Source organism: Rattus rattus, chromosome 5 (assembly GCF_011064425.1).
Source record: "Rattus rattus isolate New Zealand chromosome 5, Rrattus_CSIRO_v1, whole genome shotgun sequence".
In the NCBI taxonomy this organism is placed as follows: Eukaryota; Metazoa; Chordata; class Mammalia; order Rodentia; family Muridae; genus Rattus; species Rattus rattus.
The window spans coordinates 134,156,964-134,301,142 of record NC_046158.1 but is presented as its reverse complement, the minus strand read 5'-3'; the positions used below and the strand labels follow the sequence as shown (position 1 = coordinate 134,301,142).

The following is a 144,179-nucleotide window of genomic DNA, read 5'->3' as shown; positions in this document are numbered from 1 at the left end:
GATCAAACCTCAAAGACAGCAAGCTGAGCTTCTAAGAACGCAGACACAAGTGTGCATGGTGCACGGTTGCATTGGTATCGTATTTAGAAAAGATGCACTGTAGTGGACACCTGGATGTGTGCGAGGGGAGACTCGGAGTCCATTAGCAAGAGGTGAGCAATGGTAGAATCCTGGAGACTGAGTGGTAGTGATTTCCTAGCTCTGCGCATTTGTCTAAATTCTCTAAGGCCTGCACGGACCAGGTGGACTCGTGGTTATTTACAATGTATCTAGATAAAGGACCCACTGAGTGGTTATGATGTCATCTAGGATAAAGTCTTGGCACAGTCCCAGGCTCTGGCGGTGCAGCACTCCTCAGTGCACCCCGATCCTCTACAGCGCTGAGGCACCGGGTGGATTGCAGTCCCTCAACAAGTCTGAGCTGCCTCAGCCTGTGCCTTACAGAGGCTGCTCCTGTGTCCACAGTGTCCACCGAGCAAGATGCTTTCTTCAGAGTTCAGCCCCAAGTACTTGAGAAATGTGTGTGTTTCTGCTTTCTTTCTGTCCTTTAGTCCCCAAATATCCCCTCGGGTTTTTTTTCCTTTGTCCATTGTCTCTTTATAGAAACTCTTAAAAGCTAGCGTGAACAACATTTTTTATAGAAATAAAGTCTGCATTTGAGAATGAGACTGGGACTGTAGCTCAGCTAATAAATGCTGCCTGGTATTTTAGAAACCATAGGTTTGGTGCCCAGCGCCACACAGGCCTGTAATACACCCTCATAATCGTAGCACATGACGTGTGAGCACTAGAGGACCAGAGGGTGAAGACCAACCTTGGTCACATAGCAAGTTTGAGGCCAGCTTGGGCTGCACACAATGCAAAACAGCAAAGCAAAATAGTTTAGAAAATGAGATTTAAAACACACATACACACACACACACACAACTGTGGGAAACTTGGTGTAGCCGTGGCTTGTCTGGAAGTCCAGCACTGGGGAGGCAGAGGCAGATGGATCTCTGTGAGTGTGAGGTCAGCATTGTCCACAGAGTGAGTTCCTGGGAAGCCAGAGCTGCAGAGTGAGACCCTGTTTCAAGCAAACCGGAAAACGAACCCAAAGGCAAAATTTTCCTGGGGCTGAAGAGGTGGTTCAGTAGTTAAGAGGACTGGCTGACATTCCAGAGGACCTGAGTTCGGTTCCCAGACCCCAAGTGAGACTAACGACAATCTGTAACTCCAATTCCATCCTCTCTGGCCTCCAAGGGCACTGTGTATAGATGTAAATTCACATAGGGGCAGGCAAACACCAGTACACATAAAAAGGGGAAGAGAGGGTTAGAGGGGAAGAGGGAAACAGGGACTGGGGAGGGGAAGGGGGAGGGAGAGGGAGAAGGGAGAGGAGGAGGGATGGGGGGAGAGAGATCTCTGGACGGGAAAGATGGCTCAGTGGTTAAGAGTCTCTACTGCTTGCTGGGCGGTGGTGGTGCACACCTTTAATCCCAGAGAGTTTGGGAGTCAGAGTTCTGTGAAACTGAGACCAGTCTAATGTATAGAGAAAATTCCAGACAGCCAAGGCTACAGAGAGAGAGAGAGACACAGAGAGAGAGAGAGAGAGAGAAGAAGAGAGAGAGAGAGAGAGACCCTGTCTCAAAACAACCACCACTAAGACAAAAAACAAAAGAACAAACCCACAAAAAGTGTTTACTGCTCTTGTGGATGAAAGTTCTGTTTTCAGCCTAGTGTTGGGAGGCTCGCGGTCTCAGGACTCCAGCTCTCTCCATCGCCCTCTGCTGGCCTGTGTGAATAACTGCACTCCTGTATATTACCCTCCCCCCAGCCCCACCCCACCCCCACACGCAAGTACACATACGCATAATTTTAAATTAAAAATAAATCAAAATTTAAAATAAAATAAAGAAACAAACACCCCACCTCATGGCTTGCTTATATGCCAGAAACTGTAGACACTTTTTACTCGGCGGCGAGTGCGTTACTACCGGCTGTGGCGTCACAGTCTCAGAGCGAGGCTACCATGCTAAGACAGTCCAGTGCATTCCCAGGCAGCTTGAACAGTAACCCCGGCCATTTTTCTCTAATTATGAAGAGCCTTCTTGCTAATTATTAAATCCATGTGTGCTTCAGGAGGAATTTTTCTCTTGTTTGCTTCATTCCCAGTCAATCCTTCATGTTTACTTTTAGGAGCTATTTGATGTTCAAGAAGCAATTAGAATCCCCGTAATGCTCATTTCTGAGAAAAAGGATGTGGGTGAATTTAAGCAAAACCAAATGTTAATAAAATCCTCAAAGAATAAACAGAATGTTATTGAGGAAAGTTACGATACACTGTTGGGGCTCGTCAGACTCCGGCGAAGTCCATGTAGTCTGAGAAGCCCGCACGCACATCTTTCTTCCACATTTTCTCCCAGGGGGACTGCGGGAAGATGAGAGAAGGGATCATGTGGTGAGCACAGACGTGTCTGGCACGCCATACCCAGCCGTATCGAAATCTAGATTTTTCTGGAAACCTTCTTGCCACAGAGCATCACAGACTGCTTCCGACGATGTCATTACCAGCAATATTTGGTACACGTGCATAACTGCAGATAAATATTCATACGCATAAAATTAAAATAACGAGATCTTTTTTTAAATGAGCTTTTAAATAATGAGATGTAACTTTAAAAATGTACAACAAAGACGATACAGCTTGTGAGTCAGGTCAGACCTTAATTTTCTCTATAACAAGGGTTGGGGGCAGTGGGAAACTGTGATGCTGAAGAAGACATCATGGAAAATGATAAAAGAAACGTATATAAGGTTCAGTGGAGAAACAATGCTGTCCTACCGAAGTTATAGGAGAAAAGGGGGCCTGAGGAAAAGAAAGGGAAGGTTTCTCCAAATCAGTAAAAAACAATAGAAGGTTTGTTTGTTTGTTTGTTTGTTTGCTTGCTTGCTTGCTTGCTTACAATTCTCTGCTAGAAGAAGGGCGAGGCTGTAAGTTGGGATTAATGAGAACCTGCAAAGCATGAGATAAAAAAGAGACGTCATTGCAAGCACAGCAGAGAAACAGAGCGGAAGCCTCCGGTGGAACATTTGAAACTGGCTGGAGAATACCGTAGGCAGCGAACGGGAACTGAAGGACAGCTTAGGAAAGACAAGAGTAAGAGGACCTTGGTCACTCACAGTCCCGAAGGAACGAAGCTACTCCAGAGAGACACTTGGAGCCTTCCTTCCCTTTGGCTGTTAGAAGCAATGCCCACCCCCAGCCCCACCGGCCACGGCCCTGCCAAAGAATTGGAATTTCCCCAGGAATCCCCTGAAAAGAGGCCAGAAAGGGTGAGGCCCTGGTGCTAGCCCAGGAAGCCTGACTCCCAGGAAAGGATTTCACCCAATTCTGACAAATCAGACCACCTCGCAGGCAGAATGGAACCCAGCTAGAAGAAAAAGACACATTTTGGGTAACAACCAGTTAGCAGGTTGACCTTGGAGCGATTAGACAGTCCACGCCGCAGCCGGAATCATTTTATTCCAGGTTTTTGTTTTGTTTTGTTTTGTTTTGTTTTGTTTTGTTTTGTTTTGTTTTGTTTTGTTTTGTGTTTTACCTTTCCTCTTCAGCTCGCCTCGGCTACGTTCTACCTCCGTAGAGACACAAGACATGAGTGTTTGGACGCTACAGGCCCTTAACCCTCAACTTGGCTAAATTCTCCTTGCTCCGTGTGTCTTGGCTCTGCTTCCCTTTAATTTGGAAGCCGACGTGAACTGTGTGGATCCCTTTGAACCGTTTGGATCATTACAGCGTAATTTTGTTATCTGGAAGCTCTCGAGTAATTCAGCATGCGATGAACTATTAAGGTGTTTGCCGCCTAATAGGAAAGGTTGAACGGGGTTCTGGTGAACTATTTGGAACCCAGAGAAACAAGAGTGTTGTGGATACTTCTATTTTAATTTGTGTAATATATAAAGTCTGTATTATCCTGGAGAGAATCTGATTGGTCTTTTGTAAACTTACAGTGTGCATCAGAGAGTATACTCTGAGTCAATATATTTGTTTTTATTTGTAATTTTGTGTATGAATCACATGGGCATTGGCCCTTAAGTTCCTGAAAAAAGAAAGAGAGAGAGAGAGAGAGAGAGAGAGAGAGAGAGAGAGAGAGAGAGAGAGAGAGAGAGGCAAACTTCTGGCCTTTGCATTTTAAATTTATTTAGATCCCTAATTTATAGTAAGACTGTGTCTGTGTGTGTCCCCACCTATGTGTCTATCTGGTTCTCTCCGTGTGTGTGTCCGTGTGTGTGTGTCCGTGTGTGTGTGTGTGTGTGTGTGTGTGTGTGTGTGTGTGTGTGTGTGTGTGTTAGGAATAATGTTTGGACTGTATTAACATAGAGGAGCTGTTACATGTCAGGGTTTTTTTTTCTCTTCCTTCAAAAGGTGGTGAGTTAAAACAAACAAACAAAAACCCAAATAAAAAGTAGGTATTAACTATAGAATTTGGAACTATAGAATTTGGAATAGAAAAAAACACTCGGTGGCACAAGGACTCTGTCTCATCCCGGCCTAACGAAAATGCAGATAGCGAAAGATTCACTTTGAGCTTTCCCGCTGAATGTTTGATTCTGATACTTTCAACTTAATTCTAAAAACTGAAGCTGATAAAAAAAAAATGCCTTTTTTTTAACAAGAAGCAAAATGATTTACAACCAAGATTTAAAATACAATCAGATGATCTTAACTTGTCATAGCCATCCGTCATATTTAAGTACGTGTTTAGGTGGAATAATCTATACTGCCGTGTAAACTCGGGCAGTAGTAATTTCTTTGAAATCTATTAAAATGGTACTTGGGATCTATTGATGTCTCACAAAACGTTAAAATGACTGAAACGCAGTGTGAAGACGGGCTAGGGAGATGATCCAGTGAGTAAAATACTTGCTGTTCAAGAATGAAGACTTGAGTTTGGCTTTTTTTTCTTCTTCTTGGCCTTGGAGGCAGGGTTCTTTGTGTAGCCCTGGCTATCCTGGAATGCTCCTCGCAGATCAGGCTGGCCTCTACCTCACAGAGATCTGCCTGCCTCTGTCTCCCAAGTGCTGGGATTAAAGGTGAGCACCACCACAGCTGAGACCTGAGTTTGGATCCCTGAGCCCAGTAGCTTAATTTCTAACCTCAGGCCCATGAGGCAGAGACAGGTGAATTCCAAGGGTTTTCTGACCACTGATTTTTTTACATTTTAATTTAATATTATTTTTGTGAGTCCACTGTTGCTGTCTTCAGACACACCAGAAGAGGGCATCGGATCCCATTACAGATGGTTGTGAGCCACCATGTGGTTGTAGGAGATTGAACTCAGGACCTCTGGAAGCACAGTCAGTGCTTTTTCTTTTTTTATTCCCCTCCCAGCTCACCCTCTGACTGTTCCACATCCCATACCTCCTCCCCGCCTCCCTGTCTCCATGAGGATGTCCCCACTCCCCCACTTCCCACCCCACCAGACCTCTAGACTCCCTGGAGCCTCCAGTCTCTCGAGGGTTAGGTTCATTTCTCTGACTGAACCCAGACCCGGCAGCCCTCTGCTGTATATGTGTCAGGGGCCTCATATCAGCTGGCGTGTGCTGCCTGGTTGGTGGTCCAGTGTCTGAGATCTCAGGGGTCCAAAGTGGGATCCAGCTCAAGGGAAGGCCCTGACACTGTTACTGAGGCTATGGAGCACTCATAAAAAGGGACCCATCATGACTGCCCTCTGAAAGACCCAACAAGCAGCTGAAAGAGTCAGATGCAGATATGTGCACTCAGCCAATGAACAGAAGCTGCTGACCCCTGTGGTTGAATCAGGGAAAAGCTGGAAGAAGCTGAGGAGGAGGGCGACCCTGTAGGAGGACCAGCAGTCTCAATTAACCTGGACCCCCAAGATCTCTCAAACACTGACCACTCATTTTATTTTATTTTATTTTTTTGATATCACAAAAGTTTATTTAGCAAAAAGTTTTATGAAAATGGACCATGACCTAATATACATCACAATTAACAATGCCTTTGGGTGGATGTGGAGGAAACTGGATAGAAAGATTTCCAAGGTCTAACATGACTCTGTGTCTACTCGGATGACCACCATATGTTGTCTGCTGCCCACTGGACACTCCACACACTCATCAATCACAAGGTTCATAAAGGGGTCAAAGCCCCGCAGTAGTCCTTGTACATGCCTGCCGCCGTTTAACTTCAATGACAACTTCTTGTCCATAAACTTTTTCAGTTCGGGAGGGTGGGCTTTGCTCATGGCGACTCTTCAGTGAGCTCAGCACAACGGCGAAGGCGACCACTCATTTAAAAAAACAAAAAGTAAGCATCCGTTTCAGTGATGGACCAGTAATACTTATATAAATTTTTAACAAGGGGAGAGGAAATTAAGAATGCTTATCTGAAAGTGTCAAGTTTTTGTTCTAGTGTCAAAAACCAAAAACAAAAAAAAAACCAAAAAACAAAAAACACACACACACACCCCAACATAACATAAAAATTTTTGTAAAATGGAAATACGGCCTGGTTAGAGCTACTTGATCTTCTAAAGAAGGCATTTTTATATATTTTTAAGAGTCTATTTATTCCTATGTGCGTGTCACCATGAGTGTAGGCTGCGTGTGTGCAGGCGCACAAGAGGCTGGAAGGAGGCTTAGATTCCTCAGAGCTGGAGGCAGACGCAGGTGCTGGTGTGAACGCTGGTTGGTCCTCACAGCTGAGCAGCACACTCTGATAAATTCTCCAGCCCCTAAACCAAATGTTTTAGGGTGACCCCACAACCATCTATAATGGGCCTGAAAGTCTTTTGTTCTGAAAAAAAACAAAAACAAAAAACAAAAAAAAAAAAACAAAAAAACCAACCCAGCAATCTTCAGAATCTTTGTAAGAAAAAGTTTTGTTATTTAATGTGCTGTTGTTCCTGTGCTGAGGCAGGGTCTTATGCAGTTCAAGCCACCCTTTGACCCCCTGTGTATCTGGGGCTGGACGTAAATTCTACCTCCCATGCTTGAGGCACAGCATGAGTCACTGTGTGCAGCCCACTAGTCACAAATTCTGATGGACTACAGAGATCGTGACTAGAATTTTCCTGCAAACCAGATTCTAGAAATTAATTTTTATTTGTTAGTAGTTAAATGTAGCAGGAAATGAGAGGATAGAATATATTTTACATCAATCAAGATTCTTCTAATTAAAACTATTTTATTAGATTATTCCTATGGTTTTGTTTTCTGGGACTACTCTCTGGAAATAACATATTAATGCACATTATTAATAAACTGAAATTTAAAGATTAAGGCCATGGCACATACAAAATGTTAGATATGTTTGTCAAGTAGGTTTATACCAATTTTTCTTTTCATGTTGGGGATTCTAAGAGATGTGTTCTGTATAATCAGTAATATTCAGGATGTAGGTGAGCTTCCCCTGTACTGTAGGACTATGCTATTAAGCCTTATAAAACAGAGATTGCCACTGACAGGGTGATTAAACTATTAAACTATGTGCTGGAGAGTTGGCTCAATGGTTAAAAGCATCTACTGCTGTTTAAGCAGACTGGAGTGCAGGTCCCATGACCAGAGCAAGTGGCTCACTGTGTCTGTAACTCCAGCTCCAGGGGATCTGACACCCTCTTCTGGTATCTTCAGGAACTGCACTCAAGTCCACAAATGCACACTCACACATGTACACACATGCATTTGAATAAAAATCAAATCTTTTTTGTTAAAGTTCAGAAATTGCTTCTTTCAGGGACAGTGCTTAGAGGCACTTGGAATGGTCCAGTGTTGGAGAAGTAATTGCAGGCTTTCCTGAAATCCAGCCTCTAGCAAAACTAGGTAAACTCGGTTCAGCCCCGGAAACAGGTATGTTTGCCTTTCGGCCGAGAAGGCTGGGAAAGCACCAATATCTGCATGCAGTATATGCCCAGGCACATGTGGACGGTTTCTTGCTGTAAGACCTAAACTCCTCATGAGATTGTCTAAAACAGAAGCAGGCAGTGGGGTTTACAGTTAATTGCCCCTTGTGTGCTCAGTGTGTCTGAGACGAGATAAAGCCTGCATCTTTACTGAGGAGCAGAAAGTCGTTGTGAAAGTGTTGAAGGCCCAAGCAGAAAGCAAAATGAATATGACGCCATGGAATAAAAATCAAGGCTTGTGCTAAAAAGAAGTAAAGGTCAGAAATAGTTCCAATTGTTTTTATCAAGCAAATAAAATATAAGTTTAAGAGTTGAGTTTAGGATTGGCTTCTAAGGACAGAAACTTTTGAATGGTTTCTGAGATTTGTGCCATTTGAAATATACATTCTTTTGGTCAGTGTTGAGATGGGATAATTTAGCCCTTGGAATAATAAGGTTGTCACTCAACATTGGCTGTTACTAGTAAGTAGTATATTTGTAAGACTATAAGGTCGAATAGTTTCTTATTTAAATTGCTACATTGTACATTGTGAAATTATCAAGGTAGAAACCAGTATTGCTCACAAAGACAGTTTGATTTTGATCTCTATGTTCATTGAATCACGAGACACAACATTTATGTATGTAACAGAAAATGTTCTTATAACATGCACAGTAAAATGTATATAACACACAGTATAACGTGTATAACACACAATATAATATATATAACACACAAAGTATAATGTATATAACATACACAGTATAATGTATATTTCACAGTACAGTGTAAATTACACACACTGTATAATGCATATAACATGCACAGTTAATGTATTTAACATACACGGTTAATATATATAACACACAGTTAATGTATATAACATGCACAATACAATGCATATAATACACAGAATAATGTAAATAACACACACTGTATACTGTATATAACATATACAATAAATGTATATGATACATGCAGTATAATGTATAATGTATATTACATACACTGTATAATGTATGTAACACACAGTATAATGTAAATGACACATACTGTATAATGTATATAACACACAATATAATGTATATAACATACACAGTATAATGTATGTAACATGCACAGTATAATGTATATGACACACACTGTGTAATATATATAACATATACAGTATAATGTAAATGATACATACAGTATAGTATATAATGTATATTACAGACACTGTATAATGTATATAACACACAGTATAATCTATGTAACATACACAGTGTAATGTATATAACACATAGAGTATAAGGCTGCAGATTCAATATGATGAAATATTAGGGGCTTTATTTTGTCTGGTTTCCAAATACTTTTATTTTTGTTGTTTTTCTTTTCTTTCTTTTTCCTTCCTTTTTTTTTCATGTTATGTAAATTCTATCCCATCAAACCAGATTTCAGACTTTCTTCCTGGATGAGAGGTTATATTCATGTGCATACAGGTACGTTTTGTGCACGAAGGTGCATATGTATACATGTATGTGAAAGCCATAGGCCAACCTCAGGCATCATTTTTCAGGCACCATCCACTCTGGGTTTTGTTTTTGTTTGAGACGGGGTCTTCCTGCATAGCCCTGGTTGACCTGGAACGCTCTCCCTGTGTTTTAAAACCTGTGGAGGGGCCGTGGAAACGTCTTGGTGGTTAAAAGCAATAACGACTTTTGCAGAGGACCTGAGTTTGGCTTCCAGCACCCACACTGAGTGGCTCATCAGTCATCTGAAACGTCACCTCAGGAATCCAGCACCCTCCTCTGGCCTCCATGGGCACTCAAAATGATATGCACACACGGACACACAAACATACACATAAACATAAAACTACAACATAAAAATCCTTTTGGAGACAGGGTTCACCAAGTTGTTCCGGCTGACCTTGAATTCTCTGTATGAACAAGCAGGCCTTGAAATTCTGACCCTGCTGCCTCACTCTCCCAAGTAGCTGGGATTACAGGCCCGTGTGACCAGGTCCAGTTTAGTTTTTAAATTAAATATGTAGTGGTTATATGTAGTGATTATATGTAGATGCTATCTATAATTTATAAGGTTTATGGAGAAATACATCTTAAAGAAAAGGATTTTTATTTGTAATTAAAGTGACTTTAGTGAAAATGCTTAATTTATTAATTAATGAAAAGTAATTAGTTAATTTCATTAATTCATGTAAATTAATATTTAATGTTTTATATTCACAGCAATTATACTTTCTTACAATGTTAATCTGCTTTTAATAAAATTTAAAGAGAGCTAGCATTAACAGACAAGAATTTAATGTTTTCTGTTTCCTATTAATTTGTCAGGCTTTTAGCAGAATCAAGGCTCATTTAAACTTCTGTTTAAGGAGACAGGGTCACACTTTATTGCTCTGGGAGAACTGGGACTCACCAGGATGGCCTAGAACTCATAAAGATCCACCCGCCTTTGCCTCCCAAACTCTGAGAGTAAAGGCATGTGATACCAACCTGAAAGGCTGACATTTTTTTATTTTTTTTAAGATTTATTTATTTATTATACATAAGTACACTGTAGCTGTCTTCAGACACACCAGATCCCATTACAGACGGTTGTGAGCCACCATGTGGTTGCTGGGATTTGAACTTAGGATCTCTCTCTTAGCAGTCAGTGCTCCTAACCACTGATCCATTTCTCCAGCCCCCAATGCTGACATCTTTTAATGGTCACTTTATAGCTTTGCTTAAGAAGAATTATTGAGGTACATAATGGTCCCAAGTCTGTTTATGGTCTGTTTTAGGTGGAGCTTTGTGTCTTCAAACAGACACCATGACCTAGGCAAGTCTTATAAGGACAACATTTAATTGGGGCTGGCTTACAGGTTCAGAGGTTCAATCCATTATCATCAAGGCAGGAACATGGCAGCATCCAGGCAGGCACGGTACAGGAGGAGCTGGGAGTTCTACATCTTCATCTGAAGGCTGCAGAATACTGACTTCCGGGCATTGAGGATGAGAGTCCTAAAGCCCACACCCACAGTGACACAACTACACCTCCTAATAGTGCCACTCCATGAGCATATACAAACTATCACATGGTCATTTATGCTATTTTCAAAAATTTTGTAAAGATATTTCTTTTTTTTTTTTTTTCTTTTCTTTTTTTTTAGGAGCTGGGGACCAAACCCAGGGGCTTTGCGCTTGCTAGGCAAGCGCTCTACCACTGAGCTAAATCCCCAATCCTGTAAAGATATTTCTAAATGGCTTTTTCCCTCCAGGAGTTCTAAGAGCTGTGGGTTCCATGTACACATACATGGTCAAATCCAAGAATGACACTGCACGCAACCATTTCTACAGAAACAGCATCAAGAAACCCTGATCAAAAAGGTCTTAATTTCTCAAAGAGTTCAACCCCAAATTCCTCAGAAGGACTCCGGTAAGCAAAGTGAAGGCCATGGGTGCCCATGCTAAGGTCTTTGTAAAGTCTGAGGTTAAGTCCAAGCTCGCAAATGGTGTGACTGCAGGATCCATGCAGTTGCATTCATTGTCCACCCCAAGCCTGGAAATCACATTTATGCCTGCAAAACCAAGACCGACCAATAAAAGCTTTGCCAGCCAAAGACCAAGCCCCAAAACAAGACCAACACTACAGCTCCATTTCAGGTCCCCAGACCTAAGCTATTGTCCCGTTTCTGCCCCAGCTCCTAAAGATGTCCACACTCCTGTAAGTCCTAAAACAAAAGACCTTTGACTGCCAATGTATAAGCAAATGGAATGAGTGACCCAGCTCCCCAACCCCAGCCCTCTGGCTGCTTGCAGATGCTGATGCCTTAGGCGTCTTTTAAAATAGACATTTCAGAATGTAAATTTACCTAAGGGATTATCTAAGTTAAATTTTAATATGGTAATGTAAAACAAGAATCCAATTCTCTGTGCACAAAGCAACAAGATTTTCTTTAAAATGTTACTCCGCTCTTAGTAAAGACACTGGCTAGTTTTATGTTAACTTGACAGTCTACACACTCCATTGAGAGGAAGGATCCTTACTTGAGAAAATGCCTCTACAACACCTGGCTATAGGATATTTTCTTAATTAATGACTGATGGGCGAGGCCGGCCCCAGCCCATTGTGGGTCATGTCATTCTTAGACTGGGGATCCTGGTTGCTATAAGAAAACAGGCTGAGCAAGCCATGATGAGCAAGCCAGTAAGCAGCACCCCTCCATGGTCTTCACATCAGCTCCTGCCTCCAGGTTCCTGCCCTGTTCGAGTTCCTACCTTAATTTTCTTCAGCAATGGACTACAAGATGGAAGGATAAGCCTAATACCCTTTCCTCCCCAACTTTTGGTTATGGCCTTTTCATTCATCATAGCAGTAGTAACCCTAACAAGGAGAGTGACATTTACAAAAGGAATTGGCTTACAGTACAGAGTTTATTTATTTTATTTTGATGACTACAGGGCTGGAGAAAAGGCTCGGCAGTTAAGAGCACGGACTGCTATTGCAGGAGATCCCAGCTCGGTTTCCGGTACTCAGACCAGGTAGCTCACAGCTGATAGAGGAACTCAGTGGTAAAACACGGTTTCTACAAGATGGACAGATGACTTTTTCACCCAGCTCTATTCATGTCCTAGGAAGGAATATCTGTTGGGACAGCCTCTCGCCTTGGGCATTTTGAGAAAAGAGAGACCGCAGGGAAGGCAAGTCGCCTATAAGGCTGCAACAATGTCCTTTCCCTAAGTATTCGTCCCTATAAAGACTTGCAGCCTGCTTCCACCCCTCCCCCACCCATTTCTCTCAGGAGAGAGGTTGCCCCTCGCTGTGTGCGCTAATAAGCACAATTTTGTCTATTGAAAGTCAGACTCTTTGCCGCCTTCGGAGTCTTTACACTGCCTCAGAAATCTAACAAGATTGTCTGCAACTCCAGCTCCAGGAGATCACACACCCCTGACCTCTATGGACACCTGCATTTGGGATCTCTGTGACCTCAATGCCCAGCAGAGTAACAATCTACAGGAGGCAAGAAGACAGTTCAGTTCCACTTTACTAAGTAGCCAATGCTAATTCAAACTTCAGGAGTCTGGCCGTCCCCTTGTTTGGATATATCTAAGCAGCAACACAACTTGGTGCTTTCCTGGTGGAAATTAACTCACTGTGGGCGGGGCCACCCCTGGGCTGGTGGTTCTGGATTCTACAAGAAAGCAGGCTGACCAGGCAGGCTATGAGGAGCAAGCCAGTAAGAGCATCCTTCCCGTGGTGTCAGCTTCTTCCTGTTTGAGCTCCTGTCCTCCCTTCCCATGAAGAACAGGGATGTGTGACAGTGTAACCCAAATAAACCCTGGGCTCCTCAAGTTGCGTCGGTCATGGTGTTTCGTCACAGCAACTGGAACCCTGACTAAGACAGAAGCCATAAACGGGCAGAGCTCTGTAACTTCAGGGCCGCCCTGTTCCACACAGAGTTACAAGACAATCCAGGCTGCACAGTGAAAACCTTGCCTTTTTACAGAGCAGTAAATCCTTAAAGGACTGCTCCGGAGAAAACCTCATTGTTCTTTAGCTTCATCTTAATTATAAATATCTATGGAAATAGAATCCTCCTGGCCAGTTCTGAGGTTTTGTCATTTGCTGTTACTGAGATGCTAAATGCTGGCCCGGAAGATCTGGAGTCTGCACACAGCTTCTGGGAACCTCCCACCCCCACCCTCGTTAATTCTGATTGGTAAATAAAGACGCTAGCAGCCAATAGTTAGGAAAAAGAAAGATAAGCGGGATATAAGTTTCCTGTGTTTGGGACCACGAGGTGGAGGAATGGAGACACAAAACCAACCGTAGAAGGATTAAAAAACGTGCAGGAAAGAGTCGCCATGCCTTAGCAGAGTGTGTAAGAGAGGAGAGAGAGCGGTCATGGAAAAAAATGCTGGGGACAGCATACCATGACAGGGACTGCCAGCAGTAGGCAGGGATGGAGACATCTTAGAAGCCCGCTGCAGCTCCTTGGGAAAGAGGGTAGCATCTGGGACCCTGAGAAGCAGAAGACAGATCCCTCCAGGGGACCCACCATCTGAAATGAGAGGCTGCCTGCAGTAGGACGGGATGGGGACATCTCAGTAGCCCGCAGCAGCAATTTGAAAAAACAACAACAACGACAACAACAAAAACAGTTGTTCCCATTTCTCCTAAACATGGCTGTATAGATTTCACTTGTGCGTAACTGCTTTTCATTTTTTTCAGCTGGCCTTGGTGTGCACAATTATTCTATTATATCTGACTTTCCTACTTCTTTCTCCTTCTGCGCTGGTGAGTTCTGTGAAACTAGATGTTCCTTGATGTAATAATTCTTTAACAATTGGAAATTGAGGCACAGGGGCACAGCACAGCACAGCCCTGATGGCCCAGGTGCATGCTGTGTGTTCTCATCTTGGAAACAATGTAATAACTGCCCAGTGGTAGTTCCAGATTAATTCTTGACTTGTGAAGAAAGTTTGAAGAAATTATTAGAAAATGAATTAGAGCCAACATTGGGGCCCCAAGAAAGGAAAAAGTCATTGAAGTTATGAAATAAGTTTTGCATAATATTTAGAGTGGTTCCTGGATAAGGAAGTACAGAATGCATAAATTATATACTAGTAAACTAAGTCAAAATACTGGGACTCTTACAAGAGTCATTGTGCACAATGTAAAGGAACAGAGAGCTAGCAGAGCTACGGCGTTGAGGATTAAGTGATTCTTTCTGGCCATTTCCTGGCAGCTTTCCCATGTCATTTATCATTAGAGCTTCCCAGGAAAATGCAAGCAGCTGACCTCAGAGCTCTGAACTCTGAGCTCCAAAGTCAAAAGTTAAAGTTTAAATAATGATAAGTTTACAGTTATTATTATATTGGCTACAGTCCTGGGAATAGGGGAAGCTTGAAACTTTGGGGAACAATTGTAATTCTTAATTCTTTGTGGGATGTGGTTATTCTTTTGAATTTGATTTGACAATGATTATACAATGTCCTTTTTTCTACCTGCTTTTGGAGTATCAATAAAAGACTGGTACAAAAGAAAGGCTGGGGAGCGAGTAAGAGAGCGGGTGAGGGAGCGAGAGAACATGTGTGAGCATGTGAGAGCATGTGTGAGCACGTGTGAGCATGTGCAAGCATGTAAGGAACAAGTGGAGAGCGAGTGGAAAGAGAGTGAGGTGTACATGAGATATTGTGTGTGTGTGTGTGTGTGTGTGTGTGTGTGTGTGTGTGTGTGAAAGAGGGGAGAGAGAGGGAACTTTTAAGTTTTGAAAATTTGCCTGTCAGTTTGTAACCAAAAAGTAGTTTGTGTATATTTATTATGCGCCTTCCAGATATCCCTGCTTCCAGTTGAGAATTCAGATCCTGTGTCGAGGCTGACCCGACAGAAAAAGACCGTACAAAATGGAAAACAAAGCTACTGTATAAAAGGGCCAAGAGAACAAGGCCCAGAGGACTGCTCAATTGGGTCAAGAGCAGCCAAGATGGAACATAGAAGTTAGTAACGATGAAGTTATGAATAGAAAGAAAATTCTAACAACATGGAGGTTAGGCAGTTGTACTGCTTGTACTATTGTACAACTATTGTACTGCTTAAGACATAGGAAAATATAAAGACTCTGTCTGTGTCTGTCTGTCTGTCTGTCTGTCTGTCATCTGGGAACATCAATGGTCTAAGGCAGGAGGGAACCCTGTGCCGGATTTATTAAATTATCCACACTACAGAGAATAATGAATTTTGTCATTCCCAAAAAGGAATTCACAAGGATATCTGACGACATTCTTCTCATGACACCAATCAACAAATGTCTAGCTACACTTCTGTAGTACCCTTTAAAAGTACCCATAGTAGTAATAGGTTGTGTGGGAAGTGTCAGAAGCAAAGACAAAGTTGGTACTTTTAAAGCTTTCACAGTTTAATAAAACAGATGGAGTTACTCCTAATAAGCACACTGGGACACACTTGCCATTGAGAGGCATTTAGTAGGAAGCAGTTCATTTCGGATAGAAGAAATAAGAGGGCCAGAGATATGGAGATACCTGGCCAATAAGTAAAATTTTTAAAAAAGCCTAAATTTCCTAGTTCCATATATGAAGGTGATTTGACACTGACCTTAAGCTATCTTCCTATTGAAGTTCTGGAGCCTCTGTGACATTGGTACAGTTTGCAATTTTAAAACACGAGTCAGTGAGACTGACATGATAACCGGTCCATCTTCTCCCATTTTGTGGGATGGCAACAGTTACCTGTGATACCTCAAATACAGCAGCCTAGTGAGTATTGTATCATTTTCAGATAGCAGAGGGAGTGTGTGTGTAATCATGTATATCATAGGTCTAGATAGATACTAAAGGCATTCACAAAGGGCTGGGAGAACTACCAAGAGGTTCATAAGAATTTAAAGCAGGGGTGAGGTTGGGGATCAGGGAAGGTTGAAGATGGAGGAGGGGCTCCCAAAGCCTGAAGCATCCTCTGAAATACTTCCTTGCTTCTGTTCACTTTCCTAAGTGAAACAGTTACGGAAATTATAGTTATTTGGTGAAGCGTTGTTCTAGCACGGACAGAGCCCCAGGTTCGATCCCCATTGCTACATAAGCTAGAGATGGTGATACCTGACTATAACCCAAGCACTCCGGAAAGGGAAGCAGGAAGGTCAGGAGTTCAAGGTCATCCTCGGCTACAAAGGAAGTTTGATATGAGCCTAGAATACATGAAACCCTGTCTCAAGAAAAAAAAAATTATACTGCAATTCTTTGATTTTCAAATGTTAAGTAAGACCTAACCAGGGGATCAGTTTTGTATTTTCCCTCCCTTAAGCCTTTCCATATTAACATTTAATGTTTTTATTAAGCTGAGGTTTCATGCTAGCCTTATGACTGTATCAGCATGGTTTATTTTAAATGAATTACTCACATTACAATTATATTTTATGTTCTGTACTTTTTCATTCTTGGAATAAATACCTCAGTTTTTATTTGCCACCGTTTTATGTTATTAGTCATTAATTCTTTCAGACTCTGAAAAAGAAATATAAAAATGCTTAAGCTTCTTTCAAGCATCACAGATACCCCGTGAGGGTTGAAATGCTTCCCCAGGATGCTCATCCTCCAGGCTGACTGTCCCTGGGCTGGCTGTAGGGACCTTGTCTTAGGCCTTGCTTCTCACTCTTTCCTAAGTTCATCCCGTTCCCTGAGGCCTTCCTTTTGTTTTAGTGAAACATATCATTCAGCAGTGCCCAACAAACGTTATATGTTTGTGGAGGAGACGCTTTTAAAAATCATTACACATCTGAAAAAAAAAATCTTTCTTTATTCCCCAGATGTGACCAATAACATGGTTGAATGTGGGGGCTAGTCTGCTAGTTTTCTAGGCTAAAAAAAAAAAGAGTTATCTCTCAGAATTATGAAAACATTTTCTTCATTATCTCCTAGCAACCAATGTTACTGTAAAGAAATACACAACTCTCAGGGCAGGAGAGACGGCTCAGCAGTTAGGATCTTTACTGCTCTTGAAGAGGACCAGAGTTCTGGTCCCAGCTCCCACATCCATGTAGCTCACACCTGCTTGCAAGTCCAGCTCCAGGGAATCCAGTGCCCTCTTCTGGCTTCTTCAGGCACTGCACTCAAGTGCACAAACTTACACTCAGACACGCATATACACGGGATCAGTCCCCAGCTCCGGAAAAAGAAAAAAAAAAGAAAAAGAAAAAAAGAAAAATAATACAGGTCAGTCATGGTGGCTCAAGCCTTTAATCTCAGCACTCGGAAGGCAAAGAGAAGTGGATCTCTGCAAGTTCAAGGCCAGTCTAGCCCTCATAGCAAGTTCCAGGATAGCAAGAGATACATAGAGAGACCCTGTCTCCAATAAATAAAACCTTTATAAATAACTCTTACTATCATTTATAAGTAACTGTGGTGCTTTGAATGAGTCCCCATAGAGTCATATATCTGGGTACTTTGTTCCCGGTTGGTAGGACTTTTGGGAAAGATTAGGAAGCATGTCCTTCTTGGAAGAGATAAGTTATTGGAGGTTGGCTTTGAGGTTTCAAAAACCTAGGACCTTCCCAGCTAGCTCTCTCTACTCCTTACTTGTGGATAAAAATGTAAGCCCTGGGTTGGGGATTTGGCTCAGTGGTAGAGTGCTTACCTAGGAAGCACAAGGTCCTGGGTTCGGTCCCCAGCCCCGGAAAAAAAAAAATGTAAGCCCTATGCTATTGCCCCAGAGCCAGGGCAGCCTTCCTGCTGCCGTGCTCCCTGGCGTGACAATCATGGACTCCCTCTCTGAAACCATAAGTCCCAATTAAACTTTCTTCTATAATTTGTCTTGTTCATGGTGTTTTCTCAGAGCCATGGAAAAGTAACACACACAGGACCCTCCTATCCTACCTCCTATCAGCAAGATGGGTTTGGATTTTTTTTAAAAGATTTTATTTTATGTATATGATTACAGTAGCTGTCTTCAGACACACCAGAAGAGGGCATCGGATCCCACTACAGAGGTTGTGAGCCACCATGTGGTTGCTGGGAATTGAACTCAGGACCTCTGGAAGAGCAGTCGGTGCTCTTAACCACTGAGCCATCTCTCCAGCCCAGGTTTTGATTTTTATTCACTTAAAATGTACTCACTAGAAATGTTGTGGTGATACGCCAGTGTTTTCGATTTTGTCCTCTTTGTTAACCTGGGCCCTTGGTGGGCTCCATCACGCTAGAGACACAAGCCTCTCTCTCCTCCTCACTTTGTGGCATTGGATAACCGAATGTTTATTCTCTTTCCTCCGCGTCTTCCTATTTCTAGAAAGCCTGTTGATCTAGTTATGGACTTACCCTCTAATATTTTCCTCTCATTTTCAATTTCTTTTCGTTCTATTTTCTGAGGGACCACCCCCCAGTTTTTTTTTTTTTTTTTTTTCCGAGCTGGGGAGTTGAACCCAGGGCCTTAGCTTCCTAGGATACCACTGAGCTAAATCCCCAAACCCCCCAGTTTTATACATTAATTTAATGAGAGTTGAGGCCAGTACATGTAGGATGCTCACTTAGAGGATTCACGGCCCCCGGTTCAGTCTCCAGTACTTGTAGTGGTGACGGGAGGGAACCGTAGGGCTGGTGAGGGAGGGAAACTGTAGGGCTGGGAGAGGGCTCACCGAGCGAAGTGCCCACTGTGTTAGCATATGGATCTGAGCTCAGATCCCCCGTGGACCAACATGCCCACAATTAATGCAATCTCTGTGTTCTTCCCAATCTCACTTCCCCAACATCCCTGGTAGCTTCAGAATCTGGAGCTTCTCTAGTTGATTTTTTTTTCCAGAAAATAAATCAATGTTCAGGATTCTGCCAGGGAGAAGAAATCTACCCATAGTTGAGCTTCCTGTAAAGACCTTCCCTTCAGCCACCCTATCACCGGCTACAACACCTCACAATACTTCTGCTTCTGTAAGCATCGGCTTACAGAATTACAATTCTGAATATCTTCGTGATGTGCAACAGTCTTGCCTGTCTCTTAAAATATGCTTTTTACACTACTCTGCAGATATTTAGAATCCAGTTTTCTTAGCTCAACTATGGCATCCTATCCTCCAAAGAATACGTTGATATTCTTCATCTGCTATTGGCTTCTTTCTGAGTCTTTGTAGGCTGATAACGTTAAAACTATTCACTCAAAGCCCAGAGAAATGGCTCAGTGGTTAACGAGTACTCATTGCCCTGGCACAGGATCCTGGTTCCATTCCCAGCACCTACCTGATGGTTCACAACCATCAGTTCCAGGGGATCTGATGCCCTCCTCTAACCTCCCCAGGCACCAGGCAACGTAGGGTACACAGACACACATGTGGGCAAAATACTCATAAGATAGAATGAGTGAATATAATCTAAGAATTAAAAACTAAATATTAAAAATATATTTATTCAGGCTGGAGAGATGGCTCAGTGGTTAAGAGCACTGACTGCTCTTCCAGAGGTCCTGAGTTCAAATCCCAGCAACCACACGGTGGCTCACAACCATCGTAATGGGATCTGATGTTATAATGACTTGGGAGCACACACAAAGATCAGCCTGCGCACTGATCTGTCCACACACAATCAGAGTGCAGACTGCCAGGATGCTAGGACCTCCATGCCTGTTAAAGAAATTAAAAATACTGAAAACGAGGACACACGGAGATGAAATGCCGCTCCCGTGAGGATGACTCAGGATGAGTGAGAGCTGCAGAGCCGGCCTCCACGTTCTGAGTGCTTGCTGTTTGCCCGGGTTCCTGGGTCATCTCTAACGTGGTGACGGTCCCCCCACAGACTAGCTCACCTGTTGAACCAGGTACGACAGCTGACATAAACGGGCAGCAAACACACATCATTCATCAGGAACTCCATACGAGGACAGAGAAATATGTGTTGAGGGCAGTATAACGTAGTAGAAAGAGTACGGGCTCCAGCCGTTTGGACCTCAGTCTCAAGCCCTCTCTGCCTCTTGGTTCATTGTATGAGTCTGAGTCAGTAACAACCTCTGAACCTTATTTTCCCTGTTTTACCAGCTGGACAGACAGTAGCGGCTTCTAAATGGGACAGCAAAGGCCCTGACACCTAACTGCAGCACTGCAGCACTGATTCCTTCTCTCAGCCTCCTAGTCGGGGACTAGATCTTTGAATATTAACCTGAGAACCCTGGATTTCCATTTCCTAAATTAATGCTAAACTACCTTGATGATTAGTATCTTAAGGTCATCAAAGGTCTCCATAAAAGTTGTTTATTTGCTGTTTCTTTGGAGCCAAATTATAAGGTGCATAACCCAGATCGAGGCGGGTTGGAGTACGGATCCTTTGAAGTGGTCATAAGCTTCGGTTGAGGCAATCCTAGGAACACCGCATTATGAAATAAGACTCGAAACTGGTCGTGAGTAATAAGACAAGGAATGTTGGAACACTGCAAAGACTATTACTGAAAACATGGTCATAAGAGTTGGGCTTTTTTTTAATATGATCTTTATAAAAGCCAGAACAGTCAGGCGTATTATCCTGATTTAAAATGAAGCAATAGGTACGGTCTTAGGGTTGCTCTTGGGACGATGAAGCTCTATGACCAGAAATCAAGTGGGGGAGGAAAGGGTTTATTTGGCACACTCATCCACAGCGCTGTTCATCACCAAAGGAAATCAGGATAGGAACTCAAGCAGGGCAAGAAACTGGAGGTGGGAGCCGATGCAGCGGCCATAGCTTGCTACCCTTGGCTTGCTCGCCTGCTTTCTTATAGAACCCAGCACCACCAGCCCAGCAATGGCACCGCCCACAGTGGGCTGGGCCCTCCAGCATCAATCACAAATTAAGAAAAGGTTTTAAGGTTGGATCTTTCGGTAGCTCTTTCTCCACTGAGGGTCTCTCCTTTCAGATAACTCTAGTGTGTGTCAAGCTGATATCTAACTAGACAGCACGCACAGAGGAAAGAAGGGGACAACCAAGAACTGCAGTCTCGGACCTGTGACATTCCGCATGTGTCCTTTAAAAATATATATAATTATTTATTCTTCTCTCTGTGTGTGCTGCACGCCCACAGAGGCCGGACAGAAGAGGGCATCAGATCCCTGGGAGCTAGACTTACAGGCGATTGTAAGCCCCCTGATGTGGGTGCTGGGACCTGAACTCTAGTCCTCTTCAAGAGAAGCAAATGCTCTTCACCACTAAGCCAACCCCTCAGGCTCTTCTTCTGTGCCCCCTTCTAAGTGTGGTAAGGGTCAGCAGCACGGCTCATCTTGTAAAGGTGCTCGCCAAACAGGCCTAACAACCTAAGTTCAATCCCTAGAGCCTACATGAGGACGAAAGGAGACACCAGCTCATAGAAGAGATCTTCTGGAACATCCCTGCCCTGGCACATCCATGTCTGAATCTACACACATGCACACACATCGTACATATGTATATCCAGTGATAAAAATAAAATTTTAATGTGGTACAATATACATACCATATCATCTTGTCCAATTCACTGTTCACTATGGTTCTTTTGCATTATATATATATATATATGTGTGTGTGTGTGTGTGTGTGTGTGTGTGTGTGTATGTATATATATGTATATATACACATACATTTTTTTAACCTAAAATTCTATACTTCTTAACCAGCACTATTCCTATCCTATCAGCCCCTGGCAACCAATACGAGTTTTTTGTTTTGTTTTGTTTTGTTTTGTTTTGTTTTGTTTTGTTTTGTTTGCTCTGGATAGCTCATTCAAATGTTTAAGAGCATCTTGTAGAAGTTAAGTCCTGGTTCTTCTTCCTTCCTAGCCCCATGCTTCCAGAAATAAACTCAGACTCAAAATATATTTACAAATACCTTGGACATACAGCAAGGCTCTTCTCTGACTAGAATCATAGCTTATAACACATTTATTTTCAAGGTACATTCTGCCTTGTGGCAGGTTACCTGTGCTTAGGTTACATGTGTCCATCTCATTACATCTTCCCGGGGACAATCTCCTGCCTGGCTCTAGCCCAGAATTCTTGCTCCTCCTGGGTGTCTCACCTTTATTTCCTGCCTTGGTCACAAGCTTTTTAATTGACAAGTGATGCAGCCATATAATACATAAGAGATTCTCTCTGACTTGGTGCCATGGAAGCTAGTCTCAGGAAAAGGCTGTCAGCTCATATTCAGCTTGGAGGTCTCTGGAACCTGTGAGTGCAGTAGTGGCATTCCTGCCTTGGCTGTAACCTACAGCTTTCTGATTGGACTTAAGACCCACCCAATCAGACGGAAATCATGCCTTGTGCTAGAAACCAGGCCAACTACCCAGGTAGTCAAGTCATAGATCTTAAAGAACCTACAACCACCTTACCAACCATCACATTCCCCAACTACATTCTAAATATTTGCTTTACACCCATAGATAAGTGTGGTCCTTACCCTCATCGAGGGACCTTCTCTTTGCAACAGAGAAACAGAGACTGTTACAGAAAACCACAACTGGTCAACATGCAGAGTTATGAAACCCAGTCCCAACTGATACATCTACCACACAGCCCCTGCATCAGAAATCATTACCCATGAGGAGTCAGAAAGATTGTAAGAAGCAGAGGAACAGAGAGGTCTCTGTGATACTGCATCTCCGAGACGTATCAGAAGCGACACCCATGAAGTGTCAGCAATGACTGCTTAAGTGTGACCTGGACAAGGACACCAAGAGATATGCTAATGAGGATGTAAAAAATCTCATGAGTCCTTAACCCTAGACAAAGAACGATAGGCAACAAAGAAATGGTAAAAGCAGGAAAAATAGTCTTCTCAGGGAAGAGCACAATAATTGGTCATCCAATACCAAATGGTCAGCCTTGAAAACATACATACAAGTGACATTATCCAGGATGTGCAGGATGTATTTATGCATTTAGGAAACACACACAATTAGGTAATGACAAAAAAAGAAAGATTTTAATTTTCAAAGCATTTTCAAAAGATTCACTGCGCGTGTGTGCACACGTGTGTCTAGAAGAGGGCGTCAGCTGCCATGGAGCTAGAGTTGTATATGGTTCTGAGCCATCTGACATGAGGGCTGAGAACAAAATTCAGATGTTCTTCAAGAGCAGTCTGTGGTTTTAAGCCCTCTTTCCAGCCTTTTTATAACTGGTTTGTTTCGTTTAGCAGACCATCCTCAAGGTTTATCCATGTTGTTGCACATAGCATAGTCCCCTTCCTTTTAAGAGCTCAGTGATATTCCATTGTATGCCCTTACCACGGTTTTGCTCGTCTAATTGTCTGGTGATAAACAGCTAGACTGCCTCCTCATCTCGACGACTGTTAAGTCATGCTGCTACGAACCTGGGGATACAAACATTTCTTTATGACCCTGCTTTTGGTTCTCTTGGATACATATCTACTCATATCAGAATTGCTGAATCGTGTGGTAATTAATTCTACTTAAACTTTTATTTTAGTAATAGCCTTATTGTTTCTGTAGTGGATACAGTATTTTCATTTTCCTACCAATGTACAAAGGGATTCCCTTTTCACCATAGCCTTGTTAGGGAGCTCTTGTTTTTTGGTATTTGGGCCTTTTTGGTTTTATTTTTCTTAGTAACCATTCTAATGAGTGTAAGGTAGAACCTCAATGTGGCTTATTAAAAAAATCTTCTAAGAAACCAAGATATTTAGTAGCTCCTGATACCACTGCCACCTACTTACAGCATTACGATCCTACTAAATTTAGGACAAGTCAGGGCAGATGGTGGGGGCTGGGGGGATACCTTTAATCCCAGCACTCAGGGGGCAGAAGGCAGGCAAATCTCTTGAGTTTGAAGCCCAATCTTGTCTATAGAGTGAGTTCTAGGACATCCAGGGATACAGAGAGGAACCCTGTCTTGAGAACAAACAAACAAATGACACTGCAGAGGGCATAGTTTGATTTTTTTAAAAGACTTACCCTACTTAGTCTCCATGCACCGATAAGTGCAATGCATACTGCATATAGTAAGGGTTGTGATGGAGTTTTTACCCACTCCTAAGAAATAAAGTTTCCTTTGACCTGTTGTATAGCACATACTCACACATTCAATAAGTGAATAAGTATAAAAATGTTTCAAAATAATTCAAGGTGAGAAGGCTGGAGGCTCTTGAGTTTGAGGCTAGCCTAGGATACGTAGTAAAACCCTGTATCAATCAACAAAACAAAGCAAGCAAAATTAATTACTATTCATGTGTTTCTCTCAAGAGAACTCCACCCATGACAGGTATGGACGTACATACGTGTAATCCCAACACTCTAGAAGGAGAGGCAGGTGGATCCCTGAATTCAAGGCCAGCCTGGTCTACAGAGCAACTTCTAGGATATCTAAGGCTACACAGAGAAACTGTCTTGAAGACACAAACCATAAAAAGATAACCCTACCCATGACTTCTTAAAAAGATCCTCCCTGGATTTTATCTTCTGTTTAGATCAAATCAAAGATAAATTTCATCTTGGAGTTACAATATGTATTCCATTAATATTTCAGCGACTTTCCTCTTTTCCTCACCAATGTTAACTTTTTTTTTCTTTTTTCTCTTTTTTTTCAGAGCTGGGGACCAAACCCAGGGTCTTGCGCTTGCTAGGCAAGCGCTCTACCACTGAGCTAAATCCCCAACCCCCAATGTTAACTTTTAAAGGGTCCATACAATAAAGTACTCACAGACAGAATACAGTAAATAGGCCTAGATTTCTACATGGGGTAAAATTGCTACTTTAGGCTTTCCATGAGTTAGACATCACCCATAAGATGTGTGGCCTTGCTTACCAAGCAAAAAGATGAAGATTCATGTGATTTTATTATATTATTATTATTATTATTATTATTATTATTATTAATTATTACTGGGTCCCCAATATGGCACACATGTACCATAGTGTACTTGTTCTCAGAGGACAGCTCTTTGGAGTCAGTTCCAGGACTGAACTCAGGGGATCAGGTTGGCCAGTGTCTTAGTGACTCACTGTTCTATTGCTGTGAAGAGACACCATGACCAAGGCAATTATTACAAGAAAAAACATTTAACTGGAAGCTTGCTAATAGCTTTAAAGGTTTAGTCCATTATCATCATGGCAGGGACCATGGCAACATGTAGGCAGGTGCTGGGGCATCTCTAACAAGGCCACAACTCCTAATTCCTACAAAGGGTAGTTTCACTTGGTTCCATGCTGAAAAAAAAAACTTTTTTCACAGAAGTGACTGCTTGTTGGGTTTACCAACATCTTCCAAACAAGGAGTAGAGGGACAAGAAGACCTTATGAGGACCACTGTCTTACTTAGAGTTCCTGTTGCTAATGTGAAAAACCGTGACCAAAGTGACTTGAGGAGGAAAGGTTTATTTGCCTTACATTTCCATATCTTAGTCTACCAAGCAGGAAGTCAGGACAGGAATTCAAACATGGCAGGAACCTGGAGGCAGGAGCTGGTGCAGAGGCCATGGAATGCTGCTTACTGGTTTGCTCCTCATGGCTTTCTCAGTCTGTTTTCTTTTCTTTTCTTTTTTTTTCCCCATCTTTATTAACTTGAGTATTTCTTACTTACATTTCAATTGTTATTCCCCTTCCCGGTTTCCAGGCCGACACCCCCCTAGCCCCTCCTCCTCCCCTTCTATATGGGTGTTCCCCTCCCCATCCTTCCCCCATTACCTCCCTTTCCCCCAACAATCATGTTCACTGGGGGTCCAGCCTTGGCGGACCAAGGACTTCCCTTTCCACTGGTGCTCTTACTAAGCTATTCATTGCTACCTATGCAGTTGGAGCCCAGGGTCAGTCCATGTATAGTCTTTGGGTAGTGGCTTAGTCCCTGGAAGCTCTGGTTGCTTGGCATTGTTGTTCATATGGGGTCTCGAGCCCCTTCAAGCTCTTTCAGTCCTTTCTCTGATTCCTTCAATGGGGGTCCCGTTCTCAGTTCAGTGGTTTGCTGCAGGCATTCGCCTATGTATTTGCTGTATTCTAGCTGCATCTCTCAGGAGAGATCTACATCCAGTTCCTGTCGGCCTGCACTTCTTTGCTTCATCCATCTTATCTAATTGGGTGGCTGTATATGTATGGGCCACATGTGGGGCATCAGCCTGTTTTCTTATAGACCCCAGGACCACCAGCCCAGGGATAGCACCACCCACAATTGGGTTTGACCCTTCTCCATCAATCACTAATTTAGAAAATGCCCTACAGGCTTGCCTACAGCCCAATCTTATGGAGGCATTTTCCAGTTGGGGTTCCTTCCTCTCAGATGACTGTAGCCTGGGTCACTTGACATAAAATTACACAAGGCAATAGACCCCTTGTCAGCTTGACACACAAAACTTTTTAAAACATAATCTTTCTCTTTGTGGAGAGGGTTTATCTCCAAGGTCTCGTATTGATAAACACCACAAATGTAAAACATATCACAAACTTAGAAGTACCACAGTCCTTAGCAGTTCAAACACTTAAAAGTTCAGTTCCACTTCCTGTTCTCCATCAGGGCACAAGATCAAGGTCAAAAGGAGAACCTCATGTAGAAACTTCTCATTGGACAAGGACTGCCTCAATATCTGTGTGGGGGAAGCAGAGACAGGCTGACCTGGGCAGCCAAGGTGTTGGAGCAGCTCACAGGCCAGACCCCTGTGTTTTCCAAAGCTAGATACACCGTCAGGTCCTTTGGCATCCGGAGAAATGAAAAGATTGCTGTTCACTGCACAGTTCGTGGAGTCAAGGCAAAAGAAATCTGTTCTGGAGAAAGGCCTGAAGATACGAGAGTATAAATTACGAAAAAATAACTTCTTGGATACTGGAACTTTGGTTTTGGAACATTGACCAGTGACGATGCCTACATCGTCAGGATACTGAAAACTGGGCGCAATTTAAAAAGAAGCACACAGACTCAGGTCACTCATGTTTCAAGAAAATGAATGCCAAAGCTTTCACTGGGTACACAGACTATGTACCCCAACCACTGAGTGGAAGCACAATGGAGAAACAGAAACTGAAACTAAAGCTGAGACCAAAAGATCTAGCGTTCAGGTGTTGGCTACCCACTATGGTGGACAGGAGGTCCAGGATGTTCCTTCAAGAGAACAAAGGCTTTCAGTGCATTGGCAAGGCTCAGCAGGAGACAAATGCTGACAGAGTCAAGGAGGGTCCGACAAGTCCCCCTTTTTTATTTTTATTAAGCAGTGCCTGTCTTAGGACACTTTGGGGTGCCAATCTCTTGCTCATCTCTGACAAACTCTGCCAGTCTCAGAGCCCTCTGCCTTAGGTGAGATTGGTCCCAAAGAGTTGCCTGTCTTTGGCTAACTGCTTCTTGTAAAGGCTGAGCCTGATTTGGGCAGAGGGATTCTCTCCTGCCAAGGAGAGCAACACCTGCTTAGTTGATGCCCAAGACTGGGAGTGCTGTTTGCCCATGTGAAAAGAAGCACAAGGCCAACTACTGTGGTGCCCGAGGGCCATAACACCAAGGGCCATAAGCTGTTCCTGTAAAAGCACTGACTGCTGAATTGAACTTAGGATTCCCAATTGTCAGCAATTTCTCTTGAAAGTTTTTCCACTGTGCTTGCCTTAACATCAGACTGGGAGAGGGGAATCCCGGACAATGCGGCCACAGTGGCTGTAGCAGCAATGGCTGCTACAATAGCAGCAAAGATGTCAAAGTCTCTCTCTTGACAGTTGAGGATCAGCTGACCGTCTCCCGAAGGACCAGTAGGCAATGGAACTATGTCTGATATCCACACAACCAGGGCAGAGTTCCCTGGTCCCCAGCAGCTTCACGTAGATGGCATTCCTGCGAAGAATAGTCAACACTATCTCCAGAATAGCACCATTTGGGTAACACAAAGATCCATCCATTGTTCCAAACGTATAAATCTTCTCAAATACTCAAAACATTAGCATTTTCGCTAAATGATTGACAAAAGTCAAAGCAATAGTGTTATAAATTAAATAGCTGTATCACTATATAAGCAATAATCAAACCCACTATCTTACAGTTTCTATTTAAAGCTTGACTCACTTCTTCCAATATTTATAAGCCTTTTACAGCATATCAGGGTCCTCTAATACTCACAAACAATAAAAGGCTTGTATTTGTCAGACTTTGATATAGTAACAAAATTAGAAAGTGTACTATCAATATAACTTACTTTAAATATTTTACTAATATTTGTTCAAAATCTAGACCCTGTATCAATTTTTCCACTGTAAATGTAACTTCATACAAGACAGTTGTGAATTTTTTATTGTCTCTGAAAATATCCAGAACCAATCTTTCAAATGAAAACTGTTATTTCCAATATTGGATTGACCAGGATGCTTGAGTCAGGATAATTTGTCACATTAAAGGAAAGAGAAGAGTCCTAACTTCTCTTTGAGTTTCTGAAGGCATTTTCCACAGTCTCCATGTTCTCTCTCCCTCAAGGTCTGGAAACTTGAAGCAGGGCAGCTTGTCCAATCTGGGATGTAGGCAAGTAAAGATGGGTCAGGAACATGCGTCCAAAACAGCTTCCCAGTCACCACTGTCAGGGCACTCAGCAAGCTCACAGGTCAGCATCATTCTTTGTCCCAGCATCAGCATGTCTCACCAGCCAACACACTACTGTAGCATCCTGCAGAGAAAACACAAACATGCCCTCTTCCCCATATTACATACCTGGACAGGATCCTGCCATGTCAGTAAGTGAGTGGATCCTTCCATTTCACCCAGGCATAAGTGTGCCTAGTTGTAGGGTGCCATAGACACTCAGAGAGTTCCTCTGCATCCAAATTTTAAAATTTAAAATAAAAGAGCATTATTTAAATAATTGTATGGCATTCAGGGATATAACTCCCCCTTTTTTATTTTTTAAGATAATGTTTTAAAGTTTTATAATTTCTTCTCCTTGAGAACTGTAAGGAATCTTGATAATATGGGTAATATCTATTTGTCAAATATTATAGGTTGTAACCCTGTTGGGTTAACTCTCAAATTGGGAAAGGAAATAAATGGGGCACACTGGGGACATTGACTCTCTGGGCTGCTTGTTCTTTAGTTACTCTACTGTGAAGCCTTAAAGAATTAGCATTAAGGTGAAATTTTTTATGCATCTGTAAAACATCATATGCAGTATTACTCACTAACATGTGATAACATGGAGACCAAGTGTAAGACTCAAAACTCATTGCCTTGTGCTAAGGGGCTGGGTAACATGGAATGTCCTCTTACAGGGCCCATAAAAATAGGTTCCTGATGCTGTCATAGTAAAGCCTGTAGTTGTAATGAGCAGGCACAAATGGATGAAACAGGAACAACGAAGGCAGCAGTCTCAAGGGGCGAAACAATCTGAGACACATACACACCATCAGTGTATATGCTACAAGGTTCTTCGGGAAACATATCCAAAGCTACTTGTAAAGTTCTCAATTCTGCTAGCTGTGCAGAACAATTAGGAATTTTTATAGCCTCTACCTTTCCTTCAGACACTACCATAGCACATCCATTGGAGGAACCATCAGTAAATACTAAATGAGCCTTTTGTAAAGGGGAATTAACAATAATTCATGGAAAAATTACTGGATGCATTTTAAAATACTGACAAAGCTTACTATTAGGATAATGGTTATCAAACTGGCTAGCAACAGTGCACATTAAAATAGCTCAATCTGTAAATCCCAGGGCCAAACTTTATGGCTGTTCTTCGGTACAGGGAGTGATAAGATCTGGTTCCTTGCCAAAGGTCTGTAAGCTAAATTTTTGTGCTTTGAACAGTAATTGGGCAATGGCCTGAGGATAAGCCATCACTCTTTTTGCAGGTGAAACTTGTCCATCTTGGCTTTTGGTAGGGGAATGAGCAGATAATGGACAATAAATCCATGAATACTTCTGCCTCAAAGACTTCAGGGCAGAGGCTACATATACCCAACACAGAGTAGGAGGACTATTGGCCATTACCTGCGGCAACATAACTCAATGATAGCAATGAGAAGGCTTCTGAAAGTTTATGGAAGGAATGCTAAAAGCAAATCTCTCACAATCTTTAGGATCTAGTGCAATAGTAAAGAAACAATCCTTTAAACCAATAACTAATGTCAATTTTTTGGTATAGGAGAAGGGAGACCAGGCTGAGTAGATCCCATTGGTATCATCGTTTTATTAATTTCCCTTAAATCTTGTAATAAGTTCCACTTTCCAGACTTTTTCTTAATCATAAAATTGGGCATATTCCAAGGGGAAATGAAAGGAACAACATGACCAGCTTGTAAGGGTTCCTGTGCTAATTCATGAGCTGCCTCCAATTTTTCCTTGGACAGGGGCCACTGTGGAATCCATACCTGATCATTTAATGTTTACGTGATGGGCAAAGGTTTAACGTAAGGAAGCTTATTGACAGTGGCCCTTAGGATAAATTCCCCAAGCCTGTTTTATCATGAGGATGTTCCATGCCTCGTGTCCTTCCTCATCTCTCCATCTTGTTGCTTTTTTGAGGAGCTATGGCTGTCCCCACTGCTTGTAAAGTACATAATGACTAATTACACTTTTAGTTGCTTCTCCTGTTAAAGCAGTTGCAACCTGAAAGTCTGAAAAAGTGTCAATAGTCTCAAATAAATCTAAAAATATCAATATTGTCTCTAGCTATTACTATCTGATGCTATAAATAATGAGATTGTCTAATTGATCCCATGTGAGGCCCAAAATCTGCCTGGTACATAAATCTATTGTGACACTGCCCTCGCTAAGGGGTCCAGGCAATCCAGTCTGAGTTCTTAAATGGCCTATAAAGGAACAGTACACTTCTTTTAAATCAGTTGTATTAGCACAAATAGTTGTAAAATTCAAGGGTTAGCAGTATCTAAAAAAGGAAAAATTTTAATTAATTGCAAACCATAAGCTACACGTTGTCTATCAGTATAAAGCTTGATTTTTCAACATTTTAAAAACAGCAGCTACAGCATGTAATTCAATAATCTGTGTTGAAGCAGGGGGAAACTCAAGAGAATAAACGTGATTCAATTACATGTGTTGCCTTCTCATTAGAAAACCAATTAAATTGTGTTTGGAATAAGGTATGTTTTATCAGATTCTTTTTCAAAATACTTCCATGACTCAATCTTACAATTTTATACATCTAGCTTCCTTTACCTTCTGTAAATCTATTCAGTCCCTCCTCCATTAATTGTCTAGGGGAATAGAATTTGCATCTCCCTTGGGAATACCAAACAAAGGCTTAAGTCCCCCTGTGGTGAACTTTTAAAAATAACTTAAAATGAACTATCTTTCTTGAATTTTTGAAAAGAAACTATCTTTTCTTACTTGAATTTTCTGTGTCACAGTTTATTTAGGATATAACTGATGTCTCAAATATTATAAAGGATATTGCTTTTGAATCTTTTCTGGAGCAATAACTACTCCCCAAATTTTAAAAGCTTGTTGTATGGGGGCTGGAGAGTTGGCCCCAGAGGTTAAGAGAACTGTCTGCTCTTCCAGAGGTTCTGAGTTCAATTCCCAGCAACCACATGGTGGCTCACAATCAACTCAAATAATGGGATCTGATGCCCTCTTCTGGTGTGTCTAACTCACATAAATGTTAGATAAATAAAAAAAAAAAAAAAAAGGTATAAGAGCAAAAAGTTTGTAGTAAAACTCCTTTGGAGGAATCAGTTAATAAAATATCTATATAAAGAAACAGCATGAAAACAATCTTTTAAATCTATAATAATTCTATATGTTTCTTGAAATAGCAGTTGGTGTGAGCAAACAGGCTGTAATGCTCTCATAAGTTCCACAGCCTCATCGACCCTTCGTAAATCCTGTAACACTCTCCACCTGATTGATTTTTTTTTTTAATTACAAATATGTGTGAGTTAGAAATCTTTACCTTTTCCTTGTAACACCATAGCACAACCACAACTTTGGAAAGCAAAACTTAATCTCCAACAAACAATCTATTCTCCAAAATCCAGTCTCTCCAAAACCACCAAGTCCATTCCTCATGCTATAAAGTTTGACTGCCAATTTTTGCATAGGAATGCATGATGGTTCAGGCTCTAATACCTCAACAAAGAGATTTTGCCCTAAATTCTTTTATAAGTCTGGTTTACATAAAAATATAATCCCAATTTAAACCCGTTTCCCTGGGTTAGCTCATGACATGCATTGTCCAGAATGATTCTAGTTTTAAGTCAACTTTCTGTTACAAGTGTTACAAATTTTTAACCATACCCAATAACTTAAAAGTCAGTAATCTATAACCAAGACAAGTAGAGCGTATTATACATTTAAAACCAATCAGAAGCAAAAAATGAAGTGGCTACACATATCTTTAGTATTTAAACCAAACACCATTTTTACTTTTTCTAGCTGTAATTTTAAGAGAAGCACCTTGTCACCCGTTGAATCCAATTATCATAGTCTGAGATTTTTCTAAGAGAAACAGCCATCAGCTCCATTACCATAGAAGCTGTGAAGCTGCTGGCACCTTTAAGATCCGCTCCTGCAAACATTCAGTGCCCCCTTCTCCAGCTGATGTAGGCTCCTAGCTACAGATACAGGGCTCCAAAGGCCAATTGAAACTGCTTTTTATTTATTCCTTTCTTGAAAGGAGTTAAAAATAAATCAAGGGGTGAATCAACCAGCATTTAAAATTTTAACCATTTTTTTCTTTTAAACATGAAACACAAAACATTCAAGCAACAAGAAGCAAAAACCACAGACATGGACACGCATGGACAGCTTGGTGCACCAAGGACAGACAATAGACATAGAGGGAAAGAACTAGATGGTGTCCCACACCAAAGGGACCCAGATAGCCTTCCTAAAGGATCCAGAACCAGAAATAAGAACTTCTCCAATAGGAACCAGCAAGGAGGCTCCCACCTCCTTCTGTCCCTAGGGGAGCTTCAAAAAAGCTTAAGCTCATTTTCCTTCTCTTTCTTCAAAGTATCCACAGAGAGTCCGGGAGGACTGTTTTTCTCAAAGCGATTTTCTCTCATGTCTAGGGTGTAAACTGTCTCTAGTCAGGGTCCAAAGACTAAAAGCATAAAAGAACACACACACACACACACACATACACACACACAAAACACTTTACCATTATTACATCGTCCCTTTTTACAAGGTTTACTCACCACTGGCCCAAATCTTTATTTTTCTTTGCACGCGCTTTCAATTCCCGCGGTCTCCTTCCGTACAAACACAAACAAACAAACACAAACAAGCATGACCAAAGCAACTTGGGGAGAAAAGGTTTTATTTGCCTTACATTTCCACATATTAGTCCATCAGGGAGGAAGTCAGAACAGCTACTCAAACAGAGCAGGAACCTGGAGGCAGACGATGCAGAGACCATGAAGGAGTGCTGCTTCCTGCCTTGCTCCTTGTAGCTTGCTCAACCTGCTTTCCTATAGAACCCAGGACCACCAGCCCAGGGACAGCACCACCCACAATGGGCTGGGCCCTCCCCCATCAATCACTAAGTAAGAAAATGCCTACAAGCTTGCCTTCAGCCCAATCTTGTGGTAGAATTTTCTCAATTGAAGTTCCCTCCTCTCAGATGAGTCAAGCCTGGGTTAAGGAACTAGACAGCATGGCTACCTTAGTGTGTTCATTAGAATCAACTATCTTTGCTAGCATGAACTGCATTATGAACAGGTGATTTCCTATGAATTCTTTCTTCATTTCTGTCATTTTTCTTTTATTTCCTTTCTTTCAGCCTTTATCTTTTGAATGAACAAATTTCTGAAATTTTATCCACAGCTTCTTCATACTCCGAAGTAGAGAATGCCTCTCCACTCAGTGAGTTGAAGACTAGCCAGGAATATTTGTTGTATCTCGATAACCTAGGAAGAGAAAAATGTGTTTATCACTAGTTCCCGATCAGGGATGATGTTTGCCCCCCCACCCCAGGAAGCTCATGTAATGTCATGACTGGAGGGAATGTGCTACTGGCATGTATAAATATAGGCCAGGTACTGACTAGCCCCCATGCAGGGAAATGTAGCTGGTAAGAAATCCTTGTTATGTATAGATGCTAGTAGTCAAAGAAGACTGTGGTTTGCTGGCAGCTATTTCAGACTTGCAAGGTAAAAGGACAGCCACCACTATCAAATTGTCCAGGGTTCGCTTTTCGTTGTTGTCTGTATTTGACTGTGGATAAACTTTCAATGCTCTCCAAGCAGTTTCTTCTTCTGGAAAATGAGGCTAATAAACTATCTCTCTCACTACATTGTAAGTTCCTTGGGGACAAGCATACGCCGTGTAGATTAGGGGTGGATATGCAGCAGGACGTCCTTCTAAATATGTGTGGGTTATCTCAGTTACCTTAAGGCCTAAAGCAGAGAACATTTTAAGGATTGTGGAGCACAAGGAGGAGAGCAGCCTCGGACGGTGGGGGTCTGTGCTGATATTACCATCTAGTGTGTGCTGAACTAAGTCATTTCATAAACATTGTCTTCATTTAATTTATTTTTAGCATAGGCTTATACTTGGTGCACAGCAAGATTATCAGTGAGAAGACACTAAAGCCATCTCTTTTTGTTTTGTTTTGTTTTTTTCCGAGACAGGGTTTCTCTGTGTAGCCCTGGCTATCTTGGAACTCACTATGTATATCGAGCCACTACTGCCCAGTTTGTTTGGTTTTGTTGTTGTTGTTTAAGGCAAGATCTTACCCCATCCCCTGGGCTCCATATTCTGGTCCACAATTCTGGCTGCTTTCTTGGAGGTCACTCCAGCACCAGAGACCCCAGGCAGGAGCTTAGCATAGCTGTCATCAGAGAAACAGATGCAGAGACCCACAGGCAAACCTCAGGCAGAGCCTGGGGAATCCTGGGCAAGAGGGGGAGGAAGGATTCTAGGAGCCAGAAGAGTCAAGGACACTACAAGAAACCCTTCAGAATCAACTAACTGAACCACTAATCAGGGAGCATATATGGGACTGGCCTAGGCCCTCCGCACACACGTTATAGTAGTGTAGTTTGGTCTTCAATGTGGGACTCCTAACAGCAGGAGCAGGGTTGTCTCTGACTCTGTTGCCTGCCTTTAGGATCCTTTCCTCCTACTGGGCTGCCTCATCTAACTTTAATAGGACAAGTCTTTTGTTGTTGTAAAAATATAAAAATAAAAGAGTATTGTTGTCTTTTACCCTCTGGGTCCAGCACGTGGTGCCCCAAGATATTCTAGATATCTTACGGAAACACATCCCAGACGACACTTTCCTACACTCAAACCTCACATAAAAGAACACACAACACAATCTTAGAAATTGGTAAAATATAATTGCCCACTTAAACATACAAAGCCCGGTACCATCCATCCCTTAGGAACATTAATAACAACCTGTGAATACACAGAGCAGAATCTTAACATCACCTGCCATGGCTCCTCACCCTCTTCCTCCTCCTGTCTCTTCCTTTCTCCTCCAGTCTCCTCCTCTTCCTTCAAACTTCTCTCCCGCCCATCCTTCCTTCTCCTCCAATGACAGGCCTCCTTCTATCCTGTACTTGCCCCTCACCTGTACTTTACAAATTCAATGGGGAGAAGGTTCTGGTGAAGTCACCTGATTCCTGAGTATGTGACTAGGCAGCTGTCCTTGGAGCAGTGGAATTAGCATCAAAATACAGATAACTTCAGGGCAAACCACAACAGTCTTCCTGCAACTTGATATGCTAGGCCTGGTTGATATCAATGGGAGGCCTCCCCTTTCTAAAGAGAAATGGAGGAGGAGTGAATAGGGCTGGGGGCTGGGAGGAGAAGAAACTACGCTCAGGATGTGAAATACACTAATTAATTAATTTAAAAAGATGAAGTCTTATTTAGTCCAGGCTGGTTATGAAATTCTGATATTCCTGCCTCTATTTCTCAAGTACTAGGATTGTAAGTGCTAACCATGCCCAGACCAGACAGACCATTCTGTGATTTCAGTAGATTAAAACACAAACTCAGCAGTCATGTATGAATTCAAAAATAAATCAAGAACAACATTTTTCCAACTACAAAAATCACTGAATACAGGGGTTGGGGATTTAGTTCAGTGGTAGAGCGCAAGCGCAAGGCCCTGGGTTCGGTCCCCAGTACGAAAAAAAGAAAAAGAAAAAGAAAAATCACTGAATACCTTCCCCACCGTCTAACAGGAGAGCCCTTTTCACTAATCATAGATTAATCCTCACTTGATTCTTTTTATGCAAGAAGCATTAGAAACCTAATAATTACCCCCCCCTCCTGATATAGCATCTACTTACTTGAACCATCCCTTCAATCACCCGAGAAGCCCCAACTGAGCATTCTTTCCGTGGTGCTTTGCGGTTCTTTGTGGTTACAAGCACAGGTTTTTTGTTTTTTTGTTGTTTTTGTTTTTTGTTTTGTTTTGTTTTTTGTTTTGTTGTTTTTTTAACCACAAGCATATCCTCTGAGACCTAAGTGGCAGCTGTATCTCCCCAGAGAAAATGGGTGATGCATCCAGAATTGTCTAGCAAAGGCTTCATAAACAGGAGTCATGTACCATATAAAGAAACTTTAGACAAAAAAGGACACATAATTAATGGTCCGAGAAGATTATATCACCTAGGACGTTGTAGTGTCTTTCCTTGTGTGGTATTAAGTTCGTCAACAAGTTAATTACCTACTCTACACATTTCTCAACATAGCCCCATTATTAAGCTAGTTGACTGTATTTCGAAGCTTCCTGACAGACTGTAGCTTGCTTGCTGAGCTGTTTCTTTCAGAGGACGGCTTCGTTCCTCGGTCTAACTCTGGAACACCAGGGGAAAAACTTCTGAAGTAAAAAGCCAGAAGGTTAAACTTCTCACGAAGTGAAATGCCTTTACTGAGGTGAATGTCTCCAGCTTCGACTTGGAAATCCTCAAACACTAGACCACTTCCAGGGGCATGTGTGAAGTCAGCCCCACGGGTTCAAATTAATGTTTCACTAACCCAAAGCGGAAAAATAGCCCAAATTCACTTTACAAGCAATACAGCGCTTTCCGAACCACTTAGGTAACCAGCAGCACAAGAACCCGAACATCCTGACAGGTCAAAATAATTGCGCACGCACTCGAAACTGCTGAAGCACAAGCGCGCCGGACTTTCCTAGGCAAACTACAAGTCCCAGGGTGCCCGGCGCCGGGGAGTCGCCTAGTAACTCGCGCCACGAGAAGCACGTAAGGTTGGCTTTACTGTACGCCTGCGCTCTGACGAGCTCTGCGCAGGCGCACTTCCAACGTTTGAGAGGAGGGCGGGGTGTCGTTCCCTTTCGCTGATGCAAGAGCCTAGCGCGGTGCTGTGAGAGGTATCGGTAGGAGCTACGCTGACTCCGGGGTGTGAAGCCGACCGGTCTGACTTTTCATCACTGCCGAACCCACTCGAACCACAGCCATGTCCGGGGACGAGGTGAGAGCCTGAGCCTGGAGTTAGGGCTAAGGACTGAGGCAGGAAGCCGAACCCACACCAGTGTGGGAAGCCGGGCCTGCGGCCTAGCACTCGCCGGCCGCCATGTGGAGCAGCCCGGCCTAGGCGTCCCGGAGTTGTGGAGAGGGCGAGGACTCTGGCTCCTCAGACTTGGTCTTACCCAGCTCTCCTCAGGGCGGCGGCGGCGGCGTCGAGGCCGGTCTGCTACCGTGATCGGCGTTTCGGAATGGAAAACACGTTGAGTCGTCCTCTGAAACGGTTTGAATGCCTAGTTCGGTTTGCCTGATTAAACAAAATTAGAGCCGGTGGCCCCGGATTCCTTTCTAAACATTACCGCCTCAGTTCTCGTGGCTGGGGGCTCAGGGTGCCCTGAGAAGTCCCCCTCGGTTCCGGTGTAGCACCGAGGTTAAAACTTTGTAGGCTGGCTTTTCCGGGCGGATATCTCGCTCCCGTTTCCCGCTCGAGGCTTTATTTCTTAAGACAGGAATCTCAAGAGCCAGAAGAAAGGGTATTTTAGTCTCAAAAAGTGACCATCCTTCGAGCAAAGTTTTCGGGCCCGAGTCCCTAAGTTTCTTTTAACAGGCGACGAGGTGAGCAGGAAGGTCCGTCTGCGAAGCTGACTGGGTTTGGATCTCAGTAGAATTTTTCAGGTCCGGTCCCCCGTTTTGTTTCTTTTTATCTTTTTGGGTTTTGCCTTTCCAGATTTATCCTAGTTCTCATAAAATTAAGTGGTTTAAAGGAAAGAATGGTCTTGTCGCAGACATTGCTTGACATTGGACCCAGAAGCATCTTCCCTAGCCCCAAGAAAGTACTTTATGAAGAACTTGTGACTTACGTGACGTATAGGCCTAGGAGAGGGGGTAAGAGGAATAGTTGAAGACTCTGTGCAGAGTTGGCTTTTGAGTGGGCTCTAGAAATGATCAGAATTTTCTCCAGACGTTTATGGTCAAGAAAGGGAAAAGTGTGCACAGAAAGTGAAGTATTCACTTTGGTTGAAGTAGATGCTGTCTAGTTAATGGAGGACTTCGGAAACTGCATTGAGGAATTAGAGATTTGTAACATGGGAACTAATTCCTAGTTTAAGTTGAAGTCCACGGCTCTGTAAAGTAAGATCCTGTTTGTGCCTTCATCTAAATGACTTGGAGGCCCTTGCAAACTCACTAAAATCTGAAAGAGAAAGATGTCCCTTGCTTTTAGACATTGCTTTTAGCTACTTTATTATGTGTTTGAAAAGTTCAGAGAGACGGTGTTTAACCCTTGTTTTATTTCTAGTCATGTTCTAAACTAAATAACTACATACCGACTGCTGTGCTGTCTGTCACATCTGTGGAACAGCGCTTATGGGTAGTAAGAGATAATAGGTAATACCTGTAGTACCCAAACTCCATAACTTAGAGTTAACCTCTGTATTGCTGTATTGTTCTGTCTGTGGCTTCTGTGGTAAAGTATGGTGTAGTAAGAAGTAATAGATAACACCTGTAGTGATGGGGGACATTGAAAGATTGTGTTTCAGTTATGACATAGTTTGTCATATGACATATGACGTCTTTTGGTAAGAATTTGTTTCTGGAAGATGAACAGGATTTTGTCAGGCAGAGATGGTGGAACTAGCATTCAGATCAGCACAGTTTCTTGAGAGCCTAAAGTGTGTGCCTTGGCCCTTAGACCTGTCAGTACAACTTCATTTTATGAATGGAAAATGAAGGCCCATGTTGGTTAGGCCATGTTTAAATTGAATGGGGACTAGAATCTTAGCCTTTGCCTTTGCTCTCAGGTGGAATTTACTAGTAGACGGAGCTATGAAAATGGGTTATGGTTTTGATTTACCTAGTGCTGTTGACTAGGGAAGTGTTACCAGGTAAAGCCCTTATGAATACTAACTTAGATGAAAACTAAGAGCCTGTACTTGGAAGTGACTTGTAAACTTCAAGGGACATTCCAGAATGGGTTATTCTGACTGGTAGGCAGACTAGCTAGTAAGCCTATTTTAAAAAGTAGTTGTTCTTAAAATGATTTATTGACATAAAGTACACATTCCTTTTTAAGCCTGATAATTAAACCCCAAACTCACTAGAACCTTTTAACCTAGTAAAACCATTACCTTTAAGGAATATCATAGGAATGTGGCTGCACCTTGGTAAGGAAGGAAAGGTCCCCTAATGTGCAGGCATTCAGAAATGTTTAGACTATTTTGAAGTTTTATTGTTTTGAGAAATGTCACTGCGTACTCAGGCTGGTCCAAATTTGCCATCAAGTTAAGTAAGATTTTCCCCCTCAAAAGTATGTTAGTATCTTAGACTTTCTTATTCTCGAGTCCTATCCACAAGATGCTAGCACAGTGGGTTTTTGACAAATCCTGTAAGATATTTTCAAAAAGAAACTTTAAAAACTTAAAAATATGGCTAGACCACACCTTTAATCCCCAAACTGAGGCCTACATAGAAACAGGTAGATCTCTTTGAACTTGAGGACAACATAGCGAAACAACCCCCAACACACATACACAGTAAAAAGACTGAGGAGGGCTTATTCTTAGTGTACTAATAAGCACAAGACCCCAGCCTCCAGTATCACCAAAACTTAAAAAAAAAAAACAAAAAAACAAAACTTAAATGGTTTAAATTGTTTAAACTTAAATTTTTTATTTTATTTTATTTTTTTTTTTTTGAGACAGGCTTTCTCTGTGTAGTCCTGGCTGTCCTGGAACTCACTTTGTAGATGAGACTGGCCTTGAACTCAGAGATTCACCTGCCTCTGCCTTCCAAGTACTGGGATTGAAGGTGTGTGCCCCCAGAAGGAGGGCTTTTTTAAAAAATTATTTTTCATGTGCATTGATACATTGGCATTTTGCTTACATATATGTCTGTCTGTGAGGGTGTTGGATTCCCTGAGCGGTTTTGAACTGCCTTGTGGGTGTTGGGAATTTAACCTGGGTCCTCTGCCGTAGCTCTGAGTGCTGGGGACTGAACCCAGGGCCTTGAGCTTCCTAGGCAAGCGCTCTACCACTGAGCTAAATCCCCAACCCCCAAGTGTGATCTTGTGATTTGGGGAATTCTACTTTGGGTGCTGACTTAGGATTTCTGGTTTCTGTATATAACCATTTTTCAGGGTTGTGTGAACAAAATTAAGTATTAATATATTAAACATGTATTAAGTATTCGGGGAACACAATTACAATATGTGTTATTTTGGCATAAGGTTTCTGCATGTTTACTACTAGCCTTTTCTAGGTTGCAGTCTTATATACTATAGACATAAATTAGAATTATCTTGAGGGATGGAAAGGTAATTGTGACCCTATCATCTGATCATTTTAGGCTCTCTCCCATCTTTGATTTGTCTTGATAAGGAGTAATGGTGAAAAAGGTAGTTGAGCTTGGTGTAATAGTGTGTCCCTATAATCCCAGCACTTGGCTTGGGAGTTCAAGACCAGCCTCTTATACATAAGACTATCTCAAACAACAAAAGCAAACTCAGAAAAAGCCACTAGTAGATCAGGGAAACTTAGACTTGAAAAAAATGAGTGGATTGTGAGCTCTGCCAGAATCAAAGTTTCAATGCCTGGAATTTTGTTTGCCCTTGTGCCAAGCCTTCCTACTTCAAGAACACAGATGAGCTGTGTGGTAAGTCAGCACCGGATTTGCTTTTGGTAATGGTGCTATATGAAAATTAATATAATACCTTGCACAGACTTGTCTGCTATGAGGATTTACCTATTGCAAACTATAGCTTGCTTTCAGTCTTGCAATGGACATAAAGGAATTACAGTTAGTTATTAGGATCAGTTTGGGGAATTTCTTAAAACCAGTTTTGTTATGTCTGGAAAATTAAATCACTCCTTAGTGTAGGAATTTTCAATGACAGGGTCAGTGTTAGTTATCACTGTAATCAGAGATTCTCCCAGTAACTTTGTCATAGTTGGTTTCAGTATTCCATTGTACAGATGAAGCCTAGGATAACCCACATGTGAGGTAGAGTCAGGATTGGACTCAAAGTACTTATGCTCCAGTGTGCTTTTGATCACTACACAATGACCAAAATAATAAGCTTAAGCATAATAGGAAGAATACTTTGACTTTGAATCCAGTGCTGTTTGACTAAAGGTTTTGCTTTCTTCACATTCTATACACACACACACACGCATGCACACACACACATAGTGTGCCCTATATGTTCAGATTATTTCTAGGGATCAATATAAACAGTCTACAGGTTAGAAAATAATTTTTCACTTGTTCTCCAATAGATTTAAATGAAAGTGGCCTGTGAACACTTCACATTCCATAACAAAAAACAGTAAAGGATTCATTAGGGGAAAAAATTTTTTTTTTTTTAAGATTTATTTTATTGATTATATAGCCGTTTCCAGACTCACCAGAAGAGGGCATCAGACCCTGTTATAGGTGGTTGTGAGCCACCATGTGGTTGCTGAGATTTTGAACTCAGGATCTTTGGAAGAGCAGTCAGTGCTCTTAACCACTGAGCCATCTCTCCAGCCCAGAAATATTTCTTATAGTAAGGGTTGCTGATAGGTTTCCTTAAAAGTTGTTGGTTGATGTGAACTTCAGCATAAATTTTTAATTTTATTTTAGATTTTTTTTACTGTTTGATAGTTTCATACATGCATATAATATACCTTGATTTTATATTTACCTCTAACTTCTCTAAACTCTCCAAACACTCCAAACAGATGAAAATTTTAAAAACCAAGTCTTAGGTCATCTGCTGTTACCATCTGTCAACCTTAAATATAATGTTTATCTTCTGCTTAGACATCGTTGATCCTCACCCATAAATGAAGAATGCAGCATAGGTTGTTGCTAAAGTCATTTTAATAAATTTCACTATTTGTTCAGGTCTAGATTTGCTCATGAAAATAAAAATAATATTGCAGCTTATGATTGCTTACTAATTAAAAGGCGTTTGTGAGGTTCTCCCCATGTTTAGTAATGTAAAGGAAGTTAGATGGACTTTCTGCAAATTCTGCTTTGTGTTTTTGTTGTGCGTATGTGCCTTTCTTTATGTGCTTGTATGTGAAAGAAGGCACGCAGATAAGCACATGATGGGGAGCAAGTCTGAGACATCTCCCCAGCCCCTCTTTGGTATTTTAAAGTCCTGCTCTTTTAAGAATACGCTTTAGAGAATAAAGGATATTTGGGATGTGAGCTTCATTAGGAATTATCACTTGGTGTTTTTAAATTAAAACAGATGATTTTTGATCCTACTATGAGCAAAAAGAAAAAGAAGAAGAAGAAGCCTTTTATGTTAGATGAAGAAGGTGATGCCCAGACAGAAGAAACCCAGCCCTCAGAGACAAAAGAAATGGAGCCAGAACCAGCTGAAGAGAAAGATGTGGAAGCCGATGAAGAGGACAGTAGGAAAAAAGGTGCGTAGTCGTGGACGTCACAGTTGTGGACGTCACAGTTGTGGACGTCTTAGTTCCTCCACTGGTTTGGTAGAGCTGGAGCCAGAGATTGAAGGATAGAAGGTTGGATGGGACAGGGAAGTAGACAAAGGGAAGAGATAGATAGAGTTGGATAGTCTTGGAGGTTGTGTCAGGAAGTGCTCTCTGACATTACATGATCTGATTATTGAGTTTCTCTTACTATGAGTTTCAGCTCCTAACCAGATTCTTGTAGAAAGCTGGCTTGTCAGTTTCTTCAGAACCATCACTTGATGGGTGTGGGAGAACTACCACAGGAGCACTTGATACAGGCACTGGCACAACTCAACCTGGTGCTCGCCTGCCTTTTGTCAGTTGTTAATAACTGGAAACCGTTAATCTATTTTTAGATGCTTCTGATGACTTAGATGACTTGAACTTCTTTAATCAAAAGAAAAAGAAGAAAAAGACAAAAAAGATATTTGATATTGATGAAGCTGAAGAAGCTATAAAGGTAGTATTGTTTTCTTATTGAAGGTAAAATTGTGATTCTGGTAAAGTTGCCAATAGCTATTTTCCTCCTTTCTTGGTAGCTTTGCTTTTGTTGTTTAGCACCTAGTCACTACTATTAAGGTAGTTTTCTTAAGAATGTATCTGACTACATGGTATAAAAGATACATAGTCGAAAGGATTTAGGTCTTATATATTGTATCATTACAGTGGAGTCAGATAATGGCCACTGCCTTTAACCATACCAAAGTTGTTTGGCCATCTTGGTTAAGGTGTCTCTGTAGCTGAGAAATCTTGAATAAATATTACAGATATTACTATAGCTTCCTGTTAAACTTTCAGTAGCAGCAAAAAAACCATCCCCCAGTGTGGTAGTTGGTAGCTGATGGCAGTAACTCAGGGAACGCTAGACTGCTCTGGCTAGTTCTGTGGAGAGTGTTCTGATACGGTCATGTAGATGGTTATTGTTGTCTTGGATTGATTTCCAGTATAGATATCTGAACATTACTTTAGAAAAAAATAGATAGGTAAATGGGGGGCATGGGTGGATGGATGAACAGAGTAGCTGAAAGACTATTCTTCCTTGTCTGAGAGCTACCATTTTAAACATGGGGCTAAGGAGATCACTCAGTGACTAAAAGTGTGTCTTTTGGGCAATCAGGTCTCCAAGGCTGATGTAAAAGCCTGCCTGGCAACACGCGCCTGTAACCCTGACATTAGGCAGGATAAACAGGTAGATTCCCAGACTCACTGATAAGGCAAACAGGCAATGAAAATAACATGGAGAACTGATTGAGGAAAATACTCAGAAGTCAACCTCAGTCCTTTACCCACAAACAGGCAAATATATACTGCTTCACATATACACCGCACATAGACCCTTTGCAGAAGTCACTCTTAACAAAGCTCACACATTTATAAAATGAGCATATAGTAGTTTTGTGTATATGTGTCTTGTATATAGTCAGGAGTTCCACTTATTCCATCTATTTAAATTTACCTGCTTTAATCTGTGAAATTAGTCATTATCAGCAATCATTCAAGATGTAGACACACAATATTATTATGATCATGTTTGTAATGTGCTTGGGTTAGGGAGCAGGATAAGCTGATGAGAACTAGAAGCCAAGGAACTTAGGCAGGGTCTCTGTTCTTTTGTGGGGTTTATGAGTCCTCTTTAGGATTTAGTGTGCCTTCATAGTCAAGCCTACAGCAAGTAACCTTGGAGTCAGGCTGTGTATTGTCTACCCAGTCATCACGTGACCCTGGTTCCCCAGGAATTCTGTCTTTCCTTCTTTCATGGTGTCATCTATTTAAACTGACACCCAGAGACTTCTTCATAATTTGCTGCGAAGCTGATGTAATATAATAAATGTAGTAAAAACAATTTGGTCTTTACCTCTGGTTCCCCATGTTCAACTCCTGAAAACTTTGTAAGGCTTCAAAGACTCATGTTTTGCTCTTGAGAGATCTGGTATCCAGATAGTTCCTCAGGATGGTTAGTCAGTAGGAGGATCAAGCTATAATTAGTGTTTAGAACGTCTTGCTACCTCTGAGAATGGACAGTGTAGAAATTGAGTTCTGTCACCCCTAAGTGATGGAGAGTTTCCAGATTGATAACCTCAGAGAAGTGCTGATAGGGTAGCATGTTTATATACTGGGCTGTTCTCGACTCTTCTTCAGCTCCCTGCTCCCCATAGCCTGTCCTATGCATTGTTTCCATTTGGCTGATCCTAGTTAATCTTACAAAGAGCTGATGAGAAGTAAAATACTTCAGCAAATTATGGACGGAAGGTCTTTACATTGCTTAACAAAAGTGTTAGTGACACTAGTGTCTGAAATAAGAGCCCTAAACTATGAAGTCAAGTTTTTAAGCATGGGATATCTGAAGAATTACTCCAGGAAGTTAGTATTACATTACAAATGAATAAGATGGTACCTAATTTATATTAGGGCGTTGGAGAATTGTGCAAAAAATAACCATGTTTTTGGTGTCAGTAGGAAATCCCTTCTGTTGACCCTATTTAAACTTGAAGGGGATGGAGAGGAGTTGAGGAAGGTTTCAGCATGAACAAGTATACCTACAAATGCAATAATGAGTAATGAAGCAAGAAGGTTTGCTGAGGTATACTTGACTTACCACTTAATTCATCCATTGAAAGTAAATGGGTTTAGCATATTCAGAGTTCTATAACTCATCAGTTCAGAACACTAACATCCTCATGAAAAAAAAAGCCCACAATCATTGTCACTCTCCAGTTCTTCCCACTAAATGCCAACCTCAGGCCTCAGCTACTGCTAAATCTGACTCTGTAGATTTGCCTATTCAGAACATTTAATATGAATAAAATACAGCATGGGGCAAGTGGAGAAACTTAAGTACTCTTGAATCCTGTTCCTGCTGAATATGGCCAGTTAGTCAAAAGATTGAGTGCTAGAGTTTCTCCAGTGATTGAGGTAGTACCTAGTGTAGGACACGTAACAACAGTATCCTAAAACTGTAACAAAAAGAAGAGCTGAAGAAGGGAAACCTAAAATTTATCCTGAGGAATTTACAGTTTAAATATTTGACAAAGAGTCTGAGGAAATTTGGCCTACCTGAGAGAGACATTTCTCATCTATAATTTTAGATATGTGAATATGTGAAAAATAATTCTAAAGTGATACTTGTTTGTCATTAAAAATAGTTCTAGTATCAAAATGCTGAGACATTTCAATCTCTTAGGATGTTAAGATTGAAAGCGATGCTCAAGAGCCAGCCGAGCCAGAGGACGACCTTGACATTATGCTTGGCAATAAGAAGAAGAAAAAGAAGAATGTGAAATTCCCAGATGAAGACGAAATACTAGAAAAAGATGAAGGTAATGTTGGGAATTCAGCACTTTAATTGTAGTTTTAAGGAAAGTATTCCACTATCTATCCTGTCTTGGTGAGTCCAAAGTCCTGTACCTAAATTATTTTTTTACAATAACTTGCATTACCAACCTGAAAATATCTTAGATTTTAAAACATTTTCTTAAGTCCTAAACAATTTAAACTTAATTATGAAACTTTAACTATCTAGTCTTTAACACCATCAGAGACCTGAGGAAACAGGACATGCAAGTAACTTCCAAAGCTGTAGAAATGCAAGAGGTTCTAGTTACCTGGACAGCCACCCAAGCATTGTGTCATGCGAGCATCATCTTTGGCCTTCTGGCCTAGCATGTCTGACAGACTTTTTCATGAAGCAGGAATTATGAAGGACTGCTTACTTTGTCTTGGCAAAATTCAGCAGTCGGCTTCCCTATGTCCAGTTTGAACATACTTACTGTCAGCAGTTGAGGTAAGGGCAGTTTTTGCCCAGGGGCTAGCTTGCCACATTAGAACAAACCCCAGATGAAGTAGAATGGCAGTGCTGGCAGGAGCAGATGTCTTCATTGTCATGAAAAGCCTTATGTTACTAAAAGACCCTTAAATGCCGTAGTCTGTAGATCTCTGAGGTTTTTGAAGACCACCTGTTTATAGTACATCTGAATCGGCAAACATTGCTTGTTTCTAGCTATTCCTAACTGTTCAACCTAGGAAAATATTTCTGTAATTAACTAGTATCTAACATGACCATAAGTTTAGTTGACTATTAACTTGCATTTCTTAATTATTCTAAACAATTTGTAATAGCAGCTTTCAAGGACTGTAACTTTATATTGCTTTTTGAAATGAATTGCATAGATGCAATACTTGGTATAAGGGTTGAAATGTTTCTACAGGATTTTGTAGCAAAGATAACCTTAGAAGTGTAGCAGTATATAAAATTCTTACCAGTGTAAAAATATTTGGCTCTTTAGTTTAAAAGAATCAATAATCTACTGTTTTATCACTCCTTTATCCCATTTTTTCTTTTTACCCTTCTCCCCCCTTCCTCTAAATTAAATAGAGAAAGCGGAAAGAAAAAGAAATCCTCAAATCTAACCTCTGCTTTGTTTCCTCTCTGACCAAGACTATTTACTACTTGTAACCAAACCTCCTTAAATGACAGCAGACATCTGTCATCCATCAAATTACCAAAACCATCCACCCAAGTTTTGGGGAATATGGTATTCTCTTAAGATTGCTTCCTGCTGTCTGGAGGCAATGGCATCTTTTGGGTGCCCATAGAAAAATTAGGATATCAAGTCCTAGGAAAGCTAGATGTGATATTGTCATCTAGTATCTGTGTGGTGGGAAAATGCAGGGTGGGCTAGCTAGCCGTTTAGAAGTTTTTCTGGATGCAGATTTTTGAGGAAACAGCATGTGAGGTAGAATCATCTAAGCTACTTGTCTTTGGTGTTTTGTCCTTTTGCTCTGCAAAATTGTCAGAGGTAGTATACATTTCTGCATTAACACACGTATGGAATGTGCCGTGTGCACAATTCAGCTAAAGATGAGTCTTTGCTCTTTGTTCATAACAGAAAAAAGGCATCAAACTTACAAGTGTGTTTGGACTGTATATCCAAATTTTAATATAAATTTCAACCATGCTGTTTGAAAGGATGCTGATAAGTCTTAAGAACGCTGTAGCCAACAAGATTTATTGGCCATGCAGAAAGAGACACTTTCATGTCTCAGCCTGTCTCAGAGCTGTTCCCATGGAAAGGGATCAGCATTCATGTTACCTTTTTGTTGTTTTCTTCCTTCAAGGGTGCAACCTAGATTTTCAGGAGGTCTCCCTGGTCAAATCTAATTTTTATTAATTTTGATAGAATCCATAGTTTTTTCCTGTTGAAACTGACAAAACTTTTTTTTTTTTTTTCTGACAAAACTTTTTTTTTTTTTTTTTTTTTTTGGTTCTTTTTTTGAGCTGGGGACCAAACCCAGGGCCTTTGCGCCTAGGCAAGCCTACCACTGAGCTAAATCCCCAACCCGACAAAAAACTTCTTAAGGCAACATATTTCCTACCTTCCATTCTGAAGGTAAGACATCCTTAAAACAAGTAGACTGATTTATTTCAGCAGTTTCTTTTCTATAATCCAATGTCTCTTAGTAGCTGATTTTGCTTAGCATTTAAAAAATGTAAGGTTAATAAAGCATTATATCCTCCATCTCTGAGTGTCTTTGGTAGCCCTTTCTGAGTACACTTGGATTTTTCTACAATTGCTTGTCTATGGGATGATGTGTATACCTGTACTGTGCTTTATATTATAATAGGCAAAAAAATTGCTTCATTTTAATGAGTGTATAATTACAGAATCAGCCTTTTCAGGACTAAAAGCAGTTGCCTATTAAAATCCTGAATATATGTTTATAGTATGGCAAACATAATTTAATTTTTATTTTCCAACCTCTGTAAAATGAAACACATTCATTTGCCAAATTTCATTTCTTTGGTACCTTTGCTGTTAATATGCTTTTACTTATGAAATTCTGAAGCTTCCAGCACATTTCCTAATAGCTGATCAGTTACATCATTACCTTGTACCAGACGGCCTGGTAGACCCATACGAGGTCTGATATGTATTATATATAATGGATGACTTCTATTTCTAATTACTTGTAGTTGAATAAACAATAGAGTTAATTTTGAATTATTCTGAATAAGCTCAGTGGTTTCTATATGAAAAAGAACTCTTTCTGAATATTAAGAGTCAGTAACTATATAAGAGATTTTGGAAAAATCTAATAATACCATAAGGATGGCATATAGCTTTGATTTTTGAACTAAATCATAATGGATTTTGAATTATTTTATATTTTCTGACTTATAATCTGCCTTTCCTAGTTTATTAGCATCAGTATAGAATGTAGGGGATCCAGAAATTGTTGTCCCTTTAATTATACAAGGGAGAATTGAATTATTCTTATAAAGTCACTGGCTTTTGGGCTACTTGTTAATCTCTCCCAAAAAATTACTGTAAGCTTTTTGTCAATATTCATTTTCTGCCCATAATGAGGGAATTTCAGCATTAGTTTTCTCTCTGCTTAAATATTCCTGTGGGGAGAATGAGTAGCAGGAATTTTTCTTTTTTTTCTTTTTCTTTTTTTTTTTTTTGGTTCTTCTTTTCGGAGCTGGGGACCGAACCCAGGGCCTTGCGCTTCCTAGGCAAGCGCTCTACCACTGAGCTAAATCCCCAACCCCAGGAATTTCTTTTCTACCAGAGCCAATTCTCTTTCAGCCTCAGCTGATAATTTTCTTGAACTATTTAAGTCCTTATTACCTTGTAAGGTTTGAGATAAATTACTTAGCTCTTGAGTAGTTAATCCAATTGTGGGCCTTACCCAATTAATTTCTCCCAACAATTTTTTTTAAAATCATTAGTTCTTAATTGGTCTCTCCTGATTTGTACTTTCTGTGGTCAAATTTTTTTGTAGATCTGTCTTATATCCTAGATAATTAGTAGAGTCTCCTTCTTGTATTTTTTTTTTTTTTAGGAACAATTTGTAGTCTCCAGCAAGGCAAAATTCTCTTTACTTCATCAAACATTTTTTTCCTAAGGTGTATCTGCATTTTTGTCAGCCAGTAAGATAGCATCCATATAATGGTAAATTGTATATTGTGTATTATGAATAATTTCTAATAGCTCTTGTACAAAATACCGACTGTACAACATTCCTTATACTAAGACCCTCTAGTGGTATCTTAACAGCTTGAGAGTGATTATAAGTGGGTATTAAGAAAGCAAACCTTTCTCTGTCATGCTCATGCAAAGAGATTTTGGAAAAGCAATCTTTTAAGGCAGTCTATAGTAGGCTGTGCCTTAGTAACAAGGAAAGCAATGGGATTCCAGGATGTAAAGAGCCGGTTGGCTGAAAGATTTCTTTTTAATGACAAACACAGGAGCGTTCTAAGGGCTGGTAGACTCCTCTGGGTGCTGAGCCTCCAAGTTGCTCTTGGCTGGCTGCTCTAGTGCCTATAATTTTCCTTTTGTTATAAACACTGCTCTACCCACTTTAGTCAGTTTGCCACAGTAGCAGGGCAGCTGGTGATGTGTCAGCAGTGGCTCCCCCATATGTATAACGAGTCAGTCTCTGCTGTATCCTGCTTAATGGACAGCCTGGGCAGTCTATAAATAACAGTTACAATATTTTTATTGGGACCTTCTCTTTTATAGCCTGTCTCTAATGTTGGAGGGATGCTAATCTGCTTCCCACTGTTATAATAGATCTCTTTCCCATAGATTTATGGCTATGTTATACCTTATTTTTTGTTTTTCACCTAGTCTATGCATTTAATGCATTTTAGACTTTTTTTTTTAACCTGAGATAGTGTCCCCATTCCTAGGAGCTATGCAGATACCCTTTGAAATGGACAATCTAGATTCCAGGAATCTTGTGATATTATAGTTATATTTGCTCCTGTCTCCACTAACACTTTGATCTCAGTTCCATCCACATGTAGTTTAAACTTTGGTTTTTTTCATTATTTATAGTAGTTTGGCACAATATTTGATTTTTGTTATTTTTAGAATCTCTAGTTTTGTCTATAGAAGTTACTTTATCTCTCTTAAATGTTTTTTTAAGTTTTGAGCAGCTCTGTCATGTCAGGTTTTGATTTTTCTAGTTGTTTTTTCAGAATAGTCTTTTCTTGGTGGACCAGAAACTAATGGCTCTTTTTGTGGGGGGCGCAGTCAGGCATTGATGGAGTCCTTAATTTTCGGGTATTACAGAATTGCCTCAAATCTCCTTGGATGACCTACATTCATGAGCCTTATGACTGTTCCTTCCACACCTACATTTCACAGGAAACTTTATCCCCCAAGTATAGTATAATAAATATTATTTATAAAAATAATTCTGATTCAGATAGGAAAAATATTGTGAGTTTTAAATGTTTAAAATTTTTAGTATTTATATGCTATCGTGGTGCTTTTTTGTTTTGTTTTGTTTTTTTGTTTTTTTGTTTTGAGACTTTTTTAACATAGTTAAACAGAGATGGGTTTTTATAGATACAAAAGTTTCTCAAGGGTTTGAAAACAGATTCTTCTTTAAGTACTCAATGCCTTATTTCGTCTTGTGTTTGCCAATGGCTATCTCATTAAAGGTCTTTGCATGAAGCTGTCATATTCCTGTCCGTACTTGAAATTACTGCATCTGTCACTGAAGAGAAGAGCAGTATCTGAATGTCGTTCTCTAGACCTTTGTCTCACTCCCAAAGACCCACTGTCCATCCTTTTTGTTTTTTAATTCTGTAGCTTTAGAAGATGAAGACAGCAAAAAAGATGATGGCATTTCATTCAGTAACCAAACTGGGCCTGCTTGGGCAGGCTCAGAAAGAGACTACACATATGAGGAGGTGAGACCATTTTTTTATTTTTTATTTTTTTGAGAAGAGGATTAGAGCTATTCATGTAAGAACGGGAAAGCAGGGTATAAATCCCCTACATTGGAAGAGCCACTGGAATAGAGAATAGTGATAAAACAGTCCAGTAGGCCACGCAGCCAGTGCATGTGACAGTTCCTGAGACTCAAAGTGTAGCTGTCATGATAGCTGAGGATATGGAGCCCTCTGAATTAGTTGGGCTTTGGTGACAAGTGGCCAATTTATGGTCAGGGTAGTCTTTCCCATAAAATCAGTAGAATGAGCTGGGGCTTATCTAAGCATCTGTAAAGACCCAGATCTTGGTTAATAATGGGTTTCTGCCCTCAAAAATGTGTACATTTAATAAAAGTAAATCAGCTTCATTAAAGAAAAGTGTCTCAAATAAACTTCATATTCTTGTTATTACTAAACTTAAATTCCACCCTTTTCAAGTTGCTGAACCGAGTGTTCAACATCATGAGAGAAAAGAATCCAGATATGGTTGCTGGTGAGAAGAGGAAATTTGTTATGAAACCTCCACAGGTCGTCCGAGTAGGAACCAAGAAAACTTCTTTTGTCAATTTTACAGATATCTGTAAACTGTAAGTTGTAGCAGGAGAACCTTCATTCCAAGTACCAGATGTATTTGTGGATGTTTTTCTGTGCAAATGTAGGTCATACGTAGATTGAGGGAAGTCACAGTTCATGTCTGTCCTCAGAGCTCATTTTATCACATCCAGAGATGAGACAAGCAAGTCGGTGCTGCCTGATGAGTAGGCCCTAGGGGCTGCAGAGATGGCTCAGTGGCAGTGTGGTGCATAGGAAGGCAGAGCAGCCATAATCACGATGGTTGAAGATGGGATAGGTCCTAACCACAGAGTCAGGAGTGAAGAGACTAGATACACTTCTCAAGCAAGAGTTGGGAACCTTACGGTGGGCCTGCTAAATAAACATGCACTCTGAGGAAGTAGCAGAATTTAAACTTCTTTCTTAGTTATCAGGTCCCAGTGGGTCAGGTTTTTAGTTCTTAGTCTCCATTATATCATGTGCTGGGGTCACTCCCAGGTCACTGCCTGGGCACACTTTTCTTAATACTTGCTCAGCTGTGCCCTTTCTGGCAAGTTTTCTCCATTCACTTTATCCTACTATTTGTTTTCCAATTTCATAAGTCATACTTGTTACACATTTTCATTACTTTAGCATTATTCAAAATATTTTACTTTTATGCTGATGACAGCAACGGCGTATGTTTACTACAAATTAGAAAAGAGAGAGAAAATTAAGTTATGTAAATTTACTCTTAGGTAGATATTCAAATCTTAATTATGATTTTAGGGTTTTTTTCAGCTTCCATGCTTTTAGGTATTTACTTGTTAGGTGTATTTACAGATAGTATGTGATACAGCATATGCCTTTTGGTGGTTTTTAGTATTTTTAATGGGTATGGGTGTTCTGTGTGCATGTATGTCTGTGTACCTGTGCCTGGTAGTGAGGCCAGAGGAGAGAGCGGGTCTATCCCCTGGAACTGGAGTTACAGATAACTGAACTGCGTGCCTTATGAGTGCTGGCAATCAAAGCTGGTTCATCCACTGGAAGAGCAGCCAGTGTGCTTAACTACTAGGCAGGCTGTTCAGCCTGTTTGGTTTTGGCACAGGCACCCACTACCCCAGGCTGGCTTTAAAATAAATGTTGATCATCCTGCTTCAGCCTCCTGGGACTGGGATGTAGCCAGCACTCACAGCTCCTTGTCTCTGCGTAAGCTGTGGACTGGCGTATTGTGGTAACTGAGTAATCACAGTGAAATGACAAACAGCATGGGTGTTTGCTTGTTTATTAGGATTTCCATGAAAGATTTTTAAGTATTTGACTTTTTCTTTAGATTACATCGTCAACCCAAACATCTCCTTGCATTTTTATTGGCAGAATTGGGTACAAGGTAAGAAACTGCAAAAGAGACTTACTATTCGACACTTCAGAAGAACCGTTTGTGTACTTTGAACTTGCTGGGGGAAAGCCATCTTGGGTGCCAGAGGCATTTTCAGGCCGGATGGGAAAGGGGAGAGTTTGGTGCCTTAGGGATGGAGAATGGAGCTGACAGTGACTCATCTGAGCAGGCCTTTGGTGTTGGAATTCGTACCACAGGCACTGCTGTGTTTAGTCACTGTTTGGGTCTTTTTATAGGAAATAAGTAGATAAGCTCCATTCTTGTAGGGCCAGCTTCCCCCACCCACCCCCCCCCACCCCACCCCACCCGGTAACTGGTGAAAGGTCATTGATGAAGCAGGGCTGACAAGGTGATGAGTGCCGGCCATAGGAGAGACCACTTAAGATCAGGGTCTGAGCAGGGCCGTGGTGGCACAGCTTTAATCCCAGTCAGGTAGCTGAGTTCAAGACCAGTCTGTTCTTGAGAGTGAGTTCCAGGACAGCCCAGGCTACAGAGAAATCCTGTTTTGGAAAACCAAAAATAAATAAAATAGGGTCTGAGTTAACCAGCATTCCCCATTTGTGGAGGTCTCCCATTGTAGATACTGAGCTACTCACTCAGGGAAGGTGGGAACTCCTGGAGCCACACACTTTTTACCAGTGTTCTCTTTAAATAATGTAGATTTGGGTTGCAACAATGGCATCTACCATTGATCGCCTGATAGTGCAAGGCATGGGCCAAGTTCTGCTTGTGTAGATACCATTTCATACAGTTCTGTGAGGCAGGACATAGCGCTTTTGGTTGTTGGACAGCCAGCCAGTTTGGTAGGATGTTGTAGGTCACACGGTTAGCAGCACAGTCAGACTGCAAGCTCTCTGTGTGTCACCTTTACATAAGATGATTACAATGTTCTGTGCTCTGTGCATTCTCTACTGAGGATGGAGATAGGAGAGTCTCGGCTTCTATTCATTGACTACTGTTTATAGTAAATATAAATAAGAAAAGAAGGAGAGGCAGCTGTTTTTCTGCTTCTCAGAGTAAGCTGCACTCCATAGAGGTGGGACATATTCTAAAAAGTTGTGACTAGTGAGCTTTCTGGTTGATCAGTGGCTTAAATATTTGACTTGTTGGGAAAATTCCTTTTTTTTTTTTTTTTTTTTTTTTTTTTTGTTTTGTTTTTTCTTAGAGTGAAACCTCTTTTCTTTTTTAAATGATTTATTTATAAGTACACTGTAGCTGTCTTCAGACACACCAGAAGAGGGCATCAGATCCCATTGCAGATGATTGTGAGTCACCATGAGGTTGCTGGGAATTGAACTCAGGACCTCTGGAAGAGCAGTCAGTGCTCTTAACCATTGAGCCATCTCTCCAGCCCTGTTTTGTTTTTTCTTTTTGATAGTGAAAAATACCCTACATTGGAATTAGGGTATCAAGGGTTACAATTCATGGTATGTGATTTTTCCCTTGAGGAAAATCACATTTCTAAAGAGGTTTGCTTTTATGTTACAATAGAAACAAATAGTAAATTTAATTCTGCTAGACTTAATTATATTTTATTTTCTGGTTTATTGTTTTTTAACAAGCAATAGTATCTAACAAGGAACTTTACTTTCTCAAGTGTTTACTGCTTCTAATCATTAAGTATCATTGACAACTTGAGCACTGGATTTCAGTTGTACATTTTTTTTGGTTAATAGCTTTCTTGACATACAGCTCACAATTTTAGTATGACTATATCATATATTACTGAATCAAACTGTAGTATTTTGACTTTTTTAATTTATTTTGTGATAGGGTCTTACTATGTTGCACCAGCTGGTCCTGAAGTAGGTGCTCATATTGATCTCTTGGCCTAAGTTACCTGATAACCGGGATTACTGGTTCATACCACTGTATGTGGCTTAGATTATTTATATATTGATGTTTTCAGAGACAGTCTCAATGTGTGCCCCAGGCTTGCCTTGAACCCATGGTGGCCCTCCTGTTTCTGCCTCTCACATGTTGGGAGTACCACCATGCTTGATTTCAAAATTTAAAAACACCGTAGAGCCTTTTTCTGTTTATACCTCCCTCAGATTTGCAGTTATGCATCAGTAAAAGTTTTTTTTCTTTGTTGGTTGAATAAGCAATCAAACCCAATTAAGGAATCTGTTTTGGACATATAAAGTCAGCTATAAATCAGTCCAGTTGTTTCTAGAGATAGCTGAAGTTGGATTAAACGTTAAGAAATATGAGTAAGAAGCGCAAGGCCCTGGGTTCGGTCCTCAGCTCCAAAAACAAACAAACAAACAAACAAAAAAAGAAATATGAGTAAGTCATTAAATTAAAAAGTACTTTGAAGATCCCAGCAGTAGTGGTGCATACCTTTAACCTGAACTCGGGAGGTAGAGGTAGGTGGATCTTGAGTTTGAGGCCAGCCTTGTCTACAGAGAGAGTTCCTGGACAGCCAGACTACATAAAGAAGTCCTGTCTCAAAAAGAAAAAGAAAAAAATAACTTGATAGCTGGAGAGAGAGGAGTCTGCAGTATAGAGCAGAAACTGCTCTTATAAAGGACTTGAGTTAGGTTTCTGACACTCGTGTTGAGAGGCTTACAACCACCTGTAATTCCAGTCCCAGGTGATCTAACACCTCTGGCTTGTATAGGAACCAGCACTCATATGCAGGTACCCCTAAACAAACACATATATCATACATACATACATACATACACACATACATACATAATTAAGAATAAATGTTTGCTGAAGATAAACTTTCTAAAAAAATTTTTGAGGCTAAGTACAGTGGTGTATATACCTGAAATGTTAGCACCTGAAAGGCTGAGGCAGGAGGACACATAAGTTCCTGTCTATAAAAAAGAAAGAAAAGAAAACATCAACTCTAGAAATTATCTTATGCTACTGAATGTATTTTTCTCAAGCATGAAGGTGCTCGCTCAGGAAAGCAAGCAAAAATAATGGGGGTGTTTTGTTTTCTTTCATAGTGGTTCTATAGATGGTAATAACCAACTTGTAATCAAAGGAAGATTCCAACAGAAACAGATAGAAAACGTCTTGAGAAGATATATCAGTAAGTGTATAATTTAGTTTTATCATTTTAAAATGTTCTCTTTAACCTGTAGTCTTTTGAGGAGAGCCATTTGTAATGAACATGGGAAAGCGAGCCTTAAAAAGATGGGAAATGGGGCAGGGCATGGTGGCATATCCCTTTATACCTTTAGTCCCAGCACTTGAGACTAGAAGCAGGCACATCTCTGAGTCTGAGGCCAGCCCGGTATACATAGTGAGGTCTGGGACAGCCAGGGCTACACGAAGACCCTGGTTTTATCTGTCTGTCTGTCTTTCTGTCTGTTTAAAGGAAGATAGGAAATGATGACAGGGAGCACAAAGCTTGAGTTCACGCAACCTCTGCTGGCTGATTAAGACCAAGTCAGAGAAACATGCCTCTTACTATGGCTTGGCCTGTCTCAGCCCCACTTTGTTACACAATCATTTAAAAATTGCCTATCTTGCCTGTTCTCACGTAAGGCAAAAGTGGATCATCCGTAGATGGATCCAACAATAAGCATCTGGCAAACTTCTCTTTTACTTGAGCATCTGAAGTCCTTTTCAACCTGTTTGTGTTACTGAAGGCATTATCCAAGACAGCTAATGTTTTCTTACTCTAGAGCAGGTATGCTTAGCTAGGGCTCCCCATCTGGATGTGTCTAGCAGATAATGTTGTGTTGCTTTTCTTGCAGAGGAATACGTCACTTGTCACACATGCCGGTCACCGGACACAATCCTACAAAAGGACACCCGACTCTATTTCTTACAGTGTGAAACTTGTCATTCTCGATGCTCTGTGGCCAGTATCAAAACTGGCTTCCAGGCTGTCACAGGCAAGCGAGCACAGCTCCGTGCCAAAGCTAACTAATTTGCTAATCACCATTGATTTTTTCAAAATGTGGTGGAGATTTGGCTGGACAGGTTACCATCAGAGTGGATGTACCATTGAGTTAAAAACAAGATAGAAACTGCCAAGTTCTTTGGCGAGTGATTGTTCTGAAATCCTTGCAAGATACCGGTATTCAAGCTGTTGATATACTCGTTGCCTACTTTAACAACTGTCAGAGAAACGTGATGGAGTAAGGAGGTGCTTTTTAAAATCGTTCATAGACTTCTGTAAAATGCAAGATAAATTAAAGTTATTATAACAGTAATTCTTTCAATTTGATCTGTCCTTTGGTTTTCTTTTCTACAATAAACTGCTCGTTAAATTTAGCTAAAAACAAAGTAACAAACTTGATTCCTGGGGTCTGGAAAGTTGTCTTCAGAAACTCAAAATTGGCAGATACTGGAGCTGGGCAACCATTTTCCTTTTCAGCATCTCTTGAAGATACATGACTAGAATAGATGGGACTTCCCCTGGGAGTGGTTGGAACATAAGGTATGGGACAGTGGCCTGTTTTTAGTGTCTAGAAAATGACTGGAGGTTTTCTTTGCTTTTGTGAGGATTGTCGCCACTATTTTCCAGCCAATTCCTCATTCTCTCATGTGACAACAGTGGAAACTGCCAGGTGCTACATTCCTCCTCTTTGTGATTTTCTGTTTGGCTAGCTTTGAGGAAACATGTAGTATAGAGAATTCTTGGGGAAGTTTCTCCAACCTGTGTTCTAGGTCAGTAAAAGTTCCTTCCTCCTCTGAAATGCTTTTCTGTACTAAACTAACTTGATGTGACCTAGAAATCAAGAGATACTGCTGCGTGTGTGATCTTGTTACATCTAGCTCCACAAGGTCTTTCTCTCCACCGGTCCACAGGAAGGTCAGTCTTGTGGGTCTGTGCTGTAATCTGCCTTACTTGCACCCATCAGGATAAGGACATACACGGTGCTCCTCAACTTTTCTGCCACCAGACTGTTAACCTTGCTAAATGGCCTGAGAACAGTCACTTACTCTGCTGTCTTGACTATGCTGTTTTTAATCACTGTGACTTGAATTTTCAAGTATGGGCCAAATGTGGCCAAGTAAATTGGCTGTGAAGGAACTTGGTGGTAGAAGGAACTTTACCTCAACCAGGTAGGTCAAGAGATGGGCAATATACTGGTTGACCTGCCAACCACCACTCACTGCCATGTGAATATAACCGTTTGACTGCAATTTCCATTTTTTTTTTTTTTTTGGTACCTCTGCCCATAACCCCCAATGTTGGCAATTTTTGCGTGAATAAAGCAAGGATCAGTGCCTCTTGTGTAACTAGTGCTCCATTGCTTTTGTGTGTATGTTCTGTTCATTTCTCTTGGTGGGACCACTCGGTATGTGCTACTGACTTCCATTAACTCACATCTGCCTGCAATTCCTGTTCCCAATGCCCTCTTTTGTCCTCAGGAATTGCATGCATGTGATCTATAAACATACAGGCAGATAAAACACTCATACACACAAAACCCTGAAAACCTTTTAAATCTAATGTGGAAAGAGGCCTAGGCATGCCATGCTTAGCCTGTGACCAGCAAGCCAGTCAAGGCTGTAAATGTGGTACAACAGAATTAGAAACTTATTTTTAAAACATGACATTTTGTGTTTTGTGCAACTCAATCACATGGAGTTTACAGATAACCCTTTTGTTGGAATGTCAAATGGAACTTGCCTGAAACCTAAGGCAGTGGGGTCAATGGGCTAGAGCCGGTACTACCATGGAGAAATCAGGATGTGGAGAACGCTGACTTGGCAATAAATAGGGTAGGGGATGATGTTGATCCTCCGGATGGGGATTCATGAAGAAAATTGACAACTGGAGTTGGATAGGGTAGGGTTTGACTTAGGTCATTAAAGACAGACATCTCAGTGCAGCTGCCACAGAACAGAGAATGCCATACGTTAGGTTCCAGAAAAGGATAGAGAGATGCAGGCATTAAAGGGGATTAAAGCAAAGAACACTGGAAATGTGCAAAGGCCCAAGAGACAGAAAAAAATGAGGAACAGTATTTTCAGTCATGTAGGGCAAGTTCTCTGAAAGCTAGGGCTACACAGAGCTTGGAACAAGCTGAGTATCTGGATACTATCAACTTAAGGTTGTCTACATATGGGGATGGATGATGGCTCAGCACTGGCTGTTCCAGAGAACTCATGATTGGTTCCCAGCACTTACATGGTAGCTCAAAACCATCTGTAACTCTACTTTTGGGGGACCCAACACCCTCTGTGGGCACTAGGCATTCACATAAAATTTAAAAATAGATTTAAATATCACTGGGTTTTGCAGCTAAAATATTTGCATTTTGTCATTCAGACTTAAAGAAAATTTTTGAAGTTTTTGGAAATATGTGAGTGTTCTTATTTTCATGGAGTTATAGTTAAGATTGTACTTAAAAGCTCAGTTAAAAATATGTTCCTTCTTTAATAGTTTAAAATTAGAAATAACTCTGGGGTTTCCATGAAGAATATTCAGAGAATGCCTGGTTTAAAGAGTTTTTGGCTGTAAACAGTGAGTAAAAGCTGTATTAATATTAGCCTAGAGGGGCTACAATCTTAATCTCAGGCAAATTCTGATGTTTGCCTTGTTCTGGAGTGCTTGATGTCTGTCATCAAAACCTATATAAAACTTTAGCAGTGGTAATTGTTTAAAATGGTGCTACAGCTGGTCTCTTAGAAGGTTAGCACTCTAATTTAACCCTGCCTCCCAGGTTGGGTGTAGATCAAACCTAGAGCATTTGTACTTGCTAGGTGGATGCTGTCCGACACCCTCATCCTGACCCACATTCCTGGGATCCTGGAGGGCAGAACTATCTGAGTAAGGAAAACGTGTGCAGGTTAATACTTTTACTGGGTATTGCAGCAACTCGATTATCAAACTTAATGGACTACCTATGGCCTTTTGATCTGCTTAATTTAGAAGGTCTGCTCTAGGGGACCCTGGCTAAGAAACATCATTCCAAATTCTTAGTACTATTCTCCTGGTAACCAGCCTTCTGCACTGTACCCTCTCAGGTTCTAAATGTCTATAGTCATCTACAAAACTTTGTCTGTCTTTAGCTCGTGGACAGACTGTGAAACACATTTAAGGGCACTGTAAATTGACGACTTATTAAACGCCAGCATGCCCAAAATGGCAGTGATGGAGGACAACAAATGGCCTGGGTTTACCAAAGAGGAAAAGCCCTTTTGACTCTACAGGAATATTTGTATTTTATGGGGGAAGGGGTCTAAATAGAATGAAAACTAAAGCGTACTAAGATAGGTAGCAACAACAACAAAGCCCACCATACTAGAAAGTGACATCAAGCTCCAAGAAGCTGAAGAGAAGACAATTTCTAATAAAAAAATTCATCATCCTAAGACAGCAGAGAAAGTGGTGAGTTCTTAGTCTGGTTTTGGCTCAAGCGGTTCAACTAAAGCTGAGCAAAGATGAGGCTGTGACCAGCTGCTGGGTGACAGCTCAACAACCTTACTGTGTCTTATTTATTGTTGGTCTTATTTACTGAAACAGAATCTCTTATATGGTAGGCTGGCCTCCAACTTGCTATATAACCAAGATGGCCTTGAACTTTGGATTCTCCTGCCTCTACTAACCAATGCTGGGATTAGTTTCATGCTACTTTGAGTAGCTTCAAAAAAAAAAAAAAAAAAAAAAATCCCTGTACATACCATTTTGGAAGAAATAGAGCTATTTCTTGCTTCAAGCTATCTAGATTCTAGAGTTGCATAGAGGCTCTAAAAATGGTTGATACGTTCATGGGCTGTTGTGCTGGGATGACAGGCATCTGCCATCACACCACCTATCCAACCTCAGTCAGTTTAACCCAGGAATACTGGTGCAGACGGATCAGTGCTGGACCGGGAGTGTTCCCTCAAGAACAGTAGTTGGTGAAGAATAGAAGTGTTCAATATAACAGCTTTCTGGTGAGCAGGAGCCAGGACACCACTGAGAAAAACCACAGGCTGCTGTTGGCTACTTCTGTCAACTTGAGTCATTTAGGAAACAAAACCTTAATTGTGAAAAAAATCCCAGATTGGCCTGTGCTGCATTTTCCTGATTGATGATTGATGAGGGAGAATCCAGCCCAATGTGAACACTAAGAAAGCAGGCTGAGCAAGCCATGAGGAGCAAACCTTTAAGCAGCACTCCTCCATGGCTTCCAGATTCTTGCCCTGACTTCCCTTAGTTATAAGACTGTTTCCTGGAAGAAGATAAAATTATCCTGTCCTCCCCAAGAGTGTTTTATCATAGAAATTTTACATGCAGTGGGAAGGCTCTGTGGGTAAAGTGTTTCCTGGGCAAGCCTGGCGTAAAGGTGGGAAGAGCAAACTCTCTCCACAGAGCTGTCCTTTGACCTCACGGATGGTATAGCACACACATGCCTACCACCTAATACCATATGCACACAACAATAAATGTAAACAAAACTAGCCAACCAAATAAACAAGCAAACCATTCATCTCAGAGCGTATTTGGATCCAATCTCTTTATTGTCAGCCCTCCCTACCCCCCGTGCCGCCCTTCCCAACCCCCTTTACTTTCAAACCTATAGAAAAACCCCAAGCCTGGGAATGTCCTGGGAAAAAAAGAACAGAGTGCTTCTGCCCCTTGGCCCAGGCAGTGCAGACAGGAAGAGTGCGTGGGATAAGGGTAGGCCAGTAACTCCACTTGCAAAGGATGTAGCACTCACTGGCTGGGATGCAATGGGGAGAGAAGTTACTGCTGCCAGCCTTCCTCTGGTACTCTCTATAGACTGGCATCCAGAGATGGGTGCCTGGCTTGAGGCCTGAGACAGTGATGCCCTTCTGCTGATGGCCAATGCTCCTGTTAAAAAAACAAGAAACAAAGGCTGAAACTGCCCAATTTTCTGACCATATATTATTAATCAACCGTGGGAAAGGCTTACAACTCCTGCCCTGAGCCTCTATCTCCCCATCGAAGCCTCAATACTACATAACATGATGTATAATAATGTATAATAAACAGCTTTTTGTGTAAAACTTAATTAAGCTCCAAAAGGAAAGACTTGCATGAGGAATTTTCAAAACTTATCTGGAAGCTCTTACTGATAGAGATCCAATATTACAAATGCATGATCTATTGAGACACCTCTCCAGTTACTATCTTGGAATTTCATGGGATATACTGATATTTCATCCTATTCTTCAACATCTGCATTTCCACTTCTGTTATATACACATAATCCTAATCTTGCAGAGTAGAAGGAAATCAGATAAACTGCTCCTGTCATACAGGTTTGCTTAGCATCTCTTCCCCATAACAGGATCAAGTTGAACCCCTAACTCTAGCCCAAGAGATATTAACTAGTCACCCCCTCTGAAGATGAATGGCCTCTTCCCCCTCCTCTGCAGGGCTAGTCTACAGAATTTGTCCTGAAGACTCACAATGCTGTGCTCAAATACAGGCTGTCTACATACCCCCTGCAGGCGGAATGTGTCTCCCTCAGTAATACAGACTAAGCTGCACAACACTTCTTCCACCAGCCCCAGCCTGCAGTTTTCCTCTATATTCCCAAGGGAACCCTTTCTAGGTGGCCCTGACATGCACAGGCACAGGAGCAAGGCTGCATGTTAGGACTTCAGTCTTGGCACAGTGTGGGCCTCTAAGCTCACGTCAGGAAAGAAGTTGCAGCCTCTACGTCACTGTTTTCCTGTTCTCCTAGCACCTGTTCCCCATACCTGCTTACTGCAAGGCCCCATCTTCTGCATCTGTGTCCTGGCTGTGCTCCTGAGAGAGAGGAGACAAACAAATCACCCACTGCAGGTTCCAGGTTCTGTCCTGAGCCATCTGTTCAGGAAGGTCCTGTGGCTCAGAGCACTACCTGGAGGACAGTTACAAAGTTAGTCCAATAAAGGGAATCAGTCAATAAAACTGTCTTAGAATCCTGGGGTCATCTGAACATCCTACAGGAGAAGGGGAGACACCTGTCATGGGATGGGATCTGCCTGTGTAAGAGGAACACAGCTGTGTGCGTTACAGTAAGCTCAAAGTCATGGGGTCTCGGGCTTCCCAACTTTGGGGTATTATTTAGTCTTCTTTAGAGCTTTCACAGAATAAGATGAATTGCTAGGCTAGGTGTTTTTTTTATTTGTTTTTGGCTTTTGTTTTTAAATAGTGGAAAACAGTTTATTTAGGACATGGAAAGGGGAGTTGAGAAGGGGAGGGGAGAGAAAGAAGGGGGTCAGGGTGAGGGTTGAGGGTTGGGGGCTGGACAGAGCTAGACTAGGTTTTAAAGAAGAAAAGAGGAACAAGCTGGGCATAAGTAGTATTTACACCTATCCCAGCTAAAGCCAGTCCCCATCCTGGAGCCCAGCCATGATTAAAAGGAAGCTCCAGACCCAGTGAAGTCTCAGATTCACTATAGGCTTTGCTTTTTACTTGCTGTACGGTCCTGAGCAAGGTACCTGGTAGCTCTGGGCTTCAGCCTCTTCAGGGTAAATTAAACATGGCCATTCTAATCTAATGAGTGGTTCAGGACTGTTGTTAAGGTTAAATTACAAAGTGTAATTAATATTCAGCTCAGTGTTCCCTATAAAAGCAGCAAATGCACTGTAGCACATATCTTGACTGATGGAAAAAAACAGATCTTTCCCCTCAATTTAGGCCCCCTGTCATGGCTCCTAGCCTCACCCTGAATACTTCCAAGTATATACAGGAGTTCACTCCTTTAAGAGACAGCCTGTTAGAAACTGGAAAAGCAATAGCTTTTAGAAAATTATGATGTGGAATTAAAATCCCCATCTCACAGCTTCCCCTGTAAACCCCAACCATCCCTGAGAAGCGGTGTTGTATACTTCCTAGACCCAATTCGCCTGCTCTTCAATACACCTAGAGTAGAGGACAGACTGGGTCCTGGCTTTGCCGAGGTCTGCCCCAGTCTTTAGTGGGACTTCTGATCAGCTACTCAAACAGTGAACTACACACTGCTCATTCTTTCCTACTCCCTCATAGGATTAAGGCTCTGAAAAGCAGAAGGTGGGAGCTCAGAGAGAGCAGCCAGTTCTGGTTCTTCCACTCTGTCATCATTTTGACAGCCCAGCCCTTCCAGGTCACACACTTAGCTGGGCCCTTACCAGCTCCTCCTCGCTATGTGTGAGCAGTCCCTCCTCATCACCATCATCTCGAGTCTGGACTTCTCCTTGGGGTGTGCCTGCCTCAGAAGCTGTGTCTTCTTGGGGTGCTGGTGGCCGGCTGCTGCTGCTCCCACTGCCACCGCTGCCGCCACTACCAACATTGCCACTGCCGCCTCCACCACTGCTGCTGCCCCCTCCTCCACCACTGCTGCTGTCACCCTTCTTCTTGCCATCTTGAAGGATAACAGAAGTGGGAAAAGGACCAAAACTCAGCCGGAGCAGCTACTCCGCACACCTTTGAAAGAGCTGAGCACTCTACAGCAGGTCCCAACATGCAGGATCTCACGGCCCCACCCCTTGGGCACTCTCTTCCCACGCGATGCCCTCGGCTGACCTGGATTGGCCTTCTGTTCCTCAGCAATCTGCTCCAAGCGACCCAACAGGGCATCAATGTTGGACTTGATCTGTGTCAGCTCCGTTTTGATGGTCTGTAGCTCACTGCTCTTTACTGAGAGTGGAGAGGAGACAAGATTATCACTTAGGGGCATGATGCAAACAAACCGCAGCCTCATTCTGTCAACTAGAGAGACAATTTTTTTCTGCCCAGGAAAAAAAAGTCTCTTCTTCAGAGAACCGAGAGGCCATCCAGAGCCAAGTCCATATCATATGAACCTGGCCATTTGAGACCCCTCAATCCTGTGGGGACTACAGGTGAATAGGAATGTAAGTGGTAGATGTTCTTATAAACACCTAAGTAATGACATGTGTCTTAGTTGTGTTATAGGGTGGAGCTTGTTTTTAAAGGTACAAAAGGGTCTTTTGCAACTAGATTTCCTGGTTTCTGACTAAAGTATACAGAAACCAGAATAAAACTGTCCTTATCCTCACTAAAGAAAAAACACTGCTATTTCTTTTTTTTTTTTTTAAAGATTTATTCATTTATTATATATAAGTACACTGTAGCTGTCTTCAGACACACCAGAAGAGAGGCATCAGATCTCATTACAGATGGTTGTGAGCCACCATGTGGTTGCTGGGAATTGAACTCAGGACCTCTGGAAGAGTAGTCGGGTGTTCTTAACTGCTGAGCCATCTCTCCAGCCCAACACTGCTATTTCTTCAGTGGGTGTCAAACCATTTCCAAAGCACCAAATTGTGTAAGAGTAGTAACTTCAACTGTCGATTTGTTCCTTTATTTTATTTTTAATTTATTTCTGTATTTTCTAAATGTTAAGAGTGCTCTGTCTGCATGTACACTTGCACACAAGAATAGAGCATCTAATCCCTTTACAGATGGTTGTGATCCATCATGTGGTTGCTGGGAATTGAACTCAGAACCTCTGGAAGAGCAGCCAGTATTCTTTTCTGCTGAGCCATCCCTCCAGCCCTGTTTCTTTATTTTTCAGTGTTAAGAAAGTATGGTTCTTTGGGGGTTTGTGGGTGGGGAGAGTTTGCTGGCCTTAAATCCCAGCAATCAGGAGGCAGAGGCAGAGGCAGAGGCAGAGGCAGAGGCAGAGGCAGAGGCAGAGGCAGAGGCAGAGGCAGAGGCAGAGGCAGAGGCAGGCAGATCTCTCTGAGTTCAAGATAAGCCTGATCTATATAGAGAGTGAGTTCCAGGACAGCCAGGGATACAGTCAATGACACGCAGAGAAACCCTGTCTCAAAATTCATTCAATCAATCAAACAAACAAACAAACAAACAACAACAACACAACAAGAAGCATGATTCTAGGGCCTGGAGAGATGGTTTAGTGGCACTGGTTGCCCTTGTAGAGGACCTAAGTTTGGTTTCCAAGCTGTCTGTAACCCTAGACCAAGGGAGATTTGTCACATGCTTCTTGCTTTCCAGGTACTGCATATAAATGGTGCAGAGATAGGTAGGCAGGCAAAACACCCAAACACTTAAAACATTTAAAAAGAAAAAAATCAATTGTTAAAAAAAAATGGAATTCTATCAATTTAGTGGTGGGGGAAAACCAAGCCATCTAGCTCGTGGTTCTTAACCCTCCCAGTGCTGCGACCCTTTAATACAGTTCCTCATGTTGTGCTGACCCCAACCACAAAATTGTTTTATTCTACCTCATACCTGTGATTTTGCTGTTATGAACTGTAATGTAAATATCTGATATACAGGGTATGCAACCCTCAGAGGAGTCAACAACCCACAGATTGAGAACCACTGATCTTTAATCCAAGAACTCAGGAGACAAAGGCAAAAGAATCTTTATGAGTTTTAGGTAGTCTGGTTTACATAGTGAGTTCCAGGCCAGTAGAGATACACAGTGAGACCCCCAGCTCCCCAAAAAAGAAAAATAAACAGATGTTACTCACACTTGATCTTGGCTGAGCCAGTAGTGATAGCTGTGGAACGGGCAAAGAGTTTGACAGGTATTGTAGTTTTGACACGGCGAACCAAAGGGACTGTAACACGGGGTCGCTTCACGGGAACTGCCCGGGGCACAGGCACTGGAGAAAGTCGGCCTCGATAATCAAACAGCCTGTGAAGGTAAATGGACCAGAGGCTGCAGCATGGCCTGTGACCACCAGTAGGCACTACAGCACTAGCTTCACCTGTATAGCTTGTGAGGGGCCAGGGAGGAATTGTCTGCTTCCCAAAAGCCTTGGTGTGAAAAAGGCTTTCTGGAGCCTAAAGGCTGATGAAATTCTTACTATTTCCACCTTACCCCGAGCCAGGCAAGAGAAGCAGTGTAGGAACAAACAGCCCAGTGTCAGAAAGGAGCCTTTCCTGAGGCCTTGAGGCCTGCCTTCTAATTATAACTGCCACCTCAACCTTTCATCAGTTTATAAATCTCAAAGGAGCATAAACTTCTATGTTTGAAAATAAGTGGTCGCTGGAGAGATGGCTCAGCGGTTAAGAGCACTGACTGCTCTTCCAGAGGTCCTGAGTTCAATTCCCAGCAACCACATGGTGGCTCACAACCATCTGTAATGGGATCCGATGCCCTCTTCTGGTGCGTCTGAAGACAGCTATATATAAAAAGAAAATAAGTGGTCAACCTTTGAACCTTGGTTTTCCCAATTACTTAGTGAGGATGGCTATCTGAATTTTCTGTCTACCTGAGTGGAACATGAGAACCTGGTTAAAAACACTGAGAAGGTACGACAAATAAAATCCAGAATACCAGGGAACAATTCCCCTCAGAGAAACCCCTGACTCCAGACTCTAATGCCTTTTTCCCCCACTGTGGTCCACTTCAACACCTTTTTTCTTCAGAGCTACAGACCAAGAAGAACTCAATAGCATTTTTTTTTTTTTTTTTTTTTTTTTTTTTTTTTTGAGCTGGGGACAAGAACCAGGGCCTTGTGCTTGCAGGCAAGCGCCTACCACTGAACCCTCAATAGCATTTCAAGAATGGGAATCTAAATTAGATCCAAAGCTCCCAGACTGTGCTGTCACACTAACATCAATACCTGGCCCTCTCCATAAGGGCTACGTTTTCCTGAAACTACAAGACTGAAACTTAGAAGGCTAAGCAGGGGGCTTTCCCACCATGTCTGCTATCACCATAGTTCTGAAGGGAAACCACAGCCTTGGTCAGGGATGTATACTCTGGAACTATTTTCTGGATTAGTCATGGTACCTGACATCAGTAGGAAACTCAAAAAGTCCCATTCTTTGGTGCTCTTTTCAAAGAGTCCTGCAACTGGTGGCAGATGGTGACCAATGAGTGCAGTACTGGATCCTGCATTTGACCTGACCAGAGGATGTGGGCCTTGGCCAGAAATCACTGAACCATAGAGCCCCAGAGACACAGGAGTCCAGAGAGATCACTTGGTGTAAAGCCTATCTCACTAACTAGTAGAATGGGAATCTGCCAAAAGCCAGATAATCCATTCCCTGGCAGAGTTCAGATTAGCATACAAATCTCCTGACTTCTGGCACTTTCCACTGTACCCCATTATTTCCTGAAACCAATCACAGCAGAGAAAATGGTTCAGAAAAATTCTTCTCCCTAGGCTGTCTGAGGGAGAAGGAAGGAGGAAAAGGTTCTGACTCAACCTTTACTACAACTTCTAGTCAAGACATGGCCAGGAGCTGGTATTGTGGTTAGCCTTGTGATCTCTGCACTCAACAGACAGATGCAGGAGGATAATGAGTTTGAAACTGTTCAACGTGGTGGCTGAGGCTACGCTGAGTCCATAGCTTCAAGGTTGAGGTCAGGTAGGATTAGGGCTAGAAGACAGATTCAGGCCTCCAATGACGACCTCTTAGTAAGAAGGGTCAGACTAAGCTATCTGTAGGCTTTCTTTTTGGCTGGGTGACTGCTTATAGAAGCAGAGACTAAACAGAGCTGAGGGCTCAAGAATGCCTGTGGGGGAATGTGATTGGTTTCGTGTTCCAATTGCCTTGTGTGTTCATCTCTCAGCCGTGTCCTCCCCCACTCAACAGGGCTAGGAGGAGGCAAGGCAGTCAGAGTGTGAGAGTTTGGTGTGATGATAAAAGCTCTGGTTTGGGGGTTGGGGATTTGGCTCAGTGGTAGAGCGCTTGCCTAGGAAGCGCAAGGTCCTGGGTTCGGTCCCCAGCCCCGAAAAAAAAAGAAAAAAAAAAAAAAAAAAGCTCTGGTTTGAGCACTTAAGAGAATGAGACCCTAGTCCTAGGTCTGTCACTGATTGTGAAGCAACCTTGAAGCAGAGACTCATTCACACGTCTATGCTTCAGTTCCCATTTGGAGGACTAAGCTATACCAGCAAACTCAAGACCTTCCAGTTTGGCTGTTTAATACCTGGACATGCCCATTCCCTGCTCACCTGGCACAGTAGTAGTCTTGGTAGTAATCATAGTCAAAGCTGTAGCCGCTGGGAAAACAAAGGGAGATGGCCACTCAGCCCACTTCTCCACAAGTCCTCATCTCCAATTGTCTTCCTAAAGCCTAAGCTCAGCACACTCACTGTCAGCATTTACTCCCCGTGAGGGGACCACCCGTGCGCGCATGGCAAACAGCCATAGAGCCCCACCTGTATATGGCAGTTGCTGCTCTCTTTAGCCCCTTGGGTCTATTAGGCTTGGGCTCTCCAGCCATGTTGATGTCTGTGTGGAGGAAGAAACAAGAGTTGGAATGCTGATGTGACAGCGGTCTGTCCACATATCACCATCGTGCCTCCGTGTATTTACACAGTGCACACATGGAACTGAGGTAGCCAAAGATCTTCATACATTTAATATTCAAACATCAGAATACCCAGATATATATGATATTCATATATATTCTGACACATAAGTCTTCACATACCATATGTGCCATATAAATACAAACTTCCAATTCAGTTCATATAAATTAGGTATATATGAACACATACACACATTCACATATACATATCCAGGTAAGAAAGCCATATACATAGGTAACACCTATACTCAGATATAGTCAGACTGCCTAAGGTAAAGAAGCCCATGCATATTTATGGGCACCACACTAAACATCTCTATGCCTAGCGTGCTTAGTGTGTAAGATCAAGAACATTCAGTAAAAGAAATACAAGCATATTTGTTTCCACACTCACATTCAAACATATTTACATGCAACCTCTTCACACACCATATTCACTAGTACATACGTATAATATCCCTTCTAAAACACATACAAAGAGCTGTGGGAGCATGTGCACACACAGAGACACATACACAATAAACACAAGGCACTGCAAGATGGATACCCAGACAGCTAATTCATTTGTGTGTTATCAATAATGCCAGGAGCACGCACGTAGTCCTGGTATTCACAGATCCTCATAGCTCTCAGAAAGGCTTCTAACCCACATCTTCTGTAGACTGGGGCAACAAGCTATACTGATTCATTTTGTTCCCTTTCTATGGAGACTCTAGAGTTTAACTAGACTATAAAGCTTGTTACTGAGAGACCATGAGACAACCCACATCTGAGAAGACTCTTCTTGCAGTGCCCAGGAACCCACACAGAGACCCACACAGAGACCCACAACCAGACAACGTGAGGTTTTGAAGCACTCAGTTCTAAATGGGAGGTCTTCATCAAACCACTCCCTCCACGCACAGGAACCACACAGAAGACAAGGTGAAAAAGATGTAACAGTCAGAGGTGACAGATGACTCCCAACAGACAGCGTCCTGTAGACACAACAGAACTAAGTATCTGCTGGCAAAAGGAAAAACCTGTTTTCTCCAATGCAGCTGTCAGTGGGTCTATCAACCATATACTAGGGCGGGCCCCATGTCCAGGAGCAATTGGCCAAGACAAAACTAAATGTCTGTTTTGTTTTGGAGGAGGGAGCTTTTGACTTTCTGTTTGGCATTTTTGTCTATTTGACTTTCTTGCTTTTATTCATTTCTCTCTTTTTTAAGAGAAAAGGGAGGGGAAAAAACCACAAAGGTAGATAGGTAGATCTAGGGTGCGTTGGGGAAGAGAAAAATACTCAAAAGATATTGTATGAAAAGGGGGTGGGGGGCTCTGAAGACCAGACCAGTGGGAGATATTGTCCTTTTAGTTAGCCTGATCCTTGAACCCACATAAAAGTGGAAAGAGAGAACCAACTCCATAAAGTTGTCCTCTGACCTCCACACAGGGACCATGGTTCATACACACACAGGGTCCCCTTTGTAGCCTTGGCTCGCCTTGAACTCAGATATCCACTGTCCTCCCAAGTGCTGCGATTAAAGGCATGTGCTATCATGACCAGAAATACATTAAAAAAAAAAAAGAGGCTCTGAGAAAGCAAGGACAGTAGAAAGGAGGCTTCTAGAACAATCCCCTATTTAGCACTCATTTAAGAATTAATTTATATTTCAAATACAATTTCTATCTGTTGAAAATTTAAAATCTCAGACAGTAGCTACTCAGAGGGCAGAAAGAGGTTTAACTTACCCAGGGTCTGTCCAGCCAGCACCCGCCCATTCTCTCCCAGCACAGCTGCTCGGGCATGGCGCTCATTGGCATACTGGACAAAAGCATAACCTTTGTGCACAGAACAGCCAGCCACACGGCCATATTTGGAAAAGATGGTCTCCACATCTGACTTCTTCACCACAGCTGTGTTTAGGTTTCCAATGAAGACCCGAGAGTTGATGGACTTAGGGTCATTCTTGTTGGTTACATTGCTGGTCTGAATCTTCAAGGACATGGTGTGCACCTGAAAAGAGAATGCCAATGTGAAACTGGGCTCTCAGGCTAGGCTCAGGGAACGTTCACAGCCCATATCTTACTAACCTGGATTGCTCCTTGCCTTTCTACACACTCTCGTGCCTATGGTACCCATCCCTCCCTGTTCATACATCCTGTTTTCTTGTCATGTTACCAAGAATTGCCACGTAATATAGCCACTAATCTTAACTGGTGCTTTACAATGTTCCTTCATTTGGTACTCACGTGACGCCGTACATGGAAAAAACCAACATTGGAAGGACATAATGCTAATCAACCAGTAAGATTGAAGCTCACCAGTCTGCTTGACACCAATTCACTTTAACCATATACTTTAAAAATATTTATCTCAAACAGCACCCCATTGTAAAACTAAATTTAACAACTTTCTACAGCTTCTCCTTTTGTTCCTTCAATGTGAAACCACAGCAAAGAGGATACATGATAATTTCAAGAGATGTTTGCTAGGGAACAGTGTCCTACTATGAAAATTGCTCAGTCTGATTTAAATATACTTTATCCTTACTAACTTAGCCAGTAAAGTCCTCATTGTGCTCGTCATTCTGCAAAAGGTGTGCTTACAGAGGCCTTACCAGATACTCACTGTAGGCTAAGGGTAGCATATAATACTGAATTAGCCTAAGAACTCATAGGTAAATATAAAATATTTATATAGAATTAATATAAATGTAAAACTAGGACTCTGGTTTAAAAACAAGCAAATAAACAAAAAAAAGTAAGATTATTAACTTGCTAATAAGAGGCATTTAGACATGTTTAAAATCCATTTCTGTTAACTTCATCATTCTGCTTCCTAGAAGTAAAGCAAATTTAAATAGTTAAGACAACGTGTTTATCTCAGAATGGTCTTTAATAATTTATTGGTTATCCACTTTATACTGATTCAAAAATCTGTTCCACTTAGAGACTAATTAGCAACTTGCTCTTGTGTGGGTGTATAGATGTTTATGTGTAGGTCAGCAGACAAACAGTATCATTCCTCATCCACCTATCTTGCCTCTGAGACTGTTTTTCACTGTTCTGATGTCACTGAATAGGCCAACCTGCCTGGCCAGCAAGCCTAACTCTGCCTCCTCCAGCACTGGGGTTATAATGCACGTCTCAATACCTGACTTTTTAAAATGTATACCCTGTTGGTCACAATGAAGCACACCTTTAATCCCAGCACTCAGGGAAGACGCAGGTGAATTCAAGGCCAACCTGGTCTACACAGTGAATTTCAGTCAGCCTGGGAAACCCTGTCTTTTTTAAAAAAAAAAAAAAATCTGAGAATCAAGGCCCTCACTTACCCTCCCTACAACATTCTGGTAATCAATCTATTTAACTCACAAGGCCTCCTTCCACAGAGTGGCTATACCTTGGCATAGCCCCAGGAGAAAGGGAAGAAAAATGTTAATTCCAGTGAAAGAAGTTTGCAGTTTGAAATTGGCATTTGTACTTACAGGCCATGTTCTGCCTACTAATATAGGTTTGTACAAATCCATCTCCTAGCGTACTTTCAGAAGGTACTAAGTAGCCTCCAGGCTGTATGTATGTATGTATGTATGTATGTATGTATGTATGTATGTATGTATGTATATCTCCTTCATCAGCCTGCCTGTTTACTATACCTAATTGGGAGGGGGGCTGATTTTCAGAGATTTAGGTAAAAATGCAAGCTGAAGAAACCTATTCTCTTTCCAAAGTCTTCTCTGTGTGCTACTCTGTGGACAACCTGCCTTGAACTTGGCTGGTTCTCACCAGCTGGTGGCACTGTTTACAAACAAATCACAGGCTGAACCATGGCATCTGAGAAGGAAAAGAAACTGCTCCCAGACCTGAGCTTATGATAAATTCAATGGACTGACAGGAGTCAGATGTGTATTATTAAAGCAAGGGGCTCAGAGCTTATCCTGTTGCTACTAATAAAGAGCTGGTATGAGCTTTAGAAATAACTTGGAAGAGACGGGCTCTTGTTCCTAAGTTTACTTTTATACCTCAATCACCACCATTTATAAAGCAGTGAAGGACAAAAAAGATTACCCACGAACACACCCAATACACTCTGCACAAGCAAAAGGAGAGGCTTAATGATTCCCATTTTTCAGTTACATCCTGCCTGAATGTTGAGCCATTCAAAGGTTCCTTGTCCATCCACAAATATAAAGAATTTTATAAGGGATCCGTGTGACACTAGATGATTGAATCTGCTCAAAGCTATGAGGTTTTAGCCAGAGATGCCACTTTGTTTGGGAGGAGGGAGCCAACCAGGCCTATGGTATGGACCGAGAAAGGGGAGGGAGAGATGATAGTTTAGGTACAATGGCAGTGACCTGCAATTTATCTGATAGGGAGAGGCTAGTTATGGATCCCCTCAGACTGTTAGGAACCTCTAACACACTGAGAAGGAAGCATCCATTGGTTTGCTGGACAATAGTCCTTCAGGTTTGACCCTTCCAACCTTCTCTCTCCTTATCTGAGCTTTGGAACAACGAATATAAAAGAAGTTTGCAAACTGTGGAGGCTTTTACAAGATCAAATATTAGTATAACTGTATGTGTTTGTCTATTCTACTAACACCACCACTAATGGGACCATTCTAGAGTTGTGATCAGACTGGAACACATTCTTAGGACACCAGAGTCAACCATGTTACCCTGCTCTCATCTCTAGAGAAGACACAGAAGTATATGCATATGACTGCTACACAGAACATGTGCAGGGATCCAAATCAATGCCCTCCCAGCTGGCTTTTATGTCTAGTGTGATGCTGTGGCACGCAGGCTGCATGCTACTCCGTAGCTTCCCTAAGCCCCAGAAGACACATGTCTAGAGAGCTGAACACCTGAATGGTCCTACAGAGGTGTGTGCCATATTACCTAGCTTCCAGGTCTAGTTTCCTAGACTGGTCCAAATGTCTACCTTCACAAACCAACCATCCCCAACTTAAAAACCACCCCTAGTTTATGCACCCCCATCTCCTTTCCATTTTTAAAAAAGACAAAGTAGCATGCCTTCAACTTGCGCGCGCACACACACACACACACACTCACACACACACTCTTGTCCCAAGATGACTTTAATTTCTTGACCCTCCTCATCTCAAGTGCTGTGACTACCACATCTAGCCTCTTTCTGGGAATCCTAAAAATATTAATATATTTTTCAGCAAACAACTACCTCACTTAATAGTCAAGGGAACTTGACTTGACATTCTACAGTCTAGACTAATCTGCTGTAACCCTGACTCTGCCATGCCTCCCTTGTTAAGCTTCCAATTCTGTCTTCAGGGTAAATCTAGCATTTAAACTTGCCCACGACTGGACCTGCTTCTTGTTCACCTGCAAGGAGGAGTTGCTTAGTTGATTTTAGCCATACCTGGTGGGTTATTTCTGGTTTTATTCTCCTCCCTTTCCCCTTAAATAACTCTAGGACAGCAAGTAGTAAGTAAGCCCTAATATACTTTGTCTATATAGTGAGTTACAGGATAGTCAGGTCTACATTGAGTTTCTGCCTCAAAATAACTACTTAAATACATAATAAAAAATAAATAAATAAAAAAGGAAATAAAAATTAAGTAGTAACCAGTCTAATGTCAGGTGCTGGAAGGTATTAAGAAACAGAATGTTGGGTTCTGTTGGGCTTAATTCTCTCCTAAGCTACGTGTCTCTACCCTCTCAAACCACCATCCCACAAACATGGATCAGGTAATGCAGTTTGCCGAGCCAAGACATCAGTTTGTAAGGGACTCAATTAGGCTGGTTAAAAGATGCACCAAACCTGATAGAAAAGAATTCCAGAAGATCACCATGACCACAGCGATTGGATTTGCTATCATGGCGTTCATTGGCTTCTTTGTAAAACTGATCCACATCCCTATTAATAACATTATTGTGGGTGTCTGAGTCCTTTCTCATCGTGGGACTGGTGAACCAATGAGGGGGTGACAAGCTCATGAAGTAAAAAGTTGCCTGGATGCTTTGTGGTTTTTGTTTCTTTCCTCCTTCCTATGACATTTTCTATTTCTAAATTAAAATAATTTCAAAATAAACATTTTCCAATAATAATAATAATAATAATAATAATAATAATAATAATAATATAAAAAACAGAATGTTGCTAGGTGGTGGTGGCCCACGCCTTTAATCCCAGCACTCAGAAAGCAGAAGCAGGCAGGTCTCTGAGTTCCAGCCCAGCCTGGTCTACAGAGCACGTTCTATAACAGCCAGGCTACACAGAGAAACCCTGTTTCAAACAATAACAACAACAACAACAACAGCAGCAGCAGCAGCAGCAGCAGCAGCAGCAGCAGCAGCAGCAGCAGCAGCAGCAGCAGAGGAAAGGAAAAGGAATGAAGGGGGTGGGAGGAATGTTATGGTTTGGACATAAGAGCCCCACAAGTTCGTGTGCTGAATGAAGTCTTGTTTCCAAATAGAAGCACTACTCTTAGTGACTGGACTGTGAGGATGCTAGTCAGCCTATCAAGGATTAATCCCATGATGAGCTCCTGGCTATACAGGATATAAGGGGACAGACAGCACCTGGCCCCCTTAACCATGACATTCTGCTTTACCACAGACTTAGAAACAAAGAACTAAACATTGGTTGAAACCTCTGAAACCTTCTCACTCCCTTAACAGAACAGAAAGTCTACACTAATGCCGTCACTCCATCTCAGTGTCCAGTGTCCACAAACTTCAGTAGCGTCTCCTTTTGTGCCTACCAAACCATCACAGCAAAAGGAGGGAGTCCAGGCTTGGCCTTGGCCACCCTCCCTCATCTGTGCCTCAAGGTCTACTATTTCAATGTTGTTACCATGTGGTGAGACCTGAAGGGACAGTAGAGGCAGGATGGGGTCTCAATTATCTCCCCATAGCATGGCCAGAGTGTATATCCCACTTCTCCTGTATTCGACCTTTGACTATGGCTTCTTCACATGGAAGCTTAGAATCTATGAGGATTGTGCCTTATCAACTAACAGAGAAATGCAGCAAACAGTGGGTAGGGGACTATCTTAAATCACCAACAAACATCTATGCATGACTAAAAATAAATTCTAAACTAATCATGGACCAAGTATAGCAAATGAAATGTGTGTTTATTCATCTGGTAAGTAGCCTGGTGACTAGACTCAGGCAAATGTGAGAGCCCACATGCTCAGAAAGCAGATGTGCCCTGGTTCAAGTCCACTGCCCCAGAAGTAGCCTAAGCAGAGCAGTGTGAGTAATCAGAAGAGAAGGAACATGGAAGAACGATCTACCAAAAGGGAGACTGTCTATGATGAATCCCACTACTGGGTAGTAGCAAGACAGTGTAGAAAAGATATACAGAATTACGTCTTTAAAACTTATCATTCCTCTTCTTATCATTCCTCTCCTTCTTCTGTAAATATACACTGACCAAAAGAAGCTTCCTAGTTAATTTCTGCTGGATGTTTTGAGAACCTGACATAATGTTGTGCTTGGCTATCTATCCATTATCTATGTATCTACCATTGGCTCTCTACTTTTATTGTGGACAGATATACTCAGCTCACTTGTTCAAAACCAAAAGTATGACTATCATTAAGTCATTCTTTGGAACACGTAAAACAGAGATCATAGATCACAGAAGCCTCTCACTATGAGGCAGACGATGGTGTTCAAGGTAACCAAAGACAAGTTTGTACTAAAGTCAGAGCTGCCACAAGTATGAGTGAGACCAGAGTTGGTCCTTCCAACCTTGGCCAAGAATGGCCTCAGTGCTGAGCATAGAGTTCCTTAGTTTCTGATATCTTTAAGGCAAATTCATGGTCTGTCTTAGAGCAAATTCACAAGCCCAAGAGCCAATCAGCACTTTGCTGTGAAACTGCAATTTAGCCCCCTCCCACTCTTCATGCCTCCCAAAGCTGGCTCCTCACCGTGATAATGTGCCAAGATTAGTCACTGCTTGCCGTTTCTTGATTATAGCTATTCTTTTCTGTAAATGAAGTTTAAAACTCATCAAAGGGTTTGTCAGCTATGACTTACGAGCCTTTCTCCTGCAGAGAAGTCAGGTAGTGACAAATGTCCCTCTAGTCCTGCTATCCATTATAAGTTGGAAGGTGCCATGTTCCAATTACTGAAGACCCCACTACAGCTCATGGAAAATCTTGCTCTAGGCTACAGCCATTACTCAAGCCTGGCAGGGGTACCTTAGGCCCACACCTCCTTGAGCAAGAGTGGACAAGAGTACTTTTCCTGACTTTTGAGCTAGTCCCTTCACCCTTACCTTATATTAACCCCAGTGGTTTAAATACATTTCATAGAACCATGTTTGTTATCTCAAAGTAGTCAGGTTAGAGACTGTCTAAAACAAACAGACATGAGTTAATAAGATCATAAATAGACAGACAGAGTCAGGTGAATGATATAAAATGTGACCCTCCAAGGGAAAGCCAGAAGATCAAGTATGTGGGATGTTCAGATAAAACAGAGACTTAAAGGACCTTTAGAATGCCACTATTGTAATCGGTGGCCACAGTATTTAATATCCAATGTATGTCAACCTTTATCATGCTAAGGAATGTAAAATGATAAAATATGGCCCTTTTGTCATGGAAAGGAAATGAGAAAATTAAGATCCTGATAAAGCTACTTGCTTAAGGTCAAAACTAAGTTAAGTCAGTATAAGTCAGTAATATAATTAGAACTCTAGCTCTGGTGACACACACGAAAAAGCAGAGGGACAACGGAGAAGTCCTGTGCACATTCTATGTAGAAAACAGTATAGCTCTGTCCAGATGCCTAATCACTTGCTGCCCTATAACCTACCCCAAGTCTCAGAATGAGGGTGAGAGCAAGACTTGCTTCAGTGGTGGTGAGGATTACGTAATATGCACACAAAGGCATTAGCAGGCACACATAATAAGTGACCTACACATCTACTACCATGTCATCCGTAAAGCAACCCTGTGAAAGAAGTACTGCAATTTAATAAACATAAGTGAAGCTCTCTTCTACTGCGTCAAACAAACCAAGAAAGTCTGTGTTTCTAAAACTATTTATGAAGGGTATTTTCTATTTTTTAAATTCTAATAAATACTCATACAAGGAAATGTCAAACAACCAAAGTTTCTAAGAATTTACTCTCAATTTTCATACTTAAGAGTGAACTAGCAATAACAAATGAGCTACAATTTAAAGAATGGCCCTAGCTCTGCCCTACTAACTATGAAAACAAAGTGGGGGAGGGGGAAAAAAAGAACGAAATTAATTTCATTTCTTTCAAGTCATTTAGCTTGAATTTTTTAGACTTTGGTGTCAAGACTACTTTATAAAAACTGCCACCATCATCCTTTTCTATCTAAGAGTGAGGAGAATAGGCAGGCCAAGGATATGTTCTTTTAGAGGTAATTTTTCTTTGTCGTCTACTCTGTAGGCCATATATAAGGGAAGACATATAGGTTTACCAAAGACTAGAGTGACTGCTCTGGTGCCAGAGGCTTGAGAAGAGGGCATATTCCAGAAGAATATTTCTGGCTTGGTTCTCTGTACACCATAAGAATAAGGAAATCAGGATTAAAAAGCCTAACTTTTTTAATTTAGATATGTATGTATGCACGCATGCATGCCCATGTGTGCACATGCCTGTGTATGGTGTGTGCTCACTCAAGTGTGCACATGTGGAGGGCAGAAGTCAAGTTAGGATGTCTTTATTGCTTTCCACCTTATTTGAGACTGAACCTACAGCTCATATTTGCTAGTTATAATGCCTTCCAGATCTGCCATCTCTGGAACCTGCCAAGCACCAGGCTTTTAGGTGGACATTGGAGTTCCAAACTCAAGATCCTGTGCTTGCATAATGTGGTGGCTTGAATAGGATGGCCCCATAAACTCATGTGTTGGAATGCTTGGTTCACAGAAAAGGGCACTATGAGGAAGTATGGCTTTGTTGGAGTAGGTGTGACCTTGCTGGAAGAAGTGTCACTATGAGGGCAGACTTTGAGGTCTGACCACAGCTCACTTCCTGCTGCCTATCAGATACAGAACTCTCAGCTCCTACTCCAGCAATGTTCCCTGCCATGACAATAATGAATTAAATCTCTGAAACTGTAAACCAGCCCCAATTAATATATTCCTTTTTAAGAGCTGCAATGCTCATGGTGTCTTTTCACAACAATAAAACAGAGCAATAAAATTAAGTAAATACTTCAATCACTGAAGTATGTTTCTAATCCCTTTGTTGTGTTCTGTCTTGTATCATGGCTGTTTGTAAGCCAGCTTCTCTTTTTATCTAGAAGTTAAGAGCAAAAGGAAGGGGTTGGAGAGACTGCTCTTCCAGAGGTCCTGAGTTCAATTCCCAGCAACCACATGGTGGCTCACAACCCTCTGTAATGAAATCTGATGACCCCTTCTGGTGTGTCTGAAAACAGCTACAGTGTACTAACATAAAGTAAGTAAGTAAATAAATAAGAAAGTAAATAAATCTTAAAAAAAAATAAAAGAGTAAAAAGGAATACCAAAGTCATTTTCCAAAGCTACTACATACACCTAAGACTGTAGCTAGCCAAGAAGGTATGTAAGAGCTACCTATTTGTATATCTTATACTTTCTTTATACGTGGCTTCATTTTTCAATGTACAAACTTCTTTCTGCTTTAAGCATTTCTTTCCTTTTTGAGACAGAATCTCTTTATGTAACTCTAGCTATCCTAGAACTTGCCACCAACTGGCACACCCCCACCCCAAAAAATGTTTTTCTGCTCTGAGCATACCTAGTGTTTGTTATGTTTAGCACAACCCTAACTGAGTGGTCACAAGGCTTATTACAAAGGACGTGGCTTGCGGTAAGTTGGCATTAAATAAATGACCTGGGCTGGAGATGGCTTAACCTCCAGCACCCACAAAGCAGGTAACAACTGTAACTCGAGTTCCAAAAGACTTGATGCTCTCTTCTGGCCTCCATGGGCACTCTAAACATGTGGTGCAAAGACACACATGCAAACACTCAAACACATAAAATCTATTTTAAAGGACAAAGTTAGTTGGTTCATGTCTTTAACTCAAGCACTGCAGGAAGAAGATCTGAGTTTGGGGGCAAGCCTGACCTACATGATGGGTTCCAGGACAACCAGGGCTATATAGGGAGACTATCTCAAAAACCCAAAATAAATTAGTAACAAACAAACAAAAAAATCTACAGTCTGCCATCAAGCAAAAATTAAACTTGAATCTCTTTGTGAGAAGCCATGAACTGTGTTCAAGAGAGTAATTTCTGAAACCACTTCTATTCATCACAGCTGAAATATCTGTGTGATGTAACCTTCAAGAAATATGCTAATTCTTTTTAAAAACTGTACTTAGACTTGTTTTGTATGTGTTAGTGCTATACCTGAATGTGTGTATGTACGTACACCACATGCCTTTCTGGTGTCCTCAGAGTCAGAAGATAGTTTTAGGTCCCCTGGAACCGGAGTTACAGATGGTTGTGAGCCACCATGTGGATGTTGAGAACTGAACCCAGGTCCTCTCCAAGAACAAGTGTTCTAAACCCAAGTCATCTTTCCAGCCCTCAAAATATATTATGTGTGCCGACGTCTCCCCTTAAGACAAGGGTAGTCATACGTGTCAATAGGGTTGCGAAAGGTAAGACAACATATGCACGTAAGCTTCCAAAACATTGCAAAGCATGCAAATAAGGTTAGGTTTGGTGTCACAGGCCTCTAATCCCAGTACTCAAAACCAAGCAAACAGAGCACGTACACATGAGCTCTATTACAACACAACTTGTAAGAATGCTTAGTGGTTAAGATGCTCTACTTTAATGGTAGTCTAGAGTTAAACTATGGTCAAGGCAGCAGTACTAACGCTGGATACAATCAAGAGTCTTTAAATGGGCCACCAAATTATAGAAAAAGACTATTTTTTAACATCATAGGGATGGTTCTAAATATCACAGGAGTATCTATCAAACATTCAACAAATAAATAATGAGTGGATATCTGAAATTTAAAAAGCACCCTACAGAAATTACAAAGAATCCAAGTTGAAGAGGACAAGAGGTGCTCTTAGAAACAGTTTCCAAAAAGGATTCTGTGCCTTGAGAACCAGACACAGAGTCAGCTCTATTTGAACAGGAAAGCCTTGACAAGGGCTCAAAGTGTAAGGCACCCCTGTTCATTCAGTACATCTGTCTGTTGGAATTTCTACAGTCTGTGGCTGCTCCATTTAAGAAAGACTGCACAAGGCCATGCCAAGGTTGTACACATATTACCCTTTCTAGGCCTATACCAGAATGACTGAGAGGGTCACCCAACCTGACCCCGTATCAGAGTCCTTAAGTTAGCCCTAGGGCCTAAATCTCACCTCTAGTAACTATAAGACCATGGGAAAGTATTTTACTTCTTCAAAACACAAGGTTCCCCTACCAAGTTCAGAATTCTAATCCCAGTATCTAATTTCCCTACCACTAGAGCAGATTAGCAGGCCCAGTTAAACAAAGTCACTTGTCTCAAACAACAAGAACCTTAAGGTTCCCTGCATGTAAAGGAGAAATAAAATCCTTGTCTTGCCCTCTTGCAGTTCAGGTACTGTGAAGGTGAAAAGAGATTCCATGCTGTGTTTGTTGCCAGACTGTGCTATGTGCCTGAAGGCAAGAAGATCCCTTAAGGGTGGAAGATGATACAAGTCTTCAGAGGCAGAGTCACTGGGCAGGTAGGCAATTAGCTGGAAGCAGGACAGGATAGTACAAATTGGCATTGCAACCAAGGATATTGCCTCTCAAGATTAAGGGTGCCACAAATTTGGTACAAAGAGGACCACTCAAAATAATTCCACAGTCGTTTTATTTCATTAGTTTATTGCAATAAGTTTGTGTTTCTTTTTAAAAGATTTCTAATAAAGAGCATGTTTGGGTATGTGAGTGCAATGCCTGCAAATGCCACAGGAGGGCATTAGATCCCTTAGAGCTGGAGTTACATGTGGTTATGAACACATCAACATAGGTGCTGGAAACTGAGTTCAGATCTTCAGTAAAATCAATGACCATTCTAAACACCTGAACCATCTCTTCAGTGCTCTCTGTATAGCCATTTCCTCCTACTGAAACATTGGTGGGGGTGGGGATGGGGGTGAGGGGTGGGGAATGGGCAGTGCAGAGCACCGATGGGACGCAATACACTCAAAAGACTCATGAAGTAAAAGAATTTCACAAGGCTCAGAAAGATCCTAAAACCTACAAGATCCACAAGGCCTATGTCCAAAGTTAGATGAGCAGCAACAATTGCCAGGGGGAGAATTCTGTCTCACTAAACTACCTATAAATTGTGCAGAGCTCCAGAATTGTCGCCTATGGAGGGTTGGACTTAACAGTGATGCTGCTGCTTTCTGAGTTACTCATACTCCCATAAGTAACCCCTCACCTACCTACCTACCTAAACCATGGTAAGTTACCCCCCTCATCACCCCACCCCCGCAACTGCCGCCCAAAATTCACTGTTTCACTAAACTACTCTGTCACTGGTACCCTATCTAGGGTAAACAGAATTTGGTTCACAGTTCCCCAGGGGGTTGGAGGGTGGGGGAGAAATCAGACAACAGGATCTCACTCTGTGGGTCAAGATGGCCTTGAATTTGTAGCAATCCTGTTTTAGCTTGATGAAGGTTAGGATTACAGCTATGTGAGACCAAGTCCAGCTCCTTTTGTCCCTTGTGTAACATGAATTCCACAACACTATCCACTTATGTGGTCAGACAAATATGCCCCTACTCTTCTATCGAAACCCTTTTAGAGCTTTCCAACTGTCAAGAATCAAGTCCAAATCTTTCCAAAAGCTATGAGGACTAAGACAGCCATATTCATACGCAGCAATCTTAAGCAATTATAAGCCACTTACTTTATACATACATGAGTAGGCAACAGTACAAAGTCAAAATCAGTTGCTCTATGTAACACAGTGAACAAATCAGTATGAAAAAGATTTGAAGGACTGAATACCAACTCCAAAGTAATGTTTAAAACTTTCTTTTGTTGAATTAGTTTACATGGGGTAGATATAAGAATGCAGCACTGTATGGCTCAGAAAACTTTTTCTTTCAGGAATAACTTAAGGATTGGAGCAATGACATGATGGTCATTTATGCGTGATATAGTGTATTTTTCATATTCCTGCTATAGTGAACATCAATTAAAGATCAACCAATGAACCACTACAACTTAGCAAGCCCAGCTAGCTCAAATGATTATATTCCCTATATGGCACTATCACGGACTTCCAAACTACTCAGTTCAACCGAGGGGCTACAAGCACCTATGGTATCTGTAGTCCTTTACCCCTCTGTTATTGTCTTAGAATTAATCTTTTCTGGCTCCACTTCCCCTCAGAAAACAGACTGTATTAAGCAACATTTTTATGCTGTAACAACTGATTTAAAAGTAAATAAAAGCTTAAGTCCTGGATTCTTTCCCCAGCATCCCCCACCCCCCATGTTTTCTTCAACTGAAAGAGAAATCTCAACTATAAGACAAAAGGCATAGGCCTTTTGGAAGCACCACGGCTTAAATGCAAGAACAAATACTTACTAGCTATGTCACTTTGGACATGTCATTAAACCTCCTATATCTCTATATGACATATACATTCTCATCACATACTAAGTCATTTACAAAGTCCTGCTGATTTGGTTTCTTAAATTATTTTCAAAATGTAAGTTACCCATACTCTTAAGGAAACTGCAAGAGCAGTGAGCACTATTAACCTATCACCCATCTCTATTCTAGCCACCATATCTTTTTTTCTTTGAGGCAGGGTTTCTCTATTAGCCCTGGCTGGCCCGGAACTGTCTTGACTGTCCTGACCAGGGTGTCCCAGAACTCAGAGATTTGCCCATCTGAGTGCTGGGACTAAAGGCATATACCACCATCGCCCATCCTCCATCTTTATTATTACTAGAATTATTAAAAATTAATCCTGTTACTAAATTATTACATTGTTTCTTAAAATGAAAACCAAGATTTTAAAATGTACTTTATTATTTCTAAACGCCTACCCCAGTCATTTGAATAAGAACTTGCTTCACTTAATGCCTACTATTTGAAATTACCATACACACCAAAAAAAAAAAAAACCCCACATAAGCCAATACTTTTCTAATAGCATATTAATTACTATTATCAATATGCTATTATTTCCTCCCAGTGTTTTTTCTTGTATATTACATAGTTAGATCGTTTGTTTGATTTAATTTGTGGTTTCTTGAAGCATGCCTTCCATTTCTACCCACTCAACTCAAGATGGCACTCAACTCAATCTTCCTGCCTCACACTCAAGTGCTAAGATTACAGACATACGCATCCATGCATGGCATAGACTTTTTTCCCAGATAACATTATCAGACATGTACATGTAACAGCATCTTTATTTGTCCATAGTTTTCAATAAGCATCATTCTGTAGAACTAAATGGATTTATAATAGTCTAGAACTGCTGGCCATTGCAGCTGTTTCCAACTTATTATTATTATAAATAGTACCATCTGAGGGAAAGCTTATTCTATTTACTGATACTTTCTTGGGACAGATTCCCAGGAGAAGAATTACTGGCTATATGTAGGAACATTTTTACAGCTCTTGAGACATACTGCCTCATTGCTTTCCCAAATGGATGTGCCAATGTACAGTACCATCTTGAGTGACTGCCACTGTCATGGCAAACAGGATCGTGTTTTACACTGTGCTCAAGTATGAGGTGCGAATTAGAAGAAGAAAACAAATCCATGTGAAAATGAATAGTCTTCCTGATTTTATTTACTACTTTTTACTTCACAGAGTTTTGAACACTACAAGAAAATAATTATAGTTCCTTAGGCAGACAAACAACAAAAATATTTCTTTGCTGATTTATCAAGGGGGTTAAGAGTTCTTACTCTTTTGAAGAGAATGAAGGTTTGATTCCCAGCACCCATACCAACAGCTCACAACCAATAACTCTCCCGTTCCAGTGTATCCAATACCTGTGTGTGCCCCTCAGTGGAAGCATCAGAAATTCTAATCTTATTGAGGGACAAAACAAAGTCAGTCTACATGCAATGGAAGTAGAAACAGCAAGAACAAAGTTACAGAAGCCTAACTTCCATAGCCTGAAAATAATATGTAGAAAGTCTGGGATATGTAAGGACTCATGCTACAGAAGATGACACCAGACAAACTAGGTGACAGTTCATCAGGATGACTTTGTGGCCAGCAAAGAGTATGAGAGCTAACATTTATTCTCATGTGATAAGCCACAGTGCTCTGTAGGAAGGCACACATTAAGGACTCTTGAGACTCAACCCCTGGACAGAGTTTCCTGTCTCATGCTGACTTCTCTTTCTCTCATGTTAGTCTTCTCTCAACAAGCAGCATGGAACTTTTCTAGTATTTTCCACATCAGTTAATTCACTCCTAGATACATCAGGGGCTCTAAGACTATTTGTAAGTTCCTCATCCATTACTCAATGAGCCCGTGTTGCCTTGGCATACATATCCTTTAATCTTAGAAAGCACTCAAAAGGTTCCTTGTCTGACCTCAGAAATCTCCTTCCTACTTCTTGTTCACTCTGAGGGGAAAAAATGCTTTGGTAAAAAACTATAAACGTATGTGATAGCTAGGAAGCCCACCAGGTAGCCAGTCAGGAGGCCTGGGAGACATGACTCCTTCCCTACAGCACGGTTCTCCAGCTGAGAACTCTCTCCTTCAGCCCTACCAGCATTGTAGCATTAGAATAGAATTTACCAGTTGAGTATTACAAGTCTCTTCTGAGGGGGTAATGCACTCCTTAAGGCAATACTGCTTTCTACATTAGAGATGGCAAGGAAGGTAATGAAGACTATCGTTAACAGTACGAACACCTTGCTGGCTGCAGTATGAGTCACAGTCGGGTGTGCTGGCTGAAGTTCACCAGAGGAGACTACATCGAAATGCTGTCTCAGTGTCAGCTCTTCCCAGCCTGACTTCACTCCAACATAGAGCAGTCACCATCTATTTTATCTCAGTGTCCTCGCTGCCTTTCAGGATAAACAGTGACCACAGTAGGTACTCAGGAACTATCTACTAAACTGAGCTGAACCACGAACAATCAGCTCCCACTTCTCCAAAGCAGCAAGGGAGACTTTTTGCAAACGTCAAGCAAGAGACATCAGCCCTTGGGAAAGGCTGTTTTGTATATAAATAATTATTAATTATCTCAAGGTGCCAAACACAGTTCAAGAATGGAGTCGTAGGAAGGGAATTCTGAGTGCTTGTGTGAGAACTCCAAGAAAACAAGATGAATCTTGAAACTCTGGTTTCTTCAAAAACCTAAAATGGCTCTTGAAATGTGCTTTCCTGCCCCTCCCAGGTGTGCACTGTAGTGAGTTCATTTAGATTGCTCGTTACAGAGGGCTATGGCAGTTTGTTTAAATGCCTCTATGAAACACTACGTTTTTACCTGGTGTGGCTTGTCTTTGTGATTGTATACTTCCTTGGGTTTCTGTTCGTAACCCCTGAGTATGAACTGTCTGATGCTCTGAATAGAGTTGGTTGCTGCGTGACACTGCTGTTCTCCAGGTTCATGCAGCCAACTAGAGTGATAAACACACAGTGCTCTGTTGCATTATTTAACTTCTCAGCTTTACCTGGAGCCAATTCTACAACTCTTGAAGGTTAAGAATTATACCAAAGTCTGTCTCGATGGTCCTTTGTGGGAGTGAGGGCTTTACTTTATTTTTCCTTTTTTGAGGCAGGTCTGTGTTACTACCTAGGCTTCAACTTGTGAGCTGAAATGACCCACAACCTCAGCCTCCCAAGCATCTCTAACCACAGGTGTGTCCTGCCCTGCTCCATCACACTCAGGCTGAGCCCTTTGAAGGCAATGACCTGGGCTCACCTGAGCTTTCTCAGGTATCAGTTTTATGATGCTAGGTATGTGATTTAATCCTTTTGTGTCTTTTTTTATTTTTATAACATGTTAATTTCTTTAGAATAGGAGAGGGACACACACACACACACACACACACACACACACACACACACACACACACACACACATCAAAGGACAACTTGCAGAAGTTTGTTTTCGCCTTCCACTGTGTTAGATCTAAGGACCAAACTCAAGTCAGGCTTAGCAGCAAGTGACTTTACCCACCAAGCCATCTCGTCAGCCCAGTTTTCTTATTTGTAAAACAGAAATACTGTAAGATCTTCCTCATACACAGGTCCCTGGGAACGTTTAGTGAAGTTAAGCATTTGGGGAATGTTCTAAAATTGGCATTACTATTGCTCCCATTTAGTAGATGGCTGGAAATCTCACAGTATCAGTATTAAATGAGGCTAGGAGAGCACACACACACACACACACACACACACACGAATGAAAGAAAAAAAAAAACAGGAATAAAGCCAATGTCAGATGAAAGCTGAGGTCAAATAAATTTCCCAATTACAAATACTTTAATGTGACTGTTAGCCCTGATTAAAACTTATCAGGGAAAAGTTTGTTTCCTATCATTCAGATCCTAGAGATTCTGAAATCACTCTCAAACCTCAGGTACACATCTATGTATGTCTGTATTTACCCATCTGCTTCCCTGTACTAAATCATATAATCTTAAAAAAAAAATATATATAATTACATCAATGACTGCAATCCTCGCCTCCAACACAGATTACCCTAAAACCAATGGGTCCTTGTTAAAATTAATGCAAACAAATAGTTGTCAGAATCCTACCAAAGGGCTAGAGATGGCTCAGTGGTTAAGACCAATGACTACTCTTCCAAAGGTCCTAAGTTCAATTCCTAGCAACCACATGATGACTCACAACCATCTTTAATGAGATCCAATGCCCTTTTCTGGTGTGTCTGAAGACAGCAACAGTGTACTCACATACATAAAATAAATAGATCTTAAAAGAAGAATCCTACCAAAGCTGGGCATGGTGGTATATGATCTTTAATCCCAGCAATCAGGTATGTGTTAGTTCAAGGAATCTACCAAGTCCTGCTACATACAGTAAGTGACTCGTCACAGTTCCTGATAGAAATTTCTTAATGCTAAATATATAGCTGCCATTCCTGAGATTTGCACAAGTCCTTCACCCCTCAGTAAGGAAAAAGGAGAGACAAGGCAATAATGAGAGAAAACAGGGCAAGAGGTGGAGTTCATTACATTATTGTGAACAAAGGAAAAAAGAGGCTGAGGATTCTGACCAGACTTCTTGATCTGGGCTTTCTGTGGTAAGGACAATGCACAAAGTCTTCACCAAGCAGGGAATAGCAAAAGCCAGAAAACACTATCTCTGTGAGCAATCAACACAAAGAGGGAGACCCGGTCCTCCCACTCTACACTACCCGGTGATCTTCAATATGACCAACTGTGCTTCATGGTGTCCCACCATGCTGAAACAAACACAACTCCAACAGGCACTTCATGCTAAACCATAGGCAATACCTGCCCAAACCTAGGTAGGCTGCCCACCAATCTCTCTCTATTCCAAGACTGAACCCCCAGTCTCATCCCTAGCAGTGCAATAGAACACCAGCTGTAGCCTTTCTTCCAGCCTACCCACATGTGCATCTTTCACAGACCTTCCCCTCCTAGTTTCCCTCCCCCAACCTGTTGCTTCCTCCCAGACCCCAACTCCAACAGGCAACCCCTGCTAACCCAAAGGCAACAAGTAGGCTGAAGGCAGACCCACACCTCATCTAAGGCTCCTAAGATCCAATCCCCACACCCAGCCTCATCCCCAGGAAACTTGCTGTGGTTTCCCTTTCCTCTCGGACTTCATTCCCAACAGACCACAAAGATCTTTTTCTCTAACTTCCTTCCCACAATTCATCCCAGTACCCCAGCCTCCAGCACCAGCAGGCATTCCCTGTGAACACACCAACTGAAAAGGCTAGGAAAACAGGCCATCATGTTCATCAAAAACCCAAAGCAACATAAACCAAGGCACAAAACCAAACACAGACAAATCAAGATATCAGCACCTACACCTCTCATCATCCCAACCCCACATGTTAAAATAACAACACAAAAACACATTAACAGCGGGGGCAGTGTGTCTCCACTGGAGCCCAGCTACACAACCACAGCAGGTCCTGAATATTCCAACACAGCTGAAGCACAAGAGAAAGTCCTTAAAACAGCCTTTATGAATGATAGGGGTTCTAAAAGAGGAAATTAATAAATCCCGTAAAGAACTCCAGGCAAATAATGTAAGGAAATAATATATAAATAAATAAAATAAATATAACTGTTCAAGACCTGAAATTAGAAATAAAATCAATAAAGAAAACCAAACCAGGGGAATTCTGAAAGTGAAATATTTACAATTCAAGCAAGAACCACATATGCAAGCTTCACCAACAGAATACAAGAGACAGAACAGAGGATCTCAGGCACTGAAGATACAAGAAATGGTTACATTAATCAAAGTAAATGTCAAATCTTAAAAACTTGTCCCCCCCCCCAAAAAAATCCAGAAAATTTGATGCACTAAAAAAAGACCAAATATAAGTATAACAGGTATAGACGGAGGAGGAGGAGGAGGAGGAGGAGGAGGAGGAGGAGGAGGAGGAGGGGAGGAGGAGGAGGAGGAGGAGGAGGAGGAGGAGGAGAAGAAGAAGAAGAAGAAGAAGAAGAAGAAGAAGAAGAAGAAGAAGAAGAAGAAGAAGAAGAAGAAGAAACAACCCAGCTCAAAGGTTCAGAAAATATTTTCAACAAAATCATAGAAAGAGATGCCTGTAAAAGTACAAGCAGCACACAGAACACGAAACAGACTGGACCAGAAAAGAATGTCTCGGGCTGGAGAGATGGCTCAGTGGTTAAGAGCACCCGACTACTCTTCCAGAGGTCCTGAGTTCAAATCCCAGCAACCACATGGTGGCTCACAACCATCTGTAATGGGATCTGATACCCTCTTCTGGTGTATCTGAAGACAGTTACAGTGTACTAATATATAATAAATAAATAAATCTTTTAAAAAAAAAAGAATGTCTCCTCAGCACATAATAATCAGAACACTAAATATACAGAAGATAGAACATTAAAGGCTGCAAGAAAAAAAGGCCTGGTAACATAAAGACAGACCTATTAGAATGACTTCTCAATGACTCTTAAGAGCCAGAGGGCCTGACAGATGTGCTGCAGATTCTGAGAGAACAGATGACAGCCCAGACTACTTTACCTAGCAAAACTTTTCATCACCATAAATTGAGAAAATAGAACATTCCACGATAAAGTCAAATTTAAATGGTATCCACCTACAAAGCCAGCCCTACAGAAGTTGCTAGAAGGTTTCCTTCTAAGGTGGTTTGAGGTACACCCATGAAAACACAGGAAACAATCTCAAACTAGCAAAATCAAAAAGGAAACACACACATACACATACACACACGCATGCACCACCAAAAACAAACAACAACAACAACAACAACAAGGTAACAGAACTCAACATTGGTCATTGATACTTCACAATTCTCCAATAAAAAGACAAAGACTAACAGAATATGAAAAACAGAATCCATTCTTCTGCTGTACCCAAGAAGCACATCTCAACATCAAGGATAGACATCACCTCAGAGTAATGGGCTAGAAAAAAGTATTCCAGGCAAAGGGACCTAAGAAGTAAGCTGCTGTAGCCATTTTAAGAGCTAACAAAACAGACTTCAAGCCAAAACTAATCAAAAGAGAAGGGGAGGACACTGTACACCCAAAGGAAAAAGCCAAGATGACATTTCAATTCTTAACATCTATGACTCAAACACAAGGGCACCCAAGTTTGTAAAAGTAACACTATCACAGCTTAAGTCACATACTGAACCTCACACACTTATGGTGGAAGACTTCAATATCCCATTCTTACTAATGGACAGGCCATCCAGACAAAAATACTGGACCTAAAAGATGTTATAAAACAAACAGACCCAATGAATATTTATAAAACATTTCATCTATCAGCCAAACACAAATATCTTCTTCTCTGCACCTCACAGAACTTTCTCTAAAATTGGCCACATACTTGGGACACAAAGCAAGTCTCAACAGATATATGAAAATGGAAATAACACCACACATCCTATCAGAACAACATGAATTAAAGCTGGATATCAACAACTGAAATAAAAGAAAGTTTACAAACTCATGGAAATTAAACAACTCTCTAAGGAATGAAAAATGAGTTAAGACAAACAAAAATAAAGAAGTTAAAGAGTTCCTAGAGGGGTTGGGGATTTAGCTCAGTGGTAGAGCGCTTGCCTAGCAAGTGCAAGGCCCTGGGTTCGGTCCCCAGCTCCGAAAAAAAGAAAAAGTTCCTAGAATGTAATGAAAATGAATGCACAGCATACCCAAACTTATGGAACACAATAAAATCAGTTCCAAAAGTTAAGTTCATAGCAGTAAATGCCTACATAAAGAAATCAGAGTGATCTCATACTAGCAACTTAGTGGCACACTTGAAAGCTCTAAAATAAAAAGAGCACACCCAAGAGAAGTAGACAGCAAGAAATAATCAAACTGAAAGGTGGAATCAACAAAATAAAACAGAATGCAAAGATTCAATGAAACAAAGAGTTGGCTCTACGAGAAAACTCAATAAAGGGGAAGAGAGAAAATCCAAATTAACAAATTCAGAACAAAAAGGAGGAGATACTAACAGACACCAAGGAAATTCAGAGACTCATTAAAGACATACTTTAAAAAGCTGTACTCCACCAAATTAGGAAATCTAAAAGAATAACCTTGATAGGTACCACTTACCAAAATTAAATCTGTATTAAACAATTTAAAAGTGAAATAGGAGTCATAGCGCCCCCCACCAAAAGACAAAAACCATACGGTTTTAGAGCAGAATTCTACAAGACTTATAAAGTTAACGCCAATGCTCTTCAAATTACTCTACAAAATAGAAACAGAAACGTGAATCCACAGTTAACTCTGATACTGCTATCACATACTCAAAAAAACCCCAAAAGATTTACAAACCAATTTCCCTTTTAACACGAATACAAAAAATACTGAATAAAATACTTGAAAACCAAACATAGGAACACAGAAAAGATCATCTACATCTGCCATGATCAAGTAGGGTTCATTCCAGAGATTCGGGGATGATTCGATATAAGAAAACCAGTAAATGTAACGTACCATATAAACAAAGAAAAAAAAAAACCCATATGATTAGGTGCAGAAAAGGCCTTTGACAAAATTGAACATGCCTTTATAACTCCTGAAGAGATTACCTACACAGGGGCATAAGTAAAAATCATAAAGGCAGTTTACAGCAAACCCACAGCCACCAGCAACTTAAATGCAGAGAAACTCAAATCAAGTCCAATAAAATCAAGAAAAAGACAAGGCTGCCCACTCTGTCTATAGCTATTCAATATAGTATTTCAAGTCTTAGCTAGAGCAGTGAGACAACTAAAGGAAGGAAATCAAGGGATACAAACTAAAATGGAAAATGTCAAAGGATTATTATCTGCAGATGATATGGTAGTATACATAAGTGTCCCCAAAAATTACACCAGAACTCCTACAGCTGATAAACACTTCCAGCAAAGTGGCTAGCTATCCTGTCTACAAATGACGAATAGACTAACAAAGCTGTGGAATAGAAATGCCACCTTTCACAATAGCTTCTAATAATATAAAACATCTTTGGGTAATTCTAACCAAGCAAGTGAAAGACGTGATAAAAGCCTTTAACAAAAGAAATTTAAGAAGTTATATGAAAAGATCTCCTATTCTCACAGGTTGCTAGGATTAACACAGTAAAAATAGCCATCTTACCAAAAGCAGTTTACAGGTTTAATGCCAATCCCCATCAAAATTCAAAAACAATTCTTTTCAGATCTAGAAACACAAACAACAACTCAGGATAGCTAAAATAATCCTTAACAATCAAAGAACTGCTGGTTCCACCATTCCTTGTTTTAAGCTGTACTACAGAGCTATAGTAATAAAAGATACATGGTATTGGACAAAAAAAAAAGACACAATGGAATCAAATTGAAGACCCAGACATAAATCTACATACATATGGACAGTTAATTTTTGATAAAGCTGGAAATGCACACTGGAAAAAAGGCAGTATCTTCAACAAGCAGTGGTCAAACTATATGTCTGCATGTAGAAGACTACAAGTAAGTCCATATTTATCAACTTGCACAAAACTCAAGTCCAAGTGGATCAAAGATTTCAACATAAAAGCAGATATACTGTACCTGATAGATGAGAAAGTAAGGAATCGCTTGGAAGGCACTGGCATAGAAGACAATTTCTGAATATTGATAGTACAGGCATTAAGATCAATTAATGGGGAACTGGAGAGATGGCTCAGTTCATAAGAGCACTGACTGCTCTTCTAGAGGTCCTGAGTTCAAATCTCAGCAATCACATGGTGGCTCACAACCATCCGTAATGGGATCTGATGCCCTCTTCTGGTATGTCTGAAGACAGCTGCAGTATACTCATACATAAAATAAATAAATCTTTTAAAAAAAAAATCAATTAAATGGGACTTCATGAAACTGAAAAGTTTCTATAAGGCAAAGGACACCACCAATCAGACAAATGATAGCCTATGAAATGGGAAAAGATTTTCACCTACTCCACATCCAAGAGAGGACTAACATACAATATTTATAAAGAACTTAAGAAACGAGATAGCAAAAAAAAAAAACAAAAACAAAAACAAAAAAAAACAAACAAAAAAAACTATTTAAAAATGGGGTACAGATCTAAACAGAAAATTCTCAATAGGGGAATCACAAATGGATAAAAAAAACTAAGAAGTATTCAACATCCTTGACAAATCAAAGTTACTCTGAGACTCCATCTGACACCTGTCAGAACAGCTGACCAAGATCAACACAAGTGGCACAGCTCACGCTAGCGAGGACAGCGAGCAAGGGAAGAACTGCTGGTGGAGTGCAAACTTGTACAGTCACTTTGGAAGCCAGTATGGTAGTTCCTCAGAGAATTGGCAATCGATCTATCTCAAGACCTAGCTATTGCACTCTTGGGTATATACCCAAGACATTACACCTTACTACAAGGATACTTGGCTCAACCATGTTCACTGCAGCTATTGTCATAGTAGCCAGAAACTGACAACAACCTAGATGTCCCTCAACAGAGTAGAAAAAGAACATGTGGTATAGCTACATAAGACAGTAGTATCATCCAGCTGTTTTAAAAAAATGACTTCATGAAATCTGCACACAATGGATGCAGCTAGAAAAAAATTCACCCTGAGTGAGGTAGCCCAGACCCAGAAAGACACACACAGAGAGACAGACAGATAGAAGACAGACACACAGACACACACACACACACACACACACACACAAACAAAGTAGGTATTAGCCATTAAGTAAACGATAACTGAGCTACAATCTGTAGATCCAGAGAGGTTAGGTAAAGAGAGGAGCACACAAAGATCTCCCTGGGAGGAGAAAATAGAATAGATTTTACAGGCAAAAGGGATTTGCCTGGTTGCAAACTATGCGAGGGCAATGGTGGCACAAAACTTGTGGGAGTAACCAACCACTATCTGATTTGACTTAAAACCTACTCTTCAAGAAGAAACCCATTTCTGATACTGCTTAGGTAATCAAGAACCAGAGACTAGATAGTCCAGAGACCCTAGAGTAAAACCCAACCCTACATGTCAAAAAAAAAAAAAAAAAAGTATAAAATGGCTCCTATTGATATTCTGCTATACTCAAAGACCAGTGCCTTAGCCAGTTATCATCAGAGAGGCTTCCACCAGCAGCGGATGGAAACAGACACAGAGACCCAGTCAGACACTCTTTATAGAGTCTAAATTGGAAATCTCCATCAAGTTTTTTCCCCTCAGAGCTTGGGAAATTCCACAGAAAAGGAAGGAGAAAGATTTCAAGACTCAGGGATAAAGAACCAGGAGAACAAGGGCTCTGAATCAACTAAGCAAGGCCCAAATGAGCTCAGAGAGACTGAAGCAGCAAGCAGAGGCCTGCATGGACCTACACCAAGTCCTCTCACATACATGATAGCGACTAACTTCGTCTTTTTAAGGGAATGTTGACGATGAGCACAAGTGGGCCCCTGACTCTTGCACCTGCTCTCGGGACTCTTTTTCTCCTGTCAAGTTGTTGTATCTAAAAAAATGGTTTTTTTGTTGTCGTTGTTGTGTTTTGGAAAAAAAGAATACAACATGTTTAAAACACTGAAATAAAAGCAGGACGATGACCATGAATTCAAGATCAGCCTTGAATAAGACCACGTCTCTGAAACAAAAATAAAAGGAAACAAAAAAAACAAACTGTAAGGGGTTAATGAGATGGCTCAGCAGTACTAGCATGTACTGCTCCTCCAAAAGACCCTCTGGGACTTTTAGAGCACTGGCACAGCACACATGCACGCATGAACACTGCATAGGTGTATATACAAAATTAAAAACAAGTCAGATAAATCTTTAGAGAAAGGAGAAAAAAACAAACAAACAAAAAAAAAAACACTGAACAAAAACAACTGTTGTGTTCCCAGTGTATCTCAGGTGCCAGCATAAGACGCCCATAGGTACACGCCTTCCTCCTATGACACAGCATAAGACACCCATAGGTACATGCCTTCCTCCTATGACAAGTTCAAAAGACGCTCAGTCACATGGCCAGAAAGTGATCAACTCCATGTTTCATGTCTGTAACCATTTATCTCCCAAATCTTATTTCTATTTGGGGTCTGCCATTAAGATCCTTAAATGGTCACTAACCTTCCCTACACTTTCATAAATGTCAAGCAGAAACAGAAAGTCCTCGCACTACTTATCTCAATACCTCAAAGGCATTATTATCAGGGATAAAAAATCGGAATAATGGGAAATCTCTGAAATGCATACATAAATATTGCTGTCTTTACTTTCTTCTTTGCTTCTAAATTTATGACATTCTTGCAGAGCTTCCCAGTCGGGAGCCCCTTAAAACTTATTAAAAGATCAGTTTCTCTCAGTATTGATTACTCTTGAAGTTGTTTAGTAGTCATACTAAACAGCCAATCTAATTCTTAAGAAACGGGGAGTGAAAGCAGGTGAGTGAATGGAAGCCTGGCAAGAGGCTAATGGACCTGGCTGTGGGACCAGAGCCTTAACCTCGTCCTGAGACATGCCTGGGAAGTAGGTTCCAAGGCTCATTTGGGATAGCAGTTCAGATCAGGCAGTTCAGGGTTACTAGGAGAAGGCACAGGAGATCAAAGTGGGAGACTAGAAGAGGGAAATAGACTGAGTTAGATACTTTTGCTTTGTTCTGAAATAAGAGAATCGTTTAGGGTAAGGAAAAAAATATAGTTAAAAAAAAAAAAAGGTTGAAAACAGTAGCCGCTGGTTATAGAACTTTCAACATCTCCTCTAGCCCTACCTGAGATCATCCCCTCATGATCCAAACAGCTGAGATGGTCATCTGTTCTCTTTTGGTAACTAAAGACAAAAACCATAGCAAAACATTCTTGAATCTAGGCCCTGGCTGTGTTCTTAATGAAGAAACTATAGTACTGCAATCTCAGTACTGCAATATAGAAGCCAGTCACACTGTCCTGAGCCTTAACATTTCTCTATATACTTCTCTAGAATTCCTCATCAGTAGGAGTCATTCCTTTTTCTTTTGTCTTTCTCTCTGTGCATGTGTTCATGTGAATGAATGAATGAATGTATGTATGTATGTATGTATGCATGTATGTATGTGAGTGAGTGTTCAGAGGTAAGTGTGAAAACCAGAAGTCAATCAGATATCATTCTTCAGTAGCTGTCCATCTTGCTTCCTTTTTCAAACAGGGCATCTTGCTAGCCTGGAGCTCACCAAGTTGCTCAATGAGCCACAAGGATCTGCCCAACTCTTACCTCCCTAGCATCGGATTATAGGATTACACTCAACTTTTATTTCCTTCCTTCCCTCCTTCCTTCCTTCTGTTCTTTTTGAGACAGTCTCACTATGTAGCCTAGACTAACCAGGAGCTGTTATATAGACCAGTCTAGCCTTTATTTCATAGAGAACTGCTCTGCCCACATTTAAAGGCATGTGCTACCATGTCCATCATCAAGCTTCCCTCTCCCTCTCCCCCTCCCCCTCTCCCTTCCCCTTTTCCTCTTTTTCCCTCCAACCCCTCTCTTTGGTTTTGAATACAGAGTTTTCTGAGTAGCACTAGCTGTGCTAAAACTCACTCTATAGATCAGGCTGGCCTCAACTAGCAAGCTTTTCTTAACATTGGTTTGGGGAACTGAACTTGAGGTCCTAATGCTTACATGGCAAGCACTTTATCAACTGAGTTACTTACTCGGACCATGTGGTGGTCCTGCTAATCTCTAATACTGGGAAACCTTCATGACTTCCCTCTTCTAACCCCCACCCCAGGCTTACTTAATCACAAAATACTGGCACACAGAATGTGTGTTATTATATTTTAACAGCTGGAGAGATGGCTTAGTGGTTAAAAGACTGGTTGTTCTTCCAGAAGACCTGGGTTCAATTCTCAGCACCTATTTGACAGCTCCCTCAATTGTCTACAATTCCAGTCCCAGGAAATCCTAGTCTCTCTGTTAGTCTCCTCATGTACCATACAGGCAAAATACCCACATGTATAACAATAAATAAAATAAATATTATGCTTTATAACTGAATGATATTCTGAATCTAAAAATCCAAAACAGGTTCAAGGTAAATATTCTTGGCCAAAGTCAGGCAATGTGATTTCAGGTAACTTCACCATAAAATACTTGGTGATCTTTAAGAGCAAGTTCCAGTCATTCTTGTGACGCTCTGTAAATGAGTTATCGCTTACGATCATGAAGGTCCTCTTAGTGTTGAAGGTGAGATTTAGACTCCTAAAGTCCCAGGGATGATACTCTTCTCAAACCAACTGTATATCCACAGAATACAGGAGGCACAGTCAACCACAGGCCCCAACACAGAGCACATAAGACTCTGCCATCAGCAGCACCGTGCAATGTTGGCTTACTTAATTCCTCTGACAAACTGCCACGAATAAACGGAAGGTGAGCAGCAGAGCATTTTAATGAGTCCAGGGCCTAATGAATCTTTCTCTTCCTATGTCAATTAGAATTTCAAAGCCAGGATCTCCAAGGACCAATTTATTGGGGGCAGAGAGAAAGCCTTTTGTTCATGAGCTGCTGCTTCCTGAGCCAGCTGCCGCCCCCGTTATCTGTTAGATAACGTCCTGCTTACTCATGTATGACGGCTGGTGTGACAGAGACTGACCTGGGGGCTCTTTTTTTGCCCAAGACCTCTGGGGACTAAAATTGAGAAAGAAAATGAGACCCAGAATTCCTTACAGTAAGAGTGGTTAGAGAAGAACTGGTTTTACTGCCATCTCCTGGAGTCTTCAAAGCGCTAACATACACAGATCAGCTTGCCTTAGCCTTTATTTACTCAATCAAGTTTTATACAGTATTACAGTATTTACCAGAAGTATTTAACTCCCAAAATAATCTCTGTTACTTTATCTGTCACAATGACAAATCACCTGAGAAAATCAAGTAAGGGAGTAAACATTTATTTTGGTGTATGTTTTCAGTCCACGACTGCGACCCACTGCTACAGGCCTGTGACAAATGAGGCTGCTCACCTTCTGGCACCTAGGAAGCATTAGACAGACAAAAGGGGCCAATTACTCCCTTCAAAATCATGTCTTCAATGGCCTACATCTTCTAACCAGACCTACTTTCTAAAAGCCCATTTAGTAAGAACCTATCAGTGAGTGGACTTAACCCACAGGAGAAGCCATTACCTTCATGGTCTCAACACCTCAATAGTGCTACCAGCGAGGGAGCTAAACGTTCAACCCACTGGTGAGGCAGGGAATGACCCACCATCACATCTTCATATCTAAAAACTGTAACAACCTCAAAAGCCATTATGAACAGTACTTATTAGACATGAAAAATGATGTTCTTAAGAGGCAAAGAATTAACCTAGGAACAAAATTAGGAAGCTAGCAGACAGTGATCAGAACTTATGTAATTCTGAAGGCAGGGGTCTTTCTACCAAACTACACCAACCCAGTTTAAAACAAGGCACCTGGCAGGTGGTTGGGTGGGGGAAAGAGGATTAACATTTGAAATGTAAATAAAAAAATTTCCGGACAGGAGAGATGGCTCAGCAGTTAAGAGCACCGACTGCTCTTCTAGAGATCCTGAGTTCAATCTTCAGCAACCACATGGTGGCTCACAACCATCTGTAACGGGATCTGATGCCCTCTTCTGGTGTGTCTGAACAGCTATAGTGTACTCATATAAATAAATCTTTAAAAAAAAATCCAATAAGCTTAAATCAATAATAAGAAAAAAAAACCCAAATATAAAACAAACAAAAAACCAAGGCACCTGGCAGATGATATCGAAAGCATCAGAGATGGCCTCCAAGAGCCTCAGCAACGTTTGAACACTTGGTCAATTCACTCTCTTACACAAGTACATGGAAAGTGTACATGTACCCCAAATCCTGCCCTAGAAATCTATTTAGCTGATTTGTGTGGTATTTCCAATTGGTATTTAACAGCTCAGCCTCCATGTACCTAGACAATCAGTTTCTGTTCTGTTCTCTCCAGGAGGAACAGTGCCAGCTGAGAGCCTACCATTCAACCATCAGAAAATACATTTTGATGTAAGCAGACATAATCAAATCAGGCTTCCAAATGGCTATGAAGTTGAATTTCAGGAAGCTGATGGAAAAAGCAGAAGTCAAGACATCAAATTTATATTGCAAAAGGAAGGAGAGCCAGAGCAACCACTGTAAAGTAGACGGATACATGCAAAATCTCAACCTAGCTTCTGCCTGACTCTCCTCCCTGTGTTTATATGTTACAATTGTTTATAACTCCAACTTGAGGGAACTCAACATCCTCACACAGACAAAATACCAATGCACTAAAATAAAGATAAATTTTTAAAAAAGTGGTAGCATTCTGGTGAGGAAGAATCTATCTACTATGTTTAAAAATAAAACAAAAACTTGGGCAAGTAAGATAGCTTCAAGTGCCAACCTGAGTTCCATCTCTGGAACCCACAAAAAGATCGAAGGAGAGAGCCAATTCCATGAAGTTGTCCTCTGATCTCAACACACAGCATGGCACAAACACATTTTAGCACCTGACATGCTCGTTATATTATGAATTAAATTATGCACCGGCAGGAAACATATCCATAGGCCTAAGTAGGAAGGATGTTAGGATGTTAGGAAAGAAGAGACCCCTGATACCCAGTCCAGGTAGAGGACGTCAACCAAGTGTTACTGGCGGCCACTTTGGCAATGGAGTAACTAACATAAAGCCACACGTAGTTCAAAGAGCCTGGAGTAAGAGTTGCGGCACCTCTCACTTACACAGAGTATAAAATTTTAGGCAAAATCCTTAGCTGAGGCTCAGGTTACACAATTATAAAATGTGAATACTGGTTGAGGTCTTTGTTGTTTTTCAAATGGTGTCCAGGAACTCAGTTTTAAAGCAAATGCCTCAGAGACAGTCTTTTGGAAAGTTGGGGAGAGCAGCAACTGTGTTTACTGCAAAACTCCAACAAAGAAAGCAGCTCTGCTGGGCCTTTTCTACGAACAGCTCTTTTGTAAATGTGTAAGTATCTGTTAAGGATCCTTGACTCTAATATCCTAAAATTTCATTGTTTTATGGCAAACTATAGTGACCAGCAAAAGAAGAAACAAAAATATTCCCATCCTTTACTTGATTCCTGTAAATATAATGTAAAAAGGAGCCCTATCATGAAGTCACAAACAGTATATACAAGAGTTCAAAGTTAAAGACCAGGCTCAGTTCCTATCAAGTAGGAAGCCTAGACATGAAACTCCATCTTGTTTTTAGAAAGGAAAAAAGATGTGAAAACACAGGAGGTCTCAGAAAGCACAGAGACTAGGGGATAAGGTCCTGCTCCTTTTGTGACTAAGCAGTGGATGGGTCCAAGCCTGGGAAGAGAACCTTCTCAGAAAAAGCTTAAACTCACTGGCATCATGGTGACTAAGGATTTGGGATTATGTCACTCAATAGCAGAGTCCTTTCTTCGCAGTATAGGCCTCTGACAATATACTGCTTTGTAAACTCTAAAGTAAATACGGATTTGAGGACCTACCTAAATCTAAAATAATCTTATCCCCAAAACGAGTCCTGTTGCAGGTCTCAACTCCCACTCCCCTGAAGGAGGCTCACTGAGCTTGACATTAAGCTCAGTCTATACAGACTGATTTCTTCCTTCTCCTGCTCTTCAGTGGTAGGTACACGAGAGGTCCTTACTTGTCTGAGATATCCCTCTCTCAACTTTGAAAACAACAGGTACATGTTTTACTAGACACTCTTTCATGTCAAAGATGGCCTTTTGATTCCTGAATCTCTGGAGCCCAAATCTGAATTCTGGGTATGGTAGTTTGAGACAGAGTACAGCAGAAACCTGAGAAAATGACTAAGGCATGGAAGAGAGTTCCAATTCTCAGGTTACCCAATGCCTATCCTTTGTTGGACACTTTTAACTACTCTTCCAGAACTGATGTGGCCAGAGGCCATTGAGGTAGCATGGCTATTGGGAAAGAGCTCAGTCTCTGAAGTCAGGAGGTCAGAGTTCAAACCAGAGCTGTTTTAGACAAGATGTAGCCTCTGCATTATTTCTTCACGACAAAGCCTTAGCTTTTCCCTCTGGAGATATTAGTAATTTAATGAATTACAAAAATTAGTTAGATAATCTATTTAAAATACTGGCCACAAACACACAGTAGAGGGAGAGGGAGTGGCACAGAAAAGCAGCAGTGAGGGGGTGAGAACAAAATAAAGGGACATATGCATAAAGATGCTGATGAACCTGTTACTCATACTGAGCTAAAGAGTTAATAATAAAAGACTGGCAAGACGGCTCGGTGGGTAAGTGTCTTAAATTCAGTCTCCAAGATCTAGATGATAAAAAGAACCAGCTCCCAAAAGTCTCTGACCTCCTTTTGTACTGTAACACGTAAGCAACAGTGAGTCTTTTCTATCAAATACTATAAAATTTGGGTTTGTGACAAGGAATTCAAATCTTTTTGTCTCTCCTACCTTGTAAGACTTCATGCAAAAATGTTTTAACCCAATTCCCTATAGAATCACTATTTACACAAAGGCCTTGGATTAAAGTGGTTAAACCCCCCCGCCCCCTTTATTTCCTTTGTACTTTTCTTTTAAAGGTAGCCAAATTTTAAGAGACTAGGAGGCTAAACCCTAGGCTACAGAGAAAAGACACAGACCCTCCCAGTGTGAGAATAAAAACCAAAGACACCTCCAATCTCTGTGTGCTGACTTCTCCGCTTCTGTGAACGGAGCACCCTTGTGACCAAGAGTAAAGTTTTGCCTTGCTCAGGCTCTTACTGAAGCAATGGTCTCTTTCTTTGCAAACTTATTTCTAATAGCATGCATGCATCTATGCACATAAATTAATCTTAAAATTCTTAAGTGGGAAAGGGCAAACTAGCAAAAGAAAACAATTATTTGATTTCTTTTTAATTGAATCACTGAAAATAATGATTCTGATTCACATGATGACAGGTAGGGAAGACTCAGGGACAAACCCCAGCCAGCAAATGAGAGTGTAGCACCACGGGAATGGGCTAATTAGACAATCTGCTGTGCTATTCTAAGATCATCTGGATCTTGTACCAGCCAAAGTAAACCAACAGGAGTGCTGCTGAAGCACTTTTTTCTAAAACAAGTACAGCTTATGTTATTGACACACAGCACAGGGGACTTAAGAAGGCTGTTGATGAAGATGTTAGGAAAGCTGACATTTCTGCTCCAATCTTTGCAACCACATATATATGAATGCAAATGGCCTTGGCTCTAGAGAAGAAAACCCTGGAATGAGACAGAGGAGATCTGGAATTTGGTCTGAACAAGTGGCTTCACTTCTTGAGCCTTAGTTTTTTCTTTCTTTTTCTCAGTATTATTCCTCTACATGTCTAGTCTATTACCACTATCCCCTCTTTCAGATAACAGTATGGTTCTAAGATTAAGTTAATACTGACAAGAACTGGAATTCTGGGTGTGTCTTTCTATTCCGTTCTACTGCGTTCGTTATCTGTTATATGAAAGGGCTGGATCAGAGAAAACAAAGCATTTCTAGAGCTGGGGGGGGAAAACAAAATAACATGTAAAATGAGTAAGTAAAAATAAACAGACAAACAGACCAACCGACCGAGATAACAAAAACTGGTTTCAAGAAGATTCTAAATATTCCAGGGCAAGATAAAGTTATTTTTTAAAATGTATACAGGTATTTGGCCAGCATGTAATGTCTGTGCACCACTTATGAGCCTAGTACCTGCACAGACCAAAGAGGGCCTGAGACCTCTGAAAAACACCCAATGTCATCTCTTTAGCCCCTAAAGCCTCCAAAGTAGCTGGGATTATAGACCTGAGCCACCACACCTCACTTTATCTCATAATCCTAGTACCACACAGCTACCAACAGATTTTGGTTTCCTGAACTGTAGTTTCCAATTTCCTAACTTAGATCCTGATTTCTTGCCGTATTCTTGGGCTCAGAACTCCCTGTCACCACCAATATTCCTAGCAGTGTCTCGTAATTGATCTTCCTATAGGACCTCTCTTACTTAACTATCTACTTCTCTGCCCACTATTTCAGTGAAAGAAAAAACATCTTTAGCTTTAATGAACTAAAGGGGGAAGGGTCCCCAGCACATATGCACATAGTAATAATAAATAAATAAATGTAAAAACAATCTAAGCCTTAGGATAATCAATGACCCAGTCATAATAAAACCTCTCAATAAACTGGGGGGGGAGGTGTTTACAAAGGAATTTTCTTAGCTTAGTAAGTCACCCACAAACAGATGTTAATAGGTTAAGACTGAGTATTACATCATGAAATAAATGAGAACTAGAACAAGGTAAAGCTCTTATCAGTTCTCTGCAACACCATACTACACAGAAAGAGGTACTGGCTGCTATAGCTAGTCAGAGGGTTTATTTTTTTAAGATAGCTATTATGACATTCTTCTATCTATTTCATTCAAAACATTCATGTGATTTCTTTAAGACAACTTCTCCACAGTCTAATGCCCCCCTGCTTATCTCCTCCTCTAGACACTAAAACCTGCCTTTGTTTTCTTCAAACACAACCAAAACGATTCTGTTTCAGGACCTTGCTGAACAGAACTCTTGTGCTTAGAATACTATTTCATGAGATGAAGAGCTCAACTCTTCATCTTCTGCACCGACCTTATTTTTTAGACCTTATTCTTTAATCCCCCTTATCCTACATTATTTTTCTTCATATTTATTCATTTTCTGCTTTCTTCTACAATGTAAACCACAGGATCAAACTATTTTATTCACTGCTAAACTCAAAACCTGAAACCATGCACAGTACATAGAAAACACCAATAAATACTGGGTAAATAAATAATAAGTGTCTTCAAAAAATTCATATAGTAAAATGAATAAAAGGGAGACCTACGATCCAAAAAACTGAAAAAGACAACAGTTTGGAAGCCCAAACCCAAGTGTACTAGAAAAGTCTCTGCAGCCAGATTCTACTGTATTCTAAGCTTAGCTCTTCCAAGGAATGCCTACATGCCCTCTCTAAATCTGAGGAATTTATAAAACAAGAATATCAACACATAACTCCCAAACTGCTATGAAAATTTATATAGATTTAGAATGTGCCTAGTAATACAATATATCCCATAAATAACTAATTCAGGTTTTCTTTTAAACTAAAACCACGGTCTTCACTTTTACACAAGGTTTCTCTGTGTAGCCCTGGCTGACCTGGAACTTACTCTGTAGACCAGGCTGGCCTCGAACTCTGAGAGATCAGCCTGCCTCTGTCTCCTGCATGCTGGGATCAAAGGCCTGTGCTACCACCACCCGGCTGAACAATTCACATTTTTAAGTAAAGTGAAATGGTAAGTTCTAAGCTTGGCACACAAGCCATGGAAAGATTGGAATTTGTAGAACTTTAGACCACCAAGACAAAGGTGTTAGTAAAAACCAAAAGATGCAGAGTATGGAGAAAAACTAGAACTTGCCAACACTGAATCCAAGAGTACCATGGGGGCATTATATCCCTCTGTGCCCTCTCAAGTAGACAGAGGTAAAATACAAAATGGCCTAAATTAATGGCCAGGGGGGAAAAACACTGCCTAGCGGGAAAGCTGAAATAACCAGTAAGGTGTACAACTTCAACATAAGTATCCTTTTTCACTAGTAGCTGGGGTGGGAGAGGGCGGTTCTTCTGAGACAACAGGAAACGTACAGCTGGTTAGTGTTGAAATGGGTCCTGAAAAGAGGTGCTTTAGATCTACACTACAGCAGAGGCCCCTCAGCCTGGGCACTGAGTGTATTTAAACCTACAGAACACATGATGCAAACTGCAGCTGCCAGCGTTGCACGCTTCTGTCATCTGAGCCCTGGAATCCATTTTCCCTATGATAAAATACTGCTCTGGGTAGGTCCTGCAGAAGAAGGGGAACAGAACAAAGGGGAAAGATGTACAGCAGAAATCCCCTAAGCAAAAGCCTCCCTTTCACTCTGGGGATAGGGTGGCAAGCAGGTCTCACTTTGTCTCCCTTGTGCTACCTACTGATCGACAAAACTTTTTTGATTTAGATTTCCATTTGATTCTCTACATTATCAGTGAATGGTTGCACACAAAAGACATATGGCAGGGGGCTGGGGACTTCGCTTGGTAGCCGAGTGCTTGCTAAATAAGAACAAAAACAACAACAAAAACATGTAGCCAGGGGAGTAGGGAGATACAACATTTTTACTAAATGGATGCAGGTTAACAAATAATATTAAAACTCAGGTCTAGGGGCTGGAGAGATGGCTCAGCGGTTAAGAGCAGTGACTGCTTTTCCAAAGGTCCTGAGTTCAATTCCCAGCAACCACATGGTGGCTCGCAACCATCTGTAAAAAGGCATGTCTGAAGTCAGTGACGGTGTACTCACATACATGAAATAAATAAATAAATCTTAAAAAAAAAAAAAAAACCTCAGGTCTACCAATGTCAACCCAGCTATCTAGGTCCCTAACTCTTGTCAGTCCAACCTCTAACATCCCTTCAGTATTTTCTTCTTCCAGCTAGTAGGAGGGGTCACTTCCTACATAAGCTGCTCCCATCTCGTACTTTTTGATCCCCTCGCTATAAATTTTACTGCTCACAACAGACCCCAATTCCTCTCCATAACACTGGGCTCCTCAAATAACTTGTATTTCTGAGGAGAGTTGTCTTCTTAAATTTATAAAAACAAACAAACGATTAGCAGAATTCCATGGAAACTAGCAAGCAGCTCATGGAAAAATCTGTCACATCATAATAGTATTCACAGTGATCCGATTCTAAGATCAGCTTTATAGGTTCCTAGATTATTTGCACTTCTTGAATCTCAATTTCTTCATCTGTAAAATGGAGCGGTTAGATAAAGTGACATCTAGCATATACATTCTCAATGTGGTCATTTCCCTCACACAGCTCTATTGGATCACTTTATCCTTATCACCTCTCAACGTCACATTCTACAGGACAGAGAAGGCCTAAGATTTCCTGACGCTAACAAGGGGCTTGGTATGTCACAGAAGAAGCTGGAGTCAAGATCCCCAATGGCTCTAAGAACACATCAACAGAATTCATGACAGGGTACATAGAGTAGATGGGTCTTTCTGGCAAATGAGCCCAACATTCTTAATGGCATCTGCAAGAAAGTGACCTCGACTCTCCCTCTAGGCCAGCAGGCCAGCCAGGCTATCCAACCTCTAGAACAATCCAACACCTACAAATAACAGCCTTTGTAGATACCAGCACAAAGGCAGAAAGGAGTTTCTAAACTAACCAATCGCAGCCCAATGTCGCCCAAACTGCCCAGATGCCCTCACTCACCAGTACCAAGAATGAGTTTAGCCAGCTATTTTGTCCTTTGGGTTACAGGGTCAGCAGCAGCTGTCTCTAGAAATAGGGCTCACCTGTAACAGGAAAAAAAGAGGTCTGTCAAGGGTCTTACCCTCATACACTTTGAAATCTGATTCAATAGATAAACCTACTTCAGATAACATGGCCAGGGAAAGCCTTTCGAAGGATGCCATGAGGTCAGCGTGGTGATAAACCATGGACTCTTCTTTTTAAAAGAACACCAGTAATGACCTATCACATAAATCTTACTTGTTTTTTGAGACAAGAACCTCATGTAGCTCAGGCTGGCCTTCAACTCACTAGGTAACCAAGGATGGCCCTCAACTCTTGATCCTCCTGCTTCTACTTCCCAGACATGCACCACACCCAACCCTCCTGTAGGTTTTGTTTTGTGTGTGTGGTTGGTTTTTTTTTTTTGCAAAACCAGAGCTGGTGCTGTGAGTCTATTTTACAGAAAGAGTTCACAAAGATATTAATTACTTTTCTGTAGCCACTTTTCTATGACAAATACCTAAATAAAAAGCCACTTAACGAGGCTAGAGAGATGGTCCAGCATTTAATTCCCGTAAAGCAGCTCACAACCACCTGTAACTGCAGTTCCAGGTGGTCCAATGCCTCTTCTGACCTCTGCAAGCACAAGGCACACACCTGACACACACATGCAGACAAAGATACACATAAAATGAAAACACTGGACACACACATGCAGACAAAGATACACATAAAATGAAAACACCCGCCTTTAAAAAGAGACTTGCCGGGTGGTGGTACAGCACACAACTTTAATCACAGCAAGTAGACCTGTGAGAGTTTGAGGCCAGCTTGATCTACAGAACTAGTTCCAAGACAACCCGGGCCGTTGTTACACAATGAAACCCTGTCTCCAACCTCCCACCACCACTACCAAAAAAAAAAAAAAAAAGAGGGTGGGAGGAGATATAGGGAACTGGAGAGATGGCTCAGAGGTTAAGAGCACTAGTTCTTGTGCAGGACTAAGGATCAATTCCTAATACCCACATGGTGACACACAATAATCCATCCATAACTCCCGTCCAAAGCCCTCTTTTGACCCAAGAAGGAACCTGGCACACACGCAGTGCACAGACATGCACGCAAGCAAAACATTCTCACACATAAAATAAGTAAATGGGGGGGGTAGATGGATGGACGGACAGATGACAGACAGGATAAAGAAGTGGCAGGATGGTTTAGTGGAAAAAGGCACTTTATTGATTGACCATATGAGTTCAAGCCACAGGACCCAAAAACCGGGACTCACCAGCTGACTTACCAAGAGGGTTGTGTGACCAACACATACACTCATACAAACACAATTAAATTAGTTAAGTAGATATTAGAAATGAGGAGAGAGAGAGTCCGCCATGGAGAGGGAGGAGGGCATAACAGCACATTGGTCAGAAAGCAGAGAACAGAGAGGAAATGGGCTGGGTTATAAAACCAAAAGTCCTTCCCACAGTAACCTACTTCCTCTAAGGAGGTTCCATCTCCAAAAGTATCCATACCCATCCAAATAGCAACCAGGTAAGGAGCACACATGAACTTATTAACAAGTAGCATTTTACTTTGAAACCACAACATAAGGTTTTTACCCTACTGGACCACAATCTTTTTCCCCATTTACTTATTTACGTGGGTGTGGAGCTGTCCTACACATAAGCATGCTATGGTACGTATGTGGAGGTCAGAGGACAATTTTTAGGAGTCAGTTCTTTCCTCCCACTATGGGGAACCAGCTATTAAACTCAGGTTGTCACACTTGGCAGTAAGTTCCTTTACCCAGTGAACATCTTACTGCCCCTCCCCAATTAAAGATTGATTTTATTTGAGGGCTGGAGAGATGGCTCCTTAGTTAAGAGTACTTGCTGTTCTTCCAGAGGACCCATTGGTTCCTAACACCCACAGCAGACATCTCATAAACAGTTGTCACATGTGGCTGCAAGGCTCTCTTCTGGCCTCTGTGGGAACCTGCCACACACAGGGTATTCTCACAAACAGCCAGACACACATGGATAAAAATAAGAGAAATCTTAACACAGACATACAAAAATAAAAATCATAAAGGATTATGATTTTTTTATTTATGTGTTTCTCTGTGGGTTTATGTGAATGAATGTCAAATGTGTTCAGGAACCACTGAGGCCAGAAAGTATCAAATCCCCTGGAGCAGCAGTTAGAGGTCTTTGTGGGCCACTGGATGTGCACGCTAGGGACCTTACTGCAGTACTCTGAAAGACAGCAGGTGCTCTCAGTCAACCACTAAGCCATTTCTCCAGGCCCAAGACTACATGCTAAAGATTGAGATTATTAGCAAGTCCTGTCCTGGAATGAAATACCTGACCAAAGCACTGATATGAAATACACTGATATGGAGAACTTCCTGAGAAATAGCACTTACTGTGTCCTGGGTATGTATTCTATCCTCATTTCTGGGAAGCACACTACTATGGCCCAATTAACTGCAAGTTAGACTGAAGAGAATTGTTCTTCCTTTAGACTGTTATTTTAGAATATTCCATCTAAAAATAGGGAACAGATTATACAAAAGTATAAGGAAACCAGGAATCTATGCCTAGAAGCAAAGGGAAATAAATCAGGAGCATAAAATTATGGGAACAGAACCTGAACAGTAAAGGTGCATAATCAAACAAAAGGCTCAATGAGGTAACAAGGGAACACTTTAAGGAGTAGAAGGCTATAAATTTGACAGAAGTAATCATTTTCTGTATTGGCAAACAAATGCTTAAATAGTATGTCTTTATAGAACTTAGTTGTTTACAGTAAATGACTTCCAAAAGCTACCTTAAAAATGGTGAAGTGGTATCTTCCTTGGGAAGTGAAAGAAAAAAAAAAAAAAAAAAAAAAAAAAAGACTGTGTTTCCCTGTTCCTTGCCTCTGGAGCAGCAACCAAGACAGGAGAGAGCAGCTACAGAATGACAGCCTTCTAGCTCCAACCCCCTCCAGCAATGCTCGCCAGCCAACCCACTGCTGCCACAATCAGTCCTTCTAGGCTTCAACTGCTCACACAGAGAATGAAAGATTAGCACTCAGGAAACAGCCAGGGTCCATAGCCAAGCTTGCGCATGGATTTTCTAGTTCTTTTCTAGCTGTCTCAACCCTTCTATGAATCTTGCTTTTCTTAGTCTTGAACAAACTACTCCAGTCTTGTAGTTCTTACAAGACTCCTCCCACTCACAAAGATACCTTACCTTGACTAGAAAAATAAAATGTTGTGTTGCTTCAAGACCTCATGACATAAATATGCGGCCAGATCACAAAGTGTTCCAACAAAATTCCACCCTATTCCCTAACAAAGGCAGATGTCAGAATGCCTGGCATATTACAGAAACCCTGATGGGCAGCAGGTGATTTAATGTCAGACAATAAGAACTTAATTGTGTACCACAAAAACTGAAATTCAATCCAGGCAGTCTCCAGTCTGCCTGGAGGAATAGCCCAAGAATACAACAGATGTGCAAATTCTTGTCTTTGCATATTCTGGGAACTAATAGCATTTCTCCCTTCTCAGCTGAAGAAGCTGCCTCCAGTTCTCCCCTCCTCCTTCCCTAAGAACCAACCCGCAGAAATTATCAAGGGAGGCACAAGTAATTACTGTTTTCTTTTCTCCATGCTAATGAGACAGTTGGATGGTTCCCCTTCCCCCCTCTAGAGCTAGAAGGAGAATCTAAGGCTTTATAATCAGAAATCAACATACCAAAGCACATGCCAGACAGTGCTCTGTACAATTGAGACTATATAGAAGAGACTTTTCTATCCTGCATTACAAAGACTATACCACCTAAGAGAAGAGGTCAGACCAGAGTTAGCAGAGGATCTGTCTAAAATCAGAGGAAAGTCAATGGCAAGGCCACACTGAGCCTCCTTATTCCCAACCACTGTGCTTTTCACATTATCCAGACTTCCTGCAATATAAAATCCGTGTGGAGTTCCCTCAATGCTGAAGCTGAGACTGTTGGTTTCAAGTTTGTGTCAGTTTTGAACCAGCAAGAACTACTACCCACTCTGGAAACCGTTTTGCTGAAACTCTAGAAACAGCTGGATGTCACTCCCAGGGTTGGTTCCACTCCAGTAACTTGAGTTCTGCCTATTCCTAGATTCTTGCTTATATTAATAAATACATACAATCTTCACTGTTATGGGTGGTGAGTTTCAAGCACGTGAAGGTGCTAGCATAAACTAATACTCTACATTCAAAGGGGAAGGAAACTTTGAAGAAAAGGTTAAAAGGAAAAAGGATGTGCTTTGTCACTGACCCTTGAAGAGAAATCCCAAGTCTCCCAAAGTAGCCATCTTTACTGGAGCTTTTAAGAACCAAAGATATAAAATTAATTGGGTGATGTCAAACTGAAGGGAGTCTAGAATCCACCAGGTCTTCCCCACCATGATGGACTGACTGTACCCTAAAACTGTGGGCCAAAATATACGCATCCTCTCTTAAGTTACTTTCTGTCAGCTATTTGGTTACAGCAACACACACACACACACACACACACACACACACACACACACACACACACACACACGGGAGAAAAGAAAAAAAAAATTGGTGGGAGCTGGAGAGATGTCTCAGCAGTTAAGATATTTTCCAGGGGACCAGTTATAGTTCCCAACATCCACAATGGGCAGCTCATAGCCACCTACTACCCCAACCCCAGGAGATCCAACGCCCTCCTCCTCTAGCCTCTGTGGGTACTCACATGCATATATGCATACAGATACATAAATGTACACATAAATAATAAAAAAATATTTAAAAAAAAAATCCCAAAATGGGACCACTGCTGCATTAAACATGACTTGTGGATTGCAGGAGTTTGGAAGAGATTTGCAGTAGGCATATGGAAAAAGAACTGAAGACTAAAAAGGAACTAGAATGGTATAACCAGGGCTTAATGGGTCATTGTGCAGAACCATTCTAAAGGAGTGCCAAAGACTGGAAGGACAAAACAAATGCACACAGTAAAGACTGGAGGCCTAGCCAAATGGTTCAATAGAGGAAGCATTTATTTGTCATACAAGCCTGACAGCTCAAGTTCAATTCCCCAGAACCCACACAAAAGTTTAAACAGGAACCAATTGCACGAAGCTGCCTCTCACCTCCATACTTGAACCATGAACATTGTGTGGTCCCTCCCATTCTTCATTCAATTAATAAATATATGTACTTTACGACTTTAAAATTTTTATTTTGGTTTACAGTTTCAGGGTAGATACGACTGCAGGAACACGAGGCAACCAGACACACCACACAATCAGGAGGCAGGGTTGAGGTGGACATTGCTGTTCAGCTTGCTTTTTCATTCTTATTTAGTCCGGGTTCTCACCCTATGAAATGATGCCACCCACATCCTTCCGTGCTGTTGCCTTTCTGAAAACATATTCATAATCATGCAGATTCTAAATCCCAAATTGAGAATGAAGATCAGCTATCACTATCAGGAATGGACTTCATTCTACTAAAACATCTAACTTCATCCTGTCCGAGTCCTAAAAACATGAATATGGTGAACTCAAAGGTCCCAGACTAATTTGGTGGAAGAAATTTCATGACATTTTATGGTTGTTACCCTTACCTAGGTTTACAGTGAGAGAATGCAACAGGTGAAGCAGAAAGAGGGAGAAGGAGAAAAGGAGCTTGAATCTGGTCAAAGTTGAGAAAGGGAAGATGTGGACAAAGTGACTGTAAATTGAAAATATTAGCCCTGCTAAAGAGAAACCGTATGCTCTGCACTGGAGCGATAAAAAGGGACCCTGCCTATTGAGAACTCTAGGCACGCCTGCTCCACAGTGCCACTTAGGAAAGTGCTTTCTTTCTGCCCATCAAGAACCGCAGTTATAATCCAAGAGGACCATGACACATCTCAAGCTAGAGGAGCTTGGGGTCACCCACTGGTGCTGGTTTACAAAATTCAAACTCAAGTCAGCTAAGGTACAAATCATAACCCCAACATTAAACATAGAACCCCAAGGCTTGGTGTTTATCCTGCTAAGTTTTGGTTTTACGTTGGGCCTAATCGTTGCTTGCTATCCTTGAAAAAGCTATACCTTTAGTATAGAACTATTTTGTCCCCTTTGTCCCACTATACACTGGAAGTATAGAACTTTGCTTTGTACAACTAAGAATGAAAATGTGTCTCTCAGGGCTCAGGTGAGACTTTGGACTTATAAGGTTTTTTGAAGTTGTATAGACTATACTTTTCATTTTTAAATGTAAAATAATCCTCACCTTGATCCTCCCCAACTTATGGTACTTGTTTTTGGGGGTGGGGAGTGAAACCGTCAGAAAGTGGCGACTAACTCAGAGGGTCACTGTAATGTGGGTCTGAAGACTTCATCTGGTTATTTATACTCTCTTACTGCTCTGCTGAGAGCCATTTAAACAGCCATGCCTTTCCATGATGGTAGTGTGTGTACCCTGATATGTTAAGCAAAATAAACTCTTCCTACCTTAAGCTGCTCCTGTCAGGTGAGCTAGTTTTCTTTTGTGCTATGATAAAGCATTCTGAGTAAAAGCAACACAGAAGGGGGAAGGACTTACTTGGTTATACTTTCAGGTCACAATTCATTGAGGATTCCGAGCCAGAACCATAGAGGAACACTGTATGCTGGCTCGTCCTTAACTAGCATTCTTATTCAGGACCAGGACCACCTAATGGTGCTGCTGCTGCTGGGCTGATCCCACCTGCATCAATTAATAAGACAATCTACCGCAAACATGCCTACACGCCATCTGAGGTGGACAATTCTTCAACTGAGGCTCCCCTGTCAGATGCCTGCCTACAGACTGCTCTGACACTGACGCTAACACTACAAATGCCAATTAGTGCGCATGCTAGTTTCTGATTAGGAATAAAGCCAGCCTTTGGTTTCTGGCAACTGAAGGGTAGAAACACTTTCAATCTGGCTACAGCAAATGTCAGAAGTAATGAAAAGAAAGGGTACAGGGCATTTTGAAATTACCATGAACCCTTCCCCTGTACCTCCACACATTTTCAGTTATCAACCCCTCTGCCCACTTCCTTTTGAGACAGAGTCTCACTGTGTAGCCCTGGCTGGCCTGGAACTCACTACATAGACTAGGCTGGCCTTGAACTCAAAAAAGGTTCACCTTCCTCTGCCTCCAAGGTGCTGGATTAAATAAATGCTGGACTGATAAACACCACAGCCCACCATCCCTAACCTAATTCCAACTATTTTCTAGGACATTTGTCTTTCCAACTGAAGGGTCTTCCAACTCACAGATTATACTGGTGATGAGGCTTACTACATTATATTCATATTCTTCTAAGCGTTTAAGCAGTTAGATGACTGGCCCAAGGTTACACAGCTAATAAAAGCACATCAGTATTTTCCTACATATCAAGTGTCTTTTTTTTTTTTTTTAACTATGCTGCTGATATTTCAACAAAGTTGGTTTTACAAACCTAAGAGGCATACAGGACAAGTCTTATTTGTTAAATCATGTTGCTAACTTCTTTTAATATTGCCAATCCATTTCAGGCTAAGTTCTAACATTTTCTTCTTACAAAATCTATATAATCAACTAACTTGAGTATCAGCCAACCTTACCTTTCTGGGGTTTTGTTTGTTTGTTTTGGACACAGTTTGTGTCACTCTAGCTGTCCTGGAACTCATTCAGTAGACTAGGCTGGCCTCGAATTCAGAGATCCACCTGCCTCTGCCTCCCTCATGTGGCACCAACCAGTGCCTGCCTCAGCCAGTCTTTTCTATGTAGTGCTGTATAGCTACAATGTTAGGTTTTGTGGGGGATGGCAGAAATCCCTGTAATATTCAGCATAAAAGCAATTGCAGGTGAACAAGTAAGTTCTTTGGTTATGTAGCTATTTAACCAGCCCATGGTCATAGTTTACTGATACTTATTCTTACTAATCTACTGTCTCCAATTACTTCTACCAGAAAATACATCATATACAGTGCTATCTAAGCCCTGTATCTTCTCAATGGATTCAATTCTTCTTGTCTCCTGAGGTTTAAGCTCTACCCTCATCATCTACCATATTCTTTCCCTGTACATTACTCCAATCACAACTGTCATCACCTAATATCTCCTAACTTTGGCCAAACTATTTCCTAATACCTAGGGTGCTTTTCTCCATTCCTCTGCTATTCCCTATTCATGAACAAATGAAAAAGGCTGTGGCAAATCTTTGTGGGTTATCAGTGGAAAATTAACTCAATCCACATAGAGTGTTACAATCAACTCTTCACAAGCCGACCTGTCTTAAGTCAATAGGCGCTCTTGAACTAGAACCTGTATCTGGAATATCGATGTACCTCATTTCAGTACCTTGTGTATTACGGTACTCATGCTTTCGAACACTGAGTATGGTTTGTTCTGCCCTGCCCTGTTTTCCAAATACCAGCAGCTGTTCTTTACCTATCATTGCCCTCATCACAATCCTGTGGGTCTCAGGAACAGGGACTGTGTCGTACTCAACTATAGCTCTATTAGTATAAAACAGCAGCCAGTGTCTAGTGACTGTAACAGGCTTCTCTGATCTAAGCAGAATTCCTGACTCAATAGGCTTAGACCTCATCCCCACCCTAAGATCTTTTCTGAGGCTGGCCAGATTAACTAATTAAGACTATGCACCCTTCAATATTATACAAAGTTACAGAAATTGGAGATATGTGAAGACACTTCTGTTTTCCGACTTTCTTGTTCCTAACCTCAAATTATGAACGTTTTGTTTGTTCTGAAACAAGACTTGATTAGCTTTGGATTCCTGATGATCTTGCCCTCAATCAGCCTCCCGAGTTTAAGGTTTACAAGCTCACCACCACAGCATCCATAATACTAGCCATAATCTTACCCTACAGAAAGATCTAACCCTAGATCAACAGCCTTCTAACAAGTGCCATTTCCTTGGTCTTCAAAACAGGGAATTTCACTCAAAAGCTTAAGTCCAATTCCAACTTAAGAAAAAAGAATCAGATAGACATTTTAACAATCATCTTGATTACCATCTCACCGCACACACCCAGAGGTTGTATCCAGGGTAAGCCTGCAGCCCACTACTACAGCTACCCTAGCTTGGTAAATCTGTGGACCAAAGATTAAGCTAGTGATGAGAAAAGTAAAAGAATTTTTCCAAGCCCAGAAAGAACAACATTTCATCTGGGTTAGTAAGCCTGCCACAGGCCTTGGGTTCTTACTGTATCTGCCATTTCAGGATTACAGCTGTCAAGTTTTAATTAGGGTAATTAGAGTTAAAAATGTAATTTCATTTCAGAGGTATTTTGAACAGATTCCATTAATTTCTTTTTTAAAAAGCACAGAGAGGAGGGGCAGACTATATGGAACGAACGGAATTCTGCCAGAAAAACCAATCAATTTGCCCAGGCCTAAATTTTCAAATCACTGCCAAGAACTCAGCACCTCTGGCAAGCTTGGCCCAAAAGACTGCTGGTTTTTCAGCTTTCCTTCCTCCTTCCCTCTACAGAATTCTACAGACTTCAATTGGTACTTGCTGCAAACCTGACTGTTCCTCCACCAGTATAGCCTTACATCACTGTCATCCAATAGCCACAACGGCAATGTGACAAAGGTTAAGGGCTCGATCAGATTTGCTCCATTGTCCACTCCTTCCTTTACCCTGGGTTCTTGGACATATCTTTATGCTTTTGTTTGGGCTGGTCCCTTCATCTGGGGTGCCTTTCCCTACTTTAACTCTTATTTTCCCTTCCAATCACAGGTAAAGCCTATAGTGCACACCTTTAATACCAGCGTTCTGGAGGCAGAGGCAAGCAGATCTCTGTAAGTTCAATGCCAGTCTGGTCTACAAAGAGTCACAAAAAAGAAAAAAATGAGAAAGGAAAAAAAACCAAAGATAAAAGCCAAGTATGGTGGCATAGCCTTGAAATCCCATGATTCAGGAAGTATAGCAAGAGGATTAAGAGTCTGAGGTCAGCCATGAAATGAGACAACCTCAAAAATAAATAAATAAATAAATAAATAAATAAATAAATAAATAAATAAATAAAATTTTAAAAGTACACACAATCTACTATGGTTAGTATCTTCCCCTGAATGATGGTAGATTATGAAATTATCTAGGATTCCTTAGTACTATCAACAGTCCAAATATACAGGCAACACTCTTCAAATATTTGTTGAATGACCAATAAAATAGGAGGGTTTGGGTCTGACATAACACAGGCAGCTAAACATGTTCAGCCTTCAAGTTCTCAATGTCTAGAAATAGAGGAGTCCTATTCTCCTCCAACAGGCTATCACTCTGAAAGCCCGACCATAGATCCCAAAAGATGACTTCACTTCCATTAGAGCCTGCTCATTCCTTAGAGACCTTAAAAAGGAGATGAGAAAGCAAAAACAAGCAGAGCTCCTCCTTAATAACTATCTTACTACTGGTTTAAAATAAATCTCCTCCAATATTTGAAGGGCAGCAAGTAGAGGACCCGATCTTCAATTGCGTATACATAAGGGTAAAAGGTGGACCCAGGTACAAAATGATTCAGCAGCTGGAATTATAACTGTGTCTCAAATGTTACTAGACATCACCGCAGAGAATATGCTATGTCACAATGAGCAGTCAAGGCCTTTTGCTTTGACTTCTCACCTTGACTTCTCTCAGCTTCCATTTTTCCTTTTCTAACTACTCTAATAAATTGGAAAAAAGAAACTTGCAAAAGAGCTTACCCACTATTTAACATTTAATAAGTATTAAATGTGACTTGCATGAAACTAGGTTCTAGATAAGTTTATGAAGTGAGGAAAACATAACCAATGAGGATACAAGTTCACCAACCTTTTTTACAATGTATTCAGAGCAATGCTGTCTGCTACTGTCCCACAAAAGGAATACCTACACTTTCAGAACTATGGTGCTAACAAATATAACCAGATACACTTCCTGGTAATCAGAGTCTCCCCAGGTCTGGCTACAAGCCCATATAGATCAATTTCTAACTAGGAACCACTGCAATACTTCTGACAGGTCAGGCTTTAGACAGCCTCTGTCGGCCTCTGGCCAAATGTCCTGAAATGCCCTGCCTGTAGGACACTCTTGTGAGGTAAAAGATTCCAAACTACTCTAGAGAGATAGAAAAAAATCCAAACTAAACTCCTCATAAAGGAGTCAGATGTGGTGGCACATACATTTAATCCCAGCACTTGGGAAGCAGAGGCGCGTGAGTTTAATGCTGCCCTGATCTACACAGTGCAGTGGTTCTCAACATTCCTAATGCTGTGACTCTTTAATACAGTTCCTATGGCTGCAGTGACCTCCAACCATAAAATTATGTGTACTGCTTCATAACTGTAGTTTTGCTACCGTTATGAATTGTGATGGAAATATCTGAAGTGCAGGATCTCTGATAGGCGACCCTGGTCCACTGGTCTAATCTAGCCTCCTCCTCTACTCTAGTTCCAAAAGGTCTGTCACAGATGGGTCAAACAACCAACAATCCGTTTACTAATCTGTCAGCAGGCACTTCTTTTAAAAAACAGTTTTTAAAATTAAAATGTCTGCTAGACCCAGGCCAGTCATGACTCAAAACAAGACCCTGTCTCAGGGAGAAATTTTTGTAAATTTTTAAAAGTCTGCTAGGAAGACAGACAAGCTCAAGGAACAGAACCTTGGGGTAAGGAGCATATGATAGATGCTACGGCATTAAGTGTGTGGGATTTTTGGCTACAAGTGTCCGTGACTAGAGTGGAGGATAACCTTCAAGAATAGGGTAATCTCTCCTAAACTATCAAGTCTCTCAGCTTCATTCTTTCTGGAATAGAAGTCACTCAAAATTTTAAAAAAATCTTACTTGGCTTTTTCAGCCTCAACTCCCTATAAGAAACGGCATGCTGACAGTATAAACACTCTTCTTAGAAGCCCTGACTAGGCTTAACAAAAACCAAATAGAATTACAACTCTGTGACTGACACCTGTCCCAGTTCAACTCAATAAGAACCACATAAATCTACATAAGCCTATTTCCTGGCTTTTGTTCTACCTTTTCTATAAATTTTAACACTTCTATGGGGAAAACAGAGACATACTTTTGAGTATGGCTTTATCTCCGGTTTGGGGCTAAAACCATAAATAAGTTTTTCTTTTATATATTTGTATCATTTTTCTCTTTATAAGGGCAAGTGGCCAAACCCAGAGCCAGCCTCTGGATAAGGGCTCCAGTAACAGCCTCCATTTCTGGCCCCATTACCTATTTAGCCATGTCATTCCCAGACAATGTAGTATTTCATAGGTCACTAACATGTATCTTCAATCCAAACAACTCTGGCTAAAAAAATATCCCAGGTTAGCTGCCAACATTCAAAATTAGGTCACGCTTTTAAAAACTTTAGATTTCCAGGCAGTGTGGTGCAACGCCTTTAATCTCAGCACTCAGGAAGCAGAGGCTGGTGGTGGATCTCTGAGTTCAAAGCTAGAGCTGTCTTTTAAATTTTAAGAGACAACTAATAGACTTTTTTTTTCTTTTTTTCGGAGCTGGGGACTGAACCCAGGGCCTTGTGCTTGCTAGGCAAGCGCTCTACCACTGAGCTAAATCCCCAACCCCCTAATAGACTATCTTAAAAAATCGTTTCCTACTGTTCTAATAGTTGTCAAGATCTAGTAACATTAGATCCACTGGAAGGCCAAAAGGCTTTTTATGATCTATTCTTTCAATCTACTGGAAGGTCAAAAGGCTTTCTATGATCATTTCATTCTTTGATGTCTTCTCATTTAACTTAAAACAAAACAAAACACTGCATAAGTTTCTTGGGCTGGTGTCTGCTGCCAAGCCTCCCTGTACACGGTAGAAGAAACTGTTTCCACAGGCACCAATGGCATGCTTGCTCCACCAAATATACAAGTGTACATACACACAATTTTTAAAAATGCATGCCAACTTATTAACCCTTCCATACAACTTAGAAATGGGGTGGGGGTGGGGGTTGGTTTAGTAGTAAAGTACTTGCCTAGCTCAATCAGGCCTTAATTTGGATCCTCAGCAATACACACAAATCCCTTTCTGTGTAATTTAATATTAAGAGCAAACTCTGGCTGGGCATGGTTGCACATGCCTTTAATCCCAACACCCAAGAGGCAGAGACAAGTGGATCTCTGTGAGTTCAAGGCCAACCTGATCAACACAGTAAGTTAAGGACAGCCAGAACTATTTAGAGAGGCTGTTTCAATAAAATATTTGCCACACACAAGCATGTGCCTGGATCTGAGAAGCTAGCATCCCAAGAGCTTAGTTTGAACACCTTCTGAGTTACCCCTACTGGCATCCTGTCAGGTACTCCACATCCTACAATAGCCATGCTCCAGGAACTCCCAGAGGCCTCTTGCTCAGAAGATGCTTACTTTTCACACACACGGGAGCAGCTACTAAGTGCAGCTCCAAGAGGAAGAATCAAGTACTAACTCCTAAGTAAAACAGGCTTTATTTTAATCAGAAGTCATGGCATCAGACCCACTTCCCTCACTATGCACAGCCAGTTTACAAATATTAGGACTATCAAATAATGTCAACTTAAACAAAAGCAAAGTCTACTAAGTTTGCCCCTTTTTGTTAAGTCCTACAATAGGCCAGGACACAGACTGATGAGCCAATACTGCCATGGAAGGTTCCTAGTAAAATAAAGAGACCTCATTTACAAAAGCTCAGGAGATTTAATAGCACTATAGCTAGCTGAAGTCTATTCAGTGTTACAAGTTCAGCCAGATACACCTAAAATCCTAGCACTTAGTAGGTAGAGGCAGGAAAGGCCAAAAGTTCAGGGTTATCCTTGGCTACAAAGCAAATTCAACAGGTGGTAACAAAATGAATCCATCAAGTTTCCAAGATAAAAGTGGAAGGAAAAAACAAAACCAAAAAAAAGCAACTGGTTCTCACCTTGGCACCAATGAGACCAAAGTTAATAGTGTGGCTCTCACAAACTTGAGGACAAATACGTTGTTGTCTAAGGGAACTTACCCATATGGAAGCAATAATTGGGGACATGAAGATAACTGAAGGCTGTAAACACAAGGATTCTTCCTTCCATGCTGCAGAAGACTTCCCAAAGAACAGTTACAGGGCCCCAAAAAGCCAAGTGAAAATGTCCACAGGCAAGGCAATGAAGAGTCACAAGACAGGGAGGGAGCCCTGGTGGAGAGGATTCCAGGTCGAACCCTTCTGAAGAATAGCCAGGGCCTAGTCTCACTCCTGTAACTGGTTTAGGGTTGGGGAGCCATGAGGAAGTGGGAGCAGAGGGCAGGCCTGGAGCAAGAGTGGGTCAAGGAGTGTCCAGGCCCTGGAAATCTTGTCCTGAGATTGGTAGGCATACAATCGCTCTCTCCACCTGCTCTGGGCCTGTATGTCCTGGCGCACACTGCCCTGTGCCCCAACATTTGGCCACAGAGGAGGTCATATAGCCCGGTAGCCAGACGAAACTTCCTCTCCCCTTATAAGGTCATGTCCAGCAGCACCTGGAATTCCTCCTTATGCAAATGAGGCATCCCCAGCACCCTGGCCCAGGATGTACATTCATCCCGTTAGCCAATAAACTGATTAGACAGTTCTCAAATACAAATGGCCAATAAATACCTGAAAAAGTTGTAACTATTCTTAGCCATCAGAGAAACAAATGCTAAGGAGGAACCCCCCTTCTGGTGAGACTGGAACCTGGTGCAGCCACTATACTAACTAAAGTGTGGCGGTTCCAAGAAAGAATGAAAAGCCCAAAATAGAACTACCATGTGGCCTATATACTGGATGTACACCCAAAGGACTCTAAGTCACATACTACAAAGATACTTGAACATCCACGTTTATTGCTGCACTACTAAAAATAGCCAGGAAATGAAACCAGCCCAGCCACTCACAGGTGAATGTGTAGGCAAAAGCATGGCATCTGCAGTATACTGGCTACAACTGAAGATCATTAACCACCTTTTATCGTGTGTGTGTGTGTGTGTGTGTGTGTGTGTGTGTGTGTGTAAGAGAGAGATATCTTACTAGAAGGGACTGGAGAAGGAAAGGAGAGGAAAGGGATGGGGAGAAAGCAGAAATGGAGACGTTAGGGGAAGGATGGGACCAATAAAAGAGGGCGAGGAGCTTAAGGAAGAGCAGTAGGGAAGTGGGATAAAAACAAATTACAGTATATGTATGAAAGTGAATTAATGAAACCTATTACTTTGTACACTAACCAAAAATAAATCTGTTCACATCTGTCACTCTAATAACACACACCGGAGTTATCTCAGGATCTAACTCAAAAAAAAAAAAAAAAAAAAAAAAAAAAAAAAAACAACATGTCGTCAGGGTCTAATACCTAGGCTGCCAGTTTTTGATCTCTGATCTAGAGAATAAAATACTCTGAAGAGATCTAGAACAGAAAGTACTTGGTTGCCCCCAGGGTTAAAGGAACTGTTTTCTCTCAAATGGGCTGCATCTCCGAAGTTCACAACTAAATTTTTCTTTCCTTTTCTAAAGAGCAAAACTACCTTTGTTAGATAACACTGGAGTGAACAGCCCCACATAAATGTTTGCTACCCATGAAGCAAGATAGTACTCCATTATTCAACTGCCTCTGGATCCTTTAAATATTTCTACAAAAGCAAAAACTCCTCTATCAAAGATGAGAAAAAAATCACTTACCCATGAAATAGTAACTGAATCCCAGGAAGATTTATTGCTAGAAAAACATTTGGTTTTTATTTAAGAAGTCTCCCAACTGTATTTATGATCACAGAACACACCACCACCCACCACCACCACCACCACCATCATCATCACGACCACTACCAGCTTACAGGACTCAACACAATCTACCTTAGGGCTGAGGCAGAACTAAAATGATGTTTCGGGTTTAGTGCATAACTTATCACCTCTGTGAGCACAGATGTGTGGTACTGAGTATGGCCTCATTACAAAATGGGCACAATTCACTGCAGCTATTAATATGAAGACAGGTTCAGAACCCAGGCCAGATTATTTTAAACAAACATTCAAATTGACCAGAAGCCTAATACGCCTCTGGTAAATGTATCTAGTAGAAACTCCAATATCCCTTGACTCTTAACAAATGTCCTGCAAACACAGAATAAAAGAGCTGAGTACTATTTAACATTAGGGAGCAGCCACAGACATCTTTTTTCCTCAGCCAGGTAATTTAAGGTACATTTTCTAATATTTACTCATAGAACAAAGAAAAAAGATTCTAAGACATGATCTATGATCATGGCAGCCTTCAAAGTGCTTTAGTAAAAAAACAGCCAGCAAGGTTCCGCTGGCAGGATAAAAGCCAACAAGAAATGGTCATTTTTCCCTGAGCAAATACACAAGCAATAGGGTGAACTGAGAGTCAGTCTTGGTGTTTCCTTTCTCTTCCACTTTAAGAAAACACAAACTCTCTACATACATGGGAAGAAAAACCTTAATAAAAGAATAGTTCCACAGACTGACCTACAGGCAATGATTGATGTAGGAGGGCACGGCTTACTGGGGGTGATGTCACCCCTGTGCAGGTGTTCCTTGATAGGTAAGAAAACAGGCCTGGTACTGGAGAGATGGTACTGGAGAGATGGCTCCGAGGTTAAGAGGCTGTTATTCCAAAGTTCAATTCCCAGCAACCACATGGTGGCTCACAACCATCTGTAATGGAATCTGGTGCCCTCTTCTGGTGTGTCTGAAGACAGTGACAGTTTACTCATATACATAAAATAAATCTTAAAAAAAAAAAAAAAGCACTTGTAACTCTTGCAGACATCTGGGCTGTTTCAGCACCCACATGGTGGTCCACAACCATCTGTAACTCCAGATATCCAGGGGACTCTTCACTTTCTTCTGGCCTCCATGCGCGCACACAGTGCATATATATATGTGCGTATGTGTGTGTATGTATGTGTGTATGTATATGTATATGTATACACACACACACACACACACACACATACACACACATCAAGTAAAATAATTCAATATGAACCTTATTTCTCCTTATTCTTAAACAAAACTAGACAACACCAAGTCTTTCTGGAAGTCAGCCTAAGAAGTGATACTAGAATTACTGAAGGTGCTAGGCAGATGTCTGAACCCTCAACAGGGTCAGTGTTCTCCCTATCCTAATGTTCTAGACTTCACATAAGATATGGACACACCGGATATTAAGGATAAACAACTGGCTGGATAATAGGCGGCAGAAAAATAGGAGAAGGGAAAATAACAAAAACAAATCAATACACCAGAAGTCAGAGAATCAAAACTTCTTTATCTAGTGACATTATCCATCAATTATGCCATTTCCCATCTCTGAACTTACACCTTGGGTGTCTGGGCCAGAGAAGCAAAGGGAAGAATGGGATACAAATTGTCACTGTTGTTTTCATTTTATTTAGAGAGTATTTGTCTAATGTTCTCACCATAATGTCCATGTGGAGGTCAAAGGACAACTTGCAGGAGTTGGGTCTTCCATATGTGGCTCCCAGGAATCAAACTCTGGTCGTCAGACTTAGCAGCAAATTAATTTCATTATCCAATGTGCCATCTAACCATCCTGACTTGTTTTACTTACCCTCTCAGAATTGAAAAATAGTTGCAGATAGGAATCATGTCTTGCTTGATTTTTCTGTTCTCTACTAGGAGAACACATAGTAGGTACACGAAATTGCTGCAAGACTGGATGAGCTTAGGAATACAAGATAAGCTGTTGGGATTTCCAAACATAATCGTATTACGTCACCGAGACAGCACAGTAACCCTATTTAGCACCCTAACTATAGAAAGGGCTATTTTAATTGGTGTGAAAGGCAATTGAAGGAGAGACTTTAGGGTTTTAAGAAAGTTAAGCTTATGTTCCACTGATTCATGCACGGCCCTCATTATTATATTGACAGCACCATTCCTTAGGTAGCTTACAGACATCTAGAAGAACCAAGTCCAAAAGCCTGAAAATAGTCTGTGGGAACAAGCAACATGTGACTTCTCAGTCAGTATAGCATCATCAGGCGTAACACAAAGAAAATCTAGACCTACAAAAAGATTAATTACAGAAATGACCATTTTAAATTCTACTGCTGGGATTGGCTTTCACTGGCACAGAGAATTTCAAATCAAACTACACAAACAGACCAAGAGAAACCATGCAAACATCACCTTTAACTAAGCTTACTAAAATCTTTAATAAGCAGGAAACAGCTAAATACCAGATAAATGCCTCCTGAATGAAGAAAACCTGGTCAAAAACAGTAAGCTGCTAAATTTGGCTTTTTAAAAGAGTATATTTATTTGGAGTAAAGCAATCATTTTTGTCTTGACAAACTGAACTATTCATTTGGATGCCACTTCAAGGGTCTGGTGTCCGCAGTAGGGGTACCTATCTCATACGGCTAAAACTGTAAAAAAGCCTGCTTGGGAGCCAGGCATACTGGCACACACGCTAATCCTAGCATGTTGGAGGCTGAGGCAGGTTGATCTCTGTGAGTTCAAGACCAGCTTGCTCTGCCTAGTGAGTTAATTCCAGGACAGCCAGAGCTACAGGGACCCTGACTCAAAAAAACCAACCAAACAAACATGTTTTGGGGCGATTATTTTTCATACCTATTGTTGTGTTATATTTAAGTGTTTATACTTTCCTTTTATTATGGAAATTTCAGACAGTTCTCCACATATTTAAATGTAATGTTCTACACAGTATTAGGCTCTCAAGTTTACCCCCATAGGACTTCAGCTCTAAGATTATAATGGAACTCAGCAGACAATTTGGTAAGTTAATCTTTTAATTTTTCAGCTATCTCTCCACTCTAAAAAGCAATATCCATCTTGTTTCTATAGTAAAAGATATAGTTGATGATACCAGAATTTAACTATTTTAGGTAAATTTCTCCTTCCAGAGACAAATTCCTAAACCACTTCCATAGAGTGATTACAAAGAAGAGATTCCTAAAAGACCTCTACACTAACATTACTGTTGACACACAAATGCATCATACTTTATACACATACAATAATGAATAATAAAAAGATTATCTAGGGGCTGGAGAGACGGCTCAATGGTAAGGAGCACTGTCTGCTCTTCCAGAGGTCCTGAGTTCAATTCCCAGCAGCCACATGGTGGCTTACAACCATCTGTAATGAGATCTGATGCCTTCTTCAGATGTGTCTGAAGACAGTAACAGTGTACTCAATAGACATGGTAAGAGGACTTAGAGATTTGCACTTTCATCAACTCTCAACATTCCCAATACACATGGCCCTCTAGGAAACCTACGTATTCAGTCACAACCCTGACTCCTTACCCGTCCAGAGCAGGACACAGTAGACAGCTCAAAGTTCTCTTCTAGAGATTGAGAACTAGAAAATCGGACCACATCTCATTTTCCCTTTTTCCTCCCAAGAGGTATAGCACATGTATTACTATAAAGGCAGTTATGAGCTGACAGGAAACGTAACAGGGAAGAATGGTGCCATGGAAACAGTAAGATGAGGGGCCTCTAATCTTGTTCTGTCACTACTGCCTATCTATCTAATCTTTAGGCCTTTATAGAATTTCAGAGACCTCCAAGATTACTTTATGAGGAAAACAGGATCGGTGAAAGAGACTCATTCAAGTCAACACACTTAGAAGCAACAAACCAGATCAGACAATCCTCAGGCTACTCAGTAACTTCCAGCTTAGGACTCCCTCTGTCCTAACTATGTGTAAGCTGCATCCTGAGCACAGATCTCAAATTTTCCTTTCCCACCTAAGAAAAGCAAACTGGCATCACTGCTGTCGTTTTCTCCCCTTAACATGAAGCTAAAAACTGAGAACCTGTTGTTACCGGCACTCACGGGAAAGCCCTTTTGTTATCTCCTCCCTATCCAACCCCTAATACTGTGTAAGCTGCCTGGGAGACATCTTAGGAGATAGTATCTAAATTATCTAGTCACGGAATATCACTACTAGAACTTAGTTATCCAGATGAACAAACATTTGCCACCTGATAAAGTCTGGACAACCGGTCTCCAGACCCCTCTCCTAATTTAAAAAGTCCCTGATACAGTCCCACCCTGTCCCATGCTGCTTAATCCCACCATCCTCTCCCTCCTCTCCCCAACTCCGCTGCCATACCAAAAGTCACTGGAATCTGGGGCTCTTCTAGAACCAGAGTTCCTTGAGCTCTTTTACTTTTGTTTTTCTGGTGCCTAGCTTAGGTAACAATACTTATAGAGCAGCACAGAGTGTTACAAGATGCTGCCTAGAGAAAATATAAGATTTCCCTAGCTTAACAGAAGCAGTCTTTGCAGTTGTACAGAATCTAGATGCCTAGGAACTAGTATTTCCCTTTCCTAAAACTAGTGTTTGCATCACTCAGTTCAGTCCAGTGGTTCTCAACCTTCCTAACACTGTGACCCTTTAATACAGTTCTTCATATTGTGGTGACCTCCAACCATAAAATTATTTTTGTTGTTAAGAAATATGACATCATCTTTTGGCCTCCTTGGCACTGCACACACAGTGCAAGACATATATGCAGATAAAACACCCATACACATAAAATAAAAATGTAAACCTCTATTCAGAACTGGGGACCTAGCTCAATGCTTGAGGGCTTATCTCCCATGCATGAACTCCAGATTCATTCTCAAACACCACAGAAGAAAAAAATGGCACTTTATCAGACATACTATTCAACGAACTCTGACTTTAGAATCCAGGCAAAGTCAGTTTTGTTTGTTGTCCTGTTCCTCACCTCTGCAATACTACCCATTCCAAAGCCACATTACCATCAGAAGAACGTTCCAGCCACTTTCATAAACATAAAAATCTCAAAAGACACAGAAACAGATGAACCAAAGTGCATTTTGAAAGACTAAATGGAACACCTAACCCCACCCTAACTGCAACAGTGAGGACTCATAAGAATTTCTAAGACTCCGGACTCCAAATAGTCCCTTTTGTGTGCCTTTACGGAAAGAGACATAAAAGGAGAGCTTGTCATTGAGGTAATCCACTTAATCAGATGACAAGTATTGATCCAAGCTGCTGTCACAGTTCTGCTATCCCTGGTTACTACAGCTCCAAATGCCCAAACCCTAATGGCCAAATAAATAAACATGGACAAACAAGGAAGGAATATGCAGTAGTTGGGCTCTAATTCAAGGCTAGAAGATCTCACCTGAAAATGCAGGGCTAAGATAACCCATAACTGGCTTCAGCCATCAAGGTTGAGCTACAGTGTGGAGAAGGGGGTTTTGCCAGAGGCACAACCAGGCCTGCATTCCTGCTCTGTGGCTGTCACTCTGCTGCAGTTGACAACTAGTAAATCATTCTGCATTTACTGAACACTGTGAAATGAAGGAAATGCTATCTGTGGCCATCACAAAAGGACAAAGATTGAATTATTTCACTTCACTGTGTAGTCCAATTTATACCAGAACACCGACTGGTGTTTACCAGGAGTCTTTAACAAGAAGTTAGTGTACGAGCAGGAGAGTTTCCGTTGGAAAAAGATAAGGTAATTTGGAGATGTTAGCTGTAGAACAATGTGAATGTACTTAATCCCATACAATAGCACACCGTAAGGCTGTTAAAATGCCAGCGGTTTAAAATGATTCATATCTGACACCAATTTTTGAAAGCATCTGACATTCAATGTTAACTGTCCGCAGAGTGATTCTAACTTGGGGCCAATTACAAGGCCCTGAGCAAGCCATGTAACCTTTCTGTAAGCCTGTTTCTTCTGTAAAGCAGGGACAATACCTAGTTCACAGACTGCTCCAAGAGCTGATTGACACATTCCACTAAAAACCTTCAGTCCTATAACTGGTAAAGGTTAGCTATTACTAATTATAACAAGCGCTCTTACAATTTCCTGGTAGTACACATGAGAGAACACTCAAAGGGCCCCGGTAAGTGGCTCAGCTCTTTGTAGAACACCAGCTAAATCTTGTCTCCACTGCCTGACACTACAAAGGCATAAATAAAACTCTGCAAATGACTTCACACTAGGTTAGAGGTCAGATAATGGTTACAGAAGAGCGCCTAGCCCACTAGAAGACGAAAATAAAATTGGTAACAAGAAAATGCAAACATCTGGCCCTAGACATTGAGGCAGAAAAAGCAGCCGAGTCTGCACAGGGTCTTTTGGGATGGCCAATTACCTGAGACTCCTGATCTTGAGGCCTGGAAAGGTAGTTCATATTCAACAAACGCTACGAATGGGAGGCGTGACAACAACAAAGACTGAAGGAGAGGCTACTAGGAATCTAGCAGTCACCCAAGGTAGTCCATTTACTTAGACGACATTCCCCTTTCCAAGGGTCAGTTAAAAGGAAAGGGGTGGTCTATCGCACCATCAACTTCCTATATGCCACCAGCACTACTGTGTCCTAGAATCTTAAGGGATGGATGAAGCACAGTAGACCTACAGGTCCAAGGAACTAATGCAAACCTGTGAACCTCCTTAGGAACCAGATCCCCACAGCCAGTATCAAACTCATTGCGAAAGGAAAAGAGTTGCCAAAGTTAACTTTAGTTCGATGTAATCCCTCTAGGCCTTATTGGAAAACAAAGAAAAATAACCCTATTTGAAAGCAGAGAGTTAAAGATGATTTGAGCTACCTACCTCTCTGACTGACCGCTAGGATCATAAAGAAGTGAGGGCCGGGGGAGAGGGAGACCATGCAATAAACAAGTAAAGCGTGGACTTCAGAGAGGTCCTTAGGCTAAACACCTCAGAACTTCATTTATCTGACTTGAGAGCTCTGGACCGGTGTAACCACAATACCAGCAAAAAAAAGAAAAAAGAAAAAAAAATCATCCTAACCACTTTCCCTCAGAGTTCTGATAAGCAACAAAAAGGGATTTTATCCACGGCAGATCGGTCTGTCCATGTCTCTAGGTCAATGTCTCAGGGAGGAACCTACATTTCTTAACTATAAGACAATCAAATGCCCTCTGCACAAAGAGATGACACATGCTCGTATCAAGAAATAAGTAACGGTTACTAACAGCTTTGTACTTCTACGGCGGTTTCTTGTCTCTGAACCTCGATTTCTGCTCCTGTGAGTAGGGACAACTCTGGAAGACCGGTGTGGACATTAGGCGATACATTCCGAAGTTCCTGGGTCAGTCTCACCAAACGTTACCTGTTGGCATTTAACGCTTCTGCCGTGTACTAACTCCCTTCCTGAATTCACTAACACCCTGAGAGGCCGCGTCCCTTCTTGACCCCATTTCACCCAGATGAAAACTGAGGCTCGGACTGGAGCGAAGTGGGAGACGCGGCCCCAGTTCGAGGGCTGGTCGTTCCCTTCCGCGCCCCACAAGACAACGAGCAAAGGATAGGCAAGGGTGGCGAGCAAGGCGCTCAGACCCGTGAGGAAAAAGAAAGGACCAGTTTTGCGCGCCTAAGGGAACCCAAAGAGCAGGACCGGGCTGGAAAGCCGGAAGAAACCCGGGGCCCCAACCCAGGCCAGAGCCAGGCCCCAGCCCGCCCGAGGCCTCCCCGGCGCAACCTCCGCTCCCTCCCCTCCTCCCCTCGCCGGTCGGGGCGGGGCGCGAGCACAAAAGACTCCAACTTCCGAGCGGGCACCGGCCCACCCCCAACTCCTGGCCCGGGCCCGTACGGCCGACAAGAGGCGAGCTGCGAATGCCAGGAGGCCAGGGGCGAGCGCGGGTGGCCCGGGGCAGGCGACCTGGGTCGGCGGGCCTGGGAGGGAGCACAGAGGAAGGGGGCAGAGAGTTACTCCGGCTCCCAGGACTCCCAGAACGGCCTTAAAAAAAGAGTTTCTAAAAATAGGCAACGGCTCGCCCGAGGAGGTGAGGAAGGAAAAGGCACAAGGAATAGCCCGCCCGTACTCCTCAGGAGCGGCCCGCGGCCCCCACTCACCCGCGCTGAGGTCTGGAGGAAGCCGCGCGGCACGGAAGGCGACGGCGCGTCTGCTCTCGGAAGGCGGGAGGGAACAGGCGGCCCCGGCCGCCACGTGAGGAGCCCGAGCACACGCGCTAAGAGTCGCGACCGCTTCCGCCCCCTCGGCTTCCCTCAGCTCCGCGCCCCGCGCCGCTCGCGCGCCCCGCCGCACTGACAGAGGCGCGAGCCCCGCAGCCGCGAGTCCTTCGCTCGGCCGCCACCACTTGGGCGAGCACGGGGAGGGAGAGTGCTGGACAGACCTCTGCACTCGGCCTGCCCGCCGCCCCGGCTCCGGCCCGGTTCTCGTCCTCGTCGTCCGGGTCGGATCCAGCCACCCAACCACTCAGTCCTCGGCGCCGCCCTGCACGAGCCTGCCTCTCCAGACGCGTGGGCTCCCCGCTCACCCCTCGCGCCGGGCTTTGGAAAGGTCCAGAGCTTCGGCGCGCAGAGAAGGAGGGCGGGTCCGGGGCGGGGCCTGGCGGGAGGAGGGACGGAGGAGGCAGGCGGGGCTGAGGGAAAGGAGTTGGCTTCCCCCCGCGGGTGCTGAAGGCGGGGCGGAGGGGTCCCGAGGGCTGACGGGCCGGACGATACTAGGGAGGAGCTGCGGACTGAGGGCGGAGCCGAGGGGGGGAAGAGCGTGCCCAGGGGAGGAGTCTGAGGGGACGGGCTAGGGCCTACGGAAGCGGAGGCGGTGCTAGGAGAGAGGATACCCGGGTCTGAAGGAGGTGGGCCTGGAAGCACGGCGGGCTGGAGGGAGTCTGAGGTAGAGCCTGAACAGGAGCCGGAAGGAGGAAGATCCTAAAGGAGGAGCGAGGGGGTGGTGCTTGATTGGGCGAGGCCTGGAGATGGGGCCCTCTCTCTTAGCTGGGGGCGGTGCGGCCGGGTCCAGAAGCAATTGGAACCCAGTTATTTCACTTTCTAGGAATGAGAGTGCCACCATTCACTGCGAAGGCTTGGATTGAGCAGAGACGCCTCGGTGTCTGGGGTCTGGGTAGCTCAAAAGTGGGGGAAAAAAAGCCTGGTCAAGTAGCTTTTCCCTTATGGCATGAAATGTTTTCTTACTTAATCTGGGTGTTCTCCCTCCTAAATATTTCTCATGTCAGGATCTCCCATTCGAATCAAGTGTTTCAGTCCCCCAGGCTCTCCCACTCGCATCCCCACTTTCCCTCCCTAGACCATCGGGGTCTTCTGAGAGCAATGAGGACCATTGCCAGCTATAGTCAGAAATCTCCCAGAAAGCCGGAAAAGAATTTATTTGTATTTCCCATTCCCTTCAGACCTGTGATTTCATAACCTTTTGGGAATTAGTACAGAATTTGAGGCAGGGACTCTGTAGCCCAGGCTAGCCTTGTACTTGTTCTGTAGCCGAGAATGGTCTTGAACTCAAGATCCTCCTTGCCTCTGCCTTCCAACTGCTGGGATGGATCACCGTGAGGCCAGGCCTTTTTAGTTCAGGAATGGGTGTTCAAACAGGTTCTCAGCCTTGAAGAGCAATCACTTTCACTAAACCATCTCCCCAGCGCCAAGACCAGGAATTATTTACTGGTCTTTGTACATTACTGTTTCCAGATCTAGTTCGTACTCTGGTGATCAATAAACACTTCCGTCGATCAGTCCAGCCCCTTCCAACCTCCTCTGCTCTTTCTTGGTTCATCCAACTCCTCACTTCCTTCTCTGTGCAATAGTCTTACCATATTTGCTCATATATGCCAATCTAATTATTATTTGTTGTGTTTTCTTGTTCCTTTGTTTTGTTTTGTTTTGTTTTGTTTTTCAAGACAGGGTTTCTCGGTGTAGCCTTGGCTTTCCTGGAATTAGCTCTGAAAACCAGGCTGGCCTCCACCTCAGAAATCCCCTGCCTATGCCTCCAGAGCACTGGGATTATCGCCATGTGCCACCGCCGCCAGACTTTGAACATAGCAATCTATTACCGCCTTCTGTGGCGGCGTTTTCATCCGTCCCTTGCTCAGCTCAGGAGCCACCTCCTCTGAGAAGCTTCCTCTGAACTTTCAACCCCACTGTTAGGCAAGCTGCCCCCGCTCTGCTCTGTCTGTTCATGGCTTCCATTATAAAAGATTGCAGATGTTTCTCTGCTAGCACTGAGAATTCTGTACACATTCTACGAGGTCCCAAATATCACCCGCTACCCTTCTGACATGGTGTAAGCTTTAGTCTGCTAATTTGCTCCAACTACATTTTGGCCTTTTTCCTGGTCTTCTAAAATATCAGGTGTACTGTTTCCCCTGGGCCTTCGCCGTGTCAGCCTCAGGCTACTCTCCTATACGTTGGTACGGCTCACTCCCTGCCATCTTAACAGCTTTTTTAACTTCGTTAGGTTTTTGGTTTGGGGTTTTTTGTTGTTGTTGTTGTTGTTGTTGTTTTAAATGTTCTTGTTTGCGACAGAGTCTCACTATGCAGCTCTCTAACTATCCTAAAACTCACTATGTAGACCAGGCTAGCCTCAAACTACCAGAGATTTGCCTGCCTCAGCCTCCTAACTACTGAGATTAAAGGCGTGCACCACCACGACCAGCCATCTTCAGGCTTTCTAAAAAGAAGTCTTTCATGCTCAGGAGTCATGGTTCATGCCTTTAATCCCAGCACAGGGAGGCAGAGACAGGGAGGTCTCTTGGAGTTTGAGGCTAGCCTGGTCTACAGACCGACTTTCAGGCCAGCCAAGGTTATATAGTGAAACCCTGTATTAATTAATTAATTAATTAATTAATTAATTAAATGCCTTGCCTGTCCACATTTTAGATAGCAACTGTTCACTACTATAGGCTCTTGTTGGATCCTTCTCCGTAGCAATGTCCCATCTGAAATGTGCATATTGTCTCTCTGCCAAACACACTTTCCACTACAGTGTGATGAGTGTGAGGACAGGCTATTGTCTGTTTTGTTCAGTCTTCAGGGCATAAAATAGTAGATCCCTCATTTAATGTCTGTTTTATGATTCACCATAACAAATCCAACAAAGAAATGTCAAGAAGACTCAGTACTGTCTCAGAAGAATTTCACCAGATGAGAACTTGAAGGGCAATGTTTCTAAGGAAACATACTGACAACATAACACCAGCTAACAGTAATGCAACACCAACTAGTTACCAGGCAGTGCACTGACTGCTCGTCAAGCTTATTTAATCCCCATACAGCCTTATGAAGTAAGTACTAGTAAAATCCCCATAGGTGGGCTGGAGAGATGGCTCAGTGGTTAAGAGCACTGATTGCTCTTCCAGAGGTCCTGAGTTCAATTCCCAGCAATGACACGGTGGCTCACAACCATCTGTAATGAGATCTGATGCCCTCCTCTGGTTTGTCTGAGGACAGCGACGGTGTACTCGCATACATAAAATAAATACAGACTTTTAAAAAATCCCCATAGGCGAAGAGACAGTCACAAAAGAGAACTTCTCCAAAACCACACAGCTAGAGAATGAAGGACTCCAATTTTAGAGTCTACATGCTAAGTGCCTGATGGGGTCAGAAGAGAGCATCAGATCCCTGGAACTGGAGTTACAGAAGGTTGCGAGCCACCTTGTGGGGTACTGGAAAACCAGCTCAGGTCCTCTGCAAGAGCAACAAGTGCATGACTGCTGAGCCAGATCTCCAGATCTTCCTAATTATCAAACCCTGTCTCGAAAACCAAACAAATGAAACCCTAAATAAACAAGTTTAAAACCCCAGGGCAATCAATAAAAGGGAAGGATAAAGAAGAGATAGTCTGTTGTTTCCTGGGTAGTGTAGTCTAGTATGATGCCTATAGTCACTGCAGGTTTGGTTTTTTTTCTCAGTTACCATGAGGGACAACAGCCAAAGACAAGATGGAGGGACAACAGCCAAAGACAAGATGTTGTACAAGTTTGGGAGGAAAATGAAACTTAGAAAATATTTATGAAAAACTCTGTCTTAAACCTGATGAAACTATTCAGAAAATTCACTCACTTCTGGAGTTTTTACTTGGGAGTAGTGGTCTATTGTATATATATATGGTCTATTGTATATATATATTGGCACGCACATGTGTGTGTGTGTGTGTGTGTGTATGTGTGTGTGTGTGTAGGTCAGTTTACATGGGTGTCTTCCATGATCTTTCCCCACCTTTAAAAAAAACCACTTATATCTCTGTTTATTTTATCCCCATACTGTATGGTTTTTGCTTCTGTGCTTAGGAACACTTTGTTCCAGTATAAGCTAGTCTGACCCTGAGCTCTGTAAACTCAGTGCTGTGCTGCACAGGCTTTGTTTCCCAGGGCATGCTCAAAGACCACACCCAAATGCTCACGTTCAGCCTTACTCTGCATTGTTAAGCATGTGCAGCAAAAGCACAGCCCCCTCTCAGGCCATCCTGCCCTGGTAAGCCAGGTGTGTTGGTACAAGCCACAGTGTCTGGCCCTGGCACACCTCCCAGTCCCACCACTGCACTCACAGAATGGCACACGTTGCTACTTTAAAGTCACATCTTTCACACTTGACGGCTTTTCAGATATGCACACCCTTGATACCTGCCTGAACAGTTTTATGGGTATTCTTATCGTATGCACGAAGGCTTGACCTGCTTGATCTGCCTGGTTTGGTAGTGTTTCCTTGGTTAAGAGGGTATGGGGACCATTTCACAGGTCACCTTGGGCCACCCACACTGTAAATCTTCCAGGAATAGCGTTCTTTTAAAGAATTATCCTTCCGTTTTATTTTTATTTATGTGTGTGGGTATTTTGCCTGCTTGTTTGTCTGTGCACTACATTCGTGCAGTGTCCTCAAAGGCTGCAAGAGGGCATCAGATCCCCCTAGAACTAGAGTTACCGATGGTTGTGAGCCACCACAGGGGTGCTGGAAATCAAATGAGGATTTTTTTTTTTTTTTGGAAGAGTGGCCAGTGCTCTTAACTGCTAAGTCATCTCTTCAGTGCCCCACAACCTTACTTCTTGAGAAAGAGCTTCTCCACCTAAAGGTCGATATTTGCCTAGAAAGTCTCTGTCTCCCAACAATGGGATTACAGATGCATGCTGCTGTACCCATGTGGTGTGGGAGAGCCAATCCTAGGTCCCATGCTTGCAGGGCAAGCCCACTAATGACTGAGCTATCTCCTCAGCCCACCCCCAACTTCAACAAATACACCTTCACAGTGGGTTTTCTAACTTGACGTTGTAATTTCCTAACTAAAACAGATGAAGAGAACAAACAGAGCCCACATTTTTAAGGGGTTTCACTTACAGAAAGCTTCCTACTCCACACAGGAGGAAATGCAGTGTAAAAGTGGGCACAGAAGGCCACAGGGCTCTAGAGAGTGGCATACGGATTGAGAGAGTCAGAACAAGAAGTAGACTATCTCTAGGATACAGAAAAGGGTTTTAAAGTGTCAAGGTCGGGAAAACATTTAAAATTCATCTTATTCAATTGCCTTTTTAAATCATATCGACCCTCTAAAATCAGTCTCTCCCCCATTCCAAGGATAAGGAGGGTCTTACAGGTGGCAGGAGGGAAGCAGGACTGAACCCAAAGCCATCTGAGCCCCATGGCAGACACTCAGCCCCTTTCTCTCCCCAACATCTGGGAAACATTCATTAGCCTATCCTCATGTGTGTGAAAGCGGGCACCTCAGCGGCTCAAGTGGGAGCTTGTAGTCAGAGAAAGGGCAGGAGCATTTTCCCTAAGACAAAGACCATGGCTCTGGACAGACTAAAGAATAGATTTTTTTTTTTTACCACTCGTGCCCCAGAGTCCCCCCCACCAATGCATTACTCACTGCTCAGCTCTCATCCTTCCTCGTCTCCTCAGAAGCCTCCAGTGCCTTCCCATTGCCATGCCAACAGCATGAATCAAAAATTCAAATGCCTGCAGGGGCCAGGAAGCATGTTAGGAGCAAGATAACAAGGAGTGGAGGCTACTGTAGTACTAGAGAGTGCACGCGGAGAGAGGTGACAGCTAGCCAGCTGTTGCTAGGACAGACTGTTTCAGAGAACCCCTAAATACAGATTGTTTTTTCACATGAAATCGTCCAGTTTCTACGTATCAGATCATATTTTTAAAATAAACCTATATAAGCCAAATAAATATGTCTGCAGATTAATCACTGTAGGTTGTGGCCTAAAAACTGACAATTTCTTACTGTTTGTTTAAAGTCTGTAACTAGACACCTTTGAGGTTTGCGTTATCTATTGCTGCAAAATAAACCACCTCAAAACTTGGCGACTTAAAACAGTGATTTGTTACTGTCTTTAAATTTATATCAGTGTCTGGCCTGTGGGTGTGCACACCACATGCATTCTGTGTGCTGGGAGGGCAGAAGAGAATCTCAGATCTCATTAAGACTGGACCTACCGTAGGTCGTCAGCCAAACGTGGGTGCCAGGCTAAGAGCAGTCAGTGCTTTCAGTCCCTGAGCCATCTCTCCAGCTCCTGATTCGTTATTTCTTATAAATGTACGGGCCAATCATCTGCTTCTGTTTCTATGCTTCTACATGCACGTCACTGGCTAAGTTAAAAGGAGACACTGCCGGGTTTCGTCAGGTTTCGTGTTTTGAATATCACAGCGATCGCCCAGCATGGAAAGGACTTACATAAATATGGGTGGTCATGACATGGCAGACTTCAAGGCGCTGTAAGGAGGATACACAGATCCTTCACTCGAGGAATGCGTGTGCAGTGAGGGCAGCCCAGGGGAGCTTCCCCAGTGCGCGTGGCCTTTACATACAACTATAAGAGCATGTGTGTCCTGCTCACCTAGGACCAAGGCCTTGTGTCTCTTTGTGTCCTTCAGCATAGTCCCACAGGATGACCACAGTCCCACAGGATGACCACAGTCCCACAGGATGACCACAGTCACACAGGATGACCCCAGGAGATGCTGTCAGATCGCACTGACCTGAACTGGAACTTCAAGTACCCTAAGAATAGTCTAACTTCCCCACTGTCCAGTGCCATGAGGTCTACAGAAGGGAGCTCATGTAGACTGAAAGCTGCCTATCAAGAGAATTGCAGAACGGGGCAAGGGTGTCGCACACCGACTCCTAGTACAATGCAGGCCAGTCTGGGTTGAATCCCTGTCACCGTGAATGTCTAAAACTTAAAGACATTTCTCATTTTAGGTGCATCCATTAGCGAGCCTCAGTCAGGAACTTGGCCCTCCCTACTGGTCAATAATTGGTGACATTGGAGCCAGAAATTGAGATGAGCTCTTTATAACCCAATCCAGCCACTAATGGGCCAGCTCCAGGGGTTCTCTGTCCCCTCTAAAGTGGGGATTATATATATATGTATAAAACATTGACCTAGAAAGTTATTTCGAAAACTAGAAATAATGTGTTTATTATCCCCTGTCACATAGAAGATGCTCTCAGGTGATTGTCATGAGATGAAAAACAAGAGCTCTGACTTACTAACAGGAAAAATAAAAATCATTCCTGAAGCTTGACTTTTGGAGAACATACATCCGAGTTCTTTTCCTAAACAAATCCCCTGTAATGCAGGAAGGTAGGGAGAGGAGGAGGAGGAGGAGGAGGAAGAGGAGGGGAGGGGGCGGAAAAAGAAGAGGAAGAGGAGAAAGAGGAAAGCTTGACAGGTTATAACTATTTTTCTCTAATATTTGCTTCGCTCTGTCACCCCAACCCATTCGCCGCTGTGCTGACTGTGGGCCACAGGCATGAGTGCTGGTTCGAGAGCACTAGCTCTGAGCCATCCTGGCTGAGAGTGAAGCGAGTCCACGCGGCAGGATCAGAGCGTCCAAGGGTAACAGGCTTGCAGCGCGCAGCCTCCACCATTGGGCTGGCTGCTGGCATCTCAGGGCGACAGGGAAAGTTCCAAGTCAAGCAAGCCATGTGTCTCTCATTCCCCCTGGCTGGGCTCTCAGCGCCTTCGCTCTCCTCTCTGCCTTGCCAGTAGGCTCCATATTCATTTTATATCAAACGGGAGACAGGCTGGCATCTTTAAAGTATGGTCTCCATTAAGGAGGCAGTAAATTATTCCACATCTTCCCTTCTTTGCCAGGGCCTATAAGGCCCCTAACAAGAACAGCACTGCCTCCCACACCCAAGTGACCTCCCTCACCCTGTGCCACCACCAAGAGTGGCGGCACCCGGATCAGAGGCAGCTGCGTTAATTGAAAGGGACATTAAGGGCTTGCTTGCTCAAGCAGAAGCACATTAGAAGGAATATAAACAAGGGCACACGGTGTTCTGTGGCATTTGTATTAACAAGAAAACCCATTTCTGAAGCATCGTATTCAAAAAAGGACTGAGCGTCCAGGAAATGATATATAGGTCTTCCACCCGCCTCCGCCTTACTCCTAGTGTTCCGAAGGGGAACATAGGCCACCAGCAACATTCCAGCCACCATCCTTTCTGTCCTTGCCTCCTGGGTGCTGGTCTACAGGTCTCACTGGTCATAATCCCCACTTGCTCCCCCAAACCCGCTTTTCCAGAGTATCTTAAGAGCTCATGACTGGGTGTTGGTCCCAGATGGTTTTATTTGATGCACTTCAACAATTCTTGACCAGGTGGCCTGAAAACGTCTCGGTTTTGAATCCAATCAGGGGACTCGTGGTGCCTGACTCAGGCCTTGCCAATCAGAACGTTCCTGCCCACAGGGAATCCCTTTCCACATGCACACAGGCATGCCAAGCCAAATGAATAAAAAACTAGCTAAAACTTAGTCTGCTTCTCTGACGGCCTGGTCCTGCCAGTCAGAGCTGCAAAATTTAAATCTGGGCTGGTTCGGAGAAGAACATTCTGAGAAGGGAGACAGACGATCAAATTTCACCCCACGAGGGAAGGCACACTCCCTCCAGCCACTGTGGGTGGTGGAAATGATGTGGCTGAGTACTAGTCTGGTAAGCGTCCGGTGCTGTGCTGTGGTATCGCGGTTCATTTTGTGACGTCGAGGTTCAAACCCGGGGCTTCGCACATATTCGACAGGAGCTCTACCTGGCATCTCCAGCCTCCGCTCGCATTCTAACGCCATCTTGAGGATGGACCTGTGGGATCTCAGCAAGCACAAGGCAGCCGGAAGCAGAACGAATATTTGCACATCAAAGCTTGAACTCCAGGAACTTGGAACCCAAGACTACTGTCCAAAAAGTCTAGCTGCCCTGACGGAGGAGGAATCATATGGAGAGAACGCATAAAGAGAAGAGTCTAAAACCCCATGAAGACTCATAGCGGCTTCCCTGCTGAGCCCAGGGTTCAACCAATGCAGCCATAAAGAGATCATCAGTAAAGTCGATTGTAAAACCACCCAGCTGAGCCCAGCCCAGACTGAAAATGCACAAGGGAATCAGGCGGCTTTTTAATCCACAAAAGTTGCAGTAAGGATGCTTTGTTGCAGAGCAATAAGCCACCAAAACGACAGTCATGTTTGTCATATTGCACAGCTCCTCAGTTCTCAAAAATCTTCTCACTTGGGGCTGGAGAGATGGCTCAGTGGTTAAGAGCACTGACTGCTCTTGCAGAAGGACCCAGGCTCATTACTTGGCACCCATATGACAATCACAGCTGTCCGTAACTCCAATTTTAGGTGACCTGACATCATCTTTGGCTTCCGTGGTCACCTGCACATGCATACGCAAGAGCAATTTTTTGTTGTTGTTTTGTTTAAAAAAAAAAAAAAACGGGGCTTGAGAGATGGCTCAGCGGTTAAGAGCACTGACTGCTCTTCCAGAGATCCTGAGTTCAATTCCCAGCAACCACATGGTGGCTCACAACCATCTGTAATGGGATCTGATGCCCTCTTCTGGTGTGTCTGAAGACAGCTCAGTGTACTCATATAATAAATAAATAAATCTTTAAAAAAAAAAATCCAAAACGGTCCTACTCTTGAAAGAATGGTGGCGTTCACTACCTCACTTCATAGGTGAGGAAGCCATGGCCAAGCAGGAGCAGAGCTTCCAAATCCCTAGGCTTCTAGATCAGCTCCTTCAGAGGTGAGGGCTTCCACCCAGGTGAAGACCGTCAGGAGCAGCTAGTGTGGGGGAAGCTCACTGGGGGAGTCACCATGACCTAGTTTCCAGTTACAAGTTCAGTGACTGTATGAGCAGAAGCAACTCAAGCCATTTTCCTGTTAGAGTCTCAGGCTTCCCAATTGTCCGGGGAACGAAAAAGCTTCCAGACCAGCATTTGGCACAAGCAAGGGAAATAGGTGGGGTGAGTACCGTTATGGTGACCACATGATCCCTAAAGAGGCATAGTCACCGAAAAGCTCCAGCAAAGGGTCACCAAGTGGAACCTGAGTCCCACGTGACCTGGTTAACTTTTTTTTTTCAGTTTTTTTTTCTCTAGAGAAACTGGAAACTTAAGTTTACAACATGAAATTTCCAAACATCGAAATACTATTAATTCATCTGAATTTTCAAAAGCCGCCTTCTTCTTCCCTTTCCTCTTCCTCCTCTTCTTCTTTGTTGTTGTTGGGGTTTTGTCTTTGGGGTTTTTTGTTTTGTTTTGTTTTGTTTTGTTTTGTTTTGTTTTGTTTTGTTTTGTTTTTTGAGGGAGTGGGCTTTTCTGTGTAGCCCTGGCTCTCCTGGAACTCACTCCATGAGACCAAGCTGGCCTCGAACTCAGAGATTCCCCTGCCTCTGTCCCCAGGTGCTGGGATTAAGGCATGTGCCACCACTGGCTGACCACAATTATTTCAAAATGTCGTGCCAGCATTTATCAAAAGATATCCACTCAGCCCACCCTGTCCAAGGCACACGAGAATGGGCCTCGCTGTGTAACCTCACCAGGGCATAAGGCCTGCCCAGTTGAGACTCCAGGGTGTGTCTGTCTTCATTCTTTCTCTGGATTCTCATCTCCAGTTCTCCCATCCCTGTGACTGTAGGAAAAGGATGCAGACCCCAGCCTCTGATGATGCCATCTATAGAAGAGAGAGGTAGGAGTGGAAACAAATTAACACTCTGTAGCTTGATATAATGGTGAAGGATCCTGACCCAAACATTCCTGGGTTCTAATCCTGACTCTACTGTAAGCCGTGTGCCTCTGGGCTAGTTCTTCTCTTTCCCGTCTCAGCTCACTCATCTACAAATGCTGTTCCTAGTCACGTGAATTTTAGTCGGATTAAGGCGACACATGCTATACATTGACTGCCTCCAAACAACTTTGTCTCCCTTGCTAAAATCTGGCTCCATTTCCTAGACTCTCTAGCAGGTGGGGTTGGCCACACAGACAAAGTCTGGCTGATGATAAACAAGTGGAAATTGTTTGGTGTTACCAGAAAAGTGTTTTGGTTGAGTGCTTGTTTTATTTCGAAGCACAATCTCATTGGCTAGTCTGAAATTCACCATGTAGACCAGAGTAGTCTGGAATTCACAGAGACCTGCCTCCCAGAATCCTGGGATTAAAGATGTGTGCTGGCCCGTCCAGCAGGTCCAGTTATTCAGGGTCCCGAAGAGGCGCTACCTGAGGGTCAAAGGGGGGGGGGCAGAAAAGAAGGAGACCAAGCAAGGTTCTGTTGTCAAGGTCTCGTTTATTGAGAGGAACGTACAGCATTTAAAGCTCTGAAGCAGGAATTGAAGCAGGAACTGAAGCTTAGGGCGGGGGGAGGGGGACTGGGAAGTGCCCAAGGACAAAAGGTAAATCATTAAACTGCAAGATGTCCTCCTTAGACACTGAGGCCACAGTCTTCCAGGGACATGTTCTTTCTTTGAAAAGGTCAAGCCCTTCTCAGGAATCTGCTCAGGGACAGCTGGTGTTTGCTCAGGCTGAAACATCCTGTGATTGTTCCCGGAATCTTCCTGGGAGAGGCTTTTGTCCAACAATCTCATAATCTTACAGCAGCCATCTTAGGGCTGAGCGCCCTGTGACTGTATAGCTCAGAATGGCTCCTTACAGTATGCCACCACACCGGCCTGGCTTTTGGCTCTTAAGCAAGATTCAACTGGTACTCTTTTTCTTTTTTCTTTCTTTTTTTTTTTTTTCTGGAGCTGAGGACCAATCCCAGGGCCTTGCGCTTGCTAGGCAAGCGCTCTACCACTGAGCTAAATCCCCAACCCCTCAACTGGTATTCTTTAACCTTTTGCATGACACCCTCCTCATCTTCCCTTCGTTTCACCCTCTGATCACTTGTTCCGTGTTTCAGTTGGAACACAGATTTGATACCCTGAGGCACAGTGGCCATATTGAAACCCTGAGAACAAGAATTGACTTGCTAACCTGACAGAGAAGAAATATAGAGCTAAGATTCTCCAGAATTCTTGTTACCTGCGATAAATGTCCTGTGGTGGTGCTGCTGTTTTGAATCTTGCTTCCTTCTGTCAAGCACATTTCTGACTCACACAGCATAATTTCTAGTTCATTCTAGTGTTCAGTGAACATTACCTAGTGTTGCTTTACCAGCGTTACCTTTTATAGTCACAACCACCTATGCTATGCAGATTATTACCCTCAGTTTAAAACTGAGGGAAGCCAGA

General features: G+C 42.0%; 2 protein-coding genes across 4 annotated transcripts; one reads left to right on the top strand and one right to left on the bottom strand.

The window, feature by feature from the left end:
* The first annotated feature begins 37,520 nt into the window (after positions 1 to 37,520).
* Eif2s2 (eukaryotic translation initiation factor 2 subunit beta) lies at positions 37,521 to 59,014 on the top strand. The gene is made up of 9 exons (XM_032904511.1): positions 37,521 to 37,690; positions 42,917 to 43,094; positions 43,502 to 43,605; positions 46,327 to 46,462; positions 51,749 to 51,849; positions 52,309 to 52,457; positions 53,735 to 53,791; positions 56,764 to 56,849; positions 57,520 to 59,014. The coding sequence occupies exons 1-9, from the start codon at positions 37,676 to 37,678 to the stop codon at positions 57,693 to 57,695; spliced, it is 1,002 nt and encodes a 333-aa protein (XP_032760402.1). The 5' UTR covers positions 37,521 to 37,675; the 3' UTR covers positions 57,696 to 59,014.
* Positions 59,015 to 62,198: 3,184 nt separating this feature from the next.
* Positions 62,199 to 132,210, bottom strand: Raly (RALY heterogeneous nuclear ribonucleoprotein). Of its 3 annotated transcripts, XM_032904508.1 has the most exons (10): positions 131,766 to 132,209; positions 107,857 to 107,939; positions 71,692 to 71,956; positions 69,809 to 69,881; positions 69,602 to 69,649; positions 67,163 to 67,329; positions 65,226 to 65,339; positions 64,832 to 65,064; positions 63,437 to 63,485; positions 62,199 to 62,561 (listed from the first exon to the last, which is right to left on the bottom strand). In XM_032904508.1, exons 3-9 carry the CDS (start codon positions 71,945 to 71,947, stop codon positions 63,441 to 63,443), a joined length of 936 nt encoding a protein of 311 aa, XP_032760399.1. In that variant the 5' UTR covers positions 71,948 to 71,956; positions 107,857 to 107,939; positions 131,766 to 132,209; the 3' UTR covers positions 62,199 to 62,561; positions 63,437 to 63,440. The 3 variants fall into 3 exon arrangements, with proteins under 3 accessions (XP_032760399.1, XP_032760400.1, XP_032760401.1); XM_032904509.1 differs by lacking the exon at positions 107,857 to 107,939 and having other exon boundaries at positions 131,766 to 132,210; XM_032904510.1 differs by lacking the exon at positions 69,602 to 69,649 and having other exon boundaries at positions 131,766 to 132,206.
* Positions 132,211 to 144,179: the final 11,969 nt, after the last annotated feature.

Bases quoted from the DNA above. Each gene is read 5' to 3' on its own strand.
- Eif2s2 (XM_032904511.1), top strand. The intron at 43,095-43,501 runs GTGCGTAGTCGT...ATCTATTTTTAG, and splicing joins AGAGGACAGTAGGAAAAAAG to ATGCTTCTGATGACTTAGAT. The intron at 43,606-46,326 runs GTAGTATTGTTT...TCAATCTCTTAG, and splicing joins AAGCTGAAGAAGCTATAAAG to GATGTTAAGATTGAAAGCGA.
- Raly (XM_032904509.1), bottom strand. From the start codon at position 71,947: ATGTCCTTGAAGATTCAGACCAGCAATGTAACCAACAAGAATGACCCT. The intron at 69,882-71,691 runs GTAAGTTAAACC...TCCTCCACACAG, and splicing joins GCTGGCTGGACAGACCCTGG to ACATCAACATGGCTGGAGAG. The intron at 69,650-69,808 runs GTGGGGCTCTAT...TTGTTTTCCCAG, and splicing joins GCAGCAACTGCCATATACAG to CGGCTACAGCTTTGACTATG.